The sequence below is a fragment of the Phascolarctos cinereus genome, unplaced genomic scaffold (assembly GCF_003287225.1).
Source record: "Phascolarctos cinereus isolate Bilbo 61053 unplaced genomic scaffold, phaCin_HiC Scaffold_4;HRSCAF=312, whole genome shotgun sequence".
Taxonomy (NCBI): Eukaryota; Metazoa; Chordata; class Mammalia; order Diprotodontia; family Phascolarctidae; genus Phascolarctos; species Phascolarctos cinereus.
In genome coordinates this window covers 338,186,228-338,330,406 of record NW_027555847.1, presented here as the reverse complement: position 1 = coordinate 338,330,406, position 144,179 = coordinate 338,186,228, and the positions used below count along the sequence as shown (strand labels likewise).

Here is a 144,179-nt window from a genome sequence, read left to right as displayed (position 1 = left end):
GGTGAAGCCTATGGACCCCTTCTCAGAACAATATTTTTAAATGAACAAAGTACATAGAATAACAGATGGAATCAATTACAATGAAAAATAGTAATTAAAATATGAAAAAAGAGTCCATGGACAACAGGCTAGGAACCCTTGATAGAGAAGATGGTGCTTCATTTGAGTCTTAAAAGAAAAGAGGGAAAGGATGATGGACAAGCGGGAAGGGACTGTGGTATAGGCATAGAAAATGATCAGTGCGAAGCACAGAGATGGAAGATAGGATGATGTGTGAGAAGAACAGAGAGATGGCCATTGGCTAGATCACAGAGTGCAGAAGCAGGTAATAATGAACAATGAAACTCAAAAGATAGGTTTGGAACCAGATGGTGAAGGGCTTTAAAAGCTAAACAGGGTAATTAATACTTGATTCTGGGAGTAATAGGGAGCCTCTGGAGTTTATTGAGTAGGAGAGTGATTTGGTCATATACGCAATTCACTTTGGCAGCCTAAAGGATAGACCACTGACTGAATTCAGGCAGAGAGGCCAGTTAGGAGATAATGTAGGTGAAAGTGATGGTCACCTGAAAGTGGTGGCTATTTGGGTAGAAATATGAGGTTGGATGTGAGAGATTATGTGGACGTAGAAATGTTAAGATTTGGCACCTGAATGGCTCTGTGGGGTAAGGGAGAGTGAAGACCTAGCATTATAAACCTCGGAGCCTGGAAGAATGGCATTGCCTTAAACAGAAGGAAGGGCGTTTTGAAGAAGAGTGGATTTTGGGAAGAAAATATAAAGATTTCTGTTTTGGACACATTGAGTTTGAGATGCCTCTTGGACATTTATTTTGAAATTTCCAAAAGCCAATTTGTGCCATAGGACTGAAGCTCAGGGAGAGATTGGGATGGGGAGTCATCTGAATAGAAATTAAAACCATGGCAACTGATGAGATCCCAAGAGAGAGGAGAGAGAAGAGTCCAGGATAGATTTTTGGAGACCACTACTCTTAGGTCAAGGAGCAGTTAGAATGAAAGGAGGAGGTCAAGGGAGAGTAGTGTCATTAAAACAAACAAAGAAACAAAAAACAGAAAAGAGAGATTACAGAGAGTAATCACCAATGCCAAATGCAGCAGATAAGTCAAGAAAAATAAAGAATGAGAAAAGAAAAGCAGATTTGGCAATTAAGAGATAACTTTGGAGGGAACAGTTTCAGTTTAGTGATAAAATTGGAAGCCAGAATGTAAAGGGTTGAGGAGTAAGTGAGGGGAGGGGAAGAAGAGGCAATTACTATAGACAATTTTTTATTGGAGTTTGGCTTAGAAAAGGAGGGGAGATATTGACCCAGAGCTTAAAAGGAGGGCAGGGTCTAGTGGGTCCTTTCTTACCCTGAATATCCAAGCAGCTTCCAAATCTCACTATTTCTACATTTTCAACATTTCTTGTGTCAGAACACCTTCAGAACAACTTTCAGATGTGTGTGTATGAATAATAAGAAAAATCAATTTAAATTAGTTAAGTATACTTCCATTCTTTGTTTCTATGGATTGTAAGGCTAAATACCTTCCTTAGTCTTTGCAGTAGGCCTTTGCATCCTTGACCTCAATTCTATATAACTGGCTTATCAAAAGGTAGAGGGAAGAATGATTCTTGTTTAATTTTACATCACCAAAGACAAAAACAATGTAAATATCCTTTCCTTAGGCTTAACTCAAAGGATAAAGTGGCCTTTGCCCCAAGGGGCCTCTCTCAGAGGTCCTGTCTGAAGAAGGGAAATTCCATTGACCCTGTTTCTTCTAGTAACCCTGTTTTTCTCAGTAACCCTGCATTCCTGGGAGCCTCCCTCAGCTAATGTTGGCCAATGTTCATTTTTTCCCAAGGAGAAAGGTCACATGAATGCTTAGATCACTGTGCATGCAGAGAATACTGGGGAGTATTCCAAGGTCCAGGCTTTTGATTTAAAAGTCCTGTAGGCTCACTCAGATTTGAAACCACAGTCATCTTTGACTCTTCTTTCTCCCTCGTTTCTCTCACACCATCAGACGTCAAGCCCTGTTAATTCTACCTTTGTTGTCAGACCCTTCCTGCTTGATCATCCTTGTTCAAGGCACCCTAGACTACTGTAAAGGCCACTTCACTAGTCTCCCTACCTGAATGAAGCCTTCTTTCCTCTTCGATCCATCCTTCACAGGTCTGCCAAAATAATCTTTTCAGTGCATAGATCTGACCACAATGCTGCCCTGCTCAGAAGCCTTTAGTGATGATCTACTACCTATAGAGGAAGTCTCTAAACTTTTTTATTGTATGTCCCAATGGTAAAACAAAACAAAAAAATTTAAGCTTACTTACCCAATATATTTACATTTATTAATTAATTCACTTATAAATTGTACAATGCATTAGTATGACAGTATATTACATAGATTATAAAACATACAACATTGAAATAAAATTGTGATAAAGTTAAAATAAATATAAAAATATTTTATTTTCTGTAATGGTTCAAAATACTTTTTAGCTTTTACTAAAATATTACCAATAATACTTAGTGAGACAATGTGATTAAATAAATGTGTCATTTTTGGGAAAATATTGGTTTAAATTTTTGTGATTCAGTAGCATACTTCAATTAGCCGAAAGGAAATAAATGAACTTTTGCTTTGCAATCCTTATCGAACTATGTAATGCTAGTGATTGCTAACATTATTATTTCCTCAGAATACCTTGTATACTGTATGTGATATGTTACTCTCCAAAATACAGATTAATTTGGTGTCTGGAGATGGCTAAACTGTTAGTGTATGTGTGTGTGTATGTGTGTGTGTGTGTGTGTGTGTTTACAGGAGCTTTTAAATTTAGCATCACGTCTAGCTCTTCATCCCAATGGTCCACAGATGAGTGCAATTGGAGAGGATTTTTCCAATGAGCATCTGAAGAAAATGGTTCATCTTTAGCTGTAGTCGTTAGATAGCATCAACGTCAGAAAAGACATCAGAAACTGTCTCATCCACTTGCCCACCCAAATCTAATCGAGTCAACAAGAATTTATTAGGGCCCTACTATGTTCCAGGCATTGTGCTAAGTGCTAGGGATAAAAAGAAAGGCAAACAAAACAAAACAAAACAAAAAACTACTCTCAAGTAGCTCACAGTCTCATAGGGGAGACAACGTGTAAACAATTATGTCTAAAAAAGATGTATACAGGATAAAATGGAAAAGATGCAAAAGTAAATTCAGAATTAAAGTTCAACAAATATTTGTTAAGCAGATACAATGAGCAAAATACTGTACTAAGTACTTCGAAACAAAGATTAAGAAATGATTGGTCCTGCTCTCAAGAAAATCACGGGAGGCACTGTAATTAAGGGGAATTTGGAAAGACTTCTTGGAGCCATCTTCCATTGTCTTTGGTCTCATCTGTGGGGACTCTAGCTGCATCTAGAGCTGTAGCCTGGACTGACTCAGCAGCCATGTTTATCTAAGAGTTACAGTTATTTCTTGAAAGGCTCAGACGAATGACTCCTAGTCCACACAGAGGGCTGAGATCTGTTTAGTAGGTCAAACTTCAGGAACCCACTCCTTTTCCTCTGCAAAATGGAATTGTAAGTAGTAGTCTCCTGCCGAGGTAAGCAGGACACTGAAATCTCCCCCACAATTTTCTTTTTCTGCCTCTCGATATCTTGATATTCATTCCAATTAGAGACAATTAAAAAAATAAAATCCCCATTCATTGTCTTCTTCATGTGTTTCTTCATCACTGTCCTCCATCTGGCTTTTATAGTCCTTGACAACCTGACCCCACCTTATATTTCCCGCCTTGTTGTACATTCCAGCTGTTAGTGCTCCTCACATGTAATTCTCTATCTCCCATCTTTGGACCTCTGTATTGGTTGTCCCCAGGGTCCGAATGGACTCCCTCTTCACCCTCATCTCTGAGAATCCTTAACTTCCTTTAAGGCTCAGCTCAAGTACCACATAGCACATGAGGCTTCTCCTGAGCTCCCCAGATGCTAGTGCCCTCCCTCTCAAAATTATCTTGTATCTTTTTTTTTTTAATAACGTATATACGCATACGTTGTTTCCCTTATAGAATGTAAGCTCTTTGAAGGCAGGGTCTGTTTAACCTATGTCTTTCTATTGGTGTTTAGAACTTAGTAGACCTCGTAATAAATGCTTGCTTATCCTTTATCACTTTCTACCATTCTTATAGAACCTAGTGGGTCCCAGATCTCTTGTCACTTCCTTGACCATATCAGCAACTCCATCCCCAGCCTCCGAGGCTAGAGACTCCACCTCTGTCTCACTTACCTCGACCTCTTATAGTTGCTGCAGTTCTCACCCAGCCCCCCATCCCAAGTCCCATGGGATGCTGTTGTCTTTGGAGCCTGGGCTTTTACCCCTAGCTCAGCCTCTGTTGCTGCCCCAAGGAGATAGGAAAGGAGAGAGGAACAGGAAATCCAACTTTGCTGTCACAGCTATGGCCTCCTTCAGAAACCAGCAACACTGGGAAGGGAGAGGCCCAGGGGTCTCTGTTTCTGTTGTCTCTGTCTATCTCTGTCTCTCTACACACACCTACATACACACATATGCACACACATCTATCTATATATCATCTATCTATCTATCTATCTATCTATCTATCTATCTATCTATCTATCTATCATCTATCTATCTTCTATTTATCTTTCCCTTGAATCCCTGGTTGCTTTATGGGCCCAATTTTGGAGACCACTGGTCTATAGGATGAAATGCAAAACCCTTCATTGGGCATTGAAGGGCCTCCACAACCTGTCTCTGGAACCCACCTTTCTAGCCTCATATCACAATATTCCCTTGAATGTACTTTATATTTTAGACAATCTGTGCTTCTCCTTGTCCTCAGGTCTCTTGGCTTCTGAATGCTTGCCAAGGCCTGGAACATACTTCTTCATCTTAATCACTTCCATCAAGTCCCAACTCAGGAATTGCTTCCTTCCTTGTTGAGGTCTTCCTTGGATCCCCCAGAGGAAAGTGATCATGCCCTCTTCAAATTTTCTTAGAGCATTTTGATCTACCCTTTTCACTATCACATTTTTTCTTCTTCTTCTGCCAAATCTACCCATGTATCATATTTACTTTCTTTGATTATAATTTTCTTGACAACAGGAACTTATCATTTCTTAATTTTTGTTTCCCAATATTTTGCCCAGTTTCTTGCTCATTTTAACTGCTTAATACATGTTTATTGAATTTTAATTTGGAAGTTGCAGTTGCCTTATTTTCATTGTTCTCTTTGCCCCCTTCCCTCTCAATCCCAAACATAAATAAATTGCTTCCTTTTGGATCAAGTGGTGTTAACTCCTTCTTCTTCATTACCAAAAGGTAGTCTGGTTTTCTCTGGGTGTCATCTGTGCCACTTTATGCTGTAAAGATATTTGTGTTCTTTCAAAGTGAAATATATTAGCTAAATGGTATGAGGAGATATAAAGACATCTAGACATTTAGATGCAAGTTTACTGAGTATGCATAGGTTCCAAAAATCTATCTAGTCCAGTGACCTTGGGGAAGTCCCTTAACTTCTTTGACTCTGGTTATTAATCTGTAAAAGAAGGGGCTGGGGGAGTGGCTTCCATTCATACAAAGCTTAGTGGTTTATGAAGCACTTTTCTCACAATAATCCTGTGAAGTAGAGAGCTGATTAAGTTTATTGTTATTCATTCTCATTCTCTTGTGACCCTTTTGGGGTTTTCTTGGCAAAGATACTGGAGTGGTTTGCCATTTCCTTCTCCAGATCATTTTACAGATGAGAAAACTGAGGCAAATAGAGTTAAATGACTTGCTGACAGTCATACAGCTGGCAAGTGTCTGAAGCCTTATTTGAACTCAGGAAGATGAGTCTTCCTGACTCCAGGCCCAGTACTCTCTATTCATTGTGCCACTTAGCTGCTGGGAGGTAGAGCATACAAGTGTTTTAAAACTACTGTTACAGAAAGATTATTTTTTCATGTGGACTTGTGATTCTATCAGTTTAAGGAATTCTTTTTTTTTTGTGAGGCAATTGGGGTTGTGACTTGCCAAGAGTCACACAGTTGAGTGTTATGTGTCTGAGGCTGGATTTGAACTCATGTCCTTCTGACTCGAGGGCTGGTGTAAGGAATTCTGACACTGATCAAAAATTCATCTGAGCCTTCTAGTTTTAGAGAATAGCCTGGGGCACTGAGAAATTAAGTAACCTGCTTACAATTATAAGCAAGTATGAATTAGAGGTGAGTCTTGAGTACAGGTGGGTCTTCCTGCTCTCAGGTGGGCCCCTTTATCCATTACACCATATTGCCTCTCAGGGGTGATAATATCACCTGTAATAACAGGGGATTATTATGGCCCTTTTCGGGGGTGTGCTCAAGCCAGCTCATAATTGCTCAGGGGAGCTGATTGTTAATCAGTGTGAGTAATCACACCTCAAAAATCAGTAAACTATACTGATATTTATGTATATACATGTATATGTATATATATATCAATATATGTATATAGGCTAGGAGACTCAAGCTCTTTGGTCCACCAATCACTCCCTAGCAAGCCTCCCCTCCTTATCAAAGACTTAGTACCCTTGATCAGTACATGATTTACCGCAACTCCAAAGGACTCATTATGAAAAGTGCTATCTATTTCCAGATAGAGAACTGATGGACTCGTATTGAAGATTAAAGCATATTTTTTTCCTTTTTCTTTTTGCTTCTACCCTCCCCCCAGAATATGACTAATGCAGAAATATGTTTTGAATGATTTCATATACATAATGGTATCATATTTCTTGCCTTCTCAATGAATGAGAGAGGGAGAAAATTTGGAACTGAAAACAAATTTTAAAAGAATGTAAAAAAAGGAAAAACGTTTTGCTAATTATTTAGACTTACGAAAGCAATGAAGGAAATGTTAATATTGCGGATAAAACTTGAAAGTATGCCCTGAATATAGAGAGCCAGCTGTTAAACCTTTACCAGCATATTCCTGTTTTCCAGATCTAAAATCCTATGATTTGACAGTATCGACAGCTCCTTGTACAAGGTATTGAAGTAAATCATAGCCCCCAACTTTGGGGCTTCCATTTGGTTTTTTAAGACAAATGCCCGAAGTCCCTGGGCGTGGGGAGGCTCTCAGGCTGGGCCCACAAACTGAGCTTTGGGAGGGAGCAATAGATCCTGGGTTTGATAATCTCTTCTGTAGAGCACAGGGGAACAATGGCCTGTCTTAGAATTAAATTGATGTCCTGCCAACATAAATAACCGCAGTGCTTGTCAGAGAGCCAGACCTCAGAGGCAATGACAAAACAGAAAAAGTGCAATGAGGTTGCTAGACAATTTTGAAGAAACCCATTTGATTCTATCCAGTCTAAGGATTCCTTTCTTATACCTTTTCCTCATGCTTTTCATTCCACTTCCTCCAGGCAAAGGTTCTGCCCTGAATCTAGACTCAGGAGTCTAAAAGAATCTGCTATTTAGAGAAGGCTTCTTCCAGGCATCCTGAGCAGTGAGCAGGCTACTCCTCCGCTTTGCTCTGAACTCAACATAAGTCAGTTTGGAATTGGCTTTTCTCCCACCACTCAGAGATAAGGAGGAGGAAGCCCCTTCCCATGTTTTATTATTGGAATTGGTTTTGGGTGGTTGGGGATAGGGAAAGAATGGCATCTTCTGGTGGAACAGGACAAGATGTAGCAGCTTGTAGAGAACTTAACTAGCATTAAGGACTACCTGTTCCACAGAACTTCTCTCCTGCCAGCCTGATGGGCAGCAATGACGCAATTAGCTGGTTTATTTTTCTTTTTGGAGGCATTTGGGGTTAAGTGACTTGGCCAGGATCACACAGCTAGTAAGTGCCTGGGGCCAGATTTGAACTCAGGAAGGTGAGTCTCCCTGACTCCAGGCCCACCACTTCACCACCTGGCTGCTTCAAAGGATGCATTGTAGCTATGCTGTCAGGGACTTCTCCAGTTGTTCACAAAACCAATGTGTGTCAGAGGCAAGACTGGGATCTAGGTTTTCCTGATTCTGAGGCTTGGCTCACTAGCTGTCCTGCTTGTTTTGTAGGAAGCCCTTAATAAACATTTATTGATTGACAGATAGTACAAGCAGGACCAGGAACCAGGAATCTTGCTTCCTATTGCCCCGTCTACAACTTGGACACTACTTTACTAGTCTTCTTATACCCTACTCTTCTCCAGTAACACTGGCCTCCTTGCTGAATCTTCCACAAGCTATTCTTCTCCCAACTCTGGGCATTTTCAGTGGCTGTCCCCCAGGGCTGGAATGTCTCTTCTTCCTAGCTTCCCTGACTTCCCTCAAGGCTTGCTTAAAGTCCTACCTTCTGCAAAAACCATTTCCCAGTCCTTGTTAATCTTCGTGCCTTCCCTCTGAGACTACCTCTAATTTATCCTGTATTCATTTTATTTGTTAGTAGTTGTTTGTGTGTTATATCCCCTGTGAGACTGTGAGCTCCCAAAGAGTAGGTTCGGTCAGTTATCTTTCTTTGTACTCTCAGCTCTTAGAGTCTGGTACACAGAAGGTGATTAATAAGTGCTAGTTGACAGACTGACATTTCAAAAGAGTGAAACCTGCCCCCAAAGATCCTTGAAAAGCCCTGAGTCCATGGTACAATGTGACCTCCTTGAACTTGGCTAGGAGACTCAAGCTCTTTGGTCCACCAAGCACTCCCTAGCAAGCCTCCCCTCTTTATCAAGGTAGGCAAATGAACCATTACCCTAGATGGCTTCTCAAGGTGGGAGGGGATGAATAATAAGTATGCAGCTAGGTTGCTGGGCCACCTCCAGTAGTCTTGCCACTGGACTCTGATGACTCTGGAGGAGAGAGTGAGGCTGATGACTTTGCACAGTTCTGCCTCACTTATGTGCAATTCTCTCCAAGTCAAGTCATCATCCTCATGATGTCATTGGTCCTTTCTGAGAATGAAGGACGAACAGCAATAATGCATCAGGGTGGAAAAGCCAATAGAGCACCAGGCCTGGAGTCTAGAAGACTCATCTCCCTGAGTTCAAATCTGGCCTCAGACACTTACTATCTCTGTGACCCTGGACAAGTCATTGAACTCTGCCTCAGTTACCTCATCTGTAAAATGATCTGGAGAAGTAAATGGCATGCCACTCCAATATCTTTGCCGAAAAAACCCCAAATGGGGTCATGAAGAGTCAGACACGACTGAAATGACAGAGCAACAGATGCTGGAAGAAGTGTTAGACCCAGAAACAATGACAATTACTACCTAGATGATGTCATTTGTGAAACCTTGTGCTCCTGAAAAGAGGACTGAGGTGGGATTCAGGAGGTTTAGATTTTAATTCTTCCACTAACTAGTTAGATGAGAGAGTCTCCCCTTTTCTGGGTCTGTTTCCTCATCTATTAAACCCGAGGGATAAGGTAAATGAACCTTAAGGCTCTAATCACAATCCCAGCTTGGGTTTGGCTAGCATAATCAATCCATCAACACACATTTATTAGGTGCTAGGTGATGGGGATACAGGGACAAAAAATGAAAATCTTTATGCAGATTCAGACACCCAGGAAAATGGAGGCTTTAGATGTGACAGAAAAAATTTTCCATCAGTGCATAATAATGATGCTCACAATAGCTACCCTTTACCTAGTACTTTAAGGTTTGCAAAGTGCATTTCATGTTAGCTCATTTGATCCTTACTACAACCATATGCAGTGGGTGCTATTATTATTCTTATTTTGCAGTTGAGGAAATTAGAGAATGAAAGGACAGAATCAGTCAACCTGTATGTACTTGTAAAGGTCTCTTGTTATTCTTTGGGACTGCGATTTTACTTCTTGCCTGGACTTAATCCCTTTGTACTCTTCTTGTTGTTGTCCGGTAGTGTCTGTCTCTTTGTGACCCCACTTGGGATTTTCTTGGCAAAGATACTGGAAAGGTTTGCCATTTCCTTCTCCGGATGAGGAAACTGAGGCAAACAAGATTAAGTGACTTGCTGAAGGTCACACAGGTAGCTAGTGTCTAAGGCCAGATTTGAGCCCATGAAGATGAGTCTTCCTGACTCCAGGCTCTGCACTCTATCTACTTTGCCATCTAGCTGTTCCCTTTGTCCTCAGCCACTTTTTTTTTTAGAGTCCTTAATGATTTCCCTCTCAGAATTAAACCAAAAGCATCCTAGTCCTGTGGTTCAGCTCCTCTACCTGGCCAAGTTCTTCTCCTCCTTTGTGTCCCCATTCTCCCCCCCCCCCACTGCTGCTCTGGATCGCTTTCTGCCTCCTCTCCCTCTCGCTTCAGTGTCTTATCCATCTCTGAACCCTCTGCCCCAAATAGCTTCTTGCCAATGAACTGCACTCAGAAAGCCTCCCCTCTCCTCTTTCAAATCTCTGCTGAAAACCCCCTTGTTTAATGAACTATTATCCTGACTGTCCATTTAAAAGCTTTCATCAAATTAAATGAATTTTCCCCTTTGTATCCAGCTGCAGCCAAAACCATTTTTTTTCCTTCAATATCGGTCTCAGAGGGAACCAAAGCTGCTTTGCCACAACGGCAGCAAATCACAGAGTGAAGGATTCAGTTTTATTGGCTCATTGGGATAGCACTGGTATCAACAGTTAGTAAGTGATAAGATGAAAACTATGACCTGGGGGAAATTTTGAGATATGCAATTTTTGAGTTTTGTACTGATATACACAGTAGAGTTTGGGCTCAAATCTTCATTTGGAGGTAGAAAGGAGGCAATGCAATAGAGAGAGAGAGAGAACAAGACTCAGTATCTGGTAGTTCCAGGTTCAAATCCTGCTCTATACTTAGTGATGGCAAGTTGCTTCCTTAGCCTCATTTTCATCTATAAAATGGGAATGATAATGCCTGACAGACCTACCTTACAAGGTTATTACCAGTCTGAAAAGAGATAATGGATGAAAAAAAGGTAATAAAAATAAATCCCCTTTAAGGAAAAAGTAAATCTCAAAAGTCAATTTAAATAGCTTTGAGATTTAAATAAATTGTGAAGTATTTGGAGATGAAAGAGGCAGGGGAGAGAATTGAAAAATGAAGAGAGCACGCATAGGTCCTTAAAATGACTTATTTATAGTTCTTTCCATTTTTAGTTTCCTCACTCAGCCCCAGGCTTGAATCCTTTCTCCCTCTGGAGTTTCTCCCAGTTGATGTCTGCTTCAGTGATGGAGACATCTTCTATAGATTAACCCATAATACAATCTGAGTTGAATAAGTTCTTTGGGAGAGTTGGATAAGGCGACTTTAAATATGAAAGCTTGACTTTAGAATTTCTAAAATAAAACCTCAACTCTTAACTTTTCATGGTATTTTAAAACGAAAGCATAAAATGTAACACTGGGCCCCTGACAACTCTAGCTCTAGATTCCCTCATATTGGCTGTTTGGGATAATGTGTTTTCCAGATTATAGCCTGAGTCTCCACCAGTGTATCGCTTTCCTCTTTCAGATCATGCAAAAGCCAAGAACTCAACAGCAAACACACTTAATCAAGACATAAAAGCAATACAAATAACAAGAGAGAGGCAAGGTGTAGCATTATTCTGTTTCTATAGACTGGTAGGTGCAACCTCTCTCTCTCCCCCCTTCACAGTTCAAGGGGAATTATAATCCAGACATCCCCTTTAATCCCTTTGGTGCAATAGGGAAAAGGGCCAGAGTTGTTTCTAAACTCATGATCCAGTGGCAATAAAACTGAAGAGGGCAGGTCCCTGTTTCCTGGCTATTTGTGGAATACTCTTAGGGCAGACTGGAGTAGAATGGCAGCTTCTTGAAACAAGCGGGTTTGAAATTTGCCTTGGATACTTGCTAGCTGTATGACCTTGGGCAAACCATTTAACTGCTGTTTGCCTCAGTTTCCTTATCTGAAAATGGGGTTAATAATGGCACCTAACACACTTGGGTTGTTCTGAGGATCAGATGAGAAACCTTAAAGTGCTAATATACATATCATTATTGTTATTATTATTATCAGGATTTCTATGGATACTCCTGTGTTTGAGGACACCAGGGCTGCACCACTTAGAAGTGTTCCCTTTCAGTCTTTCTGTTCAAACCACAGTCCCCCTTTTCCACTTACGACTATCTTTGGCAGTTCTGTTTTTTAAACTTCCTAATTCCCAGGCCTGTCCACCACTTCTCAGCTGGGGATTCCTCTGCTCTGAGGTTATATTTATAGCCTTCTCTGAAATGTAGTTCAGGGATTTTCTCCCAATGAGGGACCTCCTCTGAATTTTAAGCCTCATGGGAAATGAAATCCTGAGGACTTTGCTTTTAGGCTTTGCTTTTAGTAGGTATTAAGTGTTTAATATCTACTTTTTATTAAAAAATATAACACTAAAATTTGAAGTTCTAATATGTTTTACTTATAATGTGCTTTCAGAATCAATATAATCATGCCCAACCTTAACTTTATTAATTTTCTCTTAAAAACTGTCAGAAGACTAAAGAATAGTTTAGGATAGATTTAATTGCAAACCAGCCACTATTCTTCATAGTTACATTGTTAAAATTCCCAGGAAGATGCAAAAAGAGTATTTGTCCTAGCAACAAAAAAAAATGTTAAATTCTATTCAAATGAATTTTTAAGATATCTAGTTTTCAAATGATAAATAGAATTAAATTTAATATATTGAGGATAATTTCATCTTTAGAATTGTTCATTAAGAAAATGGTACATTTTCAACTAATGCCTTTTTTCCTGTAAGAATTAAGATTATATTTAAGATGTTATAAGAAAGGGAACATTTTTATAATGCCATTTATTTTTATATTCCTACAATAGCTATCCCTGGGTCTGGTCTGCATGATGGTAACTCTTGAATTTCTAGGGAATGATTTCCATGGTATACATTGTCCAGGCCCCTCTCTTTTTCCTCCTATCCTGCCATATACGCATGTTCATTCACACATCCATCTGAGGACTGGTTAGTGGCAAGGCAATACCTGGACACTGAGATCCACCCATCTGGCTACTTGGGAGGTAGAGGAAAATAAATGGGTAATTCATGAAAACATCATGCCTCAGGGGCACATAATTAGCTGCCTACTTGCTTTTGACCGCAGCCAACAGCCTGGTTTGTTAGTATCCTCTTTTTAACCCTACTGCCCTAGGCTTTGGGGAGTCATACTTAATGCTAGTGGAATGTGGGGGCATGGTGGGGGTAGGGACAGAATATTGTTTTTGTGGGGAGAGCACTCTGCACATAGGCTATGAGCCTAATACCCTTCCCCTGCACCACTGCAGTCATTGCGGAGGGGAACAGGGTTAGGTCCCTAGTTTAGCCTGGTTCCCATTAAGCCCAGTCCAACCCCTTCCCCCACCCCTTCCCTACAAAGCTCTAGTCCCAGGTACCCTGGCTTCTCAGAGCTTTCATACCAGCCTTTCTGGCTGTTGCACCACTCTGCCTGCAGTCCTGGCTCCCAGGCTAACATGACTCGAGCTCAAGGACCCACAGAACAGAAACAAGCACCTCTAGATTCATTTCTCAGAGCTAGGGTAAAAGAAGGGAAACAGGGGAAGGGCAAGTCCCTTCTCCCTCTCACAGGTTCAGTTCCTGGCATATACACTGAGTGCAGTAGGTAGGAGCATAGCCAAAAAAGTGGTGGAAAGAGAGAAAACTACTCCATATTACTTTTTTTTTTTGAGGCAATTGAGGTTCAGTGATTTGCCCAGGGTCACACAGCTAGTGTCTGAGGACAGACTTGAATTCAGGTCCTCATGACTCCAGGGCTGGTGCTCTATGTACTACTACACCACCTGGCCGCCCTGAATAATATCTTTAAAGATGGAGGCAGTCGATCAATGAGGCTGCCAATATGATAAAACTGATGTTTCCTATATTAGTTTATAAATAGTGCAATCCCTATCAAATTAGCAGGAGGTTACTTTATAGGTGTAAAAAATTAGTATAGCAAGGCCTTTGCCCACTGTGTGGCTCAGAGGGAGGCAGGATAGACATCTCTACCCTCTCCTACTCCCACCATTCTCCAAGAGAGACTTTATTTCCTGCCAGGAGGGGAAACAAGAGGTTAGCACCTGAGGCCACTCTACTCTCATCAAAGAGAGGAGGTAACAGGCTCGAACTGTACCTGTCTGTTCCCTTAAATATTGTTCTTCTAGAGGATCTGTCAGGTTCATGCTAACTTTGGCTGCTGTTCATTCTTGGAAGGGAAGGAGGACCCTGAGTTCTACATCAAAGGCCTGACTCCTTTCCCACCAAATACCTGTTCCACAATAAACATACATAACTCTGTGACTTGCTTAAGGTCACACAGCTAAACGAGCAGCAGAGATTAATTTTTTTTTTTGGTACCTTAACCATCTGAATCATGGTCTGGGAATCTAAGGGCTTTACAGACAATCTAATCCTCTCACGTATACCATCTAGCAAAGGGATAGGTTGCTATTATTCTCATTTGGGAACACTTGAAACCTTGTATACAGAAGGATGTATTTCTGCAACTCAATGTCTTTGAGCTTTGAAAGGTGACCTATTTCAAGCCTGAGGGTGCAGGGCAAGGAGGAGCTACCTTAGGTTAGCTTTTATTATTACTTTATTTTTCTGTATTTCTATATTTAGTGATGGTCCAAATATAAAAATGGCCCCCAATACTGTGCAGTGATGGTAGTAGAGTGGTAAATGGGGGAGTATAGGACGATAAGAATCATATAGTTTTTAGATAGTCAAATTTTAATTTGAGTGTTAGTACTCTAAATGTGAGATGCTTGTCCAGTGATCAATGAGTGGATCTATTGCTGGAGGAGGTAAACCATATCAGTTTTGACATTCTTGCTATAAATGAAACCATAAGAAAGAAAGTAGTTGCAGTTTAATGGGAGGATTACTCTTAGATATTCCTTGGAGAGGCGAAGAAAGGAGTTGGCAGAGTATGTTTTATCAAACTCCTCAAAGCTACAAGAAATATTATTTCATGGGATGTTTGGATAAAAGGTATTACAGTCCTGATGATAAGCATTTACAAAAAGACTATCATGAAAATAATTGCAGCTTATACTAATAATATTGATAATAGCTAACATTTACATGGTGCCTTAAGGTTTGCAAAGTACTGTACATTTGTTATTTCATTTAGCCGCTGAAGAAAACAAGTGAGAGACGCTCTTTGAAGCACTTGGTAAGATGGGGTGGAGCCAAGATGGCAGAGAAAAGCCGGGAAGTTGCCCGAGCTCTCCCCAATTTCCTTCAGAAACAATGTTAAATCAAGTCTCTAAATGAATTCAGAAAGATGGAGTGAAACCATATTCCAGCTTAAGAAAACTTAGAAGGACTTCAGGAAAGGTCTGTCTCACTTAGGTAAAAGGGGAACACAGCCCAGAAGAGATGATGTCCAGGCAAGCCACCAGGAGGCTGTTAGCTGCAGCACAGATCAGCAACTGAGGCCCCTTGGTCCTGGCTCAGCTGGCCAGCTGTGAGACCACCAACCCCAGCTCAGAAGGCAAATTTCCAGCCCTCTCCACCCTCCCCACCACAACAAGTGCAACCAGGCTGGGCCATCCTAGCCCAGTGTGCAAGATGCCAGCCCCTCAGGCTGTGGCGTAGAAAGCCAGTGGCCATGGGGCAGCTAGGTGTCTCAGTGGATGGAGCACCGGCCCTGGATTCAGGAAGACCTGAGTTCAAATCTGGCCTCAGACACATAACACTAACTAGCTGTGTGACCCTGGGCAAGTCACTTGATCCCACTTAACCCACTTAGCCCCCTCTCCCCCCCAAAAAAAGAAAGCCAGTGACTAGCACAAGAAGCTTAGGACAGTGCTCCCTGTGCCCTAGGAGCAGAACTCAACTTTAAAAGTCATGAAATAGTCTAAAGATGAGCAAAAAAACAAACAAACAAACAAAAAAACAGAAAAGAGCCCTGACCACAGAAGGCTACTATGGTGACAGGAAAGATCAAAGCACAAACTCGGAAGAGGACAGTAATGTCAAAATGCCTACATGTAAAGCCTCAAAGGGGACTATGAATTGGTCTCAAGTTTGAAAAAGTCTTCTTGGAAAAGCTTTAAAAGAATTTTAAAAATTAAATAAGAGAGAAGAAAAACTGGGAAAAGAAATGAGAGTTATGCAAGAGTGAGTCAACAGTTTGGAAAAGGAAGCGTAAAAACCGACTGAAGAAAACAATTCTTTAAAAAATGTAATTGCCCAAATGGAAAGAAAATCCACTGAAGAAAACAACTCCTTAAAAAGTTGAATTGGCCACATGGAAAAGGAGGTTACAAACTGAACTGAAGAAAATAATTCTTTAAAAATTAGAATTGGGCAAGTGGAAGCTAATGACTCAATAAGATATCAAGAATTAGTCAAACAAAATTTTAAAAAATGAAAAAAATAGAAGAAAATGTAAAATACCTCACTGGTATCACAACTGACCTGGAAAATAGATCCAGGAGAAATAATTTAAGAATTATTGGTCTACCTGAGAGCCATGATAAGAAAAAAAGAGTCTATACAGCATCTTTCAAGCAATTATCAAGGAAAACTGCCCTCATACTCTAGGTAAAATAGTCATTGAAAGAATCCACCAATCACTTCCTAAAAGAGATCCCAAAATGAAAACTCCAAGGAATATTGTAGCTAAATTCCAGAATTATCAGGTCACGGAGAAAATACTGCAAGCATCCAGAAAGAAACAATTCAAATATCAAAGAGACACAGTCAGGGTTAGACAGAACTTAGCAGCTTCCACATTAAAGGACTGAAGGTCTTGAAATATGATATTCTGAAAGGCAAAGGAGCTTGGATTACAACCAAGAATCACTTACCCAGAAAAACTGAATATAATCTTTCAGGGCAAAAAAAATGGATGTTCAATGAAATAAGGACTTTTAAGCTTTCCTGATGAAAAGGTCAGAGCTAAACAGAAAATTCTATTTTTTATTTTTTTAAAAAAATTGTCTTCAAATACAAGACTCAAGAGCAACATAAAAAGGCAAAGAGGAAAGAAAAAAGTATTATTCAATTAGGTTAACTAATTTCACTGTTTACGTCTCCACATGGGAAGACGATATTTGTAACTCTTGAGAACTATCTCTATTAGGGCAGTTAGAAGGAGTATACATAGACAGAATATGTGGGTATAAGTTGACTTTAATGTAATGATATAAAAAAATTAAGGAGTGAAAAAAAGGATTGTACTGGGAGAAGAGGAAAGAGGGAGATAGAATAGGGTAAATTACATCACATGAAGAGGTACAAAAGACCTATTATATAGTAAAGGGGGAAAAGGGAAGGGATGAGCATTGTTTGAAGCTTACTCTCATTGGATTTGGCTCAAAGAGGGAATAATATACACACTCAGTTTGGTATAGAAATTTATCTTAGTGTATAGGGAAGTAGAAAGGGAAAGGGGAAAGAAAAGGGAGGAGGGCTGATAGAAGGGAGGGCATATTGAAGGACGTGGTGGCCAGAAGTATAAAACACTGGTGAGGAGGGACAGGGTGGAGAGAGAGAAAAGTACAAACAGGGGGAAAAATAGGATAGAGGGAAACCAAATTACCAGTATCAAAAATGAAAAGGATGAATTCACCACCAATGAAGAGGAAATTAAAGCAATAATTAGGAGTTATTTTGCCCAACTGTATGCCACTAAATCAGACAATCTAAGTGAAATGGATGAATATTTACAAAAATATAAATTGCCCAAATGAACAGAAGAGGAAACAAAATGCTTAAATAACCCAATCTTAGAAAAAGAAATTGAACAAGCCATCACTGAACTCCACAAGAAAAAAATTTCCAGGGCCAGATGGATTCACAAGTGAATTTTACCAGATGTTTAAAGACAATTAATTCCAATATTATATAAACTATTTGGAAAAATAGGTGAAGAAGGAGCCTTATCAAATTCCTTTTATGGTGCTGATGCCTAAACCAGGAAAAGCCAAAACAGAGAAAGAAAATTCTAGACCAATTTTCCTAAGGAATATTGATGCAGAAATTTTAAATAAAATATTAGCAAAGAGATTACAGCAATTTATCATGAAAATAACACACTCTGACCAGATGGGGTTTGTATCAGGAATGCAGGGCTGGTTCAACATTAGGAAAATTATCAGCATAATTGACCATACCAATAACAAAACTAACAGAAATCGTATGATTATTTCAATAGATGCAGAAAAAGTTTTTGACAAAATACAACACTCATTCCTATTAAAAATGCTAGAGAGCATAAGAATAAATGGAGTTTTCCTTAAAATGTTAAGTAGTATCTATTCAAAACCAGCAGCAAGCAATATATGCAATGGGGATAAGCTAGAAGCTCTCCCAGTAAGATCAGGGGTAAAACAAGGATGGCCATTTTCACCACAATTATTCAAAATTGTACTAGAAATGTTATCTTTAGTAATAAGAGAAGAAAAAGCAATTGAAGGAATTAGAATAGGCAATGAAGAACCAAAACCATTACTCTTTGCAGATGACATGGTGGTGTACTTAGTGAATCCTAGAGAATCAACTAAAAACTTACTTGAAATAGTTAACAACTTTAGCCAAGTTGCAAGATATGAAATACACCCATATAAATCATTAACATTTATATATATTACCAACAAAGCCCAGTAGCAAGAGATAGAAAGAGAAATTCCATTTAAAATAATTATAGACAATATAAAATATTTGAGTCTGTTTGCCAAGACAAACTTAGGAACTATATGAACACAATTACAGAAACATTTTTCACACAAATAAATTCAGATCTAAACAAATGGAAAAATAACAATTGCCCATGGGTAGGCCAAGCTAATATAATAAAAATGACAATTCTACCTAAATTAATTTGCTTATTCAGTGCTATAACAAACTATCAAAAATTATTTTGTAGAGCTAGAATGACAAGAAAATTCATCTAGAAGAATAAAAGGTCAAGAATATCAAGGGAATTAATGAAAAAATGCAAAGGAAGGTGACCTAGCCGTACCAGATCTAAAACTATATTATAAAGCAGCAATCATCAAAACTATTTGGTACTGGCTAAGAAATAGAGTGGTGGACCAGTAGAAAAAGTTAGGTACACAAGACACAGTAGTCAATGGTTATAGTAATTTACTGTTTGATAAACCCAAAGACTCTAGCTTCTGGGATAAGAACTTATTATTTGACAAAAACTGCTGGGAAATCTGGAAAATAGTACAGCGGAAACTAGGCATAGATCAACATCTCATGCTGTATACCAATATAAGGTCAAAATGGGTAGGTAAATGATTTAGACATAAAAGGTGATTGATACCATAAGCAAATCAGGAGAGCAAGGAATAGTTTACCTGTCAGATCTATGGAGAAGGGAAGAATTTGTGACCAAACAAGAGACAGAGAACATTATGCAATGCAAAATAGATCATTTAGAGTACATTAAATTAAAAAAAGTTTTTGCATAAACAAAACTAATGCGACCAAGATTAAAAGGAATGCAGAAAGCTGGGAAACAATTTTTACAGCCAGTATTTCTAATAAAGGCCTCATTTCTGAAATATATAGAGGACTGAGTCAAATTTATAAGACTACAAGTTATTCCTCAATTGACAAATGATCAAAGAATATGAACAGGCTATTTTCAAATAAAGAAATTAAAACTATCTATAGTCATATAAAAAAATTCTCTAAATCACTATTGATTAGAGAAATGCAAATTAAAACAACTCTGAGGTACCAACTCACATGATCAGATTAGCTAATATGAAGAAAAGGAAAATGACAAATGTTGGAGAACATGTGGGAAAATTGAAACACTAATGCATTGTTGATAAAGCTGTGAACTGATTCAACCATTCTGGAGAGCAATTTGGAACTATGCCCAAAGGACAACCAAACTGTGCATGTTTTTGATCCAGCAACACCACTGCTAGGTCTGTATCCCCAAGAGATTATAAAAAAGGGAAAAGGACCCACACATACAAAAATATTTATAGCAGCTCTTTTTGTGGTGGCAAAGAATTGGAAAGTGAGGGAATGCCCATTAATTGGGGAATGGCTGAACCAGTTGTGGTATACTATGTAATGGAATACTATTGTGCTATAAAAAATGATGAGCAGGCATATTTCAGAAAACCTGGAAAGACTTACATGAACTGATGCTTAGTGAAGTGAGCAGAACCAGGAGAACATTATACACAGCAACAACAACATTGTGTGATGATCAACTATGGTAGACTTAGCTCTTCTTAGCAATACAATGATCCAAGCCTTCCAAAAGACTCATGATGGAAAATTCTATCCACATTCACAGAAGTAATTATGGAGTATGAATGTAGATTGAAGGATACTATTTTCTTTTTTTTTTTTTGCTTTTTGTTATTTTTTTCTCTCATTGATTTTCCTTTTTGTTCTGATTCTTCTTTAACAACATGACTAATGTGTAACTATGTTTAACATGGTTGAATATGTGTAACCTATATCGGATTGCTTGCTATCTTGGGAAGGGCAGAGGGAAGGTAAGGAGGGAGAAAAATATGGAACTCAAAAATTTATAAAAATGAATGTTGAAAATGATCTTTACATACAATTCGAAAAAATGCTATTAAGTGCAAAAAAAGAAGTTAGTAAGATCCTCCAAATCATCAATCAACATGGGTTCAGATACTTCAGTTTAAAGGTTGGAAAAGGCAAAGAAGAAGAGAAGTAAATGGGAAAGTATGGTTCAGAAGAAGTAAATGGGAGAGGCCAAACAATTGTGGATTATGTAGAAGCCACATGTCTTTGTATCATCATTTTCTTTAAAAAAGAAAAAGAAAAAAAGAAGAACCAGTAGGTATGGAACATGGTGAGTATCAAGCTCCAGCACACAGAATGAAACTGATTCTATTTTGGCAGATATGAAAAAAAAATTTATTATAGATATAAAGATTATCCTGAAGTTAGCTGTCTGTACACTGATTTGTCAAGAGATAGAGAACATTATGCAATGCAAAATAGTAATGAGAAAAAGATGTGTCACACAATTAAGAAGATTTGACACTAAATTATTTAAACAAGGTATTGAAAATTTTAGAAAAGGGAAATGGATAACAGGAATGATGTCAGTAGCAACTATTATAATTTCATCTAGAAATTAAACAAATGTAAATTAATTTCTATGAGTAGACCAAAAATTCCCAGAAATCACCAAACATTTTACTTACTTGTCAGGTAGAGAAAGATAACTGCCAAAGGAAATGCTGAGTTAAACTATGAACTCCTAGGTAAAATCTTACAAAGGAACATGAAGCTTACAAAGGAGTAGAGGGTAAAACCAGTCTAAAGAAAGTTGTGCAAGACATCCCACTAGGCAAAGTCATCCCAAAGGCATTCAAGGATGAAAACAGAAAGAGGATTATAATAAAATAGACACTTGCAAAGTTTATTATAATAAATTATTTTCTGTATAAAGGATGGTAGAACCACCATACTTGGATCTCAACATCAGGGTCCCTGAGGTATTTACAGAGGAGATGGAAATGTCACTAAGGAAAGCAAAGATAGGAAAAGCAACTAGGTTATATAAAGCATATGTAAAGGAAATCCATGTTAGAAGTGATAACTGCTACTGATGAACCAATTTTCAAGGTATCTGTTTCCATACCAAAGGCACAGAAAATGTTTCAAGATAATGCTGATTTAAAAAAAAAAGGTGACTAAGAAAACATCAACAATTACTGCTCTCTCAGGTATACAAAATTTTTATGAAGGTCAACTATATGCTATTTGAAGGCACCCCCAATGCAGGTATTAGTAGGAAGCAATCAGGCTTTTGGGAAACAATATTGTACAATGGACTACATCTTTACCATTTCACAATAGATTAAATGATGTAGAGAATGTAAAATCCCATCTTGCTGATTATTTGTTTATTATGGAAAACATTCAGCAGAACAAAACACCCCCTTACAGGCTCCCTTACAACATGTATCCTAATCATATGTCAAGATTGTTGAAGATTCCTTGAAAGACATGACATCAGAAAGAACCCTGTTCAATTACCTTCTGACAATGACTATCAGTTGAAGCATAAAGCAGAGAGATGTATGCTCACTCAAAGTGTTTACCACTGTCATGGAGAAGATCCAGTGTAGACACTAAGTTAAGGAGGGATTTCCTATTGATGGTTAGGTACTTCATACACTTTTGTTTATATATAATACTGTGTTGGTCGCATCAAGCCACAAGACATTACAGAGCCTCCGAAAGAGATCTCAAAAGAGTTTGGCTAATCCATCCATACAGGAAAGACCCAATGAATAAAGAATGCTTATTGCTCAGATTTCAACACACATCTGGAAGGGACGCCCTTTGGAGCTTGTCCAGTAGTATCTGTATCTAAGAGAGACAGTACAGATAAACAACGAGCTGGGCCTAGAGTTGAAATGGAGGAGAGCAGGCTGGATTATTTTCAGGAAATTGCAAAGGACTTTTACTGAAACTGAGCTTCCCATAACATAAAAGGCCCATCTTTTCAATACAGACATGTTTACCAGTGGATGGCGACTAGACCTGAAACCCCACTGCTTCTGAAGGACTAAATAAAAGCATAAGATAGAAGGCAATGGAAAGGTACATAGTGGGTGTGAGCAGGCTGTGCAGTATAACCAAACAGGAACTCTGAGGAAGATCAGAAGCAAAGGAAGTCATCGAGGGCATCTGTGACTATGCCAACTGGAATTCCTGAGCGCTTACTGACGAGGAGATCGTGGAGGACTGTCTTAAGTGCTAGGCAACAAATTAAGTGAATCTCGTCCTTTTGTGTGTTGTTCTCTGCCTTGGTAAATTCACTGTAAAAACACTACTCTACAATCAAAGGTAGTATTCTACTCTCCCCCCCACCTTTAAACATCATGGTTCAGGTAGATAACAACTTTTTTTTTATGCCACCTTATGGGACACTGACTTGGGCATAGTATATTCTCTTGGAAGGGCAGCTAGGTTGTGCGGTGGATAGATTGCCTGACCTGGAATCAGGAAGACTCATCTTCCTGAGTTCAAATCTGGCCTTAGGAATTTACTAGCTGTGTGACCCTGGGCAAGTCACTTTACTCAGTTTCCTCATCTTTTAAATGAGCTGGAGAAGGAAATGTCAAACTCAGGTATTAGCATCTCCGCTAAGAAAACCCCAAAGGGGTCACAAAGAGTTAGACACAACTGAACAACAAAAATTCTCTTGAAAAGTCTGTTCAAATTCTCTTTCTCCTCCTTGCCTTCCTCTCTCCTCCCTTTCCATTTTCCCTCTCTACCTTTATCTTTTATCTATGCAACCTGCTCCCCCCCCCAAAAAAAAAGAAAGAACAACGGGTCTGGAGTTAGAAGTCCCTGGTTCAAATCTTGCCTCTGCATTACCTATGTGATGCTAGACAAATCACTCTCTTCTCTAGGATTCAATATTGTTGTTATTCAGCCATTATTCAGTTGTGGCTTACTTTGCCATCCCATTTGGGGTTTTCTTGGCAAAGATACTGGAGTGGTTTGCCATTTCCTTCTCCAGCTCATTTAAAGATGAGGAAACTGAGGCAAACAGGATTAAGTGATTTGCCCAGGGTCACACAGCTAGCAAGTGTCTGTAGCTGGATTTGAATTCAGGAAGATGAGTCTTCCTGACTGCAGGCCGGGCAGCCTGGAGCTGCAGCATCTAGCTGCCTAAGGAGTCAGTATATACTCAACTGTAAATAAGGGGTTGGACTAGGTAGCCTGTAATGCCTCTTCTATCTTTAAACCTATGATCTTATGATCTGCCCTGTCTCTCTTTGATGTGGTAAAAGTGACTGGAATCAATGAGAGTCAGCTTTTTGAAGTGAAAAGAGCATTAGATTTAGAGTCAGAAAACTTAAATTCAAATCCCTTTTCTGTTATTTGTCCCTTGCATGAGCTTGGGCAAAATATGCTATCTCTCTGGGACTCAGTTTATCCATTTCAAAAACTGGAGTGGGGTTGGACTAGATCAGTGCTTCCTAACCTGTGGGATCAGACTTTTGGAAGAGCTCTGTGGCTTTTCAAATAAGCAAACAAACCTTCTGTACATTGTCTTACCCAGGTGTATAGCCCTATTTTTCAAATGTGTACAGGTGCTCTTATGATGAATAAAACTCAAACTCAAAGTGTTATTGAATTAATTGTATTTCTTATGTATTTTCTTAATCATAATCCGTACTAATGGTACAGCTACTATCGTGTCGGGGTGACAAAAGTTTTTTTTTTTACATTACAAAGGTGTCCTAGTTTTGGAAATTTAGAACCAATGGTTTGGAACTGTAGGCTTAAATAATTGTTTAGGGGCCTTCTATTTCTAAATACTGTGAGATTGGGAGGAGGGTAGATATGACTGTCAAAGGGCTATGTAATAGATTACTGGAGATCATGAAAAGTTTCCATTCATTTAAAAAATGTCTCATACCACATGCTCTCATATGTCTGGCTGGAACTAGCTCTTTAAAGTCCATAAACATTGCTTGCGTTGACTCCCTTGCTTTTAAGTGATGTAGTTACCCCTTCCACATCACAACTTTCCCATCATGGTTTCGATGTATTACAGATTGGCATAAGATTAATTAAAAGGAAATTTTTCGGGAGTTTTGTGGAAGCTGCAAATGACACATGAAGGCCAGCAGATGACACAGAAAAAGTTTAGAAATGCGTAAATGCATAAAAAACATATATAAAAATGTGTAATATCAACATATTTTATCTTTTAATGCCATTTCTTTTTTATTTTATTTTAAGTAATACTTTTAATTTTTATATTAATATTATATTTTATATTAAAATTATTTATTTTATTTTATTATCCACAATTGCTTTTTTAAAGTTAAAATAAGTAAAAAATTAAAGTTCTGGAAAAGAATGCAAAAGCCAGCTGATGACACAGTAAAGCCAAGTATTTTTACTTAACATTGACCTACATATAGCCTATGACCAAATATTTAACCCAAATTTTACAATAAGATATTGTAAGTACCCCATAAAAGAAAAAGAAAAAATTCAGACTTCTTCTCTGGTATGAAGTGAGGGCCAAAAAATTTTACTTGGATTTTCCAGATTGTGATGCTCCCCTAATCCCTGCGATGTGAAAGGGATAACTGTATAGCTACGTGGTGTAGTGGATGAAGAGCTGGGCCTGGAGTCAGGAAGACTCCTTTTCCTGAGTTCAAATACAGCCTCACACTACTTGTGTGACCGTGGGTAAGTCACTTAACTCTGTTTGCCTCAGTTTCCCCATCTGTAAAAGGAGCTGGAGAAGGAAATGGCAAGCCACTTCAGTATCTTTGCCAAGAAAATCTCAAATGGGGTCAGGAAGAGTCAGACATGACTGAAACAATTAAATAACAACAACAACAATGAAGTATAGGAGTTCTCTGTCTTCATCCTCATGGGAGACAGTGTGGGAGAATGAATGGAGAACAGGACCTAAAGTCAGGAGATGTGGTTTTTTGCACCTCAGCCCTCTCTCCCACCCCAGATACCTACTACTTGCATGGCCAAAGAAAGCTTACTTAACCTCTGAGGGCTTTTTTTTCTATCTGTAAAATGGGGATAATGTTGCTTAACTCAGGGTTGTTGTAATAAGGAAATCACTGCACAGCTGTGAATTATGTTAGGCCTGATTTGTTCCAAGCAGCAGTTAATCTCACAGATTTCACAAAGAGCCTTAGGTCCCCAGCTTCATTTCAAGGCAAATAAGTTGGAGCCTGTCATACACATTTAGCATGTTCAGAGTAATTTAATAGTCACTTAATAAAATTCTCACTAAAGACTCAGATACCAGTAAATTATTTCCTGTCACTCCCCAAGCATTGGCTTATGAATTGTCTATGCTTGCGAGTTGGCATTGTGCTTGTCCAGCAAACTGAATGGAAACCCTTTACAACTTTTGGTAAAAGTTGTTTACTAATTTCCTGGCCTTTGGTCTCTGGGGGCTGCTTTGGCAAGTGATCAGCTGCCCAGATGAGCACACAGCTGTCCTCAAACTAGGGTCAGGTCAAGACAGGATTTGTGTTTTAAAAAAGTTAGAGTTCTAATAGAAATGCAAACTTAATTTTCAGGAATGAGACAGTGGGACTTCACAGTCCTGGTGTCAATACCTATGGGCTTGTGCAACCATACCTTAGAAGTTCAAGGTCCAGATATGGTTTACTGATTTTAAAGTATCATTTTCATTCCCAAAGTCAGTTGGTCACTCTAGCAACATTGTGCCAAACCGACTTTCCCATTTCTTAGTAAAGTTAGCTTTGAGCTTGGGCTTGACAGTTGTTGCTAGAAGCTGAGCGAAAATGCTGAATTGTTCACTTCTTACTCCTGAAACTTACTAGCTGTGTGATTCTGGGCAAGTCACTTAACCCTGTTTGCCTCAGTTTCCTCATCTGTACAATGAGCTGGAGAAGGAAATGGTAAATCACTCCAATATCTTTGCCAAGAAAATACAAAATGGGGCCATGAAGAGTCAAACATGATTGAACAAAAATTCCTCCTCCTGAAAAATTTGTTTTGCCAATTAAACCCACAGTGCCTTAGGTAGGGCTGATTTTCAAAGGGCACCTGAAGAATAATCATGCACTTTTCATAGGGACCATAATTTTGCTGATCTCGAAGATGAAATAGCAGCAGAATTAAACATTGTGCTTATTTTTTGAAAAAAAGACTGGATTTCTAATTTGCAACATGGTAGGGATTTTCTAAATCTGTTGTGAGGATCAAGCTGTGCCTTTTTAGAGCTGGAAGTACCAAGCTGAATGCACCGAAATCTATTTATATGGTTCCGGTTCCAGGAAAAATAAAGTCTTTGCAAAAGGCACTGAAACTAAATCTTAGTTGGGAAAATCTTAGTCCAAGCGACTTTGGGAATGAGTTAAAACACCTACCCTGGACTTCAATGAGTTTAGTGAAAAGCCCCAGTATCTTTTGGTATTTTCCACAAATGTTCATAGCAACCCCACTTTGTCAATCATCTAAGTGGACCAAACAAATGAATTTAAGTACCTATGAGTTTGCAGATCCAGTCCACAAAGCATCACAGAGGCTTCCTTTGACAGAGAATATTATCTTATATTTGAGAATCAATGATGTGCCCTTGGACTAGGTAATGAAGACTAAGCTAAGTAGAAAAAAACAAGGAAAGAAAATAACATTTCACTTTAGAGGGAATAAGGGTGCTTAATTGCAGCTTTCATTATTAGGCTGATTAGTGAGTTACATTGCCGGATAGTGTAATGAGGGCTAAGGTCGACCCTAGCTTTGTCTGGTGGGGAACCATTCTGCCCTTGCTGTTATTTGCAACCTGATCTCACCCGAATTAAAATCAGCATGTTCTAATCCTGCCTGGCACCAGAATAAGATGATCCCAGTGACAGTGAGCAAATGTTCTGCTTAGCTGAGGTGCCTCCAGGACAGCATGACTTACCTGTGTAGGGAGGATTTTTGCAGGGTTTCTTATGGAGTTTGGAATGGGGCATAGGCTTTATTGCCCACACTGATGGCCCCTGGGGGGGGTGAGGGATTTGGGGAGAAGAAGGTGGTAGGAAGAAGGGAAGATACTTTATACGCCAGATTCTGTGCACTCCAAATGGGTTGGGGCTGTGGTATGAGTTGTTACAAGATATATGGGGGGGGGGTGGAGGAGGAAGTACTCTTTTATAATAATAACTATAATAATAAATGTTATTATCACATCTGGTATAAATGAAAGTTGCATAGCATTTAGCTGGTTCTGTTTGCCAGTCATTACTATGAGCAAACAGAGATAAATCAACTAGCTAGGAGAACTGGACACAAGTCTTGGCTCAGCCACTTATTACTCGTCTGCTCTTGGACAAGTTACTTCAACTTTTTTAATCTCAGTTTCCTCATCTATAAAATGAGAATGTTTATAATACCTCTCTCCCTGGGATGATGGGAGGAACGTACTTTGTAGTCTGCAAAATCCTATAGAAATGAGGGCTATTTTTATTATGGCAATGTGCCAGTGTTTGTCTCCAAGGAAAATCATACATCCTGGTGAAACAGAGCAGAACAAGCATTTCCCTTCTTGAGAAGCATTCTCAACAGAACCCAGCTCCCTTCCACCACGGAGCAGGATGTGACCCCTAATTAGCAGGGTAGGAAACACTGCATTTAGGCTTATTTCCAAGGATGAGAATCATCCACTTCCTGACCAATACAGCATTGATGAAAGAGTCCTGGACTTGCAATCAGAGGACAACTAGGTTTGGATCCTGACTCCCCATACCTTCTAGCTGTGTGGCTTTGGCCAAGTCATTTAAGTTCTCTAGGTCTGTCTCACCTGAAAAATAATGGCGCTAATAATTCTCATGCTATCTATCTCACTAGTTATTGCAAAGAAAGCACTTTGCAAATTGTAAAATCCTATGGGAACGTGCAGAATTAAAGCTCCTTGAAGGCAGGTGGTATTTCATTTTTGTCACTGTGTCTCAAGCGAATAGCACAGTATCTGGCACGTAGTAGGTGTTCAACAAATCTTTGTTGAATTTCATTGAATATGAGCTATTATATTTTATTTAAAAGAGAGCAAACCTGGTATTTGCCAATGACCATCAGTTACTAGCTAGGAAATCATTTAAAAGGAATTGTCTACTGAGTTAATGGACTTTATATTCATTGGCTGGGCAAAGAGAGGAGTCTTCAGTTCATAGTCACATACTATGTGAAAGGGAGCCTCTTCTTATCCCCACCACAGTTGGTATAATGACAGAAAGGCCAGAACATAACCAGAAGGTATTAATGAGGTGTTAAACCATCTGTAAAAGATGTATCTATCCCTTTATCCTTCTGTGCAGTGGAAATGGGTCAAGGGAGGGGACAGCAAGATTAGATGAATAAATGAATTGACCATGATTCTAGTGGCTATAAATAGCTAAGTCTTGGGTGAAGTTCAAGAGATCTGCCTGTAGAGGGGCTTCCTTATAATGGGAGAAGAGAGAACTTCCCTTCCTCCCCCACTATATTGCTTTGAAAGGGAGTTGGTGGACCCTGAATCCATCGGGAAAAAAGAGACATGCTTTCATGTCTGTCAAGAAACAGATATAGGTGACTAAAGAGATAGTCAACTGAAGCTTCAAGAAATGTATCACCTGGCAATTGAAGGTTGGACTGTGTAGAGGACTAGACCCTAGAAAATGATGATGATGATTCTATAATGAAACAAAGGAGTTCTAGGCCATTAAATACCAAGAGCTTTGAGTTACTTTTGCTTCACACATATCCTACATATGTGCCTCATTACCATTGTACTCTGAAGTCTGAACCCACTCTTCCCCTGGTCACCGTATGTATCTGTGGAGGAATGCACCCCAAGTTTATGAGTGAAATGGTTTTTACGTATTGTGCTTCCTATATCATCTTAGTAAATGCCTATGCTAAGAACTAATTGTGTCTACTGGCTGATTGTTAATGGGAAGTATACCAGTGGGGACTTAGGAACTAAAGTATTAAGAGTAAAGGCTCACAGGGTTACCTCTAGAACCTTAGATGACAGCTACTTTCTGGGGACCCAACTCCTTAGTGTTAGTTAGGAGAATATCCTGGACACAGTGTTACACATAGAAGGCTAGTCACTAAAGCTGGGACATAAAGCAGCAATCCTATGAACTTCCTAAATTGGAGGATTGAATGTCCCCTTAATGAATATAAATTGAGTCTTCTGAGGAAGGCAAGAAGTTGATTGCATGAGATTTTCTTAACAGAATAATAAAGACAACAAATTTTCACTTAAGGCAAATTTTCACTTCTTCCTCTCCCAGTCTTTGCCCTTCAATTCAGGATGTCTTGGATCCCACTTTAAATTTAACCTCAATCTGAGGGATTATTTTAATTCACCAACAGGCATTTGAGATGCCAAATTGCTGTGCACAAGGTTTGCTTGTTTTTTTTTTTTTAATGTAGCAGCTCATTCAATCCTAATAATCTTGGAGCTGTCATGTGTTGAGTGAGGAATGGGGCAAAGAGACATGTGGAAAGTCAGAAGCTGGCATTTTAAGTTGTTGTGCAGTCATTTCAGTCATTTCTGACTCTGTGTGACCCCATTTGGGGTTTTCTTAGCAGAGATGCTGAAGTGGTTTGCCATTTCCCTCTTCTGCTCATTATACAAATGAGGAAACTGAGGCAAACAGGGTTAAGTGACTTGCCCAGGGTCACATAGCTAGTAAGTGTCTGTGGCTGGATTTGAACTCAGGAAGATGAGTCTTCCTCACTTCAGGCCCTGAACTCTGTCCACTGTGCTACCTAGCTGTCCTGATGGATGTAGTGACTCCCTGTTTCCTGTTGTTGAATGCATAGTACGATGGCAAGAGTTCTGGGTTTGGCATCAGAGGACCCAGGTTCAAATACTACTTCTGCTACTTGCTACCTGTGTGACCTTGGATAAATCTCTGTACCTTAATGTGCTCAGACATAAAACAAGGGAGCTGGACTAAATGATGCTTCTAGCTCCAAATCTATGATAACATGATGCAGAATCATAAGATTCTTGTTACTGGGCACTAAAAGGGACTACAGAAACCAACTCATTTATCCCATAGACTCTTGCAGGAACAACCTCTGGTGTTAAGAAGGTCAGTGTTTAACCTAAATCCTTCATACTTTAAGCATTTTATTGATGGGTGTCCTTCACTAGTCCAGATCACTCTTCTTTCTTTTTGAGTTCCTGTGGCTTTGAAAAAAATCCATCACCCAATGCCCAGCCTTTTGGTATTCAGACTTTGTGATGTCCTCAGATGGCAGACACACAGTCTGTTACTTGGCCTGGTCCCATTTCATGTTCTTGGCCAGAACTTGCCCTCCACTGTGGTAGCCTTAGAGAACCTGAGGCCAGCTCCATGCACTGGAATTGGACTGTGGCTTGCTCCTATTTCTTCTAGTTCTCCCTTGGTGGAGCAGAACCATAACTGGTCCTTTCACTTTTGTTTTTTTTCTTCTGCTTAGATACTCTGAATTCCTGCAAACTTCCCATTCCTTCCATCACCATCATCTTTCTGGCTGTCAGTGCTCTCCATGCCCTTCTCATATTGCACAGCCCCAAACAACAATAAATGACAAGGACAAATGATCCCAGAGACAATGACCTGGTGGCGAGGAGATATGCAGTCGGCTTTGGCTCCAGAGTTTGTTGATGTCTTGAGTGGCTGGGTCTCTTATTTTGACATGAGAGAGGGAATTGGGCAAGATATGCACTATCTGAGGAATGTGTGGGAAATGCTCATTCCCTTCTGTTTAACCAGGATATCGAGTTTCCAACTCATACTCTCTACTTAGTAATGGAAAAAGTGTTCCTATCTAAAAATGACAATAGGTGGAAATACTGTGATAGCAAAATAAAGATACAAAGGTTGTTGAGGAAATCTAACAGTGATTAACTTGGCATTAGCCAGCAACTGACCATCTTAAGAGGTATTTTTCAGAAGAAAGTACACATACAAGTCTTAAGCTATTTCTGATTAAAAGGAGTTTTATTGACTTTCTTTTAAATAACTAGAAAGAGTGGGAGGGACCTTGAGGTAGGACACCTGGGTTGTGGCCCTGACTCTATCCTCCCTTATCAGCTATATGACCTAGGGAAAGTCATTTTACTTTTCTAAACCTCAGTTTTCTCATTTGCAAAATGGGAATAATTATGCTTGTAGGGTATGCCTTATAGAATTGTAAATGAGATGATTATGTATGCAAAATATACCGTAATCAAAAAGCATGAAATAACTGTGAGTAGCTATTAATTTTAATTAAGGCAAAACTCTTCAACATGAAATTTTTTCCAATCAGATCTGGAATGTCTTTATGATATGAAAGCAGCAAAGCATATTGACCTTTTATACTACTTGAGAGAGAAATAATTTAACAAAATCAAGAAGCTTTCTACAAAGCAAACCCAATCACTCAAGCCATTGAGAATGTATATTTACCCTATTTCTTCTAATGTGGAGATTACAGGAACTCACAAACTTACAATGTACAAAATATGTTCATATGCTATGAAATTCCCAATAGTTCTTTGCTAAAATGTAGTCTGTTTAGAGTTGAGAATGTGCAGTTACCAAAAAAATGTAATGGCTCATTAATAAACAGCTTATAAATTCATCTTTCTTATGAACGATGACAGTCATCATTAAAATATTTATGCTGCATCCATCCTGACTCTCCCTTCAATGCACATTTCTGTAGCCAATGGCCCATGGCTATTTCTCATCACATGCTATTCTGGAAGGCTCTTCACTCTCTCCTCTTGGGATAGTGGGTCCTTTCTGGCTTGGAATGGCAGGAAGCACCCGGCTTGTCCTTAAAGGTTCTCCAGACAAAACTAGCAAGAAAGAATAAAATAGATGAGTTTGAAAAATCCCTTAACTTGAAGACGTGGTGAAAACTGATAAAGAGAGAATTCAATTTAAATCAAGTATTTATCATGGGTCTTTTACACGTAAGGTGTTGTGTGAGGCAGCTAGGGATGCAAAGACAAAACAGAAATTTTTCTTGCTTTCTAGCGCATCTTAAAGAACTTACATTCTGTTCTTTTGGACAATGCAGAGGCTTAGAGATGTTTTTGCACCTTGTAGAGTGTGGTTAGTCAGTATCTGGACTGAAGAAGAAAAAAAGGGGCAAAAGCACATTTTTTAAAGCTGGAAAATAAGTCTTCAGATTTAAGTTCATAAAAATTATAAATGTCAAAAACAAAATGATACAGCACCCAGCCAAGGATTACATGATTAGGCTGATTGTAGATTCCCAGCAGTATTCTCTCCTGGGCGTGGCAAGAATTACATGAGTGCCGACCAAGTAAATGCATGACTCCAGAAATGTGTCCACAATTTGCTTTATGGTTTTAAGAATGATACAAACCCTGAAAGGATTCTAATTTAATTTTACCCATTTTTTTGTGGCAATAGGTGAGGTGGAGAGAAATGGCAAAAAACAAAATAGTAGACATTTATATAGTATTTGTTATATACATACATCATTTCCTTTGTTCCTTAAATAAAAAATTAAACCCCCCTAAGAATACCCCAAAACAAACTCTGTGAGGTGAGTACTACAGGTTTTATTATTTCCATTTTACAGATGAGGAAATTGAGGTTCAGAGAGATTAAATGACTTGCCCATAGCTACATAACTCATATCTGAGGTGAGATTTGAACCCAGGTCTCCATAATTCCAATTCCAGCACTCTATCCACATGGCCACTCTGCCTCTGAAAATAATGTGAAACAAGAAAACAAAACCCCATAACTCTTCTTATATTTACCTAGATCTAAATCTGAAACCGGAACTGTACCTTCTTTTCTCTGAAAGAGCCTTAGGTAGTTCAATTTTAAAAATGATTTTAAGATTGATGAGACTTTTAAGTTCTGCTTAAATTCTATTGGCCTTTTGCCAATCCCAACTAGGGTTTAAGTCTGGATAATCCTCTCTCTCTCTCTCTCTCTCTCTCTCTCTCTCTCTCTCTCTCTCTCTCTCTCTCCTTCCGTCTCTTCCTCCCCCCTCATAAAAGAGCAACTGGTTCCATTTCCAGAGATTTATAGAGAAGCTAGAGTCCACTGTCCTGATTCAGAAGAGTCCACCTTCTTGTCTGTCGGTGGCCAATCATCTTCCACACAATCCCAAGTAACTAAGAAAAATGAAAAGTTTCTATGTCATCCCAGCAAAGTGCATGGCCCTGAAAAATGCACCTGAGTCCAGCTCCAACTCATTTGATCAGGAAAGGCACCATTGCATGGTAGCGTTGAAGCCAGGAAAAGCTGAATTCAAAACCAGTCTCTGATGCATACTGTCAGTAGACAAGTCACTTAAGCCCTCAGTGCTCCCCTCAGCTCTCTTGGAGAAAGGTGCTGACCTGCATTGGAAGAGGAAGTTTCTTCATCCAGAGCTTCCTTTTACCAAAGAATCCATAAGTCCAGTCCCCATCCCTTCTCCTTGAAAAACTGCCCCTTCCCCCTTAATACATAAGCTTTCATTGAGAGATGCCATGATGCAGCCAGTAGAGAGGGGACTTAGGATTCATATACTACCTCTCTGGCACTTTGGCTGCATCAGTATGGACACAAATTAGCACCTCCTCCTCCAGGCGCTATAAGATTGCAGATGAACATGGTATCATATTGAGTCTCTTTCTAGAAGGGATGCTGTCACCCACATTTTGGAGAGATACAAGACATGAACCACATTAAACTTTGTTCTAGAAACCTTCCCAGAATTGATAGGGCTACAGCCAGAGAGAGAAAAAAAAGCCTGACCTTTCTCTTTAAGGTCAATCCTCCCACCCTCCCTGTGAATCAGGGTCCATGTAAGCCTAAAGTCAGAACCCCTTATAGGAGATAGTTCTCAGGGCCATGGGTAATATTTGTTATATGTCAATCTGATGGAATTATATACTTGTTGGAGAAAGTCTTGATTCAAAATGCTTATTCTGAAAAGAAAAAAACACAGTGCCATTGTATTTAGATTCAGTTCACATAATGACATAATCTTCCCTGTGTGCATATGCTGTTCTCGGAGGTCACACTCATTTATGGAATTATCAAGTTCATCCTCTTGTTTCCTTCAAGTCATAGCTACCGACAGGCAGCGTGGTATAGTGGAAATAGGGCTGGACAGAGTTCCAGGAGAGACCATAGTCATGTGACCTTGGGCAAGTCACTTAACATCTCTGACCTCAGTTTCCCCATCTGTAAAATGTGGATCACTGTACTCACTCTAGAAACTCTGTGGGTTTGTCATGAAGAAAGCATTTTACAAATCTTAAAGCATCATATAAATGTGAGGAGTTATTATTAAGAGACTCTTACTGTCTTTTTTATTTAAATTGATGTGTTAGCTAAGAAGGGGAGAAGTCAACCAGTCACTGAGAGCCACAGGATGGGATTGCCCTGCCTTTGGATTCTATTAACCAGCCTGCACTGCTTTTCCAAAATGCATAGTGTGTCAGGGAACTGACTAGGGATGCCTGATCAATTGAATCCCCCCCAACCCACTTGATATGGCAGTTAGATGGCTATTTGGATGGAGCACCTGAGCCTAGAGTTAGGAAGACCTGAGTTCAAATGTGGCTTCAGACACTTACCAGCTGTGTGACCCTTGGGCAAGTCATTTAACCCTGTTTACCTCAGTTTCCTCACCTGTAGAATGAGCTGGAGAAGGAAATGGCAAATCACTCCAGTATCTCTGCCAAGAAAACCACAAATGGGGTCATGAAGAGTTGGGTATGACTGAAATGACTGAACAACAGCAACAAAGTCCACTTGATGAAATTACAGCATAAAAGGAAGTTATAGAGTCCTAAGATATTTTAAAGGCAGTGTAGTTTAGTGCATAGAATATTACTACTTGACATCAGATAGAACTTCCTCGGATGAACATGGTAGCTGTGTGACCCTGAGATCACTTAAAGTTCTCAAGTTTCCTCATTTCTAAAATGAAGGAGTTGGACTTGAGCTTTCAGGTTCCTTCCAGTTCTAAACCTATGAAAGTATAATATAATGGTTCACATCTTTCAGACTTTAATGAGGACCATTTGCTCCCTATAAATGATTTTCCTCTTTCAGACTTTGGTTAAGGTGAAATGAGTACAAAGAATTTCTTCTACTTCCCTCCTCCTTTGGAAGATTTGGAGAATTCCTCACCCAACTGGTTAAATTTCAGGGCAGCTAGCCACTGATTGAAGAATCACCCTTCCCACTGACTTCTAAAAAGTAAGAGAAATCTCTGAAAAGAAGGCCGTCCCTGGCAGTTGAGAAGAGAGCCAGCTGCAGAAGAACTCAACTCTTGAGAAAGAATCACACTTTACCTTTTCTTTGACATCCCTTCCAGATGCAGCAGGGGAAAGGATTTCTTTCTCCTTTCTCATTTGATTTGCAATAGTGTGTTACAGTGGGCAAATTACCCAGTAGAATTTGTGTCCATCACAGAGGAGGGCCAGAGGGTCTAGCTGCAGATTCTAACTGAGTTGCAGAGTGGAGCAGGTCTAGTGAACCTAACAGAACAACATGCCAACAGAAATGCTGTGTGTACATGTGTGTGTGTGTGTGTGTGTGTGTGTGTGTGTGTGTGTGTGTGTGCGTGTATGTGTGTGTGTGTGCTCGTGCAGAGGGTGGTGGGGGAAGCAGCATGGAGATACTGCAAGAGGAGAAAAGACATCAAGGTCCTGCTGTGCCAGGGTTGTGAATTGCTTTGGCTCATGTATTCCCTAAATGCGCATGCTTGCTCTTTCCCTGGTTGCTGTGTGCATAGTGTACGAGTGTGTCCAAAGTTTGTAGGAAAATATTTTGTTGCCTTTGCTTTGAGCTAATTGTGACCTTTGCTAATAATTAGAATTCCACTGGGGGACTCATGAGCTATATAGTTTTAGGAGTGCAGACCCACAGAATGCCTTGAACCTGTAGTGGTGGTCTCCCTGGGCACCCAGCTTATGGGTGTGATTTAGGGGGTAGTGATATGCAAGGGAGAAATACTTGCATAGATACAGTCAGATGTTGGGGTGGCCCAAGGCTATATAGGGTTTTACCACTCTGAAGGATCAGAAATTCTATGGCAGCCACATTCCAGGGAGAACAATGAGATTTTGCTTTTTGAGGGACAAAATGGAATTGTCCAATGACCTGGAAAATTTCCTAGGGAATTAGGAGGGGCTATAGCACAAATGTATAAAGTGTGTGACATTTTCAAAAGGGAAAGATGAAATGTCCTAGGATGTTTTCCCAGAGATTTATTAAGGCTCTTTCCCCACATCTGTCTAGTCTTTTGTTATCCCTTGTGTGATATGACTACCATTTACCAGATTTTCCCTGACACAACATCTTTTCCCCAACTTACAATATGGGGAGGCCCAGGGAGGCTCTCCTCCTTCCCTAATCCTTAGGGACTAGCTTCCCTTAAAAGGAGATGGTGCTGTCCCAGGTACCTGTTTGACCCTGACTTAAACACATAACAAATCTTAAGACATGATCAGTCAGGGCCTCTCAGACTTGGTGGATTTCGGAAGGCCACGTGAGTCGCCATGTCCTTCACAGTATCCTGCTCTGAGGACCAGATGCATTTCCACATGGAGACTAGGAGCCACATCTAAAGAAGCCGCTGGATCCTTGTTACATGTCCTTGTCAGGTTAGGCCAAAGTATACCTTCTTGTGTTAAATGTTCAATGACTTGTAAGTGGCTCATTTTCTCCCAGCATTGAATCCAAACAAAGAGAAGGCATTAGAGTGGCCTCCAATGCCTTGTTTCCATGACTTTTTTGTTACCCCCTCTCAGACTTCACTTTTCTTCCTCTCTGCTCTCAAGCCACTAGTTAGTTATTTCAATTCTACACTGCCCTCTGCTCTTGAAACCTTAGCCTCCTTGTCCTTTCACCACTTAGCTCATGCCAAACCTCGGCTCTGGATTATTCTCAACATCTGTTTGCACTACTCCTACACATGAGCTGCTAAATACAGCTGGAGGAAGTCTCACAATTATGTTGACAGGGTACACTACAAATTCATGTTATCCTACCCCATTTAGGCACTCACAGCAGTCAGTCAACAAGTATTTATCAAGCACCTACCATGTACTGGGCACAGAGAGAAGCCCTGGGAGCAGGCGGTTCAAATTTCCCTTATCGATTCCTCATTTAATCTCTCACAGAAGCTACTCCCTATCTTTTCTGTCCTCAAGCCTCCTACACTTTTCCTTCTTCCATCCCTCTCTGAGCCAAGGTCCTTGCCTCTTACTCTACTGAATAAACTGAGGCCATTCAAAATGTGCTGCCTCTCTCTTCATCTCAAAACTCCTTGACAGCTTCTCCCACACTCTTCTCTTTTCCCTCAGTTCCTGACAGAGGGAGAGCCCTTCCCCTTGACAAGCCCAAGCCCTATACATGTGTGCTTGATGCCGTCTCCTCTCATCTTCTCTAACAGATTGCATCCTCAATTGCCTTCCCTCCTCCCTCCTCCCTTGAATCTTCTTTTGATAGAGCAGAAGCAAAACAAAATTTAAGCAGGTTCTTTCTGTTGTCAGTTATCGTCCTGTCTACCCCATGCAAAGGTCCTGTTCCTTCTTTGATTTGCCCTTTCCTCTCAATATAAGTAAATAAATGATTTTTTCTAGTTCTTAAATTTCCTTGACACCTTCAACTAGTTTTTTAAAAAAATTAATTTATTTTTAGTTTTCAACATTCATTTCCACAAGATTTTGAGTTCCAAATTTTCTCTCCATCTTTCCCCTAGCCCCACCCCAAGACAGCATGCATTCTAAATACCCCTTCCCTCAACCTACCCTCCTTTTTATCACTCCTTTTATTTTATTCCCTTCCCTTTCTATTTTCCTGTAGGGCAGGATAGATTTCTATACTCCATTGCCTGTATGTCTTATTTTCCATCAACTAGTTTTTTTAAACGATTCTTGATATTCATAGTCATCTTCTGTTATCTGTATTTGCTTCCATGCTTTGTACTTTGCTTTTTAAAATCTAAGTTGGTTGATGTGTTCCCTGCACATCCATATGGTCTTCTTTAGAAAAATCCCCATTTTTTCTTCCTCACTATGTTCCTTGAATTGTTCTCCTTTCTGTCACCAGAGTTTCTTTCTTGGGTATTTCCTTTTCCCCTGGGCTAACTTGCCCTGTAGTATTTTTATCCTCAGGATGTAACTTAGATTTTTCCTTTGAACTCTTTGAAATAGATTTACTTTTCCAGAATCCAGGGTTCATATCAAACTTTGTCCAATTTCCCCTTCTCCTGTGTCACAGAGTCTAGGAGAGAAAGGGTTTTTCCAAGGTTTCCATTATTTTCACCCCAACAACAAATTCTTTCTTGTTAGTGAGAATTAGATCCAGAATAGAATTTCCACTTGTTGGTTCCTCTACTCTCTGAAGGATGAAATTATCACAAAGGCAAGGCAAAATGTTATTAGTTGTTCTGCTTTTTGGGGGTGGGGGTAGGAAGGAGAGGTGAGAAACACTCACAGAGAAAGAGAGAGAGAGAGAGAGAGAGAGAGAGAGAGAGAGAGAGGAGAGAGAGAGAGAGAGAGAGAGAGAGAGAGAGAGAGATTCAGCAGATGTCAGTGTAATTTAAATCCCCCGTCACTAGTTAGTATATCATGCCTGGATGTCAGGTTTGTAATCAACTTCCCAAACTCTTCATTTGTTTTCTCTTTCTTTTTGGAAGGTCTATAGTAATAGTCTAAAGATAACATCACTTCTATATCTTCCTCCATTTTCCTTCAACCCAAATACTCTCCGTCGTCTTTCCCATTTCTGGGTCCTTTATTTCTTCACATAAGTATAATTTCTAAATATATACTACTATGTCCCCTTGCCCCCTTTTTATCTTACTTATACTAATCTATTCATTCCAGAGGCAGGTTGAGACAGATTTCCAGGATTAGCATAGAGGGAAGAGAGATGAGTATGCATAGAGAAAAGACTAGAATTGTAAAGTGAACATGGATAGCTTGACCATGGCTCAAGGGAAGCTGGTGTAGGAAGAAGAGGTTGGATTTGAAATTGTACCAATACTAGACTGAGGATGGGCCCTAGTTAATCTATGTTTGTGTAATTGTCTATGTAAACCAAAGTGTTAGTGGGCTGGTTGGCAACTCTTATACTCTTTCAGCAGGTAGAAACAAGTGAGTTTAGCACCTATTTAACAAGAAGAGCAGTTACAGTAGAAAGCTACCAAATGATGCTTCCCAATGACCCAGGGCCTCTGTATCTACATGGAACACCTCAGAATTTTAGAGAATCCTTTTTCCATTTGACTTTCTGTTGTGCATCCTCTATAACAGTGGCAGAGACCTTTAGTGAACATATGTTTCTCTGCTTTATACCTCACTTGTTATGAATATACAGAGGGCTGTGAAACAGTTTTTTATTGTTCGTACATCTTTTAAGGATCTTGTATGATTTTGATGTATTCGTGGAGGTTAACGCATTGGAGGAGAACCTTTAAGGTGACACTTGGCTGCACAGAATCAAATACATGCTTTTAAAAAACAACCAACTCATGTATAATACACGGGTGTATATTATCTGTACCTTTCAATTGCTACAAAATGTGATATTTTGTAAAATATTATTTAGAGGGGTCAGCTAGGTGGTGCATTAGATAGAGTACTGGCCCTGGATTCAGGAGGACCTGAGTTCAAATCTGGCCTCAGACATATAAAACTAACTAGCTGTGTGACCCTGGGCAAGTCACTTAACCCCCATTGCCCAACCAAAACCAAACCAAAACAAAACAAAAATATTACTTAGGAAAGTCTGTCTACTCCTATCTCACATCTTCATCAATCATTTTCCTCAATGTATGTGTAAACTATTCTCACAAAGATTTTATAGAGATAAGAAAGTAAGCATGTGAGACAGCAGTTACTGATAGTTCTTCAATTTTTTTGTAATGTAACCATTTTCTCCACTACAAATCTAATGAGGGGTACAGGGATTGAACCCCCTTTACTTCCAGGTTCTTTGGCTCATTACGGACCCCTCCCACCAGCAACTTACTCTTTTTGGAAATCAGCTGTGGTTAGCAAATCATAAAGACTCCACTGCAGTAGCAAAGAACAAAGGCTATTTGCTTAATAGAATAAAATCATGAGATTAAGGAAATATGTTAGTAGCAAGGACTCTACTCCCATGATCCATAGGCCAAGCTAGCCAATTCACCTTAACTTCTCCTAATCCTTTGGAATAGAGGATTGTGAAGCCAATTTCTCCCCAAGCCCATGGGACACTGAAAATGAAAATGTTGGAATGATAACCTTCTAATCACCACAGAAGCATTGCGTTTTCAAGATTAGGAAGCCATAGCCACCTGACCAGAAACTTGGATCAACTCAGAGACATGGCTTCTGTGGGGAAGTGTGATCTGCCTAGGGTCTGTTAAAGTATTAATGACATTGAACTCTTAGTCCAACATAGGTGCAAAATTGTGGCCAAAATTGTGCTACCTCAACATATGTTTTCCAAAGGAAAGGTAGACTCCCCTAATTGATGGAAAGCTAGCCTCTTTCCCTTGGATGAGATCTTCCTTACATTTTCTGATCTAAAAAGTGGTCTCTGTTACTTTCTACCAGCTTCCAAATGAAGTTTTCCTGGCAGAGAGAGATGAGTGTCCTAGGAAAGGCTATGAGGGGAGTGTAACATCTGTTATGATAAGAAGGGAAGAGTATGGGTAACAATCATACTCCTGGAAGGGTGTTGCATAGCATGTGGCTTTGCATGGCTATGAATGACATCAATTCTCTCTATTCCAACTTCTTTCCTGTTTCTGTTTTTTAAAAACACAAACCATAAAACTCTTGCTGTTATGTACCTATGCATATCCCCTCCCCTCCATGAAAGTCATATCCCAATGATCTGTGGGATCATTGAAGCCCTTATATTAATATTAAAGTCCATGATTTTTTTCCTCCTCTTTTCTAGGCATTTTGAAAAGTAATTAAGCAATGCTCTATGTATTATAGAGTGCGGACTTCCTCTGTCTTCCTTGTCTCTTTGGTCTTCTTCTTTTTTTTTTTCTTTAGTGCTATTTTCAACTTCCTCATGAGAGACTGTGATGCCTAGTCCATGGCTCCACTGTCACTTAAGAGAAAAATAGTTTCTTATGTATATCCTGACAGAATTTTTCTGTTTTTTCATATGTTTTTTGTATGACTTTCATTCTTGAATGCTCTTGGGATAGTGTTTCTTAATTTATTCTCAGCAAGCTGTATGTAAACTTGTTCTCTTTACTTCCATTTGCTGCTTTATAATACAGTATTGATCATAATCTTCCATCATACTTCTCCATAAGATTTTACAAATGCATTTACAATATGAACTGCTGTTACCCTTAGCTGTCATATCTCTGTGCTTGGTGAGGAGATAAAGTTCTTAAGGGAATTTCTAGTTGCCTTTGGTCTTCTCATTGTGACAACTGATTTACACAAATTAAGCATTCTTAAAAATAGTGGTAGTCTGTATTGATTGCTATATACCAAGCCTACCAAGTCTCTTCTTGAAATATCCATGATACACAGGCATAGACCTTTTGTTTAGTCTATAAGTCTTTGACTTCTCTTACTCCTGAACCATGTTTTCTAATGCATTTTTCATCATCAAACTTAACTCCCACCTTTGCATTTAAGACACCAAGTAGTAAGGAATATTTTGATGTGCTAGCTATGTTGTCCATGGCAAGTCACTTACTTGCTATCTGCCCAAGTTTCTTCATCTGTAAATTGGAGATAATAAAAGGGTTGTTGTGAGGATACAGTATGAAAATATATGTAAAGCATTTTGTAAACCTTAAGGCACCACATAAATGTTTCTTTCTCTTTCTTTCTTTCTTTCTTTCTTTCTTTCTTTCTTTCTTTCTTCTTTCTTTCTTCTTTCTTCTCCTCTTCCTCCTCCTCCTCCTCCTCCTCTCCTCCTCCTCCTCCTCCTCCTCCTCCTCCTTCTTCTTCTTCTTCTTCCTTCTCCTCCTCCTCCCCTCCTCCCTCCTCCTCCTCCTTCTTCTTCTTCTTCTTCTCTCTTCTTCTTCTCTCTTCTTCTTCTTCTTCTTCTTCTTCTTCTTCTTCTTCTTCTTCTTCTTCTTCTTCTTTTCCCCTACAAAATTTTTTACAGAATTTCTCTCCCTACTCATACTTTGCAATTAATATTGGCAATCACTAACAACATCAATAAATAAACATTTGTTAATGGATTTAATTATCTTCTTGGTGTCTTTGCCAAATGATTCAGCATAAGCACTGTAATATGAGATGACCAAATGCCCTATGAAGTGATGTTTTTTGTTGCTTTTGGATTCTGGATAATGTTAACTCCATTATTTACTATTCCAAGTGGAACCTGTGAGCCATCCTTTCATTGAATGTAACTTCCTTTTATTTTCTGTTTTTATTTATAGTAGGTTTCATTTATAGCTTGCAGAAAGGTCAAGATTGATGATTCACATCCTCTAGTCATTGGTCACTGAACAAGGATAGCTCATTTAGAGAACCAACACTAAAATATTGTTTATAGATGGCTTAAAAACTGTGATTCTTACTTAATACCCTTTAACTTCTCCCTTGCATTTCTCCCCTTCTCTTCAATCATAGGGCTGACACCATCAGGGAAGGATGAAGGAAAATTAAAATGTATAAATGTCAGCTAATATTATTATTATTCTATGATGCTTTTATGCTGTAATGAGTTCTAATCAATCTGCCCTAAAGACTTCATGAGAGGAAGTGTGGTATAGTGGATAGAGATCCAGCCTAGGAGTCAGGAACCTGGGTTCAAGCACTTTTCTTATCATAAACTGATTACTACCCTGGGCAAGTCATTTAACCTTTCAATACTCAGACAATTCTCTTAAGACTGTAAGTTCTAGAACATTGGTTGATCTGTGCTGTTGGAGGGAGTTTTCTTATTGGGAGTTCATAATCATGCTCCAGCACTGGTATCTTCAACTCTATCTTTTTGGCTCCTTTTTATGTGTTATCTTCCCCTATTAGAATGAAACTTCTTTGAGGACAGAGTCTGGTTTTTGTTCATTTGTTTGTTTTATGCTTGTATTTGTATTCTCAGCACTTAGTACGGTGCTTGGAACACAAATACTTAATAAATGCTTGTTGTTGATATTGTTCTGGGAGAAATCTTAGGTTTAGGATAGAAAATAAAAGATTTGATGAATCCTTAAAAAAATACATTCAACATCTTTGAACAAGAGACTCCATTACTGGGTTTATATGCCAACAAAGTCATAGATAAGACACAACAGAATATTTATAGCAGCAATTTTTGTGATAGCAAAGAGTTGGAAACAAAAAATAGATGCCTAATGATTGAGGAATTGCTCAACAAACTGTGGCACATGAATGTAAAGGAGTTTTACCGTTTTGTAAGAAATGAGGTATATGAGGAATACAGAGAAGCATGGAAAAATCTATATGAACTGATCCAGAGTGAAATAAAACCAAGACCCAAGAAAATAATATTCACAATAACCACAACGATGTAACAACCACACACATATACACACAAAATGAATATAATGAAATTAGAAAGATCAAGCATGACTCAAATGAAGAACCATGAGAAGACATCCTTAACCCAACCTTTTGTAGAAGTGGGAGGTCCTCATATGTTTTATATATTAAACATAATTTCAGGCTTTTCAATGTATTGATCGATTAAGCTGATTTTCCCTCTTCTTTTTCTTTTTTTCTGTTTAGAATTTTTTTTATATGGTGTGACTTGTTAGGAAGGGGATAGGAAGGCTACTGAGGAAAACTATGATTATGTAAAAAAACAGAAGACTTTAATCAAAAAAGTAAATAAAGCAACTACTGACAGTTAAAATTCACCCAAAATGCCAAACTTCAGTGCCAATTCTAACTTTCTACTTTGTATTAGTTATTTGAGTATAAGTCCTTTGGGGAAAAAAAAGGATCACATACCCCCACTTAGTTTTGGATCTTCCATAGAGGTTAGCCAGGTACTTTTTGTGTTAAAAAATGCTTATGGAATTGAATTGACCTGGCAACAGTGGGAAGCTCCTTCAGTCATCTATTTAAATGCTGATGTGAAGGAGAAGACCACTATTTTGTCAAATAGGAAAGGAGACTCCGTGATGTCCTAGCACTACCAGGAAAAATGTCAGTTTATATTCTCCTACCCAGTTCAAAGAAAGATTTCAGAGAATGACTTGAAGCTGTCAGGGTTTTGAATGGTTCTAAGAATACTCTCTGGACATAGAATTTAAAGCCTCAACATTCATAGTCATGGCAATGCTTACAGGCTGGCCACCCTGTATACTTTAATAATATTTTTCTGCTCTTCAGGTATTTGTTAATTCTCATATTCACATAGCTCACCAAACAGCTTAATCTAAAATTTTCTGATAGCAGACAAGACTAATTTTCTCCTTTTTTGTAGGGGATTGACTATCCTTCAAGTATGGAAGACAAACATCTTTACCAACAGAGAAAAGAGACTAGCATAAAGAGGTTATTTCTTAGAAATTATGATTTAAAAAACCCCAACCAAAAAAAAATCCTTAGGAAGAGCCATTAAACAAACAAATTCTAAAACTAAAGATTAATTTCATAATATTATTGTGGTGAGATCTCAGTAGTTTCCCATGAGAAAGAAATTCTTTCGGACCAGGAGTTCTTAGCCTTTTTTTGTGTCATGGACCCCTTTGGTAGTCTAGTGAAGCCTATGGCTCTTTCTCAGAATAAGTTTTAAAAAATCGTAATTGAAAGATATGTTAAATTTTATTTAGAGGCTAGTAAAAATAAAGATGTAATTTTTCCCTATCCAAATTCCTGGACCCTGTAAAGTCCATCCATGTACCCTGGGTTAAGAACCCATGTTTTAGAATTTTCCCCTATTTGGGATGAAGACAATCAGCTATGTGGCTCAAGAAAAAAAGCCAAGGAACCAGGGCCTTCTTGGTTGACTAGCAGGTTTTGAGGAGGGAGATGGGAAATACAAGGACTTTTTTTCATTTTTCCTTTAAATTAGAAAGCTGACATCTAGCATTCCCTTGAAAAATGAAAGTAAACAGGAAGAACCCTGGGATATCTAAGAGACTAGCAAAAGAAGTCAATGAGATTAATGGTACTTACATTTCCGAACACAGTGAGATGGTATTGGAGCTAGACTGTTGCGCACAAAAGGAATATCCCTCACTTTGGTTCTGTCGAGGGGAAAGTGCTGAAAATTTTGCCCTGTGGACAAATATAATCACATAATTCAGTTGAGAACAAAATGCTCATGATCATATTGAGTGGGGAGTGGAATCAGAAAGGTTGTTAGGGTTTAGGAACTTTGAAGAGTCCAAAAAAAGGGAGGAAAGATTACTTGGAATGATTTCTTGAATGAATTGTATCCACATGAATATTTACCTAAAAGTATATTAAAATCATAGAGCCTTTGAGTTGGAATTGTCCCAACCCACATCTCCTCCAGCAGGTCACTAACAGAAGTCATCCAGGCTCTACTTGAACATCTCTAGTGATTGGGTGCTCAGTCCCAAATAAGCCATTTTGGGGTGGGTAGGTCTAATTGTTAGGAAGTTCTTCCTCATACTGAGTTAACATCTGCTTTCCTGGTAACATCTGTTCACAGGCTATAGATCTGTTTTGGGCAAAATAGAACTAGCCCTTCTTTCACACGATAATCCTTTTAATATTTGAAGTTAGTGGTCATGCCCCTTTCCTCTAAGTCTTCTCCCCTCCAGACTAAAAGTTCCTACATTTTTTCAACTGGGCTTCATATGACATGCTTTTATAACTACATGCTTTCAGAGTCTAACACTTTGCATGGTGCCTGACACATAGTAGGTGCTTAACAAAGACTTATTGACTGGGTCAAAAGGTACCTACACAATCATCTAGTCCAACCTATGCCAGAACAAGAATGCCCCCCTACAACATCCTTGGCAAGTGGTCATCTTGCACATACTCGAAAATCTCCAATGAAGAGAGAAATCCATTACTTCCCCTCCCAACTTTTCCAAGGCAGTCCATCCCACTTTTGGATAAGTCAGTCAGGATTGAATAATGGATAGAAGGCTAGCTTCAAAGCCAAGAAGACCTGGGTTCAAGTCCTGCTTCTGACACATATTGGCTATGGGTTCCTGGGCAAGTCCCTTAATCTCTTGGTGCTCTAAGTAACTCTCTAAGACTATTAATTGCTAAGGAGGTGCTAACCTGTATTGAGAGACGGAATTTTCTTACCTGAGAGTTTCCTATATCAATGAAATCAGAGATTGGATCTCTATTCCTTGTGATTATTATCAGGTTTCTACCCATTCCTAATATTGCCCTCTGGATCTGAAAATATAGCTAATCCCACTTCTGCACGTCATCTCTTCAGACATCTGAAGCTATTTTTCATTTCTCCAGCCCCCAACTTTTCTCTTTTCCAGGTGAAACATTCCCAGTTTCTTCAACTTGTCTTGATGTGGCATGTCCTCCAGTCACCTCACCATTCTGATTGCTCCTCAATATTTTTACCAGAAGAGCCATAGAGCCAAATAAATATTTCCAGTGTGGCCTGACCTGGGCAGAGCTCAGATAACCCTCAGAAGGGTTATCTCCTTTCACTCTGGACCCTATTCAGTCTTCTATTAATTCAAGTTAAGGTCACTTCTGCCATTTTACAAGTACTATTGAGTTACATTGAGCTTGTAGCCCACAAAACCCCCCAGGATCCTTCTCACATGCGCTGCTTTCTAGGTATGCTTCGCCCATTTTCATATATATATATATATATATATATATATATATATATATATATATATATATTTTTTTTTTTGCCAATTCAAGTATTAGGCTATATTTATCCCTGTTCAATTTCATCTTATCAGATTTGGGTTATGGTGCTAGCCTGTTGAGGACTTTTCAGATACTAAGACTGTCATGTAATGCATTAGCTATATCTTCCAACTTTGTGTCCTGTGTGCATTTGAGCAGCATGTAAACTATGCTTTCATCCAAACAGTTAATAAAAATGCTGAACAGCTCAGGACTAAGGATAAATCTGTCGGGTACAACACTAGAGACTTCCTTCCAAATTGTCATGGACCTGTTAATCACTATTCTTTGGGTACATTCTTTGGATCATAACCAGAATCCACTTTGTTTCTATTACTTAGCTTACATGCTCCAGCTTATCCAGAAGTATAGTATGAAAGAGCCTTTAAAAAGCTTTGCTGAAACTGAGGTTGGATCCTAGGATAATAGATTCAGGGTTGGAATGGACCATAAAAACTCTCTAGTCCAATCTACTCACTTTACAGATGTTTTACTAGTTCTCTGTTATCTAGATCTACCTACTAATCTAGTAACTCCGTCAAAAAAGAAAACAAAGTCAAGCCCATTTATTTAGAGTCTTACTCTTTCTCTTTTAAAAAAATTAAGACACCATTTTCTTGTCTCCATTTATTTGGCACATAATCTGTCCTCCATGATTTTTTCAGTAAGCTAGGCCTGGGCTTGGTAACTTGAACCTGTTGAGACCAACTAGGTCCATTCTTACTATCTCTTCACTTATGGGTGGATTTCAGTGCCTGTTAACCTTTTTTATTTTTATTTTTTTGGTCAAGCCTTCCAAATCCCCAAATCAACCTCCTTCACAGTGAAACAAAAGCAAAACAGAAATTCATTAGCTTTGTTTTTTCTCTTTCTCTCATCATCCCATCTGCTGAGCATTCTTTTTTTTTCTCCTTTCTGTTGTCATTTTATTGTGTCAGCATGTATGGGATAGGGGTGGGGGGAATGGGACAGTGAGATATTTTTGGTCATAGGAACTTATGCTAGTGTTCTAGCATTGTAGATTTTACAGTTGGAAAGGTTCATATAAAATCATAGTATCACAGACCATGGGCTGAAAAAGACCTTAAAAGACATAAAATCCAACCCTCTTATCTTATATGAGAAATCCAAGACCCATGAAGGGCAAATGATCTGCCCAAAATTGCGTGTGTACATTGCATCAGAGCTAGCTTTTGAATTCTGGTCCTCTGACTCTTTCCACTGTGCCATAATAGTCACAGCTGTGTTCCCTTTCCCACCTGTGTGATCTTGGGTCAAGTCTTTGAAACTGAAAAACATTGTATTTGATAAAGTGGAAAACAAATTACCTTGGGGCGAGGAGGAACCTGTTTAATTAAAAAAAAATTTCCCAGGAAACCTGGAAAGTAATTTGGGAAAATTTAGGTTTAGACCAACACTATATACCACATTCTCTGATACATTCCAAATGACTCTGTAATTTTGATGTTAAAACTCATGCTGTTAAAAAAGAGAGAGAGAGAAACATCATGTAGCTCTCAGCTATGGAAAGGAGGTCTACTCTTTTTTTAAAATATAAATTTATTTATTTTTAGTTTTCAACATTCACTTCCACAAGTTTTTGAGTTCCAAATTTTCTCCCCATCTCATCCCTCCCCCACCCAAGAGGCATGCATTCTGAATACCCCTTCTCCTAATCTGCCCTCCCTTCTATCTCTCCCCTTCTTTATCCCTTCCCCTTCAATTTTCCTATAAGGCAGGATAGATTTCTATACCCCATTTCCTGTATATCTTATTTCCCAACTGCATGTGAAAACATTTTTTTTTAACTTTTGTTTTTAAAACTTTGGGTTCCAAATTTTGTCCCTTCCTCCCTCCCCACCCACTCTCATTGAGAAGGCAAGTAATTCGATACAGGTTATACATGTGTAGTCATGTAAAACACTTCCATAGTAGTCATGTTGTGAAAAACTATATTTCCCTTCATCCTATCCCCCCCCATTTATTCTATTCTCTTTTGACCCTGTCCTTCCTTAGAAGTGTTTGCTTCTGATTAGCCCCTCCCCTAATCTGCCCTCCCTCTATCATCCCCTGCTCTCTTGTCCCCTTCCCCCCATTTTCCTGTAGGGTAAGATAGATTTCCATACCCAATTGAATGCGTATGTCATGCTCTCTTTAAGCTAAATCCAATGAGAATAAGATTCACTCAATCCCTCTCACCTTCCCCTATTTCCCCTCCACTGTAAAAGCCTTTTCTTTCTCTTTTATGTGAGATAATTTACCCAATTCTACCTCTCCCTTTCTCCCCCTCTCCATATAATCCTCTCTCACCCCTTAATTTTGTTCTCCAGATATCACCCTTTCATCTTCAACTCACCCTGTACTCTCTCTCTTCTCTCTCTCTCTCTCTCTCTCTCTCTCTCTCTCTCTCCACATACATATAATTTTTTCCCTCTAACTACTCTAATACTGACAAAGGACTCATGAGTTTCAAACAGCATCTTTCCACGCAGAATGTAAACAGTTCAACCTTAATAAATCTCTCTAAGATTTCTCTTTCTTGTTTACCTCTTTATGTTTCTCTTGAGTCTTGTATCTGAAAGTCAAATTTTCTATTCAGCTCTGGTCTTTTCATCAAGAATGCTTGAAAGTCCTCTATTTCACTGAATGTCTATTTCCCCCCCTGAAGGATTAAGCTCAGTTTTGCTGGGTAGGTGATTCTTAGTTGTAGTCCTATCTCCTTTGCCCTCCAGAATATTCCAAACCTTGCAGTCGCTTAATGTAGAAGCTGTTAAATCTTGTGTTATCCTGATTATGTTAAATTGTTTCTTTCTGTCTGCTTGCAATATTTTCTCCTTGACCTGGGAACTCTGGAATTTGGCTACAATATTCCTAGGAGTTTTCCTTTGGGATCTCTTTCAGGAGGAGATTGTGGATTCTTTCAATTTCTATTTGCCCTCTGGTTCTAAATATCAGGGCAGTTTTCCTTGATAATTTCTTGAAAGATGATGTCTAGGCTATTTTTTTGATCATGGCTTTTAGATAGTCCAATAATTTTTAAATTCTCTCTCCTGGATCTATTTTCCAGGTCAGTTGTTTTTCCAATGAGATATTTCACATTGTTTTCTATTTTTCATTCTTTTGGATTTGTTTTACAATGTCTTGATTTCTCATAAAGTCACTAGCTTCCAATTACTCCATTCTAATTTTTAAGGAAGTATTTTCTTCAGTAAGCTTTTGGACTTCCTTTTCCATTTGGCCAATTTTTTTTTAAGGCATTCTTCTCCTCATTGGCTTTTTGGACCTCTTTTGCCATTTGGGTTAGGCTATTTTTTAAGGTGTTATTTTCTTCAGTATTTTTTGGGTCTCCTTTAGCAAGCTGTTGACTTGTTTTTCATGATTTTCTTGCATCACTCTCAGTTTTTCCTCTACTTCTCTTACTTGCTTCTCAAAATTCTTTTTGAGCTCTTCCATGGCCTGGGACCAATTCATATTTTTCTTAGAGGCTTTGGATGTAGGAGCTTTGACTCTGTTGTCTTCTTCTCATTGTATGTTTTGATCTTCTTTGTCACCAAAGCAAGATTCTATGGTCTGTCTCTTTTTGCACTGTTTGCTCATGGTCCCAGCCAATTACTTGAGTTATAAGCTCTTTGTTAAGGTAGGGGTCTGCTTCCAGTATGGAGAATCTACTATCTGAAGCTTTGTGGGTTTTGTGCAGCTGTTTTCAGAGATACTTGTAGGGACCTGTAAATTTTCAGTTCTTCCAAGGTGGTATGATCAGAGGCGAAGTGTTTCCTCCTTTCCTGGCCTGTGCTCTGGTCTATGAGTGACCACAAGCACTCTTTTCTCTCTTGGAACTGTGAGGAGGATTATTTCTCTACCGCCACTATAGGTTCCACCATGCCAGCGCTCCTTGCTCCAGGACCACTACTCAGAACTATGACACGAATCCAAGCAGGGCAAAGCAAGAGAATCCTGCACCAGCAAAGAGATCCCTGCAGTCCACCTCTGATCAACCACTTGGTTCCTCCTCAGTCTGTGGGCTGGAAGCTCTGGAGGCAGCCGCCACCCCAGGCTGTGCTCAGGGCCTGGGGCTGGGATCTTTTGCTTCTCTCTCACCTGCAGACACAGACTTTTCCTACTGACTTTCTAATTGTCTTTGGTGTTCATGGGTTGAGAAGTCTAGCAACTGCCACTGCTGACAGTGATTCAGTCCTCTGAGGCCTGCTCCAGGTTTGCTGGTCCGGTGCGCCTACACTGAACTGCATTCCTCTCCCAGCCTGGCGTGATATACCTTTCAGATCAACCATCCAGGTTGTCTTGGGCTGTACATTTGTTTCACTCTGTGTTTGTGTGGGTTCAGCGGCTTCAGGATTTGTTTAGAGCCATTTTTTATAGGTGTTTGGAGGGGTTTGGGGGAGAGCTCAAGCAAGTCACTGCTTTTACTCTGCCATCTTGGCTCCACCCCCTCTTTCTTTCTTTCAAGTTAAAAGGGTCTGCTGAGCATTCTTACCAGGGTTGTGCTGGGAAAACAGCCTGCTATCAATAGGGCAAATGTTCACACAATACACCTTTAAGTTGAATCTGTATTAACATTTTCTCCATCACTTTCTTAAGTCCAGACAATACCGAAACAGCAGATGAAGCCCTAATTTGTAGCGTTTGCTGATTTCTGAGGCGTAAGTGCTCATACTGAAAATTTAACAATTGCCTTTTGTGAGCCAGCACACTATTGATTCTATTCTGTTTTTATCTTCTTCTTGACTCCAACATAGCTTAACAAATTCCTTTTGTCATCCCTAGCATGTCATTTTGAGTTCAGGACACTCTTCTTGTAGAAGAATTTTATCCTTAGTTACCTACCTTTGCTTATATCTTCTCTACATGCCTTTTTTGAAATCTAAGGCAGTCAACAACTTCTGTATGCTTCCACATTGGTCTCTTTATTTATTTATTATTTTTTGAGATTTGCTCTTAAATAAAATATTTTATTTGTTGTCAAAGCTGCCATGGATCTAGAAATACTGGCATTCCCCCAATTTATGAACTTTTGGCTTAAATAACCGCAACGTGGGAACAGGCAGTGGAAGGAATCTGAGCCGCAATGAGAGCAAGTGTTCTTTGTTTCCTAACTCAAGGCACCGTGGAACATATTGGTCTCTTTAGATAGTTTCCCCTTTGTGTTTCTCATCAGCATGGTTTATATTTGTGTTGCTAGAATTTCTTTCTTGGGCTTTTTTTTTTTTTGCTTAGGCAGTTTGGGTTAAGTGACTTGCCCAGGGTCACACAGCTAGTAAGTGTCAAATGTCTGAGGTTGGATTTGAACTCAGGTCCTCCTGACTCCAGAGCTGGTGCTCTATCCACTGCACTACCTCACTGCCCGCTAGAATTTCTTTCTTGAGAGCTTCTCTTCCTACTTGGACTAACTTCTGTAGAATTTTGGTTCTATCAATCCTTTATTGGAACTCTTTGAAATCTTATGTCTAGGGAAACATTAGTAATGGCCAACTTTCGTTTCCTCTCTATCATGAACTCTGAAATTGGAATGATCACTTTCTCCCAATGTTCCTTGCATCATTTCTACTCTAGCAACCAGTTTCTCCTTATTGATCTAAATCAGGTCCTGATTAATGGTTTCCTCTATTGCTCGGTCATAATGACTTAAATGAACAATAGGACAAGTCAAGAATTTATTAGTTGCTTTGCTTTTAGCAGAGATCCAACTCCAGAAATTCTCTGATAGTTTCAACACATATTTCTATTACATCATGCTTTTGTCCCAGGTTTGTGATCTACTTCCTAAACTCATTTATTTTTTTTCCCTTCTGGCCTGATGGTTTATAATAGACTCCTACTACAATATTGCTTCTGTTTCTTCCTCCATTTTTCCTTACTCAGGTGTTCTGTTAGATTTCTTCTCTTTGGGTCATAAATTTCCTTAAATTAGTTTTTATTTTAAATATTCAGTGCCAATCCATTTCTGTATTTTGTTCTGTTTATGTAAGGAATGCCTTCCTTAGCCATATTATAGTCATGAATTCCATCCTACTAAGTCTTAGTGATCTCTTAAGAAATCAAATTTATCTCCTTATGGTAAGATTTCTAGTTCACCTTATATATTTTATTTTATATATATAATACATAAATATATATACCTTTTATATTTGTGTACAGACATCTGAGGCCATAAGCATATATATATATATATATATGTATGTATGTATAATATACACACACATATACATATACACATACATATACATACATACACACACACATACGTATTCCCTTGAAAATCCTGTCATCCTCCCCTGAGTGTGCCTCAGCTTGTCAATATCACTCCTAAAATGTGTGTGGAAGTAAACACAATTATCCACCTATGGTCTGAAGAGGTTACATCTAGAATTTTCCTTGTCTGAGCAATGTACTTTTATTAACGAAGTCTAAGATTTAATTAAGAGTTTGTTGTTGCTGTTTAGTTGTTGTATCACGTCCTACTTGTTGTGAACCCATTTGGCATTTTCTTGGCAAAGATGCTGGAGTGGTTTGTCATTTCCTTCTCTAATTCATTTTTTATGAATGAGGAAACTGAAGCAAACAGGGTTAAGTGACTTGTCCAGGGTCACACAGCTAGTAAATGTCTGAGGCTAGATTTGAGCTCAGGAAGATGTCTTTTTTGATTGTAAGCCCAGTGTTGTATCCACTGTGTCATTGAGCTTCCCAACTAAGATTTAGCTTTATTATTATTATTTTTGCGGGGGGGTGGGGAGGGTGCTTTCACACTGTTACTGATACAATCCACTAAAATCCTAGGTCTTTTTCACCAGACCTGCTCTCTAGCTATGTCTCCCTCATCCTGTACTTCTGAAGTTGCAAGTGCAGAACTTTATATTTGTCCTTATTAAATTTCGTCTTATTAGATTTAAATCATCTTTCCAACCTGTCGAGATGTTTTTGGATTCCCTTTTGGATATTCCTCTGTCTTGCTGCCACCCCTTTAAAACAAGGAAGAAGGAAAAGTGGCAGACATGAAAAGTAAAGTCTAATTTGTCACATAATAAGTGCTCAATGGATATTTAAAAGTAAATGAATGGCTCCCTGGTCTAGAAGCTGGGGTGGGGGGAGTTACAAAAGAGTTCAAGAAATCTCTAAACTCAATCTTAGTACAACAGATTTGAGTTCTACATATCTGAAAATTGAAGTGAACCAGAGAAATGCTTGACTGTTATGATGCTATCACTGACACTGTTAACTACAGTCTCTCAGAGAGCTGGAGATGCTGGTGGGAGGCATATGTTGGTACATTCCTTTGGCTAGTGTTCTAGTGGCTAAGGAGGAATTCAAACCACAACTACGACCTGGATGGACTTTCAGAGTTTCCGCTACGACCAAGTAGAATTTGCAAGGGAATCACAAGGCTAAACAAAGCATATTTTCTCTTTTAGTTTTCTTTTGGCTGAAGAACTGCAGAGTCATAGAATATAAGAGCTGGAAGGGATTCTAGAGAACATCTTCCTGATCCAACTACCTAAATTTGCAGGTGGGGACAATGAAGCCCCGGGGAGGGAAGTGACTTCACCAAGGTCACACAGATAAACAGTTGCAGAACCAGGATTAAAATGCAAATCCAAAGCTGTTTCTATTATACCCCATTGCCTTTCCCACTGTACACTGGCTAGCCAACTTACAGATCAAAACATTGGATTGTCAGGTTTATGTCAGAATGCTATGGCAAAGGAAAACAGCTTGGAACTGAAATGTGACCAAAAAAATTAAAAAAAAAAAAGAATGCCATAGCAGATTATCTGGGTCCATTTACAGACTGCCAGTGGGGCTTCCTATGTGATATGATTTGAAGTGGGCCCGAGCTTCTTACCCCTGCAGTGTCCAAAACATTGTGTATCATTTAAACATTACTGTATACTTTCTTTGATTCTTAAACTGTTTTGGTCTTCAATTGAAAACAAAACAAAATAAAACACGAAGACTTCTGGGGAAGGTCCTAGCCCTTATCACTAACATTTTATTTGTGACATTTTTAGCAAGGATTAAAGAGGAACAGACCTAGGCTGGGTGCCTGGGAGTGTAAATATTTAGGATATGTAAAAGGCAAAGACAGGAAGGGGAGAAAATGGGCAACAAAGGGAAAAAGATTTTGGCCCAGGTACGGTGCTACATGAAATCACAAATCAGAATCACATGCGCAGCAAGTAGAAAGAAAGGTCTTGGTTTGATGAAAGTGCTTAGAGTGGATGAAGGATCTGTTGAAAAGTTTTCGAGAAAGAAGTTTCACAAGAGTTTCCTGATCGTGTGGGTGGGTGGAGGCTATTTTGGGGAGAGATAAAGTGAGCATTTTCTTGCATTTGGAGTGGTACCCCACAGAAAGGGCTATTTTCTGACTATTAGAATAGGCTATTTCTTTCATTCATCTTCTTTAAAAGCATCAGTCAAAGAGAATTATGGTGACATGATCATATATTCCAACTCATTAAGATAAGTGCCCCAGCCCCCCTCCCTTTTTCCTCAACCCTAGTCCACTTTGTCAATTCTGGGTAACAGTTGAACAATAGTCATTAAGGCTAACAGTCTGGGTTGCTGATGTAAGCAAAGTGCAGCACTTGCCAGGAAATCAAGCAATAACCCAGCCCATCCCCATTATTATGTATTGAACCCAAGGCAGGAGTGGAGAAAATCCAAAAGAAAGTGGTTATCAAAGTTTGTGCCAGTGGGATAATGGTGTTATTTAAATTATCCAATTGCTTTACCATAGCAAGCCTTTGTCTCTAATACAGAAATCCTGCTTAGAAATGTGCTGAGATTTTATTTCTGTGATCACAGCTGAAATGCTGGAAAGGACTCTGTTGGATTTCCTTCCACATTCCTCAGTAACCTCAATACCAAGATGTCTTATTGGGATAAAAATTACTCATCAGATCTGTGTAAGTTGGGGAGAATAAGGTATTCTGTGTTAGTGAAGATGATGCAGTTTACCACAAAACTGTATTATTGTCAATCAAGGAGTGCTATGGCTTTGGGTAAATCAAAATGACAAGATACCTTGGAGAAAATGTTGCATATTACCAAACTGGAGCAGATTACCAATAAAAGCTTGCTTGAGATAAGTGATATAAAGGATATGTGGGACAGGAAAGGAAGATAATCAAGCTGTCACGGAGTGAGAGGATTCTGGGAAGATGGTGGAGTAGGTCACAAAAGTTTTGCTTCTCCAAATTTCCTCCACAAAAAAGACAGAACATTGCCTCGGAGCAGTTGTCCTCCCAAGACAATTTGAGAAGACCCCAGGAAAGGACCAGATCTCCAAGGGTGAAGGTTCTGTCTCAGTGTCCACCAGACTTTGCAAAATCAACAAATAAGCCCTGGAGGCAGCTGGGGTTGGAAGGCAGCCTCAGCCTTAGAAACTTTCATCTCCAAGATGGTGTAGGGGTCTGATGGCTGAGGAGGAGAAGATTGAGGGACCTTCCACCGTCAATGGATGCCAAGCACAGCTGTGCTGACCAGATGTATCCTGGACTGTGGCTTTAGGGAGAAGGAGCTAGCACACACCTGGTGAGTGCAGTAGTGAGGGGCAGGGACCCCATTGGCTCTGGGCACTTGCAGGAGAGCAGAGTCCCTGCTTTCAGTTCCAGAGCAGAGAGGACAGCTGTAGTTTGAAGCCACTGGAGGGACCCTAGGGAACAAGATCATTTGTGGGACAGTGTGGCTGGGGACCCTAACTGTGGCTAAGGAGTGGAGAGGAGAGCCCTAAGCGGGGCCCTGAGAAAGACCTGAGAAAATAACAGTAAGAAGGATCTGAGACTTGGGGCATCATTCCCCATATCTAGGGGCTACAACTTGATTACACTAATAGCTGCTAAAAAGAAAATAAAAAAAAATGAAAATTAGTAAGCAAAGGAGAAAGAACCCAACCATAGACAGTTACTATGGGGATAGAGAAGATCTGGGTTCATATTCAGAGGAGGATAATGGAGCTAAAAAAGCCACTCCTTTTTAAATGAGAAACAGCAGTGGTCTCAAGCAGAAAAAGAGTTCTTGGAAGAACTTAAAAAAGACTTTAAAAATCAAATAAGAGAGATTGAGGAAAAATTAGATAAGAGCAATCCAAGAAAATCAAGAGAAGAAAATCAACCAACTTGAAATAGTGAAAAAATAGAGTGCCACATAGGGGATGAAAAGAGAAGGAGGCCTGTAGCGTGTTTATGGGATAACCATCATGGTCAAGCATTTTCCAAAAAAAAAAAAAATGAAAAAAACTATACAGGATGGAAATAGATAACATTTATCTTATGTTTTAGAGTTTGAAAAGACTTTATATACATTATCTAATTTGAGCATTATAACAATGTTATAAGGTAAGGCACTACAGGTATTTTTATTTTTATTTTCATTTTATAGATGAGAAAACTGGGGTTCATGAAGATTAAGTAATTTGCTCATGGGCACACAGCTAGTGTCAGAGGTCGGGTTTAAACCTAGATCTCCCTGGTTCCAAGTCTAGCACTTTGCCCACTGCATCACATGTGGAAAGATAGAAAGGCTCAAGACTTTAGCAGTCTAAAAATGTGATATAGTGTGTGGTCAAGTCAAATGCTTGCTGATGGATGACCATTCCCACCGCAAAGACTTGAAGATTTGGCAGTGAGGAAGTAGTATTGTCACTTCGCTTATTATAGGTGTTCAGTCAAAGTAGCCTGGTCAAGTAGAAAAATACGGGGCTGAGAAGTCAGGAGACCTGGTTTTGCTATTAACTATTGCATTCTCTAGTACTCATTTCTTTAATTGTATAATGAGGAGATTGGACTAGCTAAAGGCAATAGTTCCAACTCTGAGCTCTTGTGATTTTGGTGACTGAACACAAGATAGTGAGTTACCTAAAATGTTACCTTTAAGGCTCCCATTTACAGCCTAAGGACTTCTGGGAGACTTACCTTCTCCTGATTTAGGGCTTGATTCATATGCCTTTGATCTGGCCACAAATTCCCATGTAAGACTTCATGGTGTTATCTCCATCTGGACTGTTGGATCTATTTCAATAATTTCTAATCTGGTTTTGTGCTACCCTAGCAGACCTCTAATTATTGTAAGTAGCAGTCCCCCAAAAATAGCAAAACAAAGTTAGTTTTGATTCACTTTCAGTTAAAAGAAATACATATCTTTTGGTAATTTTAGGAGAGCCTCTGTGTGTGTGTGTGTGTGTGTGTGTGTGTGTATGTGCATCCATGCGAGTATGTGTTTGAGAGTGAGATAGTCAAGACAAATAGGCAGATAGTCCAGAGAAACTCTAAAAACCTTGGGAATCACTGTTATATTGGATGAAGAATTAAATCTTCATTGATGCTTGAAACATGTGCTATAATCATTCATCATGAAACAGAAGCATCAACAAGAATAGATCTGACCAGGCAAAAAAGGGTTTCGTTCATACTATAAGAACTGAGGGAGTAAGAGACTTTAATTTCCTAAGAATACAGAATGTGTCAGTGAAGGGACAAAGCCTAAACAAATTACACTTCTCTTCCTCCTTTACGAAGTTATATGAAGAAGGGTAAATAAAAGTTTGATATAGTTTTGGACAGGAAAGTAGCAGGCTTAGGTAAGTAGAAATAGAGAAAAGTTATGAACCTGATCAGGTAGAATTACTTCCCTAATACAGGTGGGGCTAATCACCAGGATGACTGGGAACTTTGCAGTGTGTCTAGGGGATATTGGCCTGTGTTGTTCACTCATCCCTACCCTTTTGGAAAATTGCAGGTTGTTCCATGAGCCATTAGAGGATGCCTTCTGGAGGCAGCCCAGTCAGTGACCCTCAACCACCAGAAAATAGTCAAAATACAAGAATGGGAGTATACTACTGTTGTTCCTGTTCTTGTTCAAGTCTGATTGAGGAAGCAATTATTTTGATCTCTGACATCCTCCCCGTATATGCCCATAGCATAAGGAGGCATTTACTTACTGATCTGTCTTTGTGATAGAAAAGAATAATATCCTTTATTCCTCTGGAGGCACTCAGAAGGGGTCATATTGCTCCCAGGGGCCCATTCCCCTAACCTGGTGTAACCCCACTCTAATTTTAGTTCCGTTACTCTCTTTCCAACCTGCTGATGGGATATGATTAATACAGTGAATTTACCAAGTATAAAAAATAAAGAAAGATGGCATAAAACTATTACCTGATGTACGATTATGCCGGGCTACAGGCTGTACAGGTCCCAAGAACTCCACATGGCTTGGTCTTCCAGCCAGCAATCCATCTGGCACTTACCTGAAGTAGATACAGTCCAGGCTTTACAGGAGAAGACTTGATTAGAGTCAGATCGCCAAGGATTATCTACCAATGCCTGAAAGCCAGTCCTGTGATCTAATAGGTCATGCTCACTTCTACTTTTTTGAGATTTACATGCAAAACGGTGAGCATTGGAACCCAGGCCACCGTGGGAAGTGACCATCTGGGAAGCTGTTAGAAAGGAGGTGCCTGGAGTGATGGGTGGCAGACTCTGTGTTCTGATTGGGGGTAGTCCCTTATGCTCCTGCTGCTTCTTTTCTGATGAGAGATACTTTGATGTTTCTGTGGCCCTTTTTTTCAAGTCCACCATTACCATTCTCTGATCTGGTAGCTCTTGGCAGTTGGTATCTGCAATGCAGTCAAAGGTAGTGATGATGTCATCAACTTCCGAAGCATCTTCTCCCGAGTACCTATCCTGGCTGTGATCTTTCTCATTAGCTCTCTGATCTTCCTTCTTCTTACAGAATATTTGGTTAAGCGTGCTGAATGGTCTCTCTTTCTTTAGAAGTCTATTGTTCAGGGAAGAAAGGGAGTGAATAGTTTCAGGTCTATGGGAGTGTAAAAAAAAAAAGGAAGCATTGTGAGGGAGGATGAAAAGATGAGGCAAAACTGAACATTCAAAATATTGCACTGTATTGTTATTTAGGTTGACAAACTTAGATCTGGAAGGCTGTTAAGAATTATTTAGGTAGCCTCCAAGACAGTGTAAAAATTCCTTAAGCCCTTCTGTTCTTTCTTTTTGTAGAGATTACTGGTCAAGAAACACCTCCCCCCAAAGGCAGAGTAGGTTAGTCTTTCCCCCTGAATATTTTACCCTGCCTCAGCTCTTTTTAAAAAATCTTATTTAATATTTTATTTTCCCCCAATTATACATAAAACAATTTTAACATTCTTTTTTTCCCCCAAAATTTGAGCTCCAAAATTTCCCCCCCTCTCCTCATTGAGAAGGCAAACAATTGGACATAGGTTATACATGTGTAATCATGCAAAATACATTTCCATGTAAGTAATTATGTGAATGAAAACACAAAGAAACCCAAGAAAAATAAAGAAAAAGTATCTTTGATCTGCATTCAGGCTTTTCCAGTTCTTTCTCTAGAGATGGAAAGAAGCACTTTTCATCATAAGTCCTACAGAATTGTCTTGGATCATTGTATTGATGAGAATAGCTGAGTCATTTGTAGTAGATAATCATACAATATTGCTGTTACTATTTATAGTTCTGCTCATTTCACTTTGCATCAGTTCATGTAAGAATTTCCATGATGTTCTGAGAGCATCCTACTCACAGTAGTATTCCATCACAATTATATACAACAACTTGTTCAGCCATTTCCCAATTGAAGGGCATCTCCTCAATTTCCAATTCTTTGTCACCACTAAAATAACTGCTATAAATATTTTTGTACAAATAGGTCCTTTTCCTTTTTGTTTTTTATTTCTTTGGAATACAGACCCAGTAGTAGTATTGCTTGGTCAAAGGGTATGCATGGTTTTATAGTCCTTTAGGCACAGTTTCAGATTGCTCTTCAGAATGGCTAAATCAGTAAACAACTTTGCCAATAATATATTAGTGTTTTAATTTTTCCATATCCCTGCCAGCATTTGTCATTTCCCTTTTCATACTAACCAATCTGACAGGTGTGAGGTAATAGCTCAAGGTTGTTTTAATTTGCATTTCTCTCATCAATACTGATTTAGAACATTTTTTAAATATGAATATAGACCTATTCATATCCTTTGACCTTTTATCAACTGTGAAATGGCTCTTATTTCTGTAAATTTGACTCAGTTTTTTATATGTTTGAGAAATGAAGTCTTTATCAGAGAAACTCACTATAAATTTTTTTCCCACAGTAATGATTACCAAATACGTATTTCCCTCCATCCTATTTTCCCCCTGTTTATCTTATTCTCTTTTTCCTTTTACACTGTCCATTCTCAACAGTGTTTTGCTTCTGACTTTTACCTTCCCCAAAATGCCCTCCTTTGTATCAGCTCCTCCCCCTTTCTGTTGTCCCTTTCCCTTCCTACTTTCCTGTATGGTGAGATAGATTTCTACATCTAACTGAGTGAGTATATTATTCCATCTTTGAAGCAAGTCCAATGAGGGAAAGATTCATGTGCTCCTCTCCCTGCTTCCTCCATTTCCCCTCCACTGTAAAATCTCTTTCAGGCCTCTTTTATGTCAGATAATTTATCTAATTCTACCTCCCTCTTTCCCCTGCATTCTTCTCTCTCATACCTTAATTTTATTTTTTTAGATAATCATACCATCACATTCAATTCACAACTGTTTTCTGTCTATGCATACTTCTTCTAATTGCCCTAATAATGAGAAAGTTTTTAGGAGTTATAAATATAAATTTCCTATATAAGAATATAAGAAATTTAACCTTGTGAAATCCCTTATGATTTCTCTTTCCTGTTTACCTTTTTATACTTCTTTTTCATCTTGTATTTGAAAGTCAAATTTTATAGTTAGCTCTGGTCTTTTCATCAGGAATGCCTGAAAGTCCTCTATTTCATTGAATGTCCATTTTCCCCTGAAGGATTATATTCAGTTTTGCTGGGTAAGTGATTCTTGCTTGCAATGCTAGCTCTTTTACCCCCTGGAATATCATATTCCAAGCCCTTTAATGTAGAAGCTGCTAAATCTTGTGTTATCTTGACTGTGGCTTTATAATATTTGAACTATTTCTTTTTGATTGCTTGTAGCATTTTCTCCTTGATCTGAGAGGTCTGGAATTTGGTTATAATATTCCTGGGAGTTTTCACTTTGGGATCGATTTCAGGAAGTGATCAGCAGATTCTATTCTATTTTACCCTCTGGTTCTAGAATATCAGGGAAGTTTTCCTTAATAATTTCTTGAAAGATGATATCTAGGCTCTTTTTTTGATCATGACTTTCAGGTAGTCCAACAATTCTTGAATTATCTCTCTTGAATCTATTTTCCAGGTCAATCATTTATTCCAATGATATATTTCACATTTTCTTCTATTTTTTCATTCTTTTGATTTTGTTTGATTGTTTCCTGATGTCTCATAAAGTCATCAGCTTCCATTAACCCAGTTCTAACTTTTAGGGAATTATTTTCTTCAGTGACCTTTTGTACTTCCTTTTCCATTTGGACAATTCTGCTTTTCAAGGTATTCTTCTCTTCGATGGATTTTTGTGCCTCTTTTGCCATTTGGCTTATTCTGTCTTTTAAGGTGTTATTTTCTTCAGTATTTTTTATGTCTCCTTTACTAAGCTGTGGACTCTTTTTTCATGATTTTCTTGCATCACTCTCATTTCTCTTCTCATTTTTCCCTATGTCTTCTACTTGATTTTTAAAATCTTTTTTGAGCTCTTCCATAGCCTGAGACCAATTCATATTTTTCTTTGAGGCTTTACATGTAGGAATTTTGACTTTGTTGTCTTCTTCTGAGTGTGTGTTTTTATCTTCCTGGTCAGCATAGTAATTTTCTGTGGTTAGAGCTTTCTTCTGCTGTTTGTTCATTTTCTAGCCTATTTCTTGACTTTTAACTGTATGCCAAAGTGGGGCTCTGCTTCCCAAGTGGAGGGAGCACTGTCCCAAGCTTCAGGTTTTTTGTGCAGCTATTTTCAGAGGTAATTTTGGGTGGATTGGGGGGAGAAAGATTGCAAAAGTATATAGACACACACATATATACATACATCCATTGGGAGTGGATACCAAAGGATCAGCAATGCAAATTATTCTATCTTTTTCATCTTTTATTTTTATTCATCTTCTTTTATTTATTCACCTTCTGATTTATTAATCTTTTAATTATACATGTAGGTGTATGTGTGTGTATATTCAGGTGTATGTAACACATATACATGCATCCACATGCATAGTATATGTATATTGGTATATATAGACAGACATGTACGCACAAACACGTGTGTATCATACATACATATAATTCACATATGTATACATATTTCTATGTGTGTGTAAATACGTATGTATATGTACATGCATGTGCATGCATAGTCAAAAGAAGATGAATAAAACAGTCTGATGGAAGAATTTGCATTGCTGACCATTTGGCATTCACTCCCAATCTCTTTCACAATACACCCCAAATGTGCCCCCGTCTAGCACTATCAGGTGGCTTAGCCAGGGCTAGCTGCAAACATAAAGAAAGATGTTAACTGCTTGAGGGGTGATTTTAGCAACCCCAGGAAGGCATTGGTCTCTCTTCTACCAAAAGACCCCCCAAACTAATGCCAAATTCTACCCTTGCAGTTTTATCCCTTCAGCTTAAGCTTTTCTTCTCTTGGGGGATAATAGAGAATCACAGAGTGTCAGAGCTGAGAGAGACCTTAAAGGTTACTAGTCTACTCCCTCATTTTATAGATGAGGAAACTGAGGCCAAGAAAGCCAAAGTAACTAGACTAATGTCATACAACATAAGTAACAGAGCTGGAATTCCAACTCAAGTCTTCTGATTACAGATCTAGTTCTCTTTTCAGGATACCACACTCCCTATTGCCATTTATACCTCAAGGTGATTGAAGTGCATAAAAGTAGCTTTTAAGAGGGCTAAGGAGAGGTGGAGTCAAGATGGTGGGGTAAAGGCAGAGACTTGCCTGAGTTCTACTCCAAACCTCTCCAAATACCTTTAAAAATGACTCTAAACAAATTCTAGAGCAGCAGAACCAGCAAAAAGACAGAGTGAAGTAATTTTCCAGCCCAAGACAACTTGGAAGGTCAGCAAGAAAGGTCTGTTGCATCAGGATGAGAGAGGAGCACAGTCCAGTACGAGCTATACCAGCACAGACCAGGCCCCAGCAAACCAGGATCAGGCTTCGGGGCGACTGAATCAGTGGCAACAGAGGTGGTTTCCAGACTTCTCAGCCTACAGACAGTAAGAGGATCAAGCAACAGGTCAGATGGAGATTTACAGGTGTACCTTTGCTGACACCAGGGGCAGAAGTCTGTTGCATTGCCTATACTTGGGTCTGGATTGCAGTCCCGGGTCGCGGTCCCAGTGCAAGGAGGAGCGGTAGCACAGCAGAGCTTGTAGCCACAGGGGAGCAGGACCCTGGCCACACTTCCAGGGTTGAAAGGAGTGATTGTGATCACTCACAACCAGTGCACGGTATAGGAGAGTAGTAAACATACTTCTCCCTAGATCATACTGCCTGGGGAGAGCCAAAAACTTGCAGGTCCCAAGATGAGTCTTCCTGACTCCAGGCCCAATGCTTTATTCACTGCACTATCTCATTATTTCCTCTAGGATCAAATACAAACTCCTCTGACGTATATACACATATACACACATGCATACACATTTACATACATATATACACACATACACATGTGTATACATAGCAGATAAATATACACATATGTATGTGTGTATATATACTTGCACATACATACGTATATACATACATATACATACACATATGCACATACATGCAATACATACATGTAGGTGTCTATATAGATGCACACACATACACATATATACATGCATACATGCATATATGTATATCTATCTATCTATCTATCTATCTATCTATCTATCTATCTATATCTATGTAAGAAGCCCACCAGGTTATAAATTGTTTTATACACACACACACACACACACACACACACACACACACACACACCCCAATTTATAACCTGGCGCCAACCTTGTTAGGCTTCTTACACATTACTCCCCTATATACTCTTCTCAGTCCAGTCAAACTGGCCATCTGACTAGTCTGCATACACAACACTCTATCCCCCATGTCTGTGCCTTTGCATGGGCGGTTACCCATGCCTGGAGTGCACCCCTCCACCTCTGCCTCTTAGAAACTCTAGCTTCCTCCCAAATTCAGCTCAAGAGCCATCTCCTTCACATTACCTTGTGCATGTGTATTTCCTAATATATATGGACCAGCTGTTTCCTCCAGTAGAACATAAAGTCCTATAGGACAAGGACTGCTTCATTTTGGTCTTTGGATCCCTAGTGCCTAGCAGAGTACCTAGCCCATAGTAGGCCCTTCACAAATATTGATTAGTTGGCTCACTGATTTGCACTCACATCTCAGTGGCAGATTACATCTTATCTTAGAGAGATTAAAAACTCTTGTCACTGAGTTCTAGTGCCTTTCTACCAGATAGAAAAGTGCCTGATGGGACTTTGGTTGTAATCTCTGTTATCCTCTGATGAAATTTTGCCTTAATGTTTGATGGGTATCTTTGCTTTTTTGCTCTAAGTAGGAGGTGGTACAGCCGCAGAAAGAACCTTGGACCAGGAGTTGGGAGACCTACATTTGAATTCACGTTCTGTGACTAAATGGTTCCATGCCCTTTAACAAGGCACTTCCCATTATGAGGTTTAGTTTCCTCATCTTTAAAAATAGGAAGGAGGAGTGATTGAGCTAAATCATCATTCTATATTTATAATTATATTTTATTCTTTTGCACTATACTTTTGTATCTGTTTCAGTCAGGCAATAAACATTCATTAAGCTCCTACTATGTGCCAGACATTGTGCTAAGTGCTAGGGACACAAAGAAAGGTAAAAGACTATCAGGGGAGTTAGGTGGCACAGTGGATAGAGTCCCAGCCCTGGAGTCAGGAGGACCTGAGTTCAAATCCAGCCTCAGACACTTGACACTTACTAGCTGTGTGACCCTGGGCAAGTCACTTAACTCCATTGCCTAGCCCCCCCCCCCAAATTTATAAAAAGAGACTGTCCCTGATCTCAAGAAGCTCATAGTTGAATGGGGGAGACAATAAGCAGAAAACTACATACGAAAAGCTCTAAGTGGGATAAATTGGAGATGATCAACAGAGGGAGGGCACTATCATTAAGGGGGATCCAGAAAGGCTTTTTGTAGAAGGTGGGGTTTTAGCTTGGACTCAAAGGAGCCTGGAAAGCCTGGAGGTGGAGATGAGGAGGGTAAGAATTCCATGCATGGGAGACAACCAGGGAAAATGCTCGGAGTTTTGAGATGAAGTGTTTTGTGGGAGAAACAGGAAAGAGGCTAGTGTCACTGGATTACAGAGTGTGTGGAGGAGGGGTCCAGAGTGTAAGGGGTAACAAGACTGAAAAGGTGCCAACCAATATGGTACTTTGCATATAGTAGCTATTTAATAAATGTTTGTCAGATTATCTTCACACTATACCCTGAAGCATAAAATATGTCTCTAGTACCTAGCTTATTACTGGAACTAATTCAGGAATAAAAGCACATACATACATGCATGCATGTGTAGATACATATATGGATAATAAAATGAAGTTAATGAGAAGATAGAAGAAAAAAGACAAAGAAGGAAGAACATTGAGCTCAATGTGTGCTCTACCATATGAGATATGATTTAGTACCATAATTTCATTCAGTACTTCTTAAACTGTGAGTCGTGACCCCTTATGAGGTCACAAAAAATTTGGCAAAAGTAAAAGTTTTTGGAATACACAACGACCAAAAATTAACTCAAATTCAAACATGTAATGAATCTGAGGTATTTCTGGAAGTACTTGCCAGTGTTGCATCATACAACTTCACTGTAGCCCTGGTTCTGAACACATAACATGCACACTTTGCACTGCACATGCCATCATGCCATGCAACACCAATGAACACTAATGAAACTCGAAAAGGGGTCATGAGTGGAAAAATGCTCTATGGTAGAACATTTAATTAGCTGTCACTTAAACACTTCAATACTTCAAGGATTGGTGATTTCATTACTGTGAGTACTTCCTCCCTCTCACCAGTGTAGAATGTGACTCATGAGGAGCTGTGATGGAATGGTACAGCAGATTCAGAGGACCTGGGTTTGAATCTCAGCTCTGCCCCTCACTGGCTGTAGGACTTTGGAGAAATGACTGGCCCCCTTTCTGGACCTAAGTTTTTTCCTCTGTAAAATGAGACAGTTGGATTAGATGACCACTAAAGTCTCCTCCAACTCTAGATCTATGTTTCTTCTGCAATGTGGCAGGTAGCTGCTAGGGAGAAGGACTGGGTCTGTGATTTCACTGATATAAGAAACTTTCTGGTGCAGAAATACGCTCTATTATGCCAGGTTAATACCTTCTCTGTAATATGTAGACTTTGGAGAGTTGCCTAGACTCTAGAGCACTGACCAAGGTCACACAGTCAATATATCTCAGAGGTGGGGCTTGAACCCAGGTCTTTCTGGCTCCAAAGCTAGCTTCTATCTACTACATCCCAATGACTGGTTTGAAAGTTGCTGTGTTCAGAAAAACCTGGAAAGACTGGTATGGACTGGTGCTGAGTGATGTGAGCAGAACCAGGAGAACATTGTACACAGTAACAGTCACATTGTGGGAGGACTAACTTTGATAGACTTAGCCCTTCTCAGCAATGCAAGGATCTAAGACATCTCCAAAAGTCTTGTGATGGAAAATGATATCCACATCCAAAGAAAGAGCTATGAAGTTTGAATGAAGATCGAAGCATACTATTTGCTCTTTTTTTCTTCTGTTTTGTTTTGTTTCCTCTTTCTTGTGGTTCCTTCTATTGGTTCTAATTCTTCTTTACAACATGACTAATGTGAAAATATGTCTAATAGGAATGAGTACGTATAGTCTCTATCAGATTGCATGTCGTCTTGGGGAGGGAAGTAGAGAGGCAGGGGGAGAAAAATTAGAAACTCAAAAGCTTATGGAAGTAATTGTTGATAAATCAAAATAAATTAATAAAAAGAAAAAAGAAAGTTGCAGTGGCACCCTAAATTGCTGCTCAGTTGACTACCTGGTAATGAGCCTCTCTCTCATAGGTTGAACAGTAATATATAGTTGATCTTTCATATTATCAAGAGAGGAAAAATCATTTCATCATGTCAGCATGCGATAAGAAACATGTTACACAACTATTACATGCAGAAGAATGGGCTAGGTATGAAGAGAGATCTAAAGTGGAAAATTCTAGCTCCTTGTGGGAGTTAAGAAAATACCTCTTAGATGTACTCACCTGCTCTCTTGAGAGAGCAGATTGATGCACGCTGTGTGTCCACAGCGCATCGCATAAGCCAGAGGAGTGTTCTCATTGATGTCCCGAGGGCTGTTGTCCATACCTAGCTGCAACAGCAGCTGGACACAGTCAGCCTTTCCTGCTGCTGCTGCCCAGTGGAGAGGTGTCCTTGAAGAAAAAAACCATGAAGATGGAAGTTTTTGAGAATGGCTGATACACAAAGGACTACGTAGGACAAACACTTTTTTCAAATGTTCGCCATGTGTTGGCAATATAAATCTGGCAATACATTTGGCAATGTATTCCTTATTCCTACAGAACGGAGGGCATTTGAAATGTTCCTTGAGTGACCAGAATCATGGCCATTGCCGCAAGAGGACAAGGAATACTGTAGTGGAGATATTCAGGTCTTCCCTTTCTGGTGATAAGACTTGCTTAGATTTGTTCCAGAAACAACCTCAAATAGTAGCAGAAGTAAAATTACTACAGTCATAGATATTTATGTGGTGAATCAGACAAAAAATTCTTGAAATAGAGTCAGAAGAAATATGTTCAGATAACTTTATCTTTCTGGACCTCAGTTTCCCAATCTGTAAAATGAGGATTTAAACTAGATCCTTAAAGAATCCATTCTAGCTCTACATCTATGATCCCATTTTCTGAGGAAAAAAAACAAGTGCTTCTAGAAATTGGTTCTTCTTTATCCCTTTTTATCACTTATTTGCTTTTAACTGTCTGGCTGGAGTTGAACTAAGGTCTTCCTGATTCAAGGCCTGGCACTCTGTCCACTTGCATGTAGCCAATGAGTGGTAGAGTTCCAGGTGTCTAGGTGTCTGGTGTCTAGGGCTCCAACATCCAAATCTGGTCCATTTTCCACATCCATGTTGCCTCTATGTTTGTCTTACTGACAGCACATGACTATAGTCATCTTTGTGGGAGCAAATTAAAGGGCAGCGCAGGAAGCATGAATCAGTTAATGTCTGATGATCAGGAAATGGCCCAAGACCACTCGTATCGTTTGGTTAAAAGATGAAAACCGAGCAATTTCTCTCCACGTTACACCTTTCTCAGAAATAGAGCAATTATTCCCATCACCAGCCTGCATGTGAATTTTATGGGCACCCAGGATCTAATAAAACACGATCAGTCAATAAAAACGCTCCTCCCCAGGTTGACATCCTGAGATGTGGGGCACACTTTACAGCCCTTTGGTGTGTTGCCATGGATACCTGTCATCCACATCCAGAGCCTGGAGGTTGCAGTCTGGGACTTTCGCCAGCTCACTAATAATGTCGCTGTAACCTGCTGCAGCAGCAATGTGCACACATGTCTTCCCATTCTCATCATCGTAGTTGATGATAGACTGGCCCTCATGATGGCTCAGAATGACGGAACACAGAATTTTGTTTCCACTCTGGTAAGAGAGGCCAAGAAAGCTTATTATTTCAATAATCAAAGTATCCTTTCCTTTCTTACATGTTGCATTTCTGAAAGCAAAAATAGTGATTCTCCCCCATCCATGCCATTATACCAGTTCATTCTCTGAAGCCCTTCCCGTTAGCTGCTTTTATCTCAGGACTACAACATTAGTAATAATAATTGTTGCTGTTCATTCTTTTCAGTTGTGTCTGACTCTTCATGACCCTGTTTGGGGGTTTCTTGGCAGACATACTTGAGTGGTTTGCCATTTGCTTCTCTTGCTCATTTTACAGATGAGAAAACTGAGGCAAATAGGGTTAAGTGACTTGCCCAGGGTCACACAGAAATAATAATGATAGCTGACATTTATATAGACCTCTAAGGTTTATACAAGTTTATATATATGATTGCACTTGGGTATCACAAAAATCCTGTGAGATAGGTATAACAGGCATTATCACCCCCATTTCACATAGGAGGAAGCTGACAGGTTAAGCGATATGCCTTTGGTTACACAGCTAATCAGAATGAGGTTGATTTTGAATCTAGGTCTCTGTGACTCCAATCCTGGCTTTCTATGTATTATTTATGCTTCCTGAAACTTGGACGAGGTCACCAAACTGATCCAATTGTGCAATGGAATGAATAAAATGTGGTGTCACTGGTGCTGAACACTCATTTTAATTTTTTTAAAATTGTTTATTTTCATTCATTTATTCATCTAAAGCTTTATCTGAGTATCTATCTATTTCCTTGATACCCTATGATTTCATTAGTATAAGAAATTCATTTTAGGAAAACTCCCTTCACCAGTGCAGATTTGCACCTACTATATAACTTAGAGTGTTGGAGAGTTAGTCGCCTAGGGTGTTGAGAGTTTAAGTTACATGACTGGTTTATGTATAGCACAATCTAAAGTATTCTTTAACATTCAGGCCACTTGTCAACAGGTACACAGTTATACTGTATGAGATAAAATACAAGTTACAGGCAAGATGCAGGCCTTAATGCATATGTGAGGACTAAGGGATGGGGTCCAGATGGAGACAGCACTCCAGAGAGCTGGGTGCTAGTTCTGGACCTGCAATGGCCAGCTCTGTGCCCTCAGGCAGATCTCTGCACCTTCTGGGCCATTGTTTTCTCCTCTGTAAACTGAGGGAGATGAACTAGGTGATGTCCCAAGGTCCCATCTAGCTCTGATAGTCTATTAAGAGTCTAGCTTTATACTGGTCAGCATCCTTCTCCAGAAGAAAAACGATAGATAATAATATCTGACATTTGTATAACGCTGAAATTGAGGAACCACTTAAAACCAGTCATTATTTTACCCCTTCAGTTTTCTCTACACTGAATAGTTCCAGTTTGCTTAACTGAGATTATAGATTATAAGATTTGTAGCTGGAAAAGACCTTAGAGATACCACAAGCCCCTCATTTTACAGAGGGGAAAATTGAGACCCAAAGAAATGACTTGTCCAAGGCCATACAGATTAATAAGTAGTTGAGTCAGGTCCTCTGAGTCCAAATCCAGTGCTCTTTCTGCTCCATCATGACCATTTCGTCCCTTCCTAAGAGTCCTAGTTTTAAAATTGACTAATCCTTTTTTTATTACTCTTATCTGAATCATCCTCAATTTCTCTCTCTCAAAATATAGAGCTCAAAAATAATAACCAATGCATGGTCTCATTGGGACTGCTTCCAGACTCCTGAATATTTTTTTCCTATTAGTACAGTTAAATATCTCTTTGTTGGGTACAACTCCAGTACTAAAGGGTAGTCCACTGTGAGCCGCCCTTGCTTCTCCAGGCGTACGCCTATGCTGGAACCCTCTCAGCTACTGTCAGCACAGTTAGCCTTTTCTTCCTTAGTGGGTTATCCAAAGCTATGTTCTTACAGACTTTCATCTTGCTTGAGATGAAAAATTTCTCTAATCTCTTATGGTCATGAAAAATTTTGTGGCATAATGGAAAGAGTTCTTGAGTTGGAGAGAGGAGGGATCTGGCTTCAGTTCTACTCTGTGACCACAGACAGATAGATCCCCTCACTACTCTGAATCTCAGTTTTCTCATCTATAAAATGATATGGTCATGCCTCAAACATACTTCACTGGGCTGTTATGAAGATCAAAGACCATAAAGGTACTTAGCACACCTAAAGGGCTATCAACTAAGCTAGCATCAACTCTATCCAGTTTTAGTTTGAAGGGTTATGAAACCCCATCCCCAGGGTCATTTTGTGAGCCATTTGACCTGTTTTTTTTTTTAAACTTTTATAGTTGGAGGCAGCTAGGTGGCTCAGTGGATAGAGCACTGGGCTTGGAGTCAGGAGGACCTGAGTTCAAATCCTGCCTCAGACACTTACAAGCTGAGTGACCTCGGGCAAGTTGCTTAATGTCCGTTTACCTTAATCCGCTGGAGGAAGAAATGGCAAACCACTTTGCCGAGAAAACCTCGCAGACCACATTGGTGTGCTACGGTCAGATCTTGCCTCAGAATCTTACTAGCTGTGTGACCCTAGGCAAGTTACTTAACCTCCATTTGCCTTAATCCACTGGAGGAAGAAATGGCAAAGCGGTTTGCCAAGACATTGGTGTGGTATTGTCCATGGGGTTGTGAAGATTAGAACACTACCGGACAACATAAATTTCATAGTCCTTTTGCCACCCCTCTAGGAGCTGAGAGATTCTTGTGACTCTGGGGTCATTAAATTCCCCTATGACTAAATGAGTCTAAGCTTCCATGATCATCATAGCTAGGAGTAGAGCTCATCATACTCTCCCTGATTTTCTGGAGAAGATGGAAGGTAGAGAGAAGACAAGACTAGAAGAGAAAGCCCATTCTCTGAGCCAGGCCATCAGCAATGAAAATTGTTTATTTTTTATGTTGCTTTATAAAGAACTTTTCGTACATGATCTCACTTGTTCCTCACAGCAGGCCTATGATATAGATGTAATTCTCGTCATTCCCATTTTACAGATGAGTAGACTCAGGGGGTTTCATTTGAAACTTCTCTGAAGTTCAGAGGGGTTAAGGGATTTGCTCCTTGTTAGCTAACAAACATATTTAAAATGGGCGCAGGCTCAGTGTGAATGGATGGCTTCCTGACTCCAGGTTCAACTCTAGCTACTCTGCCATGCCTCTCTCTATGGCAGAGTGATCAGAGCGGGTGATGCTTCAGGGTCTCTGCCCACTTTGCCCCCTACAGGAACTGTTACTGTTACTGTTGTTTGTCCTTCATTCTCGTAGGTAAACAATTGGAAGGGCAATTCCAGGCAGCAGCCCCTGCTTCTGAAACCATGTGGATTCAGTGAATACCTTATTCTACGACGCGTCTGTAATTTCTCACATTCTGCTGCCATCTGTGAGCTTAATGAACATTTCAAAGAATTATTGAAAGAAGAGAGCCCAATCAGAAGGCTATTCTTTTGGCCCACCAAAGAGGGGAGGGTGGGTGCTGTAGGATGAAAGGGGCAGAGGGAGGAAGATGTTTAAATATTCATGGATAGCTAGCATAGTTTTCTCAGGACAGCTTTAAAGGAGGGAACCAGTCTGACCAGAAAGTCCATTGTTATTGAGTCATTTTTCAGTCATGTCTGACTCTTCTTGATACCATCTGGGGTTTTCTTGGCAAAGATACTAGAGTTTTTTTTCTCCAGGTCATTTCATAGACGAGAAATCTAAGGCAAACAGGGTTCAGTGATTTGCCTGGGGTCACACAGCTAATAAGTGTCTGAGGTCTGATTCGAACTCAGGAGAATGAGTCTTCCTGGTGATAGGCCTGGCACTCTGTGCACTATGGAGCCCCCTAGTGGCCCGCCAGATAGTTAGACTAGAGCCAAATTTTAAAGTGGGTGAAGTTCAATATTTCTGGTCTCCCTTTTTGGTACCCTCTTCCCTAAATGGTGTTTCTTCCCATCTTTGTTGTCCACCCTCTCTGTACCTCTGTACTCTCTGGACCAATACCCTTATTAAAATTTCCACTCAGAAAATGTTCTGAAAACTCAATTCACAAAAATAAGGTTTTCTAAATCTGGCACCCTGAGCTATAGCTTTCTCACCAGTCCCACCCTTCCCTCTTATGGAATTATCAAAGAATTGTGAAAGGATCCCAAGACAGGGGTCTGTTGGCACATGTTTAACAACCAGTTAGGGTGGGGAAGAAAAAAAAAGTATATAAGACATGCTTTCAATTTCAATCGTCATTTTCTCCATCACTTTCTGAAATCTAGAGAATGACAAAAACAAAACAACAAATCAAGCCGTCATTGGTAGCTTTTGCCAATTTCCCAGAAGTAAATGCTCATATTAAAAATGTAACTAACTGGGGCAGCTAGGTAGCGAAATGGATAGGCCTTGGAGTCAGGAGGACCTGAGTTCAAATGTGGCCTCAGACACTTGACACTAGCTATGTGACCCTGGGCTAGTGACTTAATCCCATTGCCTCACCAAAAAAAAAAAAAAGAAAAAAAAAGAGCAAAAAAAAATGTAACTCACAGCTGTTGTGAGTGGTTCAAGCTGGCTCCAGCATACCCTTGTCCAAAAGGCGTTGGGACAAAAGGGGAATAGAAGAGAAACAAAGAGCCCAAGGAGATCACTACCTGGTTAATTAGCTTCTGAACCTACCAGGGTTGGTATGGTTAGCAGTCAGGGCCAAGATTTGTCCTTATATAGGCACTGTAGGCCACCAAAAAGTTTTACTGTGGACATATTTTCATGTACCTTTGTCCATGTTACTTTCCTTCAATAGCAAATCAGCTACTGGAGGGCAGGATCTATTTAATTTTTGTCTTTGTAGCCCTGGCACCTGGTGCATTGTAGCCTCAGTAAATAAATACGTTTTTGAATTAAATCTAACTGAATAGTGAGGCTTGAGGGCTCCTGAAAGGCCTTTCTTGCTTTTCCACATACCTTCCCCCATCTTCAAAAAGTTAACATGCACTATGTTGTGCTCTTCTGAGTGTTCCAAGTGGATAATTCGTTCCAATACTATATTTAAGTAGACTTCCTTCCGGCATTGAATTCTTAAAATCGATGGCTAATGGTTTTTCAATAATACCAACTAATGTCCTGAGCTTTCTAGAAGGCTTACGTGCTAAGTTGAATCCGTTATCATTTTAAAAGTCACCCTGGTCAATTCTTTGATTTTTAACTTCAACTTCTCATGTGTCTTACTCTCTGGCTGTTTGATTACTGTGTTGTGGGAAAGCCTAAAGCTTATTAGAAAAGAAGTTTTTCTATTTCAGGACCCAGTTTTGTGGTGGTGGTTGTTGTTTTTAACAATCAATAATCAAATGGGAGGGGATGGGGAACCACAATAAAGATAACCAGTAGCAAAAATAATTTGGAGGCCATGTGCCTCGTTTCTGTTTCTAAGAGGGAGGAGGGAACTCAGAACTGGCACAATGATTCATATGGGCAGTTGCCCTAGTCCCGTTTTCATATGAAAATCAACTCAGCCTGTTTTTTTATGTTAAAGAAGCAGCTAGGTGCTCTGAGGCACAAAGGATGAAATCTGAGGACGAAAATCTTCCTTCTTCTCTTCCCTACCCCCCTCCCTCACTGCTCTGAACAGAGAGACAACTATGGCTAACATTCAGTGAGTGCTGGCTTTGTGCCCAGTGCTGGGGGTAGGAGGGGAGACAAAAAAAAATTAGATGAGATGATATACCTGCCCCCATGTAATCTCTTGTAAGATTTGGATGGAGCCACATAGTGAAGATATTGTAATGTAACCTATTAGTCTCATCTATCCCCTCCTACCAACTTAATTAGTCTAACAGTGAGGATTTCTGATTTTCATCCAAGAAGCCTGGGCATCAACTCCAAGTATAAGAAAAACTGGGATTGTTTTTTTCTAGTTCAACTTTATTACTGCCTTCTTCATGAAATCTTTTCTGAGGCTCCTAGTACATCATGACCGTTAGTGAAATTATTGCGTTATTGTGCATTATGGTCATTTATATATATGCTGCTCCCTCTAGATTGTATGCTAGATCTGTCCTATCTAAACTTTTTATCTTCCCCAGTGCTTGACACTGTTCTCTGCACACAGTCGATCTTTGAAAAATGTTTGTTAAAGAGAACTTGACCTACTTGATCAGATGGCTAAATGACTGGAATAATCATGGACCAATCTAAATCAGTAGTGATCCAGGGAACTGTTGACATCCCCTCTGGATAAATGTGCCCTGAAAATTCTCTTTTTGTAAGATATGTAATACACATGTATAAAATAATTATCATATAAGGTATACATGTACACATATATACTTATATAATGTACACACATGTATATACATATATGTGTACATATATACACATATGTGTGTATGTATATATGTATGTATGTATCGGGGCATCAAGGCGGCTCAATGGATAGAGTGCCAGGTCTACAGTCAGAAAGACTCATCTTTGTGAGTTAAAATCTGGCCTCAGACACTTAGTAGCTGTGTGATCTTGAGTAAGTTACAACTCTGCCTTAGTTCCTCATCTGTAAAATGAGCTGGAGAAGGAAATGGCAAAACACTCCAGTATCTTTGTCAAGAAAACCCCAAATCGGGTCATGAAGAGTTGGACACAACTGAAAATACATAAAATTATATTGTAATATTATTATTATTTAAATGCATTATTTTGTCCTATCCAGTTGAAGAATCTGTATTATCCTCCATAAAAATCTTACTTCGATCCCCTATCATGGCGTGGAGGTGATCCTGGGCTCTTTAAGGTAGAGAACACAGCTACGACAAGGGTAAGAACATCAGGTTTTGTCCCAGGGCACAGGCATCCACTTCCACACCATTGATGTCCACTCCATTGATTTGTAGTTCAACTCTGCACCCTTTTCTGGCCTCATCTCTAGGATTTGTTTGCTGTACAGGGCAACTAACATGACCCTACTCTCATCCTTAAAGTCCTGATACTATAGTGCCATTTATCTGAGTGCCCACTTTCCCTCACCTTCCACCTCTTGAGAAGTGCAAGTAGTTCCCTTTGGGGGTATGATCTGCCCTCTCTCCTGGGATAACTCTCCGTGATTGGACTGTCTCCCATACTGTCCCCATCCCTACTATCCTCTGCATCACTGACAGCTGCCAGCCCTCCCTATCTGCTTCCTCTCTCCATATCTCAGGTGAAAAGAATTTCTAATCAAGAATGAGTTCAGGTTCTGGCAGGTTCTGTCTAATTTTGTCTATGAGCTCAGTGACTATCTTCCAGTTGTCTGAGAACCAACCTAGCTAAACTCCAAAAGCTTGGTTACCTAATAATGATAATAGATAACATTTGTACAGAGCTATGTGCCAGGCACTGTAGTAAGCCCTTAACAATTTTTATCTCACTGAGCCTTGCAACAGCCCTGTGAGGTAGGTACTATTATTATCCCCTATTTTATAGATGAGGCAGACAGAGGTTGGGGTGACTGTCCGGGGTCACACAGCTAGTGAGTATCCAAGGCCAGATTTGAATTCAGGTCTCCCTAACATCTGCACTTTATCCACGGAGCCACCTGGCTACCAATGACCTTTTTTTCTTCTTGCAGCAGTGACATGATGATAAAGTGCCTCCTAAGGCCTGGAGGGGTTTGGTCAGAGCGCGTGGAGAAAGACATACGATCACCGAACACCTGAAATTCTAAAGTGTTGATTCATGGCATGAAACTCGTGTGTACTGTGACTCTTTGCCTTTCTAAGCCCAGCCCTATCAGTCAGATGGAGCTAGCAATCCTGGGGAGACAGCTTGGGACTGTGGAATGAGTATTGGTAACTAGAATCATACAGTGTGGGTCCAAAGCCTGCCTTTATTCTTTACTGCCCATGTGACCTTTGTTAAATCACTTACCCTCTCCCAGTTTCCTCATTTGTAATAAATGAGGGGGACAGTGGACTAGATGGTCTCTAGGGTCCCTGGTCTATGATCCTACGAGAAAACCCTCCTCAGGGATGTTGGATTGGATCTTACAGTTTGCATACTGCAGACAGGAGGTGAAAATCTGGTGCTTTGATGTTTAGGCTTAACCCAGTGCCAGTGGGGAGCTCTAGTTAAGGGATTTTTTTTTTTAGAATTTAGACACAACAGCTCTGCCAAAGCATCTCAAAAAAGAACATTCTATGGTGACTTCTCAAAAGCATTGGAGGGAGGTCTGAAATGATAATAACTAACATATAAGTAGCACTTTAAGCTTTGTAAAGCACTTTATATATGTATATATTTATATACATACACATAAATATATATATATATATTATATATGTATAGACATGTAAATATATATGTATCTTATTTGACCGTGTGAGGGGCCTACTATCGTTGTTCCCATTTTACAGATGAGAACACTGAGACTGAGAGAGGATTAGTGGCTTGCCCAGGTTCATACAGCTAGTAAGTATTTGAGAAAGGGATTCACAGCCAGGTCTTCCTGACTTCAAGGCCACTCCTCCATCCCCTAAACCATACTGTCTTACTGTGGTGAAGATCTGTGGCCACTCATAAGCTGTAGACCAATGAACTTGAAATGGCCATAGAAACATTGCACACTTCCTCATTATCTCTTCTGGAGTTCAGAGTGAAACTAGAAACTAGAGCTTTAAAGCCTGGGAGTATGCTCAAGACTACCAAGTCTAGAGGTGCAGGCATGGACAGGACCAAAAATGTTAAATTTAAGTATCTGGTATGGTATTGCTGTTGTTTTTGTCCTTCATCTTCAAAGAGGATCAATGACATCATGGGTGATGTCTTGACTTTCTTGTGAGTTGGCTTTAAGTGAGGCAGAGTTGCACAAAGTCGTCAGCCTTACTCTGTCTTCCAGAGTCATCAAAGTCCAGTGGCAAGACAAAAGTCAAGATGGCCAGATGGCCTGGGATGCGATGGATGACTTTGGCATCTTTGATGTCTGACTGAGCTCAAAGTGCTCCACCTGCTTCAGCTGCCTTCATGGTGGTTGGAACAAATTGTTCTCATCTGCCTATTCAGCTGGGTAAAGTCTTCACATGATTGGGATAGACACCCTCTCACTGACCAATGGGTTTGACATCTGAGTGTGACTGCTGCCCGTGCTACAGCTTCTTGGAGCTACAGGTGAGAGCTGAGTGACAGGTAGACAGCAAAAGTGCGTGAGTAGTCCTGAAAAGGGCTCAGAAAGCCCTCACACCAGAGGTTCTGGTCTTCCCTGTACACCTCATAAGTATGCCATACTGGCTATATGACCTCGGGCAAATCTGTCAGTGTTCTCAGCAATTTTCCAATTCAGTAAGTTGTAGAAATGGTATTGATCCATATTGGTAAAATGGGCTCTCTCATCAGGGAGTTCCCTATACCAGTGAAATCACAGGTGCTATGCTATCCCTAGCCCTATCCCCTATTCCAAATTAATAGAACAAAATTCAGAGTTCCAATGTTATGGCAGGGTTAAGAACCAAGGAGTCTGAAGTGAGGTCACTGAAGCTAGAGCCCCCAGTCCGAAGGTGGGCTCAGGGGCCAGGTAAGTCCCTAAGCCAAATTGTGGTTTGTCCTTCATCCTTGAAAAGGACTGTGACATTGGGAAGGTGATGTCATGACTTGCAAGTGAATTGGATTTAAGTGAGGCAGGGCTGTGGAAGGTAATCAGTGTAAGTGAAAGTGCTGGACCTAGAGAGTTAGATGGTTGTTGGCCCAATAAAAGCCTGAAAATGTCTGTTTCTTTATGTGAGCAGGTCTGACCAAAAGCCCTTTAAGACGGGTTAGCTTGGAGGGCAGTTGTAAATGGACTAAGGTTTTATACCTCAATCATGACAGTAAACCAAGGAAATGCTGAGAAGGGGCTCAAGATACTTTGCGTATCCAACAAAACACAAAGGCGTTCTTTTATAAACTTTTGCTCAGGGAGCCCATGAGCATAGTTTAATTTTAAATCACTGAGTTAATGTATATCTGGGGTAATTATGCCTGATGCAGTCAGCAAGGGCCCCTTTCTCATGATGTGTAAACCCAGGGCTAGCTCTCATTTAGCTGGGGGCCAGGGTGGGGAGGAAAAAGTAAGGAAAATCATCTCAATGACAACTGGATCAATTCAATAGGACCATCCAGGAGATCCCTCCTAATGGATTGCTCTGCAGAAACAGGGCCCTGTTGCTGGGTGTTGTGGGCACACTGGTCAGTGAGCTCCACCCCAGAGCTGTCCAATCATTACTGGAAGCCAGTGTCCAAACTGTTTACTAGGTCAAGTAGCGCTCCACCCATCCTTTCCTCTTCTCTCTTTCTCCATCACTATTTTCCTTTAAATTTCTGGGCAATCCAGGTTTTCAACTATGAGACAAAAGTAATAATCTTCTCCTGAGAAACAGACTGAAAGGCTAATGTCACTGAAGAAAAAGGAGCTATGATTCTTTGAACGCACAAAATCAAGGCCTGCTCAAGGAGCAGGCAGCCTAGGTAGGTGACAGTGTGATTTGAGGGAGAAAGAAAAGCTGTTCAGTTTGTAAAAAGTTACCCGGTTCAATAGTCATCAGACCTCTCCTTGAAGAAAGCTAATGATACAACATGACTAATATGGATATGTTTTGCATGACTATGTATGTATAACCTATATCAAACCTCTTCCCTTCTCAATGGGGGTGAGGTAAGGAGAGAGGAAGGGAGAGAATTTGGAACTCAAAGTTTTAAAAAATGAATGTTAAAATTGTTTTTACATAGAACTGTGGAAAATTTTTTTAAAATAAATAAACAAATAAAATATATTGTTAAAAAAATTACATATATTTAAAACATCTTCCTTCCTTCCCAAGACAATGTGTTCCATTTGGAGTCAGTTCTGATCAACAGGGAATTTTTCTTTTTAGTTAGTTAAAAACCTATCTCCCTTCTATAATTGAGTTGTGATGACTCATTTTTGACTCTTCTTTCTCCCTTATCCCTCATATCTAATTAGTCTCCAAGTTTTGTCAGTTCTACCTCCATGTCTCTCACATCCATCCCCTTTCTGGCACTCTATATGTATTTCAGTCCCTCATCACCTCTTACCTGGACTATTGCAATAAGCTTTCTGATGGACCCCTCTGCCCCAGTCTCTTACCTCTTTAATCCATCCTCTGCATAACTGCCTAATTGATTTTCCTTAAGCATAGGTTTGATTATGCAGCTCCCTTGCTTAAGAAGCTTAAGTGGCAATCTTTCCTCTTTCCTCTGTTTGATATGTAAAGACTTTCCAATCACAATCAACTTCCAAGTTGATTTCATAGAAATCTCTTCTTGACACTCCACCCCCTACCATGTCATTCCCTCCCTCCCCCAAACTGTTAGTCCTCCCAGCCTGTTGTATGTCTCTGCTTCTCTACTCAGAGTTTACCTCCTCCTCCTCTGCACTGGTACTCTGGACTCTGCCCAAGTCCCTTTTTTCTGATCTTGCCTGGCCCAGGCCTACCCACCACTTCCCAGACTGCTTCATTCCTCACTCTGCCTCTCCATGTCCTCCCAACCCCCAGTCCTTTCCAGTTTTCCTTTATGTGTTGTCTTTCCCCATTAGCAGGTAACTCTGCTTGTATTTATACCTCAAAGCTTAGCACGGTGCCTAGTACCTACTAAGTGCTTAATAAATGTTCTATTTATCTATTTGTTCTACATACCTCTTGTTGTTCAGTGGTGTCTGACTCTGTGACCGAATTTGGGGTTTTCTTGGCAAAGATCCTGGAGCGGTGTATCATTTCCTTCTCCAGTTCATTTTGTAGTTGAGGAAACTGAGGCAAACAGGGTTAAGTGACTTGCCCAGGGTCACCCAGCTAGTGTTTGAGGCTGTTTTTGAACTCAGAATGATGAGTCTTCCTGACTCCAAGCCCAGTGCACCATTCACCGTGCCACCTGCCTTCCTTCCACATTCCTGACATTCCCCTGCTCTACATTACATTGTATTTATTTTGTATATATTTTGCCTATACTTATTTTGTATAAACTTATATGTATCCATATCATCCATGTCGTCTCTCCCTGAAAGATAGAGGCTCCCTGGGGGAATGCACTGTTTCATTCTAGGCTATTTTTTTTCTTACCTGAGCAGCCCAGTGGAGGGCTGTTCTGAAGTCTTTGTCCACCAGGGTTAGATCTGCCCCCTTCTCCAGCAGGATTTGTGCATGTTGTGGCCGGTTATGAAAAGCAGCCCAGTGAAGAGGTGTCATGCCCTACAATGCAATAGTGCAAGAAACAGGAGTGAGAGAACAGGAGGAGGAGGTTTTCTTTGTTTCAGGAGCTGCCAAGGAGGTATGAAGTGAGGATGAGGGAAGGATACCAAAAATCAAGGTTGGAGTTATTTTGAGGAGCCAGAAAAGTGGCAATTGTTCTGTCCTCCCTGCCTTGCCCACCTCCTTCCAATAATGTGCAGGATATGCAATTTACCTCAGATCTGGGATACCTGGGGATTCAATGTATAGTGGATAGATCATTGGACCTAATGTTAGGGAGACCTAGTTTCAAATCCCACCTCAGACACTTAGCTGGATGACTATAGCAAGTCATTGAACTTCTCAGTGCTTCAGTTTCCTTATTTCTAGAATAAGATTCTATCACAGTGGTGTTTGAGCTCCCTTCCAGTTCTAAATCTACAATCCTATCAGATCAATAAAAATAATTTGTAATGGTGGCTGCTTGAATTAAATGACACTAGAGGACATTGCTCTTCTTCCTCTTCATCCTAAATCACTTAGTTGTACTCACATCAATAACATGGACATAGGTATTGGGCAGAGGGATGGAGCCATCAGTCTCAAGTTCATGCTACATGATGTCAGTATTGGAATGTCCTCACAACAACCATAGTAATACAAGTGTTATTATCACAGCATCGTAGAATGTCAGAGTTACAAAGGACCTCTGTGTCCATCTAATCTGGCAGATGCCTAAATAAAACCCACATTCTCATCTGGAAATGAAGAAACTGATGTTCACAGAGGTCAAGTGACTCACCCATAGCCACACAATTAGTAAGTCAAAGCCAGAATCCTGACCCCATATCTCTTCTCATTCCAAGCCTATAACTGTACCTACTCTGCTATACTTTGTCAACATTTACTCACTCAAAGCAAAGTCCTCCAAAAGGAAATGGCCCTATGGAATAACCCCTCCCCCAGCACACTCAAAGTCACTATTCCTACTTTTCAGCATCCAAGTTTTTGGGGGTCCTGCTTCTGGCCATGTGTGATTCATCACTGTGAGATGATGAAGATTTTCTCCTATTGGCTGCAGAGCCAATGTGGCTGATGACTCAGTGCCTATATAAAAGGGAGCAGCCCAATCTCTCACCACTTTCTCTCTTCCTTTCCAGCTATGATTCATGTCAGATTGTTTCCCGATGCCTCCCCAGAATTGGGTGGAGAGACATAGCTGGTCTCATTTACCTACTCCAGCCTCCATGTGGCCATGAACATGTTATCTAAAACACAAGTCCTGCCCAAGCCAGAGCTTACCTCCTCTCCCACCTCATTATTTTAGGTGAACAAGTATTCTGGGGTAGATATGTCCCTGATTAGAAGCCATTGTAGATCTAAGCATTCCAGAGCTCCTGGATCTCTTTGGCTGGCCATAGCAGCTGTGAAATGACAGGAGAAACTTTAGTGTCAGAGAGAGTGGCCACCAACAAGAGGACTGGGCCAAGTCTGGTCATTTCATCAACAGGCATGTACCGGGAGTTGTTTGGACAGTGCCAGGCCAAGCCAAAATGAATAATCAGCAGTCCTGCAAACTGCTTTATGTTCTGCTGTCTTTCAGCAGGCTGTAACATTACCTACACATTTTTGTTGAATCCTGTTCTGTTAGCATATATTTGTGAGTCTTTCATATTTAGCATTTCTTACGCCTGTAGGAATAAATTGCTTCTCTTATACATGATTCATATTATATTCTAAGTACTTTTTTTTTGGCTAGGCAATGGGGTTAAGTGACTTGCCCAGGGTTACACAGATAGTGTGTCTGAGTGTGTCAAGTGTCTGAGGCCAGATTTGAACTCAGGATCTCCTGACTCTACGGCTGGTGCTCTATCCACCGGGCCATCTAGCTGCCCCTAAGTACCTTTTTTCATTCCTACCTTTTTGTGGGGAGGTCCTGGTTGTGAACCATGAGTAAAATTGTCCCTGGCATGCTAGTCTAGGGGATTTGACAAGGTAAAGAGTGTGATAACAGGGAGCCTACGTCTGCTCATCAGAGGTAGTAGGCTCCTCCCAGGCTGCACCCTGGTCCAAACCATGGTATCTAGGTACAAAGCAGGTAGCTAGCTGGTGCAGCACATTCTGACCCTCAGCAGCAGCCCCTTAAGATTAGACATAGTTGGACAAAAAACAACTCTAATTTTCCCTCTTTAGTCCCTTCCGAGGAGACCTTGCAAGGTTGACCTAGGGCATCTCCAAGATCTTGTCTGGTTCTAAATCTTATGATTCCATAACTATTACAATGGCACTAGCATTCTGCCTTCTATACAAGCATTGGGTCTGAATGGAGGAGAGAACATAAGTTGGGGACCTCTGGACATTTTAGGTTCACGTGGCACGTGGATTTGGCCAAACAACTCAGCAAGTGATTTAATAAAAATTTGTTAAGTGCTGTGCTAAGTGTTTAGATTTCGAGGAAGGGCAAAAACCAGTCCCTTCCCTCAAGATACTCATGTTCTAATGAGGGAGACAATATGCAAGCAACTTTGTACAAACAATAGACATACTGACAAAATTGGAGGCGATCTCAGGAAAGCACTAGCACTGAGAAGGATTGGGGAAAGCTTCCTGCAGAAGGTGGGATTTTAGCTGAGACTCAAAGGAAGCCAGGGAAGCCAGGAGGAAGAGGGGGAGCATTCTGGGCATGAGGGACAACCAGGGAAAATGCGATGTCTCGTAGGAGATACCACAAGAAGGCTAGTGTCATTGTACTGTACAGTGTGCGGAGGGGAGCAAAGTGTAAGAAACAGGGCTGGAACTGGAATTTAGCATTCCTGATTTCCTGTTCCCCTTTTTTTTTAAGCATGGGACTCCTTGTAGGATTCAATTCCAATGCTCAAATGTTAGATTTCACTAAATTTTTTTTTGTTTGTTTTTGGTTAGGCAATTGCAGTTAAGTGACTTGCCCAGGGTCGCACAACTAGTAAGTATCAAGTGTCTGAGGCCAGATTTGAACTCCAAGGCTGGAGCTCTATCGACTGTGCTACCTAGCTGCTCTGATTTCACTAAATCTTGTGAGAGAAATTCTTGAGGGCATTGTGAGGAATCAGCCACAGATGGAATGGCCTTGTTCTGTCTCAACTTCTTGTTGAGTTGTTTTTCAGTCTTTTCGTATTCTTTGTGACTCCATTTGGGCTTTTCTTGGCAAAGATACTGGAGTGGTTTGCCATTTCCTTCTCCAGCTCATTTTACAGGTGGGGAAACTGCGGTTAAATGACTTGCCCAAGGTCACATAGCTAGAAAGTATTTGAGACTGGATTTGAACTCAGGAAGAGGAGTCTTCCTGACTCCAGGCCCAGCACTCTATCTACTGTGCCACTTAGCTACCCTGTTTGTTACTTCACCCACAATCTTTCATAAACTTTCAATAGGACTTTAGAATTTTGTGTCTCAGGCCTTCCAGGCTCCCACCCCCAGTTCTATATGGCTTCTTACCCTCTCCACCAGAATTTGTGGTTTTGTGCCATTTGCCCTGGGGTTAATGGATCTCTAGGAGCTAAGAATCTAAAAATGTCAAGAAAAACTTCCATCCTATATTTGGTAGCAATTTTGTTTCCCCTAGGCCAGATGTGAAAAAGAAACAAATCCCCTATAGTTAAGAATACAGGAACAGAAAGAAACCAAGTCAGTTGAAATGCCAGTATTATGTATTGTACAATTCATTCAAGAACTTTGCCCTATCAAGACCTTTATTTTTTTTCCCTCTCCCCAGCTCCTGTTCATTGTGTAGGCAGCAGGGTGTAGGGGAAAACATACTTCCTAGGAAGTCAGAAGACTTGGATTTTAATCACTGTTTTGTCACAAAGGAGCTATGTGATCTTGGGCAAAATCAGGTCACATCTCTGGGCTTTAGATTTCCCTTCTATAAAATGAGGAAGCTGGACCCTTTGAGTTCTCAATCTATTGTCCTTTGGTTTCTCTGATCTCTTCCACCTCTAAAATGTTTTAATTCTGGTGAGTGTTTAAGGGGACAATCTTTAGGTGAGACAAATACAGTTTCTTGCAGTAAAAGTCAATTGGGGAAGGGCTGAACAAGTTGTGATATATAATTGTGATGGAATATTACTGTGCCATAAGAAATGATGAGCCTGATGATCTTAGAAAAACCTGGATAGATTTGCATGAAATAATGAAGAGCAAAATGAGCAGAACCAAGAAAATGTATACAGTAACAGCAAAATTGTTTCAAGAACAACTTTGAGCAACTAAGTCATTTTGACTATTGTAAACACCCAAATTAACTACAAAGTACTATGAAGAAAGACACTATCTACATCCAGAGAAAGAACTGATAAATAGAAGTATGCATAAGAAAGAGTTCATGTACATATATAATATATATGTGCATGTGTGTGTATGTGTATATACACACACACACAGATACACACAGACACACACACACACATATTTATGTCTAATGGTAGCCATCTCTAGGGTGGAGGGACAGATAGGGAAGAAAAAAAGAGAAAAAAATTTACATGATAACTTTATTATGTATTTAAAAGGAATAACAAGTTGTATATAGTAGATTTGTAGTTTCATGTACAATCATCTTTTTTATTCTATTATGCTGTGGGAATGCTTGTTTTATTTCATAAATTAAAAATAAAATAAATACAATTTTAAAAAAGTAAGTAATAGCAAGGAATGGTTGAAAGAGAACTAGCTGTAGAGTCAGAGGACCTGGGTTCCAATCCTACCTCTGACACCACCCTTGTGGGACCTCAGTTTCCTTATTTTTAAAATGAAGGGATTTGATTAGGTGACCACTGAGGTCCTTTCCAGCTCTAAATCTATGATCAAATCTCTCAGATTTGTGAGCTCCTTGAGGGCAGAGATTGGTTTTTGCCTCTTTTTGTATCTCTAGCACCTAGCACAGTGTCTGGCACATAGCAGATACTTAATAAATGTTTATTGACTGACTTATCCTATAATAACAAGACTATTGAAAGTTGGCAAAAATACCAATTATTCCTGCATATGATTGAACAAAAAAGGTTACATTGTCACTGGATGCTAGGAACAGAGCTACCTCTGGTGATTTAGAGAGAACCCATCAAAGGACGGGGTGTTAGTTTTTCTAACAAAATACCTGAATTTAGGGTACAGTGGAAAAGGAACTGAATTTGGAACCACAAGGTCTGGGTTGGCATCCCAGCTCTGCCACTTACTACCTGTCTGACTCTGGCAAGTGCCTTTTCCTGATCTGTGTTTCAGTTTCCTCATATGAGGAGATGGGGTTGAGCCAGATGGCCTTTAGGGTATCCTCCAACTCCCAAATCCTTTGAGCTAAGTAAGTGTTTCTGATAAAGATAAATGGTTGCTGAGGTTTTGGTGACTTTCTCGGGGGCTCTCCCATGCACTTAGTGTCCAAAGCTTTTGGAGTCATTTGTGCAAATGCTGGTACACAGAGATATTTACATTGTTGGAATAGCTTGTGCCCAAAGAGTCAAGGGTAAAGATGCATTTAATCAGGAAGATAACTTCCACAGGAGTAGGAGGTTTGGGAGGGGAATTACAGATCATAAACTGAGGACTGAAAAGGGCCTCCCAGGCATTCTAGTCCAACCCCCTCTTTAGTTGTTGTTATTCAGTTGCATTTGTCTCTTCGTGACTCCATTTGGGGTTTTCTTGGCAAGGATATGGGAATGGCTTGCCATTTCCTTCTCCTGCTCATTTTGCAGATGAGGACACTGAAGCAAACGGGGTTAAGTGACTTGCCCAGCATCATGCAGTTAGTAAATATTTGAGGCCAGATTTGAACTCAGGAAGAGGAATCTTCCTGACTCCAGTTTAAGTGCTCTATCCACTGAACCACTTAGCTGCCCATCTTTTTCCTACATAGTTGTTTTCATGTTGTCTGCCCCATTAGACTGTGAGGTTCCTGAGGGCAGGAAATGCCATTTGCCTTTTTTTGTATCTCCAGTGCTTTGTTGTATCTCCAAGGCTTAGCACAGTGCCTGGCACATAGTAGGTGTTTGATAAATGTTTATTGATTTACTGACAAAGGGATTTGCCAAGAGTTACACAGGTAATTAAGTAGAAGAGGCTAAACTGGACTCCAGGCCCACTGACTCCAAATCCACCCTCTTCTCTTTTCTCCACTGTACCAAACTCCCTCATTTAGTCTCAAACCATTTTCTGGTTTGATGCAGTCCAAGTTATGACCTCAACCCAGAATCCTGCTGCATTTGTGTTCCTCTCCTCTCCTCTCCTCTCCTCTCCTCTCCTCTCCTCTCTCCTTCTCTCCTCTCCTCTCCTTCTCTCTCTCCTCTCCTCTCCTCTCCTCTCCTCTCCTCTCCTCTCCTCTCCTCTCCTCTCCTCTCCTCTCCTTCTCCTTCCTTTCTCTTCTTCTTTCTTTCTTTCTTTCTTTCTTTCTTTCTTTCTTTCTTTCTTTCTTTCTTTCTTTCTTTCCCTTTCTTTCTTTCTTTCCTTCTCTTCTTTTCTTTCTTTCTTTCTTTTTTCTTTCTTTCTTTCTTCTTTCTTTCTTTCTTTCTTTCTTTCTTTCTTTCTTTCTTCCTTCCTTCCTTCTTCCTTTCTTCCTTCTTTCCTTCCTTCCTTTCTTTTTTCTTTTTTTCTTCCTTTTCATAAGAAGAAAGGATCAAGTGGTCTTTCTGAAATTAAGTAATTTAGCTCCCTGGGCCTATGTTTTCAGCTGAAATTTCAGCCTCCTGAAGAGGCCCATTTCTCTCAATAGGTTCTCAGAATTTTTTTTTTTTTTGGTAAATTCAAGTCAGCAATAAGCTTGTGTTTGAAACTGAAAGCTGATTAAGTGCTCATGCGTTTTAAATTTCAGACAGCACTTTCCTACACGAGGAGGAAGAATGTGTGATGTGGGAGGTCGCTGGGTGCATCAAGTCTCTTCAAACAGTGGGGCTGTGGTTGAGAGAGGAACAAAACAATCAGAGAATAGTGGTTCAGCTTGCATCCTCTTCCTGTCACATTTTCTTTCATAGAAAAGTAATCTTGGGGAGGTACTCTTGGAATAAAGGGTGGATCCAATCTAGTCATCTCTCTAGTAGTAACTCTTTTTATACAGGTGGAGGAAATGTAGTTCTCCAACTTTTGATGGACAGAACCTCTGAGAATATTGGTTTTCAACCTGCCAAATGGCAACAATGATATATCAGGAGAATTGTTGAATTCATTTATTCCCTTTGATTTGTGTTGGAGAGTCTCTGCTATGTTCCAGAATAGTATATGCCCCAAGACTAATAGTGGGAAATGATAACCAAGGACTAGAAACAAACTTTTAGTTAGTAGAACTATAGAAATGGCCATTAATAGCCATCATATAAAGATAAAACAAACACAAAAAACCCTCTTATTTTATTACTTCCTCAATAGAACAGGAATAGATTATATGCTTAGTCTAAGAATATATATATATATACATATATGTATATATAAACTTAGAAATACATATATATGTATATGTACACACATGTATCGCTCTACCAAAAGGCATATATATTAATGAAACTTAGAACAATATATCTATGTACAGTTCTCATAGTTCTACCAAAAGGCAAATATAGCTATAGAACTCAGTAGAACTATATCTATACCTATGTCTACATCTACATATAGTTCTCATGGTTCTATTAAAAGGCATATATATTTATAGAACTTAGTAGAATTTGTATATATACAACACACACATAATATACATATACATAGTTCCACTAAGAGGCAGTTGGTCTCCAGTTATGTGTAGCAATTAGTTTTACTTCCAGTAGACAGATGACGAAGCACACTTCCTTCTGAGGAGTGTGGGTACAGAATGTTGCAAATATTGCTAGATACATCACACACTATTGTGTGTCAGTTCTGTTTGTCTTAGTTAGAAGTTACATGAAACAAGGGTTTTATGGAGGTATGTGTGTATTTGTCTGTGTGTATATATGGGGTAGTTGGTAAATTAATGTAAAACAAAAATTATCAGCTATATAATATACATGCGTGTCTATGTTCACAAATGCACACATATATATGCATGTGTAAATTATACATACACATGACGTATTTCTTGGGACAGAAGTGAACATAATTTAATCGAAATACCATAAAAGAAGCAGAAAAGTCCCAAAGAGAAGTTAAACTTTATCACTTAGATGTGTAATAGCAAGCTTCATGTAAATCAGATAAATTTTGTGAAACTGAAGGAAAAAACCTTCAGCACTGGGCTGCAGATTGACAAAAAATTATCACTACAATGAAGTATGACTTTATTCATTGCTGATGCACCAGTGTTTATGCCTTCCTACAGTGTACCCTTCTAATTATTCTCCTTGGAAGGCTCTTTACTTACTCTGGTGGGTGCCACCTTTGCTAAAAACTTTCGGAATTCCTCTTTTAGGAAGGAAACAAGCATTTATTAAGTGCCCAATATGTGTTACGAAAGATAGTAATTACAAATATTATCTAATTTATCCTCACAGTTACACTGGGAGGCAGGTGCTGTTGTTAATCTGATTTTACGGTTGAGAAGACAGAGAGAAGTTAAGTGACTTGTCCAGGGTCACACAGCTAGTAAGTATCTAAGACCCAGTATGAACTCAAGGCTTCCCGACTCCTGCCTGTGTCACCTGGCAGCCTTTTTAGACTTGCCTTTATATGTAGCATTTAAATATCTTTAATAGTAGAACATTGTTGGCTTTTAAAGATGAGTTTCAAAACAGCTAAAAGTCAATCTGAAGCTAGTTTGGTGAATAAGGTGAGTAGTCTAGAAGGTAACAACATTTTTCTTTCTTATTTTTCTTTTATAAGGGCTTTTCTTGTCACACTAATAGGCTGACTCTGAGAACTTCATAAAAATATTTTGAGCAATGGAAACATTGCTGGCACGACTATGTAGATTCTAAAGGGAATAACTTTGAAGGACTTTTTTTTTTCTGGATGAACAAGGTTGGGTAGGTTTAAGAACAATCTTTTTATTTTAGAATGAGCGTTTGAGTGTGTGCGTGTGTGTGTGTGTGTGTGTGTGTGAGCTTGTTGATGTGTGCATGTCTACACGCAAGTCTAAGTGCACATTCACTCACTGGGTGACTGCCTATCCAGACACTTTCATACCATTAAGTGGGAAGTTACTTTAGCACAAGGGCAGAATTGGTTTTGATGGGGTGCTTGGGTGCTTATGTTTGGGTGCTTATACTTGGACCCCAATTTCTCCCTAGCCTCAGAAACACTATCCCTGACAATTTCTCCCCAGCCCAAAGACACTGTGCCTAGCAATTACTCATGAGTGGGCCCCAGCAAGACCCTTATCTCTCTCCTTGGTGCAGTTGCAAACAACACCTGAAGGAATTATTAGTTTGAACTGGGTTTGCACTGGGTCATAAAGATATTCTTACCCACTGGACTATCTATACTACTGCCCTACCTCATTATCTACATCTTGGGCCCCTCCTTAACTGTATTCTAGACTTAAGACATATGTATACTCCCTACATCTATCTTGTCAAACAAGACATTGGTGGCAAACTGGACAACTCTCAGTTACCCCTGAATTCCGGTTAACTTAGTGATGTAGCAGGCCTAAAACCACACCTCCATGTGGCCCCCCTTGTGGGCTTTTCCCAGTGAGCTCTGGGTAAAATGCCTGGGCAGTAGGTACAAGAAGTACATGTTCTTTTGCTCCTTAACCACTCCCTAATTCCACCCTGAATCCCCTAGTTAGCATATTTGGCACATGTTTTATTGTATTTTATCCTATGTAAACTTTAACTGTACCACTTTAAGATCGCAGGATCCTTAAGAATCCTTGCCCGCTGAAAAGCGTAATAATAAACTTTTTGCCAACTTAACTTAAAGAATGCTTGAGTCTGTGAATTCATTTCAGACGACCCAGTCGTGTGCTCCAGTCTTTGAGGGGTCACAACCTCTCATACCGCAACAGTTTCTGAAATTCTTTAAATGAACCATCTCTGGGTATTCTAAATTGAGGAGCTCAAAGAGCAGCTGTTCTGGAAGGGATGGGCACTGCTGACTTGACTTCCCCCCAACTCACTCACAAGTAGGAGCTGTTTGAAAGTTCAGTGTACTCAAACCAGGAAATCACTGTACAATGACTCCTTCCTTCTCTAAAAAGAAATAAAGGCTTACCTAGAAAATCTGGCACTTGGGGAAAGCTTTACAAAAGCTCTGTAATCAACTTTGTAATCCAAATTAGGTTGTGGGAATACAAGACTCTATGAGGGGAGAGGCCTCTGAACAATGAAAGGTCATTGATGGGTAGGCCAGGAGGGGTGAGGGCAGATCTGGGAGGAGTTCACCTGGACTTTTCCAAGAAAGCAGGCCATTTGGTATTTTTTTTTTAGTTTAAGATTATTTATTTCTGTAAGTTAAGCTAATACAAAATCCCCAGTACAAAGGCTCAGGTAGGTATTACAAAGAAAGAGCCGAGCACCAAGGGTCATATAGGAGCCCCAGGGTAGATGCAGAAGCAGAATGAAGAGTACAAAAGAGCCTGGAAGAAATCAGACTGGAGAGACCTGTCCTTCTGGCCATCAGGCGCACGAGTCCCTAACCCATGGTCTGATCTGAATCTGGGTTTATAAGGCTGCTCCTTAAAAAACACACAGAACTTAAGGGGGCTCTCTGAATTCTTATCTACCTAGTACCCCTTTTTCTCTTTCAGAATGCTTCAAGCAGGACTGAACTGAGGCTTTTTGGTAGGTGCTTTTATCTCAAAGGCTGTGTTAGCAAAGCAGAATCACAGGCAGGTCCTAGCCAAGTGGAAAGGCCCCAAGCATGGGCCCCGTAACAGACTGTTTGTCAGTTGTCTAGAGACCAGCCTGCTTAAATGGAGAAAAAAAGCTTAATTGAAAAGCTGACCAAGAAGTGATATATTTTTTGGCCATAGCAGTCTATGAAACTGTTGGGTAAAGCAGAGAGGTGTTTGGGTTTGCATGGCTGGAAGGTGTGCCTAGGCCTTGAAAACACAGGTCATTTGGTACTTTCTTCTTAAATACTCAAACGATTCCTTAATCTCATCATATTAAAAGATCACAACCTACTTCTGCTTGCCTATCCATTGAGACTTTAGTTCATGTTTTCCCAAAAGCTTACCACAGTGGGTCTGCCCCATATTCTGTAGGCCTTTTTAACTTTTTCTTAGTGGATTTTGGCTGTCCATCTGTCATCTATCATTCTTCCCAAGTGACCAGCCCGTAGAATTCCTTAATTATATCCTTCAGTACCATCTTTGGGAGCTCCTCTTTGGTTGAGTGTAGCAGGCTAGTCACATCTAACATGAGCCTTTCTATTGTGCTCTATGTATAACTTCCTATTTCAACTAATAATTCTGAATGAGTAGGTTCTAATTTTATTTGTTTCTATACTTCTGGGTGGCGCGATGGATAGAGTATCAGGCTGGGAGTCATGAAGACCTGAGTTCAAATCTGACCTCAGACACTTAATACCTATGTAAACCTGGGAAAGTCACTTAACCTTTTTGGCTTCAGTTTCCTCATCTATAAAATGAACTGGAAAAGGAAATAGCTAACTACTCCAGTATCTTTGCCAAGAAAACCTCAAATGGGGTCACAAAGAGATGGACAAACTGAAATGACTGAACAACAACATGCTTCTGAGGGAGAATAAGTCTCATCACCCCTGTAAGTTTTGGTAGTTTCAGGCAATATCCCAGTAGACCTCTCTTTGTTTCTGTATAAAAAATTACTTTATTAGAGGGTGAGCGATTTGTTAAAGCATATGCCTCTTTTCCTCCCCTCCACTAATTTTTTGTCTAACGTAATTTTTAATAAAGATATGTATGTGCTAATTGTCCCTTCACTTCTTGGAGGTGGGGTGATGTCATTGAAAGAATATTGGATTTAGAACCAAAGAATCTGGATTAAAATCTCAGTTATGCTGCTTACTACTTGTATGACTTTGGCCAGGTCACTTCATTCTGGGCCTTAGTTTCCTTACTTATAATATGAGCATCTTCAAAGGATTATAGATTTAAATCAAGAAGAGACCCAAGAGGTAAAAACAAGTCTAACCCTCTCATTTTACAGATATGGGAAACTGAGACACAAAGAAGTTAAATGACTTGCCCATGGTTACATAGGTAGGAGAAGTCAGGGCTGGGGTTTGGACCAAAGCCCGTTGCTTCCAAATCTAGGATTCTTTCCACTGTACCAGGCTGCCCTGGACTGAATGGTCAGTCTTTAAGTCCTTTCCATCTCTAAATCTAGGCTTGACTGAAGCTACTTATCTGCTATAACATGATAGGGGGAAGGAACACATGTAAGGGAGTCAGCAGACCTTGGCCCTAGGCTTGGTTCTTCAATTAACTAGCTGTACATCTTCGGACAATAATAATGATAATAATAATAATAATGATAATTCCAAGCCTCTTTACCCATGAGGGTCTCATTTGTCAAATAAGAGGTGGCCTATATATTCCTGGTTCCCTTCCAGCTCTCCTGTCCCAGGATACAATGTAGGTCAGCACTCCTTGTTAAATTGTTCTCTGAAAATAATTTGTAGCTTAGGTACGTGCTTATGTGCTTTCCTTTCCCCAGCAATAATAATAACAACACATATCAGTATCATCCTTTCCTTCCCTTTCTCTAATTTCTCTTGGCTTAGCTTCTTTTGCTCCTTGTCATTTTGGAAGCAAGGATATAATCTGTATCTGTAAACAGTATGCACCTTTCTTGTGGAAAGAGGCCATTCTTGCTTAGAACAGACAGGGTAAATGAGCTGAGTGGCAATGGAGACGGGGGAAGTTATAACTGGTAAGGGAGGAAGAATTGTTTGTTCAGAACACTGAGAATCCAAGCAGGAAATGGAGCAGTGTAATGTGGGAAATGAAATCCAGGGTGTGTCCTTTCTGAGGCAGAATTGCCTTTATTTCCAGATGACAAGAGGACTTCCATTAATTCCTGAACTTAATAATTTTCTCCTGTCTCACATTGGCAATGACAAGATAGAAAAGAACAGAACAAGAGAAGGGAAGAGCACAGCTATGATCAAATGGACAAGGTTCTCAGCTATGCTTAGGAAATGCTGTAGAACCTAGTGAAGAGGAAGTGGAAGTGGAAGGAATATTAGGTTTCTCTAAGCCTGGGGACATAAGCTGCATGTTTTGGAGGTTGCTTGAAGTGCTGAGTATGCTCATATAGCAGTTAGAATGCTTCAATCATCACTATGAGTCTTTGCAGAAAATGTCTGTGCCTGAAAAAGGCAGAGAATCTGGAGGCCTCCTTCCTGTTGTCCTTAGAGTATGGTGCAATGGAAAAAGTACTGGACTTGGAGTCAGGGGATATGGGCTCAAATCCCAGCTCTCCTATTTATTATCTGTGTGATTTTAGGCAAGCTACTTTGTTTCCTTGGGGCCTCAGTTTCCCCATTTGTCAAATGAAGTGGCTGGGCTAGACATCCTTTCCAGATCTATAATGATCTAGATATATAATCCTATGATCTGGCCTTTTAGTGTCCTGATCCCCACCATTTGAAAAGGTGGATTGACCAGGTAACCCCTGAGTGGATGAGAGAAAGAGAGAGAAGTACAGAGAAAAGGAGAAAGAGAGAGAGAGAGAGAGAGAGAGAGAGAGAGAGAGAGAGAGAGAGAGACAGAGACAGAGAGAGACAGAGACAGAGAGAGACAGAGAGAGACAGACACAGAGAGATGAGACAGAGACAGAGACAGAGAAACAAAGAGAGAGAATGAGAAAAAGAATGAGAGAGAGAGAGAGGAAGGAGGGAGGCAGAGAGAAAGAGAAAGGGAGGGTGGGAGATGCATAGATAGGGAATGGGAGAGAAAGAGGGAGAGAAAATAAGAAAGAATAGGAGGGAAAGAGAAAGAGAGAGAGAATGAGAGAGAGAATGGGACACAGAGAGAGAGAATGTGTGTGTGTGTATGTATGTTTGTGAAGAGAGAGAGAGAGACAGAGAGAGAGAGAGAGAGAGAGAGAGAGAGAGAGAGAGAGAGAGAGAGAGAGAGAGAGAGAGAGAGAGAGAGAGAAAGAGAGGGAGAGAGAGAATCATTATCTTGGTATGGCAGGAAATCTGCTGTATATATTTTATATGTATGGCACTTGCCTCCCCCATTAGAATGGAAGCTTTACGTGAATAGGGTTGTTTCATTCTTGTATTTTTTACCCTCAGAGCCTGGTACATAAAATACTCCTAATAAATACTTGATTCATTGATTGAAACCATTTGAGTGGCTGATGGATTTTACAAGTAGTCATTCAGTCAATAAACATTTATTAAATGCCTACCATGTGCCAGGAACTGTGCTGAACACTGGAGATACAAAGAAAAGAAAAAGGCAGGACCTGTTCTTAAGAATCTAAAAGTCTCATAGGTGAGAAAACAACTATGCAAATGTGTACAAACAAGCTCTACACAGGATACATCGGAAATAATCAACAGAGAGAAGTCACTAGAATTATGGAGGAGTCAGGAAAAGATTCTTGTAGGTGAGATTTTATCTGGAACTTGAAGGAAGCCTGGGAAGCCAGGAGATAAAGAGAAGGTTAGAAAGAGTTCTAGGCATAGGAGACAGTTTGTGAAAATGCCCAGAGTACGGGGTTGGAACGTCTTGTGGGAGGACTAGGAAGGAGACCAGTGTCACTGGATTTCAGAGTGTGTGAGGGGTGTGGCTGGGGTGAGGTAAGGTATGAGCAGGCTGGAAAGGTGATGGGGGATGATGTCATGAAGGACTTTTAACACCAAACAGGATTTTATATTTGATCCTGGAGGTGATAGGGAGCTGCTGGAGTTTACTGAGTGTGAAGGTGGGTGGGGTGACACGGTCAGATCGATGATTTAGGAAGATTACTGCCTACTGAGTAGAGGATTAGTCACTGAGTTTGGGACTTCTTTACCCAGGCCGCAGCTTTGGAGCAAGAAACTAACAATCAACCCAAGACCTAGAAATCACCTGATACTGGTATAAGGTGTAGTCATAAATATGGTCTGGGCAGTAAACAATTAGTGGTTAGACTCCTCCCTGCCTTCCCAATTAAAAACTGGCCTCGTCCTTTAGATTTTTCTTTTGAATTGCTGAAAGTCTGAGGAATGAGAGCAGTAGGCAGAGGTAGGCTGCAGTATGTGCTTAAAGCCATAGGGAACCGGGCCATGAAGCAAGGGCAGTGTTTTAGTGCTATTAGCTGTAACAGTGAGATATGATGGACTCAACATACTGGAAGAGACATACATGTTTATACATGCTCAGTGTGGGAATTTGTTTTGCTTGCCTCTGCTTATTTGTTATGATTTTGTTTTTCTTTTACAATGGGATGAGGGAGGTAATTGGGTATGAAGAAAAAAACTAAATCCTTGTTAATTGAAAAAAAACCCCACTTAATTACAAACAACAATTTAGCTACCTGGTATAGTGGATAGCAAGCAAACCTTGGAACCAGGTAGACTTGTGTTAAAGTTCTACCTCTGAGGCAATACTGGCTGTATGACCCTGGGCAAGTCACTGTCCCCTCAGCACCCTGGACAGCTCCCTAAACCTATAGGTTGCAGATTAGGAGCTGATCTGCATTGTTAGAGAGAATTAGTTCCCTATACTGTTGAAACCAGTGGTGGTGCCCCCCCAAAACCAAAATAAAACAAACAATCCAATGACAAATATAGAAAATAGTGGTCATTTATCCCAGACAGGGGAAAGAGAGGGCCAGAGGCAGACTTCTCTGTGGCTTGGGGTTTGTCCTTTTGAAGGAAGCTGTTACTTGTAATGCTGAAAAATTGGCTTCAGAACACTAATGAATTGTTGGTGGAGTTGTGGAATTATCCAACCATTTTGGAGAGAAATTTGGAACTGCCCAAAGGGCTATAAAAATGTACATACCCTTTGACTCAGCAACAGCACTTCTAGGGCTGTATCCCAAAGTGATCATACAAATGGGAAAAGGACCCACATGTCCAAAAATATTTATAGCAGATCTTTTTGTGGTGGCAAAGAATTGTAAATTGAGAGGATGCCCATCAATTGGGGAATGGCTGAACAAGTTGTGGTATATGAATGTAATGGAATACTATTGTGCTATAAGAAATGATGAGCAGGCAGACTTCAGAAAGACCTGGAAAGACTCGTATGTTCTGGTGCTGAGTGAAGTGAGCAGAACCAGGAGAACATGTTGTGTGATGACTAACTTTCATAGACTCAGCCCTTCTCAGCAATGCAAGGATCTAAGACACCTCCAAAGGCCTCATGATGGAAAATGCTATCCACATCCAAAGAAAGAACTATGGAATCTGAATGCAGATCAAAGCATACTATTTGCTTTTTTTTTCTCTTCTGTTGAGTTTTGTTTTCTCTTTCTGGTTGTTCCTCCTATTGGTTCTAATTCTTACAACATCACTAATGTGAAAATGTTTAATAGGAATGTATATGTATAGCCTATATCAGATAGAGCACCATCTTGGGGAGGGAGGTGGGGAGGGAGAGGGAGAAAAATTTAAAACTCAAAAGCTTATGGAAGTGATTGTTGATAAATCATAATAAATTTTAAAAAAAGAATTGGCTTCAGAATTCTATCTTCCCACCCCCATCTTTCTTATAGACCTTGGTGTCTCTGGGGGTCCCTGCAAGAGGAGGGCGTAGGAAGATCAGGAGATCCACATCATCAGTGGCCAGCTTGTTTTTGCGAGGGTGGAAACTTGTGTATGGGTAATTTTTTTCTACCAAATAACCCAAAGGGAAAAATACTAGATCCTGCAGCTATAGTTGGTGGGTTCTTGCATCAATACAAATGTACCTCCAAATTAGTACATATTTGTACAAAATTGCTTAAATGTTTTTGACTCAACTTTTTATTTCATTGGTTTAAGCAAGTCCCAATGAGGAAGCCTCTCCTACCTGTGCAAATATGAAACTATCCTGGGACTTCATCTTAAAGAGTTGGTTGGGGCATTGAGAAGTTAAATGACTTCCCCAGAGTCAATCAATAAACATTTATTAAGTATCTGCTGGGCATTGTGCTAAGCACTGGGGAAACAAAGAAAGACAAAAGACAGTTGCTGCTTTCAAGGAGCTAACTGGGGAGACAAGATGCAAACAGCTATGTGCAAACATATTATATACAGGATAAATTAGAAATAATCAATGGAGGGAAGGCACTAGAATTAAAAGAGGTTGGGACAGGCTTCCAAGGTAGGGTAGAAAGTAGAGTTTTAGTTAAATCTTGAAGAAAGCCAGGGAGTCCAGGAGGCAGAGATTTGGACATGGGGGTCAGATGGAATGTCTTGTAGGAGGTAGAGCAAGGAGGTCCATGTGATTGGATCCTAGGATATGTGGGGGTGTAAGGTATAAGGATACTGGAAAGATATGTGTGGGTGAGGAAGATTATGAAGGTCTCAACACTAAATAGAAGATTTTATATTCGATCCTGGAGGTGATAGGAAGCCACTGGAGATTATTGAATGGGGATGGGGTGGGAGGGTAGGGAGGTGACATGGTCAAACTTATGCCTTAGGAAGATCACTTTGGCAGCTGAGTGAGAATAGACTAGAGTGGAGAGAGCCTTGTGGCAGGGAGACCAACCAGTAGGCTGTTGCAGTTTTGCAATACGTAGGCTTGAGGTGATAATTGCACCAGAATGATGACAATATCAGAGGAGAGAAGTGAGTGTAGACAAGATATATAATGAAGGTAAAATAGACAACAGATTGGATATGGGGGCAGGTTGAAGAGGGAGGAATTAAGGATAACACCTGGATAATAGCCTAGATGAGTAGAAGGATGGTGGTACACCTGACAGTAATAGAGAAATTAGGAAAAGGGGAGGATTTGGGTAAAAGATAATAAGTTCATTTTATGAACTTTCAGCAATTCAAAAGAAAAACCTAAAGGAATGAGGCCATTTTTTTAATTGGGAAGGCAGGGAGGAGTCTAACCACTAATTGTTTACTGCCCAGACCATATTTATGACTACACCTTATACTAGTACTAGGTGATTTCTAGGTCTTGGGTTGATTGTTAGTTTCTTGCCCCAAACCTGGGGACATGTTGAGTTTAGGTTAGTTCAAGATGTCCAACAGGCTATTGATGATGTGAGACTGAGGTCAATCAAAAGGTCAGGGTTGGATAAGATTTGAGAATAATCAGTTCAGAGATGATAATTGAATCCATGGGAGCAGTTGAGATCCCCAAGTGAAATAACATAAAGGGAGAAGAGAAAAAGGCCCAGGACAAAGCCCAGTGGGACACCTAGCCACATAGGCTGTCACATACCCAGTCTGTCTCAGAGGCAGGACTGGTAACCAGTCTTCCTGATGCCAAGGCTGGATCTCTAATATATTATGCTGCCTATTGTCTTAAAAGTAGAACTATGTGATGCTGGGCAAGTCACTTAACCTCTGTTTGCCTCAGTTTCCTCAACCATAAAATGGGGATAATAATAGCACTTACCTTTCAGGGTTGTTGAGAGGATCAAATGAGATAATATTTGTAAAGGACTTAGCATAGTGCCTGGCACAATAGGCACTATATAAATGCTTATTTCCTTCCCTTGAAATATTATGCAAATCATATAAATCTGAATTAAGAAGATTTTATTCTCTCCTAAAGTTCTCCAAGGTGGTCCTGAGCTCTTGAGGGCTTTGCTAGAGAACACAAGCTCCAACAGCTTCCACCAGTCAGACAGATTTTGAGTGTGGGTCCTGGGATGGCACTTGTCACCTAAGAACCAGCCCAGCTAAGACTGGAGAGACCATTGCTGGAAGCCTGGGCACCAGGTGAAGAACTATTTGGCTATAGCAACTAATAAAGTCTGAATCTTGGCAGGATTGTGAGTAGCACTGGTGAAGGGAATATCCATACTGATGAAATCCAGGCCCTTTTGACCTACTGAAGTTTGAAATTTGTGAAAGAAATAAAGCTGGCTACTGAAAATGAGTCCTGGGGAAATCTAGGCAGATACTGTTCATTTATAAACAGAGTGACATCTGTTGCTCTTAAAGTGTGAAGGAAGCATTCATCCAGGTTACTGACCTCATGTTGTTCATCCTTTGTTTTTGAAGAGGACCAATAACATCACAGGGTGATGTCCTGACTTGAGCATGAATTGGATTTAAGTGAGGCAGAATTGCACAAAATCATCTGCCTCACTCTGTCTTCCAGAGTCATTGAAGTCCAGTAGCAGGACAAAAGTCAGGATGACTGGCCATGGCCTGGGATATAGTAGATGATCTTGGCATCTTCAACATTTGGCTAAGCTCTAAGCACTTCACGGCATCTGCTTCAGCTGCCTTCATGGCCATTGGAACAAATGGTTCTCATCTACCTATTCCTCTGGGGGAGGACTTCATGAGTTTGGGGCAGACAGGAATGAAACCTGTCAGTTACCCTCAACCTGGTGTGGCCTGTCTGCTGAAATGGTTTTATCAAGGTGTGGCCGCTGCATGTGTTGCAGCTTCTTGGAGCCACCCAGCTTGAGAGTTGGGTGAAAGGTGGATGAGCAGCCCTGAAAAGAGTTTGGCAAGTCCTCACACCGGAGGTGCTAGTGCCCCTTGAATGACCCATACACCCCACTGACCTAATATGTGACTACCTATTAGCATTCATATAGACACATAGACACTGGCAAAGTTGCTGAAATCAAGAGAATCAGAATAGTTGGAAGGACGAAGATTCTGAGCAAAAGACTCAGGCCTATATCTCTATTTCTCAGTGTCCACAAGAAAATGAAACAATGTCAGTGATTCTAGAAACTCCTAAGCACTGGTGTAGGCCAGTATATGGTTGGTATAGAGGATTCATTTTAGAACATGAGGATTTTCTTTCAAAGGAGAAATTATAGGATCACAGATTTAGAAGCAGAAGGGACCCAGAGACCATCTAATCCAACCCCTTCATGTTTCAGATGAGAAAGCTGAGGCCCAAGAAGGTTAAATGACTTGTCCAAGGTCACATAGGTAAGAAGTAAGGGAGGGAGAATTTGAATTTAGGTTCTCCAACTCCAGAGCCAATGTTCTTTCTGCTATACCACAACTCATTCTTTCTGAAGTAACAATAATAGCTCACATTTAGATTGTACTATAAACAGCAAACATTGACATAGCACCTACTATGTGTCAGGCACTGTGCTAAGCAATTTACAAACATTATCACATTTGGTCCTAACAACAACTCTGAGAGGTAGTTGTTATTATTATTCCCATTTTATAGTGGAGGAAACTGAGGCAAACAGAAGTTAAGTGACTTGGTCAGGGTAACATAACCAGTCAGTGTCTGAGGCCAGATTTGAACTCAAGTCTTCCTGACTCCAGGCCTGCTGTCTACTCCCCTAGCTACTGTCAAGCTTCCCAAGCCTTTCACCACAACCACCCTGGGAGGGAGTGAATGCCAGCATCATTATTCCCATTTTATATGTGGAGACTCAGAGAGCTGACGGGAATTGTCCCCGATTATGGAGCTGACTCAGAAATGTTGGAGCTTGGATTTGAACTTGTCTCTGAGTCTAGAATCTAGTGTTCTTTCCCCTTCACCATATGGTCTGCAGCTGGTGAGAAGAACAAGGACAACACCTTAAGGGCAAAGCCACAAGTGAAAGTGAAGCTGTTCGCTAGGGCCTTTTAACCCCTCCTAAGCCAATGGACAGCTGGTGCAGAAGAGGGCTGGCTCACCTCATTATCCTGGTGATTTATTTCGCTGATATTTGATTGCTGTAGCAGCACTGCTAAGAGTCTGTGAGGAGAAAAAAATCAAACAGGAAATGATAGTCAACACACTGCGGGAAAAAACTGGGTCATGTGCTTTCAGAAGCTGTGTACAAAGGTGGCGCTGGGAACATAATTGAGTTAAAAGCAAACCCAGGGAGTGTTTCTCTGCTTTCTGATAGGAGACCAGGGCCCCGTCTGTGTACTTAGAAGCAAGGGTGTGGGCTGTGGAGGCCATGATGAGAATAGGGTTAGGCTATGGATTGTGTGATGGGAAAACCAGTGGCCTGGCACATGTGGGTGATCCAGCCACAGAGGCCAAGCCACCAGACTCTCGCTTTATAGCAAGTTTTATGTAATAGATTTTCAGTTTCACGTGCAATCATCTTTCAAAAAATTATATTATGTTATGGAAATGCTTGTTTTATTCCATAAATTAAAAATAAAATTCATAAAAAATTAAAAAAAAATTTTAAAATGGCAACCTTGAAGTCTTCCTGGATTCTTCTCTCTGACATTCAATCAGCTTTTTGTCAAGTCTCATGATTCTACTTCCACATCTTTCATATCTACACCTTTCTCTTCATTCGAAAGGCCACTATCCAAGGATCATAAAATCACTGGTTTATTTGGCCTCTCAAGGCTTGGGTTAAAGCAAATGCCTGCGTTTGAAAATTTCTAGAAAATTTGGAACTCAGGGAAATGATACAATCATGAGCTTTGTTGTTAAGCTTTATTGCAAGCAGGCAAACTCATACACTACTTGGCAATATAAATTAATAGCTTTGTCCCTGTATGCCAGACACTCACCTCAGCCTGAGGGGAAGAAATATGTGTTGGGGAGGGAACATATCAAGGTTGGGGTTTAGATGACAAGATTACATACCCAAAGAATGGGCTTGGTTGAGAATAGGTGATGGGTTTACCAGATGTAGGAGGGGATATTCCATGTCAGATCCACATGTGGTAGAAAGGATCTTGGGGTCCCTTACTAATATACCAGGCTTGGGGGAACTTAGGTAGGGGGAGTTTCTTTAACGGAACCACAAACTGGTGGGAGGATCTACCATTAGCTAAAGGCAGCAGGAGAATGATTCAAGGCCCCTGCAGAAGGTCAAGATTTCATCCAATCAAAAAGCTTCAGGCCTTATCCACCTGTCACAGAGTTAATAGTGAAAAAATTCAAGTCTGTTTTGACTACATGTTTCCGTGGGCATTAGGACCACTTAACCTTAAGTGACTCATATTGGAGTCCTATCATTATAAATGTATTCTCAAACAATGACGTCAAACAAGTTTATAATGATCCCAATCATGGAGTTAGAACTGACCATGGAGGTAAATTTAGTATAACTTTTTCATTTTACGGATGTTGTTGTTTGGTTTTCATTCTCAAAGTGGATCAGTGACATCAGGAGAGTGATGCATGTGAAATGGATTTAAGTGAGGCATGGCTGTGCAAAGTCATCAGCCTCACTATCTCCTTCAGAGTCATCAGAGCCCAATGGCAAGACATAGGTCAAGACAACTGATGATGGCCCTGGACACAGTGGATGACCTTGGAGGAGAGTGAGGGCCCGAAAGGGTAAAGGCCTTGCTCAAAGTTACTCAGGTAGGAAGTGGCAGAGCCGGGATTGGACTCAGGTCTTCTGACTACAAATTTAGGTTTCTTTTCACTGTTTCACTCCATTTAATAACGCTGGAGAATACAGGCATTATTCCTGTTACCTCATACATGCTTGGTGAGTGTTCTACCATTTCTACTCATTCTACTTGATGCTGGCAAAACTAGTATAATAGCTTATTGCATTTCTCCCTGGTTCTCATCTCTCTGCCATTGCTAAACCATCTTTCAAAGCTGTCAAGTTAATCATCTTTAGACAAAGTTGTAGCCATATCACTCCCCTAATCAAAAGACTCTAGTAGCTCTTCCTGTTGCCTTAGAGATAAAATAGACATTTCTCTTCTTGGCATGTAGGACCCTCCACAATCTGGGGCCCAGCTCCAATCTGGCTCCAGTCTACTTTTCTGCCTTATTTCATATTATTCCCCTACAAACACCATTTGCCAAACTTGACTGCTAGCTGTTCCCTAAGTTCAGCGTCCCATCTCCTGATTCTGGGCGTTCAGACAAGTGGTGTCTCATGCCTGGAGTGTACCTCCTCTTCACTTCTGCCTCTTAGAATTGTGGGAATGCTCTAAAGCTCAATAGTAGCAGAGCTAACATTTATACAGTGTTTTAAGTTTGCAAAATGCTCTACATATTTCATTTGATCTTGCAACAACTCTGCTTGAGTGCCACCCTCTCTGTGACATCTTTTCTGATCTGCCCCACTGAAGTACAGTTAGTGAAACATTACAACTTCCAGTTCACAGATTCAGGTCAACAGCTGCTGTTTCCGCACCTTGGGTTTGAATATGGGAGGGAGCTTAGGAGGCCACGTTCTTTCCTAATCACTGTCCAATGTTGAATCTCTGGCTTTGGTCTAATATATGGGCACCCTGGGAGCCTAGAGAATTGGTGATGGGAAAAAGGAGGGGTTTGCCTTGGATTCAGCCTGGGCCCTGCTTTGATGGTAATGAAGGATAAAGTCTGTTCCTCAAAGATGATCAGATAGGCTCTTTGGGGCAGCCCCAGAGCAAAGTAGACTGTTCTGGGGAAAGTCCTAGGATTAGCAAAAATAGATGTGCCCTGGAAAGCTGACACATAACCTTTTTCACGTAAGTCAGACTTAACGTTGGAAGGTCTCATGGGGTTGATGTGCCTCCAGGTATGCTTACTGTGTTTGTAGCCTCTGTTCAGGAGGAACAGCCTTATTCAGCAATTCAATGCCCACGTGTGTAAAGTGTCCAGTATTTCTCAAAGTGTCATGCTGGTATGTTTATGCTAGTATGGCTCAACAGTGTCACTTCTTATGTCTCAGTGCCAACCCTCAGTACCAAGTCATGGCACTTCTCAAACTCTGTTCAGTCTCCAGACCTAAAACATGGTAGGTAGCAAATAAACCCCACAACAGTGCAATTTTTAGACAGCAGGTACAGAGTCAATGATGGGACTTTGTCAGCCGAGTCCTCACTCTCTGTTTTCAGTATAAGGCTATAAATATAGGATCAGAATATCAGGTAGCTATGAGTCCCTCATCTATAAGCATCCTGGCAGTAGCCCATTTCTATTTATCTTTTTGCTCTATCCTCTTTTTCAGGGTCCTGTGACCATGGACTCTAATGATCCCCCAATCTTTGACACACACGCTCCTGAGAAAATAGATGTTATCCAGGGTACAGCTATCAATTATTTCATGAAAAGGAGTCAACATTCTGGTGCCCTTTGCTGTTTCTGTGCAGCAATGCCCTATGCATGACTTTCCTAAGGAATAGATACAAGTAGTACAGACACACAAAAAATGCCTTCTAGGTAGCCAGACTTATTAGAACTATGACAAGGTTTGTCCTGTTCAGTCTCATGTGACTTTCTTGTTACGTTTGAAACACCAGCTCAGAAACTGGGTTCTTCTTGTTTTTTTTATACATCATCCATGGCAGACTCAAAGTGGGAGAAAGTCTGATGCCCTCACTGGGGTATCGGCAATAATTATTGCCTTTGGCTTCCACAACTCAATTTCCTGGCCTTCCTGGCGGTGTTAACATTCTGCTTCATCGTCGTGATTGACCAGTTTTGTGCCACACTAAAAAACAAAACAAACAAAAAAACCAGTCCCCAAGCCTGCTGTCTCATCCTAGCTCTGCCTGGCAGTTACTCATATCACACAGGCAGTTCAAGAATCAACTTTAATGAAACATGCTGTAATAGGCATAGAACTCTATCCATATCTTCAGTAACTGAGCACCCAAATCCCAAATAATGATTTTCTTTCCTTTTAGGTCTAATGAGATAAATGAAAAAAGGAGTAGAACTTTTGGCACATTGGAAGGAAAGACTAGCCTTCTACCCAGAGGGTCCCTAGAAAACTCTTCACAAGAGTCCCTTGGGTTCCTGTTAAAGAGAATCACTGGTCCCTTTCCAATCCCAGCATGTTCAGTGTTGTACAACATGGCCCTAGTCTCTCTGTGGTCTTTAGTTCGTGACATCGCATGCTTTCTTTTACTGATGCCTTTTGAGTGTACCACGTAATGAGCAAGAGAAGCCAGGGTGAGGCTGAACTGTGGAAAGTCTGCAAGAAGGTGGTGAGCCGGAAGTCTTCATAGAGGCCTCAAAGAGTAGAGCTTTGCTCCTTTGATTTGCAAACCCTTTCTTACATTTTCATAAATCATTTCCCCCTGCTTCACTTACATCATGCCTTGATTTGCAGCTTAGCCAAGTGCTTGCATTAGAATTGAAAGGCTCTGATAAGCGGCAGCAGTTGGATGCAGTGAATAAAAATGATACCTAAAGCAAAGAGCTCCTTTGCGGAGTCTCCCTGGGCTCTGGTTTACGAGTTCCTTCACTCTGTGCCTCTATGAAATTCTCTCCAGGTCACTGTTGGGGCTGCTTAAGGGACGACTGATCTTAAAGTGGGTCTGAAATTCCCACCCCAGGAAGGCAAGAAGATCTGAATTTCAGCACAGTCTGCTTATCAGTATCATTTCAGTAAGGATTATTTTCGGTGAACTACTGTGACAATGTGGTTTTTACAGTAAACATGAATCTGGATTTGTAGATGTACCTGTGTGCCCCAAAGGTAGCCTGAGAGCTGGTGTGGTGTCAGGGATCTTCCACTACGGGAAACTGAGGTTTCAGGTTTGATCTTTTGCATGTATTACCTATGTGACTCACCTCTGAGCAAGGATCACTGGTATCACAATAATCATACTAAGTGTAATGTGGAGGTTCTTTACTTGGGGTAGATTATTGGAGGTCTGTGAACTTGGATTGGAAAAATATCACATTTTTATTTCAATATTGTTGATTTCCTTTGTAATTCTATGTATTTCATATTCATTTGAAAACCTTATTCTGAGGAGTCCATAGTTTCCACCAGACGTCCAAAAGGTTCCAAGACACACAGAAAAATGAAGAATCCCTGGGCTAAAGGAAAAAGTAGATTTCAATATGATTCCTCTGTGTCAAGAGAGAACATTGTGGAATGATGTGTGTTAATTAGCTAATGGCTGACTTTGAGTTCCAATTCTGTCTGTACTAGGCCAACCTTCTGCTGTGGTCACTCATAAGTTTAGAATGAATTGTATTGTTGCTGACAAGACTATTCTGACTCTGTATTTACTTATTTATGTACACAATTGTTTCCCCAAGTAGAATGTAAGCTCCTTGAAAGCAGGGACTTTTTTTAGTTTCTAGAACATGCTTAACACAAAGTAGGCATTTGATAAATGCTTGTTGAGTAAATGAATGAATAAAAGCAGGTAAGGAGCCACCTAGTAAGTCTAGTAAGTCAGAGTAGTACACACCCAAACGGTACATTTGAAACTCATCTGCTTAAGATCATTGCTGGGAAGGAGTCTGGTTTTGCAATTTTTTTATTTATTGCCGGGAAAAGCTATTTTTTTAAATCACTCATCAGGAAGGAGTCAGACCCTAACCATGTTTTCTCATGGAGAGCTGTTTGTAGTTCTAACCTATTTTCTAAGCTTCCTCATTTTGGTGAGCTTTGGAGAAATTCTATCTTCCTGTTATTTCTGTGTGTTCCAATGATAACAACTGGCAAACCCTGGGAATAGTCCTGGAATCCCCCTAGTCCTTTTATTTCTTTATGAGAGACTGAAGGAAAGAAGAGAAATCTTTTGATCTCTTTCCAGGGAACCCAGCCAAGTGAGAATCTTGCTTTCTCTCACACCCAGATTCTGGTCTGATTCTGTCCTATCTTTAAGGTTTGGGTCTGAACTGAAGTGGGCATCATATATTTTCACCATTGTGTTATCTCACAGTTAGAGATCAGAGAAGACAGGTAAGAGGTTGGGGTGTGTCCTTGAGGAAAACATAGGTTTTAGAGCTAGAAGGGACCATAAAAGTCCCTTTCCTTTAACCCCATTCCTTTACTTTATAGATGAGGACATTACCAGAGAAGAACTAACTTCTCCAAAGACACACCAGTAGTAAGGAAATAGAGGCAGAGTTTGCATCCAGGGCTTCTAATTCCAAATCCAAAGACTATTTCTATGTTATCCTTCAACAGTAGGAATTAGGGCATGCCTTTAAGGAATGGCTGATCCAATGAATTACTGTCATGCTGGGCTTTGAAGGACTTGTCTAAGATCAGGCCTAGATGACAGGTGAAGGGGCCTAGAACCTAGGGGGGTGAAGTATGGTGATGGCCAGTATTTGACTTGATAACAACAAAAGCTTTTTGCCCAGTCTAGTCCACAAATAGGTTTTTTTTTTATGCCTTCTAACATAAAACTCCATCTTTTTTTTTAAACACTAATATTCTTCAAATGATGCCATCTAACTGAGAAGCAGAATGTAACAACTGCCAAAGAAGAAGGCAATGGAGACGTGGTGAGTTTAAGTAGGCAGCAGCTTATTAGATATTACACCTTCTGTAAAAGAAGTAGCAAGATAGATATCACCAAGGAAATATATGATTAAAAAAGGAGGTGGGTTGGTCAGCTAACAAAGATGAATGATTAAGAGGTGGACAACCTGAGTGAGTATGCACAGAATATGAAAAAGACCTAGAGTAAGGGCCCCAACATGATAATCCTCCTCCAAGGATTTGTTGGAGGACATGGATAGAAAGAGAGTAAGTGTGGCATAGTGGATAAAAGGCTTGCCTTGGAGTCGGGGAGACCTGGGTTTGAGTACTGCCACTGACAAACTGGCTGTGTGACCCTGGATAAGTCACTCAACTTCTTAATGACTCAGACAACTCCCTAATATTATAAGTAACGTGAGTTGCTGATTATTGATGGAGGAAGTTTCTACATGTGGAGGTATCCATCTTGATGAAACAAAGCTCTAGACCCCCTCGTTCCTCCCCACTCCCAACCCATACAAGAATGACATAGGATGAGATGGTAGAAATAGGTCTTGGTCTTCACCACTAGAAGGAATGCCTAAATCAATGATTCGTTGGAGTACATGCATCCCACAAAAGATATCACTTTGGATTGCCCTACCTTGGGGGATGGTATGATCTCTGTCTACTACGGGCAGGACAAAGGGGAAAGAGTAGCAGGAGGTACTTAGGTCAGATATTTGGCAGAACGTATTGAAGATAAGGGAAGATCTTTGACTATAGAGTCTATTCTCTGGGGAGGTAACTATCTTGAATGGATTGGGATTTCCCCAGTGGTATGAGAACAAACTAGGTGACCTCATGGACACTCTTGTCAACAATTCCATCTAAACACGTGTACGTACTTCACATCTGACTCAGCAGTTGCAGCATGTAGTGGCAGGCGCCCATTTTTATCTGCAATGTTCTGTTTGGCACCATTTCTGAGCAGACTCACACAGCCTTCTAGCCATCCCTGGAAGACAGAGGACAAGGTTAAAGAATAAACCAATGACCACATAATACCATAATATGCCTTCTCTCTGTGTCTCTGTTTCTGTCTGTCTCTTTCCGTCTGTCTTTCATTCTCCCTCTGCCTCTGTCTTTCTCTTATCTGTTTCTCATTCTTTTGCTTAGGATTCTTATCTGTAAATATGCCCTGTCTGGTTGCAAAATGCCCTGTTCAAAGGCAATCAATCAATCAGTCATAAGCACTTACTATATGCCAGGCACTGTGCTAAGTGGTGGGGACACAAAAAGAGGCAAAACACAGTCCCTGTCCTCAAAGGGCTTACAATCTAATGGGGCACTAGGAAGCTTCTTTTTAAAGTACTTCTGCTCCAAGCCTGGATACCTTGGCTGAGATAGCAAAACACTGAGGTGGGTTTACCCCTTAGTAATATATCCTCTTACCCTTTAGAATGATGCCATTCATCTATAGTAATCCCTGCTACATTTATCTGAAAGGGTGTGGGTCACTAATCAAGTTATCAATAGATGGAAAGAAACAGATATAAGTTAAAATTTAACCTTTAGTTAGAAAAATACCTCAAGGTCTCTCTACTCTGTTCCAAATCAGGTTCCTGCCTTCTTCCATTCTAGTATAGAGAAGGTAAAAAATGTCAAAGGTTTCATAATTGTATCAGAAAAATGAGTGAATAGATATGTTTTCTGGATGGCAAAAATAGCAGCAATAAAAATACACATTTCCTGTAAGTCAGGCCAACCTATCTGCAAAACAATTTGGAATTGTGATAATAAAGTATCTAAAGTCCCTAGTCTTTGGACCAGAAATCCCTCTGCTAGCAATACCATAGCAAGGAGGTAAATGACAGGAAAAAGAACCCATAGCTGCAAAAATATTAATAAATAACATCACTTTTCATAATAGCAAAGAATTGGCAAAAAATAGATGTCTGTTGATTAGCGTAATAAACAAGTAGTGATACAACAATGTAATGGAATACATTGAGGAATAACAAATGTTAAGAATTCATGTTAAGACTATTAAGAAGCCTAAGAAGACGTGTGACCTAATACCGAGGAAGTAAGGAAAATCAGAAAAATAATATGCATAATGATTACAACAGGGTAAATGGAAAGAGCAACAATAACAATGAAACTGAACACTATTTAATTGTAGTGACAAAGCTCAGGTCCCCAAAAGAGAGAAAATGTATCTCCTCATCTTTGTAGACGTGGAGAATCTGGAGCACAGAACATTGCATATATTATCACTAATTTTTGCTGAATGGGATATATTTGGAAATGAAGATGACATAAAAACAAAAGATGTACATACATCTCCCCCATCTTGGTAAATTTTCATTAAATTACTTTGTCAAACAAATGACCTCATAAAATTGATTAAGAGAAACAAATATAGATAATTAAGAGAACAAACATGAAAGCCCTTTGTTTTGTTTAGAATATGCTTCAAATCTCAAAAATTTTACAGCATTTGAACAGACACAGATCTTGCATATATATTTCATAGTTTGGAATATTTTTGTAAATATTGTAAGTTACTGAAATTCAGTATTTTTTCCAAAAAATCAGAAGCTCACTTGATTTATCTGCATAGTATATAACAGTCTAATCCAAATTTGTTACATATAAATTATTTGCATTATTGCTATCTGGGATAATTTTTCAATCCTCAGCTTACTCAGTTTTCTTTGGCTAGTTAGCATGCTCCTAAGCTTTCTCCCTCTCTCACTTCTGCCCTTTCTCTCCACTCTTAAGTTTTTTTTCCATCCAGCTCCTATAAAATTAGATTTCATTCCCTGAATTAGTTTAAATCAACTATGACTGAGGAGGTAAACCTAGGAATAAAGAGGAGGGGAAGCTGATAAGTGAGGTGCTGAGCTTCAGAGCAAGCGTGGATATAACCTTTCTGTTGGGTTATACAGAGCATGTGCAATATTCTCTATCTGCTGCCAATTTAATATGCAGCACTTTGGGGATCTAGTTTCTAGCCATGCGTAGCTGAGGGTCAAGAGTGACAATGTGGTGATGAAATGTCTTCTGGCTTGCCAAGAAGAAACATAATGACGTAGTAAAAATTGAGCCAGAACAGAGTGTGTTTACAAAAGCTTTGAGTAGGCTACTCCCTCACTCTCTTCTCTGACAATTTTGAGTGAGGGGGATTGGTAGGTGAGGGAGAGCAGGCACTATTCCCTATCTGGTTGCCATGTGGCCATAAACACATGGTACTTCTTTTTGTTGTTGTTGTTTGTTTTTTACTTTATGTGTTTATTCTGTATTGATTGTAGGTGATTGAGTATTCAGAGATGAACTGCATCAGGTAATGGCCCCGGGAGCTTTGAAAGTTAAGAAGAACCATCAGGGATTCAGCAACTGTAGTCAGCAAGACAGGTCACTTGAGCCTATATCTCAATATTCCAATGGCTGCGTCTGGTGAGGACCCAACCCTGAGGAGCAACCTGCTTGACTCAGCCCAGTTGTAAGTCAACCCAGTAACCAAGATACTGCATCCTGCAAGCAAGAAAGCAAATTGTCCATGAATGATGGCACATTTAGAAAAGAGCTTGGTGGAGACTCTGAAAAGATGCAGGAGCTTCAGGGCCGGGGGATACCTATCAGCCATGCATCTTCTCCATAGGACTGCTCTGAGACCACTGTACTTCAAGTCTGAGCCCACTCAATGTCCCAATGGACATCATATGTGTGTCTGTGTAGGAAAGGACAGTATGCCTGCTCATATGGAAGGATATTTCTGTAATCAATTCTTTGATATACCTACTTAGTAGACACCCTTTTATAAAAGCTAATTGGTTCTGGGTAATTGATATTAACTGACTAATCAACAACAGGAGGAGCACATGAGATGGGGACAATGAGCAGTAGTAATAAAAATCCAGCCTTTCAGGAAGATTTCCCTTGAAGGGAAAAGTAGTCAACTATCCTCCGGGGTCTTTGCCTGCCAGTGTATGTGAGAGTTGGGTAAGTGAACCCAGATGGGGTACCACATATGCCATGAATCATATCATACATTGCAGTGTTGAACCAAAAAAAAAAAAAGGCATCTGTGTCAATACTTTCCATTAATGCAAGTAACTGAGAGGTTGGCCATTTTTTTTTTGTTTCTATCTTTAATGTGTTCTATTACTCTGCTGATTTAAAGCTGTGCATTCTCAAAGAACCATAAACTTGAATTCAAGTCTGGTCTCACACTTACTAAATGTGTGACACTGGGCAAGTCATTTAAGCTCTGTCTGCTTCAGTTTCCCCAGCTATTAAAACAGGAATAACAATAGCACCTACCTCACAGGTTTGTTGCGAGAATGAAATGAGATAATATTTGTCACGTGCTTAGTTAGCACGATGCCTGACACATGGTAGATGCTTGATTGAGTCACAGTATGACTTAGTTTGAAAGCTTGATGAATTTGAAATAACACCAATATGGATATTACTGATACTAGTGCAGCTCATGGCCATTCCCCTTCTCTCATCTGGTGTGATTCGTATCTGTATCTTTCTGTATACCACCTATGGAATATCCTTTCGAACAGTGAGACGCCTTCCTCTGGTTATTTTTCTATTTTTTGAGGGGGGAGGGGAGTTAATACAATCTAGAAGCTGCTCATCTGTTGGCCTTTCATTCTTATATATATGACTAGTTCATGTCTTTTCTTTTAGTGTCATGTCCTTGAAAATGTCGTTTAAACTACTGTAGTACAAATGTACAAATCATTGCTGGTAATAGACTACAGTCTCCTCACACTGGCCATATGTCTCTCTCTTGCCTTTTGGGTTGTCTGCAATAATGACACTTCTGAGGAGATGGTATTTCATCTTATATAGTGCTTTAAGGTTAGCACAGCACTTTATAATTATTATCTTATCCTCACAACAACCCGGGGACGTAGATACTATTATTATCCCCATTTTACAGTTGAGGAAATTGAGGCAGACAAGAGTTAAATGACTTGCCCATTAGTAAGCGTCTGAGGCAGGATTTGAATTCAGATCTTCCTGACTCCAGGGCCAGCAGTGTATGCCTCTTTAACCTACAACAATCTGCTTCCTCATTGGATGGTGTACTCCCTCATATTCCTCCTGGCTTTTCCTATTTAAATGCTTCCCTTGGTTTCTGTAGAGGTCCAGCACTTTATCCACTTAGCTACCCCTCAACATTAGGAAAAAAACTTAAAATTTTCTTCATTTGCTGCTTATATAAATCAAAGAAAACTTTCTTACTGCTACACATCCATCATAACTTTAATTCTTTCCCCCTGTATTGCCTCTGACTTCTCTTTTCCTGTGATAGACATAAAGTTATACCTCATAAGTTGCCAGTGATAAGCTGGTGCGCCCACAGGAATCTTGAGTATTAATATTGGCTCCCATCTTCAGCAATAGTTTCACTGTGTCAACTTGACGACCAGAGACAGCATGTATCAAGGGAGTACAACCTAGGAGAAAACATTTAAACACCCCTTTAAAATGTTGCATTTGTTAGATTCATAAGCAATAATTTATTTTATGACATCAGGTCCCCTGGAGACAAATGAATAGGAACAAAACCCCAGCTGTTCAACATCTGTGTCAAGCTTATAAAAGATTTTGGCAAAAGAAAATTGTTGCTGAAGCTTATAAAAGATTTTGGCAAAAGAAAATTGCTGCTGTATCTTGTATAAATTAATTCCCTATTCATCCTTATTTCAGCATATTTTGGGAAGAAAAGCCCCATTAATTAATCAAATTTTAAAATTTGACTAAAAATTCCATACGACAGTCTCATAATGGTCTATGCAAACATTAATTATATAATAATGAAAATAGGAAAAGATATTAAGTAACATTTTGTAGGTAATTTTCTATAACAGACCACATAATCATGGTCAAATGGTTACTTTGGGAGATGAAGACAATTTAAGATCACTGTATGTATTTAATTTGGTGGATCAAAATGCAGATTTGAAGATCTTTTCAACGTGGCCCTTCCCATGCATATGATGACATTATCCAAGGTCTATGAAAGACGTGAATACACAGATGATTCACTGAACATCGATAACATCAAGAGAGGTATAAAACAGGAAGGCATCTTTCAACAAATCAACAAGCATTTATGAATCACTTACCATGTGATATGTTGGAGATAACAAAGACAAACATGAAATAGTCACTATCCTCAAGTTGCTTGTGTTGTATTGGGTAAGATCTAAAACAAATACAAGATAATTTTGGGAAAGGTACTACAAGCATGCAGATAGGCTTCAGGTGGTCTGTGAACTGAGCTTTGAAAAAAACAAGAGCTTCTAAGGGGCAAAGGGGAGGGGGTTGTGCCTTCTGGCATGGGTTTGGGAAGGAGGACTGTCAGTAAAAAGGTACAGCCAAGTTCTCTGGCTCACTGAATGTGGGGAGGGAAGTAATATATAATAAGATGAGGAAAATAAGTTGGGGCCAGGTCATGAAGGGTGTTAAGTTCCAAATGAAGGAGTTTCTATTTGATCCTTAAGGCAATAATGAAATGTTTGAGTGTGTTAGTGAAATGGTCACACGTATGCTTTAGGAAAATCACTTTAGCAGCTAAGCTATTTGGAGGATGAACTGGAGAGGAAAGAGCCTTGAGGTAGGGAGACTAACTAGGAAACCATTGCAATAGTCCAGGAAATAGGCGATGAAGGCCTGAACAGGGGTTAAGGTGGGTGACTATGTGATTGGAGCAAAGGGAATGGATATGAGAGATGTTGGAGAGGGAGAATGTCAAGATTTGATAACTGAATGGATTTGTGCGGTGAGTGCAGTTGAGGATATGAACCTAGCAAACTCAAAGAATAGTGGTGCCTTTGAAAGAAATAGGTAGGTTTGGACAAGAATTGGTTTTTTGGAAAAAGTTCTTTTTGTTGAATGTTGAGACACCTGCAGGATATATAGTTTGAAATGTACAACAGGTAGTTGGTGATGAAGGAATGGAGCTCAAGAGAGTAACTGGTAATGGAGAGGTAGATTGGAGTCACCAGCAATAGAGCTGACAATTAAATCTGTGGGAGCTGATTAGTTTGCCAAATAAGAGAACATAGAAAGAGAAGAGGACCCAAAACAGATCCTTGGGGTATACCCACAGTTAGGTAGCAGAATGTGGATAATTATCTAGCAAAGGAGACTGAGAAGGAGCCTTAGGTAGACAGAAGGAGAACCAGTAGGATGAGAGTGTCACAGAAACCCAGAAAAGAGAGAATTTTCCAGAAGAGAGTCATCAATATTGTCAAATGTTGTAGAGAGAAAAAAAAAAGATGACGGTTGAGAAAAGGCCACGAGGCCTGGAGAGAGCAGATTCAGTTGAGTTATGAGGTCAGAAGCCAAGTTGCAAAGGATTGAGAACAGAGTGAAAGGAGAGGAATGGGAGGAAATGAAATAGACAGCTTTTTTGAAGAGTTTTGAAGACACAGCAGAAGTGACATAGGGTGATATCTTGGGGGCATAGTAGGGTCTAGTGAGGGTTAATTTAAGGATGGAAGAGACTTCAGAGTATTTATAAGCTGCAAGGAAGAAACCAGTAGTTAGTGACTGAATTTTAGAGAAGGCAATGATTAAAAATGTTATTTATGTTAATAGAGAATGGGTTTATTATTTTTAAGCAAATTAATAAATAAGTAAAAATTTATCAGTTTTAGTTTTTAATACAGTAAATATTGTTAGATAAAACCCACATATGGCAAATGCTCTTTGGGGATCCTCAATAATCTTTTTTAAGTGAAAAATAACTATATTTTTCCAAACAAAAATAATGAGAAAAGTGGCAATGTTTTGCATATTTTTGCAAATTTCTTTAATGTCTGGCCTAATAGAAGACAGCTGGTCTTCATTTTTGTTTCCACATTAACTTTATTGTGATATGTTGTTTGCTCAAAGTATATGAAGAAAATCTAGCCTGACACAGACATGTAGTTGGAAAAGAGAGGAGTAGTTTAATAAGCCAAGCTGCAGTTAAATGGAGGGACAGCTTGTAGGTCCTCCTTGGACAGGCAAACAAGGAAGTTGGCAGTTGCAAGAAATATCATGTCATGGAATCCTTGGCCATCTAGCCTTGAGGTGCTCACAGTGAGAACAAGCATAGACCTGCTATAGGACTAGTGGAGGGTGATGGGGCCTTGAGAGTCAGACATGGTTCCAAACCAAGTGAGCATTCTCTCTCCAGAGAGTGGGCTTTCTCATTTCTAAATGATCACTTTATTCTATTTTTCAGTGTTTCTTCTAGTTTTCTGCCATTGTGTTTTTTATTTTCACAGATCAGACAATATACGCTAATCTTTTTTTAAAAAAATGAAACTGCAGTTGAGGCATGTCAGTGATTTAAATCTAGCCCATTTTTCTCTGAGAGGCAGCATGATGTATTGTACAGAGAGTTGGCCTCAGAGTCTGGGTTTGAGACTTATGTATTTCTTATCTTTTTCCCTGTTCACTAGAGTTTTATCTTATCTTTAAAAATTTTTAAAAATAATTTCATTGATATTTTTTGCTTTTCATCAACTACATTTCTTCCCCCATCTATCCCCAAGGGTCTTCCCTTATAATAAAGAATAAGAAAAAGAAACAACAAAATAGGTCTACAAAACCACTTACACGGTTTGATGCTATCTGCAGTATTCATGGTTGTAATTCTAGCTCCTTTGTGTTCTAGAATATCATATTCCAAGACCTCTGCTTCTTTAAGTGGTGACTGCTAAATCTTGTGTGATCATGTCTGTGGCTCCACAGCATTTGAATTATTTCTTTCTGGCTGATTTGCTTTATTTTCTCCCTGACCTAGCAGTTTTCAATTTTGGCTATAATATTCCTGGGAGTTTTCATTTTAAGATTTCTTTCAAGAATTAATTGCTAGATTCTTTCAATTTCCACTTCACTTTGGTCTCTGGTTCTCAGGTATCTGGGCAGTTTTCCTTTATAATTTCTTGAAATATGATGTTTAGACTATTTTTTACCATGGTTTTCAGCTAGTTTAATAATTTTTAAGTTATTTCTCCTTTATCTTGATCTCCCTAATCCTTGATTTTCCAGGTCATATGAGAGATTTAAGATATTCCTTTTTTTTTCTCCCAGTCTTTTGACTTTATTTTATTGTTTCTTGATAGCTCATGGAGTCATTAACTTCCACTTCTGCTTTTTAAGGAATTCTTTTTTTCAGTGAAGTTTCATACCTCTCTCACCATTTGGCCAATTCTGCTTTTTAAGGAGTTCTTTTCTTTAGTATTTTTGTGCCTCTTTTTACCAAGCTGTTAATTCTCTTTTCATAATTTTCTTTCATAATTTTCATTTCTTTCCCCAATTTTTTGTCCTACTACTCTCATTTAATTTTTAAAGTCATTTTTTGCTCTTCTAAAAAAATCTCTTTAGTTTTCCTATGAATTATTTTTGGGCTTGTGTACAATTGGAACTTTTCTTTGCAGCATTGCTTGTAGATGTCTTCAAGTCAATGTCTTCTTCTGAGTTTGTGTCTTGAGCTTCTCTATCACCATAGCAATTTTTGTGGCAACTTTCTTTAAAAAATTGTTCATTTTTCCTGCTTACTTCTTAATTTTGGACCTTATATTAGGGTTGTGCTCTACCCTGCTTTGGAGGGTTGGGTTGGGGAATGACCAGCCTAAGCTTCTGTCTTTTATGTCCTTCTGCTACTTTTACAGCTTGATCTGGGGGTATGTAAGGTTTTGGTGCTTCTAATATGATGAGATCCACAGAGAAGTCTGGTCACTACCTCCTTGGTCTGCACTCTGGCCCTTACCCAGATAGGACTTCTCTTTCCTCATGACTATAACTGCTCCTCTTTACCCTGGATATGTGACTTGGAACTAAGTAACGGACAACAGAGCTGCCAAATGGCATCCAGTCTTGCTTCCAGTGCTAGTTCAGGCATCCTCTTGGATCTTTCTCTGACTAGGTGTTCATTCAGTCCCCTACCTTGTCCCTGGGTGCTACTGTTGACCCACAGCCCATAGAAGTGCCACTTCCACCATACTGCACTCCCAGCCCAGGGTGTGTAGACCTTTCTTTCTGTCTTCCTATGGTTTCCTAGGCTAGAAAAATGATTCACTGTGATTTTTTCTTGGCTTTCCAACTAATAATTCTGTTTGATATTTTCTGTGGTCATTTTGTAGAGGAGGTTTTGGGAGAGATTTGGCAGTTGTGACCTTTCATTCCACCATCTTAATTCTGCCTCTCTGATCACTATTTCTGAATGGGGAAAAGAGGTCCCCATGTTTTATATCCAACACTTGAATTCCTTTTGACCACCAATTCCAGAATGAACATGCATAGCAAACAGCAAAGAAATCTATTTATTGAAGCTGATTGAAAAAAAAAATCTTAGAAAGCAGATGAAGTATTCATATGATAATATAAACCAGGTAACACACAGAGTAAACGAACTCTCCCTATGGGAATGAAATAATCAATCTCAGCTGAGAGAGAGTCCCAGCCTCTCACCCAAAGGGTAAATTTTTTCTTAAGACTTTAGTTTAGCAAGCTGTAGATAGAGACATGATAGAGACTGCCAATTCCTCTCATGTTGGCTTATTCTCAAAGTCTTTCTCTCCTTTTAGTGACCTCAAGAGAGGTAGGCATTGAGGGTCTTCTCCTCAAATCCAGAAGCCAGAAGAAGCCCATGATCTCACTTCTCTCTGGCTCCCATCAACTCTACCATCCCTTGCTGTAGACACAGGACATTGATCCAAAGTAAGGAGGCCAGAGTCCCATATGATTTCCTTTTGAGCCAAGAATTACACATTGATTAAGTACTAGACACTGTGCTAAGGGCTGGGGATAAAAAGGAAAAAGGGAAAAAGTCCTTGACCACAAGGAGCTTATAGTCTAGTGGGGGTAGGCAATATATACAGATAAGCATTTAAATACGCACATATGGTACATCCAAAGTAGATACAAGATAATCTCAGAGGGGAAGGCACTAGAAGCTAGGGAAAGGATAGTGGGGTTGATGGGACCTGGAAAGGCCCCTGTAAAAGGTGGTACTTAAGACTGAGATTTGAAGGAAGCCAGGGAATTTGAGAGGTGAAGACATGATTTCTGGGTAATTTAATCATTTTATTAATAATGCCAGCATTTTAATAAATGGATGGTCATTTGGTTGTCTCTCTTTTAGACCAAAGACAATCATGGTGGCAGGCTCATGGCTTATATGCCCATTGGAAGAGGGGTGTTACTGGGGGTGACAATCAACTCTGATTATTTAACAATTAATGAGAGAATGAATATTACAATTAGGGGCTGAACCTATTCAAATGAATTTTGACTTATCATTTACTTCTAAGTTACACTCCCCCCCAATGCCTTGGGCAATCTATTCAAATAACTTATCCCCACTCAAACCTGAGTAGAGCGCAATGAATTCCCTACCTGGATGGGGTCTGAACAAGAAAGTTAGTCTAATCTCATTATCAGCAATGCCTTTCAAGAGACTGAACTTTTGAAATCTGGACTTTAGAAAATGGGGGATCTCTAGATCTCCCCAAATCATTGGTTATTAGTAATCATTTCTCTCAATTGGGAGGATAGGAAAATTTTATATTTGCTCCTAGATGTAACAGGTAACAAACTGTAATTTACTGAGCTGAGGAATGATGTAGTCAGATTTAGTGCTTAAGTAAATCACTTGGGCAGCTACATGGAGAATGGATTGGAACAGGCAACAATTTGGCAAAGAAACTAATTAGGAGGTTATTGAAATAGTATAGGTGAGAAGTAATGAAGTTATGAACTAGCATGCTGGCTGTGTGAATGGAAGGCCAGTGATGTGTACGATGAATGTTGTAGAGTAAACATGACAAGATTTAACATCTGGGTGAATGAGTTCAGTAAACGAAAGTAAGAAATTAAGGATGATGTTGAGTATGTGAACCTGGGTGACTAAAAAGATGGTGGTACCCTTAATATCAATGGTGAAATTCAGAGAATTGGTGGATTTAGGGGCAAAAATAAAGAGTTACATTCTAGACCTTTTGAATTTGAGATGCTTCTGGGAAATCTAGTTCAAAATGTCCAACGTGCAGTTGGAATTTAGGAAAGACTAGGGCTGCCTCTAGACAGATCTGAGAGTCATCTGCATAGAGATGTTAATCAAACCCATCGGAGCTGATGAGATCACTAAATGAGAAAGTACAGAGAGAAAAGAGGACCTAGGAGAGAGTCTTGGGCTATGACCAATACTACAGGTCCCCTTACCCCCATGCTGTGCTTGCAGTTGGGCTGGCTATGGCCCATCACATCTATTTTGCAAATTAAGAAACTATCTACTTCAGGCATAATATGAAAGTTGTAGAAGATTTGGATATGGCCTAGTGTCCTGCAGAGAGAGCAAAGCAAGCAAGATAATCCTTGTTTCTTCCTCGTAGAACAGCTTGTCAGATATCATGTCATTAGTATGGCTTACTTTAGAAGGCTGTCCCAAAAAGGCAAAATTAACGTTTCTTAGGACGATGATGAATAAGCATCTTACCTTCTCTGTCACAGCATTCTAGAATCGAAGGGTCTTCCCGAATCACCGCAGTCAGTGTGTTGACATCTCCATTTTCTGCTGCCTGGTAAACCAGGGTCAGGTCAGTTTCCTCAGCTGAGTCACCTTAATGAATTAGAGACAATGGCTAGACTGTAGCCGCTAGAGCATATGAAGTTTCTTCACTGTGACAAATTACACACAAACAAATAATGATAATAAAAATGGCTCTTTTTGAAGTACTGAAGACTCAGAAAGCTCTGTAATGATCCAGTGAAGTATACTAATCATGCATTTCATAGTCTCTACAATTTCCTTGCATAATATGCCGTTGATCACCAAATTCAGGCCTTAAGAATAATTAACACTTATACAATTTCTAGTGACAATGGCTTGGTTCTGAGTTGCCATTATAAACTGATCCGTTTTCCACAAACAAATCTCCACGACTCCGTCATTTATCTGACACTTCATCGTGACATAGTGTTGGCTGCCTCTATGTAGATTTCATCCATGGGGGATCTTTTGTTTCCAGTCTTGGATCTTTGCTCTTTCATAGGTTGCATCTTCAGGTAAGTGACTTTTGATCACAAGAAATAAATAAAATAGCATCTACCTATTACCAGCCTTTCCTGTTGCTCAGTGAAGGAATGTCAGCTTTCCCCAGAAATATTCTGTGAATTTTAATCTGTTTATTATTTATTCTAAAAAGCTTTATCAATCTTCTTCCTCTTTTTTTTTTTAACAAGGAAGTGTTAATCTTTCTATAACTGCCTGCATGTGATGGGCTCAATATTTTGTTAATATTATGTGGGTTTTTATTAGGCTACTTTCCAAATCTATTATAATCTCTTTTACAATATTGAAAGTATACCTTAAGACTGGTATTGCATAGGACTCAGGGATGGGGAACCTGTGGCCTTGAGGCTATACATGGCCTTCTAGGTCCTTGGGTGTGGCCTTTTGACTGGGTCCAGGTTTTATAGAACAAATCCTTTTTTTAAGGGGATTTGTTCTGTGAAGTTTGGATGCAAAGATAGAGACAGTCTCTATCTCTCCTCTCTCTTTCTCTCTCCAGTGCAATCCAGAGGTGAAGGTTCTGTTCGCTCAAAACATGGTCATCATGAAGTAAATTAGGTGGAGGGAAGTATTATCTTTTCCCTCCCTTTAGGCCCTGTGATCCCAAGAAATGGGCTTGGGACTTCAGATTTTAGTCTGTTTTGGTTTTCCTTTTCAGGAAAACACGTACATACACACATATACACACACACATATGTGTGTGTGTGTGTGTGTGTGTGTGTGTGTATAGTGGAGTCTGAGCCATGGTGATTCTGGAGCCAGGCTTCCAGGTTGCATGTTGCTACCACATCAGCAGAGAAGCCCTGGGTGTCAGAACCTGAGCCCAGGTTCTGGGATTCCATCTCCTCACATAGAACTCTAAAGGACAAATAAAATAGACCCCAATCTCAAGCCCATTTATTGAGACCATAGAGTTTGAGTGGAAGGGGAGCCAGCTTAGGGGCCCCTGCTGTAGATGAGAAAAGGACCTTCATCTGTGGATGCTGAAGCCATCTCATTCTGTTAGTTTTAAAGATGCAGACTGGTCAGTGGAAAGAGACTGCTCCTCCCCTCGTGGAAACACAGGACGTCTTCTCCCAGAGGCAGGTCTCTGCCCTCTCCCATATGGGTGCCTCTATCTTAGGTGATTTGGAAGTGCACCAGAGCTGAGTTAAACTGATACCTGGTTAAATCTTCTATTTCCAGTTGTGTTATGAGCTAGTCCTGGCACATAATGAAGATATTTCTGTGTTCAGTCCATTTCATGGGCAATCGTGGTTTGCTCACTTTAGCACTCAGTGCCATCTGCACTAAAGTGTTTCCAGCAAAGGAGAGGCAGGGGTGGTAGTATTGATATTTCTGATTCGTTCTAGTATAGCCCCCTCCTCTAGTGTTACCAGAACATGAGGCATTATCGCTTGTTGCTTTGTTCTCTGTGTCAAGCTGATCATCGTGGCAGTTTCAAGTAGGGCCAATGTGTTCCCTATGCTAGCTGTCTGTTTCTTAGATTCTTAGAAGCAGTTGCATCACGCTGACTGGGGTGCTAATCCAATTGATGGTGTTGCCAGAACCCAAATTGCGAGTGTTTCAGGATTTCTATAGGGCTTTCACAACTACCATAACGGTCGTAGGTCATACTAAGTTCCCAATGTACATCACCCTCAATTGCATTTCCCTACTTTGCCATTACAATCACTTCACCCCCATAGCATAGATGATGGAATGAACTTTAAGGGGGTTATTGTTATTATTACTGAAATCATCCCTCCCAAAGACATTTGCCTTTTGACTTTTAGAAGACCTAAAAGTCCCTAGAAGCCCAAGGATTCTTTCTGTAATGATGGAGCCATACTTAGTGACAACTGGTGGGAGAGATACTTTTGGGCAGGAGGACCTAGCCAAGATAACATTAAAATCTCATCATGGGGCAGACAGTTTCTCTACTTTCTCATTCAATTTTTTTTCCTTTTGTTTTTAAACTTAACAGTCATCCATAATCAAGGAAAACAAAATGAGTATTGTATGAGAAACTGTAAATTTCTGTTACATAAGCTAGTTTTTTATTTTTTAAAAAGTAAATATTAAAATGAGCACAATAGTAATAGAATTGCTCTGTTTGTGGCCCCTTATCAACTTCTTTTCATTTTCTTCAGCATACTTTTAAAATGTTTTATTGATAACCATTTCTCTTTTTTTGGACATCTCTACCACTACACAGTAATTCACCATCCCCTGTTCCCATCTCTGTAGATGCCCTCCCTCATGACAAATAAACCCAGTTGGCCATTTTGAAAGTGCTTGTCTCATTCTGCACATCTAGTCCATCATGTCTTTGCCAAAGACATGTGAAATGCTTCCTCATTTGTCCTTTGAAGTCATAATCGGTCATTGAATCAATGAGACTGCTGTATCACCCTGCCTTCTCATCAGGCTGGTCCCAATGCTTAGATCACACTGAAGAAACTGTTTAATGAGCTGAAGATGTTGAACTTAGTAATTGGGATATGATCTTTGCTCTGTAGACCTTTGGATTGGTTTTGACCTTGAAGATATCTATACTGAGCATTATTCTTCCAGCTGGTCTCCCTAAGAATATGCTGACCTTGGGGACCCAGTTTTCTGCCTTGGTCTCAGAAGACTATTTTCAGGCTAGTTTTTGGTCTGAGTCTTCTGCAGTTTTATTGTAGGTCCTTAAAGCTGTGCTAACTCTCTAAAGTTTCTGTGTGTGCTCTTCAGGCGGTCATTGCAATACCACAGCTAACTGAGTGTCTCAGGGATTTCTAATAGCATTTCTAGAATATTAGAAAAGTCTCCCAGGGAATCGAAAGTATAATAAAATTAATTTTAAACAGGGTAATCCATAACATCACTAGAGGCATCATGGTAAGGTGGTCTGTGTTCTAGTCTTGGTTTGGTGACTGTCTAGCTCTATGACCTTAAGCAAGTCATTTCACTTTTCTAGAAATGAGTAAGTTGGGTCAAGATGATTGCTAAGGTCCTTCTGGTTCTAAAAACTTTATGACCCTGTGCTTCTAGCTTTCCCTCATTTCAATTCCAGCCTTAAGATTCAAATGTCCTCCAATAACTTAAAAATAATATATTTCCACATGTTATCTCCCTATATGAAATTTATATTATGTAATATGAAAAACTATATATTTCTGTATGTGTCCAGTAATAATAATTGTCATTTAAGTTTTGAAAATGTAATTTTAAGTAATACAAATATACATTATCTCATAGGATTCTAATAAGGACCCTGTGAGGTAAGTACTAAAAGCATTATCACAATAGCAATAGTAAGCATTTATATAGCGCTTTAAGGTTTGCTAAGCACTTTACAAATATATGGTGTTCCAAAAGTCTTGCTGTAGTAAACTACAAGACTTTTGGAACATCTTGTATTATCTCATTTGTTTCTTACAACAGCCCAGTGAGGTAAGTGCTATTATTATCATTCCCATTTTACAGATGAGGAAACAAAGGTAGACAAGTTAAGTGACTTGGCCAGAGTCACACAGCCAGTAAGTGTGTGAGGTAGAATTTAAATTCAGGACTACCTAACTTCAGCATTCTAGGCATAGATGAATAAACTGATGATCAGAGAGGTTAAATGATTTGTCCATGGGCACTCAGCTAGTAAGTTTTGACGGTAGGATTCAAATCCAGATCTTTTCTGACTCCAAGTTCAATGTTCTTTCAATTCAACTAGGTGTGAGAGATGATCTCTCAGAAGTGAAGCCTCCTTAGCGGATCGATCAGTGGTTCTTGTTAATACTTCTTGATTGTTGCTTTCAAACCCCCCCCCCCCCACCTCAGACCCTGTTTTTAAATGCTTAACAGAAAGAATAGCCCTGACCTCAACCTGAACTGCTTGCCCTTGAAAAGCTTCCCGCCTTCTCTTGTCTCTGGGATAAGGAGAAGGGGGTTAGGGAAGGGAAATTGCAGTAAGTTTCGGTTTCCTAGAAATCACCTAAACCTATAGGAATTTGGCCCTAAACCGCCTCCTGATTGCCACACCACTGTCACATCAGCATTAGGTTTACTAAATAAGGACATGTATGTTTGGATTGGCTATGCCCTGTCTCCTTGTTCTTTGTCTTTGAATTTTTGCGCCTAGAATGTAAGTCTGCCTCCCAGCTAAGGGGAATGGGAAGATTTTTGTGCCTAAGAATGTAAGCCTGCCTCCCTACCAATAGGATTAAGGGATAGTGGTGGGTGAAGGTTTGTTTGCATTAGGGTATATAATCTCATTTTGCTTTCTGTGCCTCGCCTCTCTCCTGCTAGAAGTGTAACCTGAGGAGCAGATGCCCCTTCTCCTGAGATTGTAATAAAAAGTAACTTTTGCTTCCACCTTGAAAAGTCTCTGAGTTTGAGAGTCACTATCTTTTCTTCCTCAGTATACAAAGAAAAGGGCCAGCTGTTATGAACCTTAAACAAAATAAAACAAACACTCCCCTGCCGTAATATTGTTTAAGATGATGCACAATCAGGAGAAAAATAAAAATAAAAACCAATCTCAATGCATTTTTTGTTCCAATCATTAAAGTGAGGGTTGGTGGGCTGCATCTTGTTATGATGATCTGAAATAAATGATTTAAAGGGCAAAAATAACAAAAATCTGAAGAAGATGTGCCAGAGGAAGGCCACGGTCAGAGTAACCCATCTTTCTGCTGGACCCCAGTGTGTTGTCATAGTTGTATTGTATTTGAAAAATCAGTGGCCAAAAAAAGAGGAAAGCAATTCTTTCTAAAGGCTGTCTCTTTTAGCTACCCAGGATAACAGAAAAACAAGCTTCCTACCACACTGAGTAATGACAGCTGCTCCCAGAGGAGAGCAACCTGTTTTCTGAAGCTTCTGAAATGGAGCCCAGCCCACTCGACCCCCTAATATTTGTTTGCATTAGCTCCCCAACACATTTATAATTCAGCATCACTCCCTACGTTTGTCTTCCTTTTCCTAGGATCATAGTTTGCTCTAAAGCCAAGCTACCATGGAGACTGGATCAACTTCCATCCTGATAAAGGTTAGTCTGTCACATTTTGAGCTGTGATGGTTTGATAATTCCTGACAACAAATGATTGCAGAGCTCTCTTTGAGCTCCCTTCTACATAGAGGACCATTTGCATTCCATCCTGTTAAAATAAGCATTGAACCTCTTGGTTCATTCATATGTAGCATTTGATCCATATTTTCTTTTATTTAAAAAAAATCAATTCATTCTGCAAATATTTATTTAGTTCCAGGCATTGTATGAGAGGCTAGATTACAAAGACAAAAATGAGACAATCCTTGTCTTCAAAGAGTCTATACAGGTAAGAAAATGCAACGTGAATAGAAAAGACATTTTGATAGAAGAGGTGGGAGCTCTGAGCTAAGAGGGAAGGTAAAAGGGAGAGTATGGTATGTATACAGAGGTGAGAGATGTTTCTGCAAGTGTATGGAGATGGGATACTGAATGTCATGAATGGGGAAGAGTGAGTAGGCCAGGTTAGCTGGAATTTGGCATGAGAAAAGAATAAATAAGCCTGGAAAGGTAAACTAAAGCCAGATTATAAAGCATTTTAAATGCCAGAAGAGTTTAAATTTTATCCTAGGGGCAAGAGGGAGCCACTGAAGCTTCTCGAACAGAAGAATGACATAGACCTGAACTTTAGGAATATCAATTTGGCAGCTTGTGTGGATGATGAATTAGAGGAGGAAGAGAAGAGAGAAGGACAAACACAGCTTAGGAAGAAAGGTTTGTAGATGGAAATGTGTGTGGAAGAAACCTTTGAGCTTGAGTCCTAACTTTATCACTAAATCATAGTTACCCTTTCTAAACAAGTTACCCAGCACCGCTAGAGCTACTGATAACTTGATTATAATTTCAAGTAGTTTCTGCTTAGCCTACCAGTGCACTACTCCTCAAGATGGGAGGTCAACTCTTATGGACCCCCAGTTTGGTTAAGAGTAAACTTGGAAAGTAATTGGGGTCTAACTATTGTTCAAATATTCTGAAGAGAGTCTGAGGATTGTAGGAGTGTGTGGAAGCCAGCTTCTATTGACTCTGTAGTATCTATTGTTAAATTTTCAGAGTGAGCATTTACACTGCAAATATTTATAAGTACTGCAAATCAGGGCTTGATTTATTGTTTTGTTGATTGCCTAGACTTAAGAAAGTGATGGAGAAAAGGTTAATGAAGCATATTAAACATAAAAGTGTGGCAGGATTTTAGAAAGCTGGCTGTTAAACATTTACCAGCATGCCCCCAGGATAAGCTGCTTAATCACCCACTAGTTAACTAAAAATCTATCAGAAATCAAGTCAAAATAAAGTCAAGTTAACAAATATTTAAATGCCCACTGTGTGCAAAGTACTGCAGTACTTTGCAATGGGCATTGTGGGACATTCAAATTTGAGACATGACATAGTTGTTACTCTCATGGAGCCTAGTGGAGGAAAAAGACACATACACAAAAACCTGCAATATATAATAATACCTAAGTGCATCTGATGCTCTGCTAAAAAGTCTTCTTCTGATTCCTCATTGTGGACCAACGATGATCCTGAGTTCTGAAAGGCTAAGGCAAAAAGAGAAGTCTATGGTGATATGGAAAACATTCCCAATAAGTTCTTGAGATAGGAAATTGCCTATCTCACCTCATAGAACTCTGTTTATTATTTAGTATTATTTTATAACTTATTTATTTGTTATACCATTTATAAAATATATTTATATGCAATATAGCATACATGCGCAGCATTTATATTTATTATAGTATATTATTATGTTTATATGTAACAGTTATATTTATATGCAATGTACTATATGTAATATAATATTAATATAGTGTTTGTGATATAATATTTTTGTTATAATAAAGATAAATAAAATAATACAATAAAGACAAATAAATATAAAATATTCAATAATACAATATAAACATTTTATTGATATGTTAATAATATAAACAAATATAAATATAACATAATGTAATAAGAGGAAATTAAAAATTCTCATGACAATGGTAACTTCTGTTGAGTTGGAAAGGACCAGTCACAGACTTTGTGTCAGTTGTCTAAACAGCAGCATCACTAAGTTTGGAAAGCCTCACTTTTGAAACTGGCCAATCAATGGGTAATAAATATTTTTAGTTATGCTAACTCATGAAGATTACCTGCTAGAGTAGTAGAAGATGAGTGGGTCTTTGAAGGTACAAATGACCCTGCAACGGGTTTAAATGTCAGTAACAAGTCAAGCAAGCAAGCATTTATTGAGCATCTACTATGTGCTAGGCACTGTGCTAAGTGCTGGGTATACAAAGAAAGGCAAAAAACAATTCCTGCCCTCACAGAGCTCACAGTCTAACGGGGGAGACAATGTGCAGACAACTATGTACAAACCAGCTATATACAGGATAAACTGGAGATAATGTCAGAGAGAAAGGCTTCTTGTAGAAGGAGGGGACGAAAGCCAGGAAAGCCAGGATTGGAGATGAGGAGGAAGAGAATGTCAGGCAAGGGAGATAACCAGCAAAAATGCCTGTGGTTAGGAAATGGTGTATCTTGTGCTAGCAACAGCAAGCCAGGAGGACACTGTCACAGATCTCAGATTATGGTGGGGAGTAAGATATGAGAAGACTAGAAAGGTCGGAAGGGCTTTAAAAGTCAAACAGGATTTTATATTTGGTCTTGGAGGTAATAGGGACCCACAGGGGGGTTATTGATTAGGGGGATGACATAGTCTGATCCGGCCTTACGATCACTTTTGACAGCTGATAGCAGGACATCTTGGAGTGAGGAGAGAGGAGGCAGATAGATTAACCAGTAGGTTATTGTAATAGTCAAAAAGTGAGGTGCTAAGGGCCCACAGTGGCATAGTTACAGTGTCAGAGGAGAGAAGGGGGCATATGAGAGATATGGCAAAGGAAGAAATGAGAGGATCTTCTGTTACCTTTGATCATAGGTTTTATAGCTGGAAAGGGACTTAGAAATTAACTAAGTTCACACTTTCATGTAACATATGAAGAAACTCAGGGATAGAGACCAGAAGTGACTTGTTCAAGATTACACAACAAATAATCATTCAAGCCAGGATTTGAACCCAGACTCCAAGCCCAGCGCTCTTTCCAATGCATCACAAATAGCTGGGTGTATTAAAAATGTGTATTAAAATTGGTTGGAGGAACTGGGGATGCTTAGTTTGGAGATGATTTGGAGAGACCAGTTAGTGATCATCCAATCTCTGAAGGACTGTGATGTGGAAGAGGATTAGTCTTCTCCTACTTGGCCGTAGAAGGAAGAACTTGGAGCACCTAGTGGAATTTCAGAGGGACAGATTTAGGCTTAATGAAGGAAAAACTTCATAACAATTAGAACTGTCCAGAAGTGGACTTTCTGCAGGGGCAGTGAGTTCTCCCTCACTGGAGCGGGGTTGAAGCAAAGATTGGCTACATTGTGGAGGCAACTTTTGGCCAGGTACTGGTTGGATTGCATCCCTGATCCATTAGATGAAGAAGCCCTGGGAAAACTCAAACCCCTTGAGAAAGAAGCTGAGTCCTCTGTCAGAATAACACCAAGCTGTAGCAGCCCACAGCCCCTTTTCAAAGGGGAAAGAGTGTGAATAGCCTCTTCTTCCTTTTGACTCTTCCCTTTCCCCATTAACATGAACCAGCCCCAGTCCACAATGCCTTGTCTTTCTAGACCCAGAGAAGAACCCTATAAAAACCCAGACTTCACTGGTTAGGGAGAGGATGCTCCATTTCCTCTAGGGACCCACCAGGTGCCCCATTTCATTCCATATTCTTTCTGACTGCCTTTTGTTTTGTGAATGTAAGCTGTTTCTTTTTACTAAACTATTGGTATTCCCAACCTTCCTGAGTCTGTACTAAGACACATAATCTCTCTTTTAGAGGAACCCAACAATGTCCTTCCAAATATGGAGTATTTCTGAATAGGCCAGCTGGTGTTCTAGTTGCCAGGCTTGGAATTTCAAAATCAATTATAAAATTCTCCAAATCTCTCATGGTTTGCATTCCAGGAACAGAAACATAGATCTTGTTACACAATGTGGTAAGGGTCTGCTCCAAATTAATTCTCCTTTTTTTCACATCCTCTGCCTGCTCTCCCTCAAGGTCCTTCCTTCCTCCCCTTGCATTTCATTTACTTTCCTGTCAATGGACATCAGGTGATCATACCAGATTTGCAATATTTGCCTTTTCAGCAAGGAGTAAATCTGGATGCTTCAAATGCATGCTCTGATTGACTCTTCCACCTGGATAAAGAGTTGAAATGCAAAGCCAGCACATCTATGAGTGGAAGCTTTTAAAAAACCATGATGGGGACATCAGCTTGATTTTTTAAGTGTACGTGCCGCATTCATTTAATCCATCAATAAGCTTTTCTTCAGCACTTACTGTGCGCGCTTCTCAGTGCTGGGCATACAAAGTAAAAGGAATGGAGCACTTCCTGCTCTCAAGGGGTTTACAAGGTTTAAAAGAGGAAGACAAAAATAACATGTGTGCTCTGTAAGTATATATATAGAATAAATATAAAGAGAATAGATTAAAATAAATTTGAAGTAGCTAAAATCTACTTTGAGAGGGAGGATACTAGACCTGGGAAGAATCTGGAAACGATTTCCTGTAGAAGGTGGAGCTTGAGTCTCATCTTAAAGGAAGAGAAGAACTTTATGACGGTAAGGAAAGAGTGCATTCCAGGTACAGAGGAGACAGCCAGTGCAAAGGTAAGGAGATGGGAAATGCGGTGTCATCATAGGGCAATGAAGGTCAATTTGTCTGTCTCAAAGACTGTGTGTGCAAATAAAATCGAACGAAGCTGGAAAGGTCAGTTGGAATCAGATTATGAAGGGCTTTAAAAACTAAACTGAGAAGTTTGTATTTTATCCTCAAGTCAGTAGGGAGCCACTGAGAGTTATTGAGTGGGGGAGTCATATGGAAGGGAAACCAATGAAGTGATTGCAATAATCCAGCTGAAAGGTGTTAAGGGCCTGAAAGATGGTGTCCATGTGAATGAAAAAAAGGGGACCAGTGGAAGAGGGGTTGTGAGGAATGCCATTTGTTTTCTGACTGAAGTTCTGAATGAATTTTACTGATGAAAGGAAGTCAAGATATTTGAGGCATAACAATGTGGGATTTAGGATTGCTGGTCACCCTTGAATTTTTACTTTTCTCCTTTCTTACCTGTTTGTTACCCTGGCAGTGGAGGGCAGAAACACCTCTTCAACATCTCTCAGCTCATCTATGAAGGCAGCATGGCACCCCCAATTTCCACTGCTCCCCATGAGAGGTTCATTCTGACTCCAAAAGATTCTGCAGCAAACCTGGGTCTGATGGGACCAGCCCCATGGCTGTATGATTTCAGCGTGGTCTAAGCCTTGTTTCCCCAGTTACTCCCTGATGCCTAAAATCCACTCATCTACCAACCTCCTCTTTAGCCTTAGCACCAATGTTTGAATTGACTTTTGGTTTTTTTTACAATGAGAGGTTTTAAGATTCAAAGTCCAAATTAACTTAATTCACATTAAGATGTAAATTACTAATACCAGATTATTTCTTGGGAGCAAAATAAGGAAGGGGGCCAGAGGAAAAAATATGTTACTATTGAAAGGATAAGAGTATGCAAAAAGAGAGGAAGCCAGAAGATAAACTTGGTCTATTTCACAATATCTTAATCATTTGAGTATAACTTTCCTGGAACATTTAGCTAATAATTCACTTTTATATAGCACTTAGAGATTTGCAAGACACTTTCCAAGGGACCCCACCCTGTGAACTAGTTAGATGAATTATTATCCCCTTTTACAAATGAGGAAACTGAAGATCAGAGATGGAATATCATACAGAGATGGAATGCAAATCTGGTCTCTTGACTTTAAAGCTGGGGCCTTTTCCTCTAGGTTGTACTACTTCTAAGGTATCCTGGGTCACTACTTTGGTCTCCTGCTCTGTATGTCTTGATCTAAGTTCCCTCAAAGGCCAACCTAAGTAAAAACCAGTAGTTTGGGAATAAAGAGAATGATAATAGCTGACATTTATGTAGTTAAAAATGAGCTCCTTGACTCAACCTTATATAGTCAATCAATATTAGCCCCATTTTATAGATGAGGTAGCAGACTCTCAGAAGAGTATTTGTCCTAGATCACCTATCTGTCTAGTCTTCACTAGGATTCAAATCTTGGCCTTTTGACCCCAAGTTCAGTTGTTTTTCTGCTGTCTCAATCTACCTCCCATTAAGAAGAGAATTTTTCTGGTTGTCTCTTCTGCATATCATTGAAGAAGAGGCTATTTTGGTAGTGGAAAATTGAAGAAAAAATAAAAAAGAATTCAGACTATAATGAAAAACTCTCTGCTTGTGGTGAAGACAATGTGAGTCAGGGTTTTCTTAGTACAAGATGCCAACAGCCTTTGGAGTCACCCCCACTTCACCAAAGTCGCCTGGAGTCCTGAGAAAGAATAGCTGCCAATGAAATTTTTGATTTGTTCCCCTGGACTTATTCAACCTCTCTCCACATGGTTTGGGGGGAAAAGAGGGAGAAGTGCTGGACTGGGAGTGAAAAGACCTGGCTTCTAGCCCTGGCTCCGCTACTTTTTAGTTGTGTTCCTTGGGGCAATCCATTTCATCTCTCTGCCCTGTAATTCAATAAGTATTTATTAAATGTTGACTAGACACTGGTTTGGTGCTGGAATACAAAGAAAAAAAACCCATTTTATGTAAGGAAAGCACAAATATACAGATATATGCGGCAGGACATTGGGGACCTATATCCCCTATGCCTTCTGATTCCCCAGGGTTTGACTAGCTCCCCTGGAAAGCCAAGCAATGATGACTGAAAAGCTAGCCTCCATTACATCTTAAGAATGGGAGAAGTCCAGGGAGATGAGTGAGATGTGAGGGAGAAGAGCTATAGCAAGGGTGACTTCCTCTGAGAAAGTGAGGGCAAGGTAGGATGAACAGTTTGGAGACCTTTGCATGGAATTTGGCATGAGTTATCCTACACCACCATTATTGCTTCTGCCACTGGGGACAAACCACAAGGGACTGGGCAGTGAAGTGAGTTTTGAGACACGAAGACACTAAATCTGTAACAGTTTTGTGAAAGCCAAATGGAACAGCTACAGAGTAGTTGAACTGAGAACAGAACTGGTGAATCCAGACTTGCATATTCTTTCACTCACACTCCTGTTGGAGACCACTTCGGGAGATATTATTGTTGATTTGTCTATAGTAGAGGAGTGGCCTCAAGCTTGCTTGAATTTTTTGAAGTTGTGCAAAATAAAGTACTACAACTATTGTCTCATTCATAATGTCCAGAGATTTTATTATACCAACTGGTGGTCCTATGAGTTCTGGCCATCAAGGAAAGTCAGTCTTTGTGGAACCATATGGTGATCAAGCAAGGCTTTTTGAGGCAGAAAAAAGACAAGAATTAGGATATCGTAGCTATAATGAACAATGGCAGTGATGAACATGGTTCTCAGTTTCTTATTACCTCAGGAGAAAATCTAGATTACCTTGATCAGGTGTCCATACAGTGTTTGGTGAAATAGCAGGAGGAATGGGTGTGTTCAATTAAGTGGATGAGACTTTTATTGACAAAGACTTTGTACCTTATGAAGATATCAGGATAAATCGTACAGTGATTTTAGATGATCCATTTGATGACTCAGCTGGCATACCAATTCCTTACTGATCACCAGAACCAACCAACGAATAACTAGATAGTGACTGAATAGAAGCAGATGGAGAAATTGATGAGTTCAAAGGGAGATCAGCTGAAGAAACTGAAGAAATAATGGCTAAGGAGGAAAAAAAAAACCCTTAGGTTATTCTTTTAGAAATGGTGGGAAATTTACCAGATGCAGATATTAGACCTCCAGAAAATGTCCCATTTGTGTGCAAGCTGAATCCAACGACCGCAGATGAAGATCTGGAAATAATATTCTCAAGATTTGGGCCCATAAAAAACAGCGACGTTATTCGTGACTGGAAGATGGGAGAGTCAAGGATGAATAAAACTCAGACATCAAACAAAATATGATCTTACGTTAGATGAAGAGGCAGAAGACTCTAACGCAAGTCGCTCACTCTTAAGTAAAAAACATGAGAAGAAAACTCATCACTGCTCTGAACAGTAAAAGATTCTAAGCATTCCAACTGGGAGTGGCATCACAGGGGCTATGAAGAAGAGAATTGTAAGGAGAAGCAAAAGAGTAAAAATGGGGGAGATCTCAAAGCCACAGACACAGGGGATCTTGGGACAGATGTCTACTACAGTAACAGTAAGTCTAAACACTGAACAGAATCCCGTGGAAAAGAAAGGGATAAAAAGAGAGACAAAATCAAAAGTCCAATGAAAGCCAGTGATAATGAAAGACTTAAGTACAGATGAAGGAAGACACATCAGAGAATAGCTTATATATTTTCTCTAGTGTAACTTATGCTAATAAAGGATTTGTACAGACCCAAATCAAAGCACTCAGAGACTATCCTTAAGTTTTACTTGCTTAAGTAAAGTTTTACTTGCTTATGGAAGCACATAGACATTTTCAATTAATACGAAGTATATAGGACAGTGAAAGTATTAATACAAGATTTAAATTTTTTTCTTTGGTATGTTAACTAATTTTTTGTTCTTCACTCATTCAGTTGTGTCCAACTCTCCATGACCCCATGAACCATTGTATGGTAGGCCCTTCTATCCTCTACTATCTCTTGAAATCTGTTCAAGCTCATCTTCTTTGCTTCCATGACACTATCTATCCATCTCATCCTCAGCCATCCCCTTCTCCTTTTGCCTTCAATCTTTCCCAACATCAAGATCTTTTCCAATAAGTCCCATCTTCTCATTATGTGGTCAAAATATTTAAGCTTCAGCTTCAGTATTTGACCTTCCAGTGAATAGTCTGAATTAATTTTTTTTAAGTATTCACTGATTCCATCTCCTTACTGTCCAAGGGACTCTCAAAAGTCTCAACTAATTTAGTTGTTAATAATAATAGTAATAATTTACATAGTGCACACATGCCAGGCATTGTGCTAAGTTCTTTACCATTATTTCATTTGATCCTTACAACAAGCCTGGAGAAGTGGTGCTATTATTAGTCCCATTTTATAGATGAGTAAACTGAGACAAATAAGGTAAAGTGACTTGCCCAGAGTCACACAGCTGGTAAGTGTCTGAGGCCAGATTTGAACTCCAGTCTTCCTGACTCCTTGTCTAGAGCACCATCCACTGTACCACATAAATGGTATGGATATGAAACAAAAGGGAAATAAACAGTTCCTCCCCTTGAGGACTTTACAGTCTTGTGAGAGTGAACATGCACACACATAAACATATACAAAATAAATATAATGCAATTTTGGCAGGATGGAGTAGTGGTTGGAGGGAATCAGGAAGGACCTAATATAGTAGGTAGCAATTGAAGTAAGCTTCGAAGCAAACTAGAGATGCCAAGAATAAAATGAAAATGGAGTGCACTGTAGGCTTGGGAGTGGTAACAGCCTGGATAAAGGCATGGAGGTGGGACATGAAATGTTGTTTCTAAGGAACAGCAACAGTCTAGTTTGGCTGGACCTTAAAGGGTGTGGAGAGGACTACATGTAAAATAGGTCCAGAAAGGTAAGTTGTGAAGAACTTTAAATACCAAACAGGTTATGTCTCTCTTCTGTCAGTTTGAAAGGGCTGATGTAGAGAGGGATACACAAACTCATGAAAGGTCAGTTGAGAAAGTAATCCCAGACACTATTCTCCTGAGCACACAATTCTTTGTGAATGCCCTTGCTGTAAAATCTCAGAAAGTTCCTGGTCTGCTGAATCTTCTCATAAATTGTGAAAAAGTCAGATTGCTAACATCAGAAAAACCTCAGTCCTGTTGCTAGGGACCTGACTATCTCCACTGGAGTGCTGCAGGTGATGAGAAAATGGCTTTAGATGCATCTTCTGAACAGCTATGATTCTCCCAGCTATGTACCCAAGCCATTCTTCTTTGTAGGCCTCTATTATAATTACATTTTGTGTATAATTTTGGCCCATCAAAAAATTAAATAAATATTTTATTCTCATAGCAACCCTGTGAGGTCGGTGCTCTTATTATAACTAATTAATAGTCATTGACATTTATATGGAGCTTACTATGTGCCAGGTGCTATTATTTTCTTCATTTTACAGATGAGAAAATCCAGGTGAACAGGGGTTAAATGTCTTGGCCAGGATCACATGGCAAGTAAGTGTCTGAGGCTAGATTTATACTTAGGTCTTCCTAACTCCAGGCCAACCACTCTATCCACTGTGCCATCTGGCTGCCCCAAGTGCTCAGTGGGGAGAGATAGTAAGAGATTAACTGTTGGCACTTTCCCAGCATGGAGTTTCAGCTCTGTATAGAAGAGAGAATCATTGATTCAATATTTTATAGCATCCCCAAAGTTTAGACAAAGGAGGTGGATCTGGATCAGTCCTAGACAGAAAAAGCTAAACAGCTTCCACCGGAGGGAAGTTTGTAGGTGAACTAGAATTAGTTTTTCCTAGGTGATTGACTCAAGTACTTCCCCTTTCCCATGATTTCTTCCCATAAGCGGGTTTGAAATAAAATCCATCCCCTGAGAGGCAGAGTCAAAGAAGCAACTAGACACTCTAAGGGAAGCCAGAGGAGCTAGGGGAAAGGGGATCCCACTCACAAGATGAGGGTGAGAAAGAGGGAGTAACTTGACCCTTGCTCAGGACTCAGGTACTTACCTTCTATTCTACAGAGCTGTTAGATAAATAAATATAAATATAAACAAAGTAAATATAAGGCAATTTGTTGAGGGGAGGGAAAGAAGAGGCAGTGGTAGGTGTGGAAATCACAAAGGTGCTTGTGCTATGCTTTGAAGGACAGTAGATGGTGATTTCTCTCAGTTTTATCCTATATAAAATGAATGAATCTGGCTAGAGCAATTAATTCAATGAAACAAACAGTTATTAAGTGCCTTCTCTGGGTAAAGCTCTGTTCTGGGAGCTAGAGATATAGAAACTTTAAAAAAAGGACACCTACTTGCTTCAAGTAACTTATATTTACTATAGGACCTTGCATTCTCCTTGGATAACCTCTAAGGTCTCTATATGAATCATATGGCTCCCAGAATATGAATGCTTTACACATACTTACAAAATGAAGAATGACAGTCTAGTACATATTTCACACTGAATTTCTCCGTGGACAATTCATATTTTAGAGAAATTTGCCTGTGTTTGTCCATTTGTGTAATTGTGTTAGGATCTGAATTCTATTTACTACCTTTGCCACCTAAGCTCTCTGACCCTCAGTTTCCTCATCAATAAAATGAGGATCGTAATACTTAACACTACTTAATTCACAGGGTTATTATGAGAAAAGTGCTTCGTAAACCTTAGCCCTGTTACAGTGGCCCAAAATTTTCCCAACAAGTTAAAAAGATTAAGGAGATAACAGAACAACTCTGCCAAGGTACCATTTAGTTTGGGATTTTTCCTGGGTACTAAACCCTGGAGATCTGGAAAAGGCTAACTAATCCATTAGCATAGGGGGAGGCAATTTGTAATAGCTAAGTCAGGGGTGAGGAACCTGTGACTCCAAGGCCACATGTGGCCTTCTAGGTCCTTGAGTGTGGCCTTTTGGTTGAGTCCAAGTTTTATAGAACTAATCCTTTTACTCAGAGGATTTGTTCTGTGAAGTTTGGATTCAATCAAAGGGGTGCATTTGAGGACCTAGAAAGCCACACGTGGCCTCGAGGTCACAGGTTCCCCACCTCTGGAAGGGTTAAGAAAGGGCTATGGTTTTCTCAACTGGAAGATCTGAATCATAGCACATCAGATCTGGAAGAGACCTATTCTAGACCAACACTCTCAGTTGATGGATGAAGAAATGGAAGCCCAGAGAGTAAAGTTACTTGTCCAAGGACACACAGGAAGTTAGTGGTAGAAATGGGTGTAGAACTCAGGTCTCCTGATTCCCAAACCAGAGCTTTTCCTACTGTACTCCGCTGCTGGAAGACAATAAGGGGAAAAACCATGTGACTATCAGGTGTTTTGTTGTTGTTGTTGTTGTTGTTGTTGTTTTGTGTATGTGAGATGATGCTTGAAATTTCTAGTTTTCATGAGGTCAGTAACAATTCCCTAAATTAATGCATAGAAGAAAGCCATGAAATTCCTCACCGGATTGTATAGTTCTCCAATCTAATTTTTGCTGCCAGAAGAAGTTTTTTTAGTTTAAGCAGATTTTCTGTTCTGCGGCTTTCTGATAGTAATGATATGGCTCTTGGTAAGATGAACCAGGAGCTGTATGAATGTTGTGGTAAAAAATCTGAATGTAGAGTAAAAAGACCAGGTTAAGTTGTGGTTTTGCTACTTGACTGATAAATGACCTGGTATAATAATAATAATAATAATGATGATGATGATGATGACTTTTGGGGATCAGATCTGTGATTTCCTTGGTATGAGGAACTCCTGTTATGGAAACTCCCTCTGCTGAGGCAAATCTGCAGCTACTTTGCAAGTAGTAGTCTTTTGGAGTTGCCTGGGGACATTGAGAGGTTAAGTGATTTGCAGAGAGTCACACAACTAGCATAAAGGCAGGACTTGAATCCTGGTCTTCATGATTCAGAGGCTTCCTATCTATCCACTGCATTATTATTCCTCTCACCTGATGTTCACAGTATACTTTAAAGTTTTCAAAATTCTTTATATGTTATCAGTTTACCCCTCTGGGTCTTGGTTTCCTCATCTGTAAAATGATGATCTCTCAGGTCCCATTCAGTGCTGACAGAGTGTGATTCTTTCATCTCTATTATGGACATCTCCCACAAAGTAATAAGCCCCCAGCAAAGCATTAATGTTCAAAGGTTTGCGGTGTGGGAGGCAATCACAAAACTCCCCAAACTTACTCCCCCCGGAAAAAGAAAACAAATGTTAATGTGGGAGAAGAAAACGTGGTTGCATTTAGCTATTTAAATATGAATCTCATGCCTGAAAAAAGCCACTCATTAAATCTTATGGTGCTGCTACCATATCACATGACAAATCTTAGGAGCTTATTGGGTCATTATGCCATGGGCTGGGAGGGTGGTCGTGGGAGGCTCAAAGAGAAGAGGAGGGAGGGGAGCAGAAATGCAATGTATTCTTCAAGATTGTTTATAAATCCAGTCATTGTCCTGGCCCTTAGCAGCCTCATTAAGCAAATTTCAATGAACGAAAAGACCCCAGGATCTCAGAGGTACATCCCGCAAAATACCCAGTAAGTTATAAAGAGGGGCTTAGACAGCAGACATAAAGAAGAGTCTGACTAAGTGGATTATATTTATATTTACAGAATGGAAATTTCCTGCCTCATGCACAGATAAAAGGTACATTGGAATTAGAAGAGTATAATAAGCATATGCTACTCATCTATACAAAACGTACAAGTATATGCATATATATAAAATCAACACTATGCATATGAAATATAAACAGTATTCTAAAATATACAAAAACCAAATTTAGAAAATATGTAACACATAATATATACATCCATAAAATATATGTAATCCATATAGATACTACATGTATATATATATGTATATACTCTCTCTCTCTCTATATATATATATACATACTCTATAATCAAATTATTTTATAAGGGTAATAATGATGTATCTGTATTTCCACAACACCCCCTTCATATAAAAATTGTCTCCTTTATGTGTAAGTGGGATCTACTCCATGACAGTAAAAGAAATAATGATCTCTGTAACAGGTAGTGTAGCCCCTAGGGGAAAGTTTCTTTTAACAGTACAGATTTGGATGACAGCCATTCCGAAAGGAAACTAAAAATTAACAACATAGCCACCAAGTTTAAATCTTGGTTTCATAGAATACAAAATGACGTGAGTGATCAGTCCTGTTTCAATTCCTTGTCCTAATTGCTTTTTTCTTTTTTTTTTTTTAAAGGTATTAGTGAGATCTAATGGGAATACAAATAATGTTACCTGAAGTGTGTTGGTACCTTGCAATCCCAGTTCTCAAAACTGGTAGAGAGGCTGCTGTTGGTGCAGCAAGCACAATCAGATCATGATGGACTTTGTTTTTCTTTCCTGAATAATTGTCAGGGAAAAAACTAACCTTTGGGACACATCTATTCCATAGCACGTTAAGTGCGTATGTTACCTTCCCCTCTGCACCCAACATGCACACACACTCTCATTCAAATAGCCTTACAATTATAATCCCTTCCAGCTATATTAGGGATGTTGAGGATCAGTAGATTTTATTTGTTTAAAAAAAAAGGAAGAAAAAGGAAAAACAAGCTTACCCTTTTGCTGATCAAACATAGAAGAGGTGCTAAAATCCATGGTGTCGTAGATCAGACTGGCTTACCATTCACACTGGGCAAAAATCATCTTCCAGGTCTCTAGAATGGAAAAAAACCACACTGCACCATCGCACACGTTTGAGCCCATAGAACACTCACTGATAGCTGTGGCCAAATCCTCTCATGTGAAAATTTAAACATGTGCTGCAGCTTCAGGTTGTTGTCAAGGCAAATCAAATGGACCAGGTATAAGCTGCCAAAGAAATACTGGCATAGTGATAGAGTCTCTTTGAATGGTCTCACTGGATAGCTATATTAGCATGAGTGTGTGTGTATGTGTGTGTGTATGTGGGGGATGGGGAGAACGACCCCCGAATCCTCCAGTGTTATATGTGGGGGGACAATCTGTCTTTTATCCAGGCTGGGGAAGATGCTGCAGGTCACCCTGCATCAGCAGCATGAAGGCTGTTTTAAACAAACAGAAATCTCAGTTGGTGAGTGAGGATTCACAGTGCCACACGGAGCATGTGCAAGACTGCCAATGCAGTTCGGATACTGATTTACTCCTGGTTGGATGCAAACGGCATTCAGAGTGCAGCGTGCTCAGCGAGCACTCTCTCAATGGACTACAATGTAAATATTGTGGCATCTGGGAAGGCCATGTGTGAAAACACTGACCTTCATCTACCAACCTCCTCTTTAGCTTTAGCAGCAATCTTTGAATTATGGGAGAAGTTGAACAGGAAAGGAGGCAACCTTTATAAAAAATCACATTTCAGGGTTCAGAGATAAATTAAAGGGATACCCTCAAATGCTGGGGACTCGTCTGACACATTCCAAATAGCCCTACCATATTGTCTACTCTCTACTACTCTTAGAGACAATGATGGTGATCGCCCTCGGCTGTGACAGTTCAAAGAGCAAATAATTCATTGTAATGCCATCAGGAACAACAATGCAGTGTGATTCTTTAACAGTAATGTCCAGGCTGAATTCAATGCTCTACCAATCCACTCTCCCACCTGCAGTCCCCAATCTTGTGACTCACTGATTTTCACAAAATCACAAACAGACCTGGAAGAGTTTTGGGGACCATCTTGCCTAACCTGCATGGGAACAGGAATCTCCCTACAATATCCCTGACAAATACTTAGCCAGCCTCTTTTTGAAGACCTCCACTGGTTGTGGCAGGGACCCCACTGTCTTCTGAGGTGCACATTCAGCTTTAGGATTCCTCCCATCCCTAGAGTGCTTTCTTTTGCATGGAGTCAAAATCTGCTCTTCTGCAGCTTCTAGCCAGTGCTGCTAGTTCTGCTCTCTGGGACAAAAAACAAACCCAAACCCTCTGGAGGCATGTCTTATTTTATGGCACTTCACTTTATTGTGCTTTGCAGTTATTGCATTTTTATGAATCAAAGGTTGTGCAAGTCTATTTGTGTGGTTTTCCAACAGCCTGTTCTCACATCATGTATCTATGTATCATTTTGGTAATTCTCTCAGTATTAAAAACTTTTTCATTATTGCTCTATCTGTTATGGTGATCTTTGGTGTTACTATGAACCACACCTATATAAGACGGCAAGCTTAATTGAGAAACGTTGTGTGTGTTCTGACAGCTCCACTAACCAACCATTCCCCTTCTCTGTCCCTCTCCTGGAGCCTTCCTATGTCCTGAGACACAACAATATTGAAATTAGGCCAATTAATAACCCTACAATGGCCTCTATGTGTTCAAGTGAAAGGAAGAATCAATCCATGGGGGAAACTTCATTGTTGTCTTATTTTAAGAAATTGCCACAGCCACCCCACCCCTCAGCAACCACCACCCTGGTCAGCAAGAAGCCATCAACATCCAGGCAAGACCTTCCACCCACAAAAAGATTAAGACTCACTGAAAGCTCAGATGATGTTTAGCATTTATTTTATTTTATTTTTTATTAATTTATTTTCAGTTTTCAATAATCACTTCCATATGCTTTTGAGTTTTAAATTTTCCCCCCCCCCCCCTACCTCCCTAAGACGGCATGCAATCTGATATAGGCTATACATATACATTCCTATTAAACCTATTTTCACATTAATCATGTTGTAAAAAAGAATTGAAGCAATAGGAGGAACCACAAGAAAGAAGAGACAGAACTGAACAGAAGGAAAAAAAATAGCAAATAGTATGCTTTGATCTGCATTCTAACTCCATAGTTCTTTCTCTGGATGTGGATAGCATTTTTCATCATGAGACTTTTGGAGATCTTCGCGTTGCTGAGAAGGGTTAAGTCTATCAATATTAGTCATTGCACAACTTGGCTGTTATTGTGTACAACGTTCTCCTGGTTCTTCTCGCTTCACTCAGCATCAGTCCATACAAGTTTTTCTAGGTTTTTCTGAAGTCTGCCTGCTCATCATTTCTAATAGCACAATAATATTCCATTACATTCATATATCACAACTTGTTCAGCCATTCCTCAATTGATGGGTATCCCCTCAATTTCCAATTCTTTGCCACCACAGAAAGAGCTGCTAAATATTTTTGCATACGTGGGTCCTTTTCTCATTTTTATTATCTCTTTGGAATACAACCCTATAAGGGCTGCTATTGCTGGGTCAAAAGGTACGCACATTTTTATAGCCTTTTGGGCATAGTTCCAAATTGCTCTCCAAAATGGTTGGATCAGTTTACAACTCTAACAACAATGCATTAGTGTTCCAATTTT

General features: G+C 39.8%; 1 protein-coding gene and 1 pseudogene across 1 annotated transcript; one reads left to right on the top strand and one right to left on the bottom strand.

The window, feature by feature from the left end:
• Positions 1–31,466: 31,466 nt before the first annotated feature.
• Positions 31,467–141,959, bottom strand: ANKRD55 (ankyrin repeat domain 55). The gene is given in 12 exon segments (XM_078153194.1): positions 31,467–32,259; positions 45,523–45,624; positions 59,382–59,465; positions 59,468–60,042; positions 68,455–68,622; positions 69,684–69,868; positions 81,889–82,017; positions 102,634–102,694; positions 109,985–110,094; positions 114,429–114,559; positions 121,600–121,722; positions 141,469–141,959. Coding segments are annotated over 12 exon segments (1,830 nt in total). The 5' UTR covers positions 141,509–141,959; the 3' UTR covers positions 31,467–32,137.
• Positions 131,205–135,197, top strand: LOC110215912 (peptidyl-prolyl cis-trans isomerase-like 4 pseudogene; annotated as a pseudogene).
• Positions 141,960–144,179: the final 2,220 nt, after the last annotated feature.